Source organism: Microcaecilia unicolor, chromosome 2, assembly GCF_901765095.1.
Source record: "Microcaecilia unicolor chromosome 2, aMicUni1.1, whole genome shotgun sequence".
In the NCBI taxonomy this organism is placed as follows: domain Eukaryota; kingdom Metazoa; phylum Chordata; class Amphibia; order Gymnophiona; family Siphonopidae; genus Microcaecilia; species Microcaecilia unicolor.
Window position 1 is genome coordinate 16,941,987 of NC_044032.1, and position 120,878 is coordinate 17,062,864.

Here is a 120,878-nt window from a genome sequence, read left to right on the forward strand (position 1 = left end):
TAACGTAATAAAAGACGGCAGATAAAGACCTGTACGGTTCATCTAGTCTGCCCAACAAAATAATGACTATCGCTCTTAATCAGCTACGCATTAGCTAGCTCCAGAAACCCGGAAACTCAGGACCGTGCCCGGACATGGCCTGGCATTGAATTTCTGGGTTTAACACCAGTGGAGGTCAGCAAAACACTGACTGAATATCAGGCCTTCTATTTTTAGAACAGTGCCTGGTGCTTAAAAATGCAACTGCCAATTACTGGAGCCAATTGCAGGGAATTGCTACTAGTCTATACTTTATATGCATAATTTCACACACCAGCTTAGCGTATAGGATTACCTTTCACATGTTCAGCCTTCTGTAAAATTCGCTGGAAGTTGTGCACATCCCGACCTGACATTCACACTCCTAATTACAGAACATATGCAGTATCAGCCTTCAGTTGCAAGAAACAAGAAGGCAATCGGTCTACAAAACCCAGAGTGACAACAGGTGAAAAACAGAATGTAGACCAGATGAATCCAAAGTAATATTTATTTATAAAACAACAGAACTTGAGGGATAAATTGATGCCTGACTCGGCCAAGTTTTGCCCAGAGATGGGCTGCTTTAAGGGGGGGGGGGGCAGTGCCGGCAAGGTTTCAAGGGAGCAGAAGCAGAAGCATGCGATGAAACTACAGTGTAGTAAATTTAAAACAAATCGGAGAAAAGTTTTCTTCACCCAACGCATAATTAAACTCTGGAATTCGTTGCCATTGAATGTGGTGAAGGCGGTCAGCTTGGCAGAGTTTAAAAAGGGGTTAGACAGTTTCCTAAAGGACAAGTCCATAAATCACTACTAAATGGACTTGGGAAAAATCCACAATTCCGGGAATAACATATATAGAATGTTTGTATGTTTGGGAAGCTTGCCAGGTGCCCTTGGCCTGGATTGTCCGCTGTCGTGGACAGGATGCTGGGCTTGATGGACCCTTGGTCTTTTCCCAGTGTGGCATTACTTATGTACTTCCTACCTGCCTGCTTCCGGGTCTGTCTCTCCTGCTCCTGTGTCCCAGGACCCGGATGATTGCATTAATGTGATAACCTGGGTCCTGGCACACAGGCGATGACAGCTGAGGTAGGAGCAGACACAGGAAGGTAAGGAGGTGGAGGGCACGGTGCGGCGGCCCAGGTGGTTGGGGGCATTCCTGCCCTGGGCCTAGCTGTGTCTCTTGGCGGTCCTGAGGCTGCCTCAAGGGATGAAAATACTATTAAAAACAAATATAAAACATAATGTATAAATAGATAAAAGCAACATTTTTAAATTATATGAATATATAATGTATAAAACCCACAATAGCAACAAACCTGTATAACCATATCAGCCGTTATGCATAACGTAAGAGCACTGCCATTAAAACTCACAGTATAATTCTAATTAGAATCATGTACTTATAATTTATAATTTAATGCCTTTGTATCGCTCCATGGTGCACCTCAAATATTGTGTTCAATTCTGGTCGCCGCATCTCAAAAAAGATATAGTGGAATTAGAAAAGGTGCAGAGAAGGGCAACGAAAATGATAAAGGGGATGGGATGACTTCCCTATGAGGAAAGGCTAAAGCAGCTAGGGCTCTTCAGCTTGGAGAAAAGACAGCTGAGGGGAGATATGATAGAGGTCTATAAAACAATGAGTGGAGTTGAATTGGTAGATGTGAAGCGTCTGTTTACGCTTTCCAGAAATACTAGGACTAGGGGGCATCCGATGAAGCTACAATGTAGTAAATTTAAAATGAATCGGAGAAAATGTTTCTTCACTCAACGTGTAATTAAACTCTGGAATTCGTTGCCAGAGAATATGGTAAAGGTGGTTAGCTTAGCGGAGTTTAAAAAAGGTTTGGACAGCTTCCTAAAGGAAAAGTCCATAGACCGTTATTAAATGGACTTGGGGAAAATCCACTATTTCTGGGATAAGCAGTATAAAATGTTTTGTACATTTTTGGGATCTTGCCGGGTATTTGTAACCTGGATTGGCCACTGTTGGAAATAGGATGCTGGGCTTGATGGACCTTTGGTCTGTCCCAGTGTGGCAATACTTATGCACTTACGTAATACTGTGAGTTTTAATGGCAGTGCTCTTACGTTATGCATAACGGCTGATATGGTTATACAGGTTTGTTGCTATTGTGGGTTTTATACATTATATATTCATATAATTTATAATGTTGCTTTTATTTATTTCATTATGTTTTTAACAGTCATAATGAATAAATAGATAAAAGCAACATTATACTATATATTTTCAGCCCTTCAGGCAGTCAATCTCTGTGCAAAACTTCGCCGAGTCAGGCGTCAATTTGTCCCTCAAGTTCTGTTGTTTTATAAGTAACCATTACTTTGGACTCATCAGGTCTACATTATGTTTTTCACCTGTTGTGCATCAGCTTTCAGGGCAGAGGCAGGGCCGCCAAGAGGGGGGGGGGGGCAGGGGGGACAATGCGTCCTGGGCCTCCAAGGGGGGACAAAGCGGCCTGGGCCTCCAAGGAGGGCCTGGCGCCAGTCCCCTCCATCCGCCCCCCTTCGTCCACCACTGTGCCGGGCCCCCCTGAATTCATAACATAGTAACATAGTAGATGACGGCAGAAAAAGACCTGCACGGTCCATCTAGTCTGCCCACGATAAACTCATATGTGTATACCTTACCTTGATTTGTACCTGTCTTTTTCAGGGCACAGACCGTATAAGTCTGTCCAGCAGTATTTCCCGCCTCCCAACCACCAGTCCCGCCTCCCATCACTGACTCCGGCACAGACCCTGTATAAGTCTGCCCTCCCCCATCGTAGTCTCTCAACCACCAACCCCTCTTCCCCCCGCCACCCAATTTCAAATCAAATTCAAATCATAGCGCCTCACCTCAACCTCGCTCCGTGTGAAAGAAGCGCAGCAGCGGCAGTCTGCAGATCGCCTGCCTTCGGGCCTTCCCTCCCTGTGTCCCGCCCTCGTCTGACATAACTTGCACGAGGGCGGGACACAGGGAGGGAAGGCCCGAAGGGAGGCGATCTGCAGACTGCCGCTGCTGCGCTTCTTTCACACGGAGCGAGGTCGAGGTGAGGCGCTATGATTTGAATTCAGGGGGGCCCAGCCCGGTGGAGGACGGAGGGGGGGTGGGGCCCCAGGCCCGGCCCAGTTTCTTGGCGGCCATGGGCAGAGGAATGAGGCAAAACTACATATGTGCATTTGAAATTAACATTGCACAGCTATAGTTTACTCTTGTGGCTTCCCCCCCCTGCCTACAGCAAACTGCCCCAAAATGCCACTTTTTAAACCAGGCTGGACTTCTTCCAGGCCACACTCCCAGCAGCACTGGATGTAAATAACAAATAAACATCACTGAGCACCCAGACACAAAAAGAGTAACTGTTCCTCTTCATCAGCACCTTCTTTATTAATATGCATAATTAATAAATAAATAAATAATAAATACACGGAGATCAAGGACAAAGAAATGTGGGAGCAAGATCCGCAATGGCAAATGTACAAGCAGGAGGTATACAGTGTAATACTAGAAAATTCCGTCTTCTGTACAGGTGCGCCTGCTGGCTGGGGTCAGGAGAGAGGGCGCAGCAAAGGGAGGCTTGTCCTTCCATGTCAACACGGAAAAAAAAAAACCCACCAAATCGAGGGCAAGTGCATGTCGGGCCACAAACTGGCAGGCACTTGGCTGGGCCGCCCAGGGGTAAGCAGAATCTACAGTTCACTGTCCACACAACAAGTGGCCTCAGATTTAGAGTTACAGGGCCTGGTTTTAGGGCAAATGACCTCCCATGATGCACTGCTATTAAGAAGCAGTTCTAGGGCAAATGACCTCCCATGATGCAGTGCTTTAAGAACTAGTTCTAGGGCAAATTACCTCCCATGATGCAGTGCTTTAAGAAGCAGTTCTAGGGCAAATTACCTCCCATGATGCACTGCTATTAAGAAGCAGTTCTAGGGCAAATGACCTCCCATGATGCAATGCTACAAAAGCTAGTGCTAGGACAAACTACCTTCCATGATGCAGTGCTACAGGAGCTAATTCTGGGGCAAATTACTCCCACGATGCAGTGCTATTAAGAACCAATTCTAGGGCAAATTACCTCCCATGATGCAATGCTTTAAGAACTAGTTCTAGGGCACATTACCTCCCATGATGCAGTGCTTTAAGAAGCAGTTCTAGGGCAAATGACCTCCCATGATGTAATGCTATAAGAACTAGAGCTAGGGCAAATGACCTCCCATGATGCAATGCTACAAAAGCTAGTGCTAGGAGAAACTACCTTCCACGATGCAGTGCTACAGCAGCTAATTCTGGGGCAAATTATTCCCATGATGCAGTGCTATTAAGAACCAGTTCTAGGGCAAATTACCTCCCATGATGCAATGCTGTTAAGAACCAGTTCTAGGGCAAATGACCTCCCATGATGCAATGCTACAAAAGCTAGTGCTAGGACAAACTACCTTCCATGATGCAGTGCTACAGGAGCTAATTCTGGGGCAAATTACTCCCACGATGCAGTGCTATTAAGAACCAATTCTAGGGCAAATTACCTCCCATGATGCAATGCTTTAAGAACTAGTTCTAGGGCAAATTACCTCCCATGATGCAGTGCTTTAAGAAGCAGTTCTAGGGCAAATGACCTCCCATGATGCAATGCTATAAGAACTAGAGCTAGGGCAAATGACCTCCCATGATGCAATGCTACAAAAGCCAGTGCTAGAGCAAACTACCCTCCATGATGCAGTGCTACAGGAGCTAATTCTGGGGCAAATTACTCCCATGATGCAGTGCTATATGAATCGCCTCCTAAGAAAATCATTCCCATGATGCAGTGCTGTACCAGTTCTTAAGAAAATTATTCATATGATGCACTTCTCAGGAAAACTGCTCTTATGATGCAGTGCCCTGTGAACCAGTTTGGGGGAAAGTGATTCTCTGACGCAACATTAAAGGAACTGGCTCCCAGTCCACTGTTACAGTGACTGGCTTGAGTGACAGTGATTAATGATAGAGTGGATTAAATTGGAGGGGGAGGGGGTTGTGCTATATGTTAAAGAGGGAATTGAGTCAAACAAAATAAACATTCTACATGAAACAGATAGCAGCATGGAATCTTTATGGATAGAAATTCCAGATGTGAAGGGAAGGAGTATACTAGTGGGGCTGTACTACCCTCTGCCTGGAAAGAACGAACAGATGAAAATATGTATACAGAAATTTGGAAAGCTGGCAAATTGGGAAACACTATAATAATGGGTGATTTCAATTATTCTAATATTGACTGGATAAATGTTACATCAGGGAGTGCTAGAGAGGTAAAATTTCTAGATGCAATAAATGACCGCTTCTCCAGGAACCAAGAGGGGGAGCTATTTTGGATCTAATCCTTAGTGGAATGCGGGGCATAGTACGAGAAGTAACAGTGTTGAGCTGATATCTTGAGTGAAGTCTCAAAGGAAATCTACTGTAGCAGCTTTTAATTTTCGAAAGGGCAACTACGACAAAATGAGGAAAATGGTTAAAAAGAAGCTGAAGGATTGGCCGCAAAGGTTAGGACTTTACATAAGTACCGCCATTCTGGGAAAAGACCAAGGGTCCATGAAGCCCAGCATCCTGCCTCCAACAGCGGCCAATCCAGGCTTCAAGAGCCCGGCAACCCCCCCCCCCCCCCCCCCCCAAAAAAAAAAGTTAATAATGTTCAATGGACTTTTCCCTCAGGAATCTATCCAAACCCCCTTTAAATTCCGTAAGGCCAGCTGCTGTCACTACATTTTCCGGCAACGAGTTCCAGAGTCTAACTACACGCTGAGTAAGGAAAAACTTTCTCCTATTTGTTTTAAATCTACCATATTCTAGCTTCATCTTGTGTCCCCTAGTTTTGTTGTTGTTTGAAAGTGTAAACAAACGCTTCACATCTGTCCGCTCTACTCCACTCATTATCAGGCGTGGACGTTGCTTATAAATACCATTGTGGAACCCAGACTAGATGTATTCCACGTATTAACAAAGGTGGAAAAAAGAGCAAATGAAAGCCAGCGTGGTTAAAAGGTGAGGTGAAAGAGGCTATTAGAACCATAAGAACATCCTTAAAAATATAGAAAAAGGATCCGAATGAAGAAAATAAGAAGCAACATAAGTACTATCAAGCTAGATGCAAAGCATTGCTAACGAAGTCTAAAAGAGAATATGAAGAAAAACTTGCCGTGGCGACAAAAACTCATAGTAAAACTTTTTTTCAGGTATATCAGAAGCAGGAAACCTGCGAGGGAATCTGTTGGACCTTTAGATCAGGAAGGAGCACTCGGGGAGGGCCATAGTAGAGAGACAGAATGAATTCTTTGCTTAGGTCTTCACAGAAGAAGACGTACAACATCTACCTGCACTGGAAATGGTTTTCAGGGGTGACGATGTGGAGGAACTGAAAGAAATCTCGGTGAATTTGGAAGATGCACTGAGCCAAATTGACAAGTTAAAGAGTGATAAATCACCTGGACTGGATGGCATACACCCCAGGTATTGAAAGAACTCAAACATGAAATTGCTGGTCTGCTGCTAGTGATCTGTAACCCGTCGTTAAAATCGTCCATAGTAACTGGAGAGTGGCCAATATGATGCCAATTTTTTTTAAAAGGGTTCCAGGGGTGATCCAGGAAATTACAGACCAGTAAGCCTGACTTCAGTGCTGGGAAAAATAATGGAAACTATTATAAAGAATAAAATTACAGAACAAGTAGACAAACATGATTTAAAGGAACAGAGTCATCATGAATTCAGCCAAGGGTTTGCTTCATTTCTTTGCAGGCATGAATAAACACGTTGATAAAGGTGAACCGGAAGATGTAGTGTACCTAGATTTTCAGAAAGCTTTTGACAAAGTACCTCATGAGATACTCCTGAGAAAATTAAGTAGTCATAGGATAGGAAGCAATGTCCTTCTGTGGATTAAGAATTGGTTATTGGGCAGAAAGCAGAGGGTAGGATTAAATGGCCATTTTTCTCAATGGAGAAGGGTGAATAGTAGAGTGGCTGAAGGGATCTGTACTGAGACTGGTGCTATTTAACATATTTATAAATGATCTGGAAATCGGAATGACGAGTGAGGTGATTAACCATGTTCACTAAGCCGCGCGCTAATGCCGACTCGCAGCAATACCGACACAGCCCATTCGAAGTTGTCAAAACGCACGAAGATTGTGAAAAATTGCAGGAAGACCTTAGGAAACTGGGCATCCAAACTGCAGATGAAATGCAATGTAGATAAATGTAAAGCGATGCACATTGGGAAGAATAATCCGAATCACAGTTATCTGATGCTAGGGTCCACCACTTTAGGCGTCAACACTCAAGAAAAAGACCTACGTGTCATTGTAGACAATACGCTGAAATCTTCTGCCCAGTGTGTGGCGGCAGAAAAAAGCGAACAGGATGCTAGGAATTATTAGGAAAGAGATGGTAAATAAGACCATGAATATTATAATGCCTCTGTATCGCTCAATGGTGCGACCTCACCTTGAGTATTGTGTTCAGTTCTGGTCGCCGTATCTCAAAACAAAATATAGCGGAATTAGAAAAAGTTCAAAGACGAGCGACCAAAATAATAGAGGGGATGAACTGCTCCCATATGAGGAAAGGCTAAAGAGGTTAGGGCTCTTCAGCTTGGAAAAGAGACAGATGAGGAGGGATATGTTTGAGGTCTACAAAATCCTGAGTGGGTGTAGAGCGGGTAGAGGTAAACTGATCTTTCACTCATTCAAAAAGTCCAAAGACCAGGGGACACTCGATGAAATTACATGGAAATGCTTTTAAAACAAATAGGAGGAAATATTTTATCACTCAAAGAATAGTTAAGCTCTGGAACTCGTTGCCGGAAGATGTGGTAACAGCGGTTAGCATATCTGGGTTTTAAAAAGGTCTGGACAAGTTCCTGGAGGACAAGTCTTGATCTACCCTTGCCTTTTTTAGGGCATAGACTATAGGAGTCTGCCCAGCACTAGCCTTGTTCTAAAATTTCTGAAGTTGTTGTCAAAGGCCCTGAAAAGCTCCAGTCTAGCCCAACCAAGTCTATTCAGCCTCGATCAGGGCACGGACCAGCACCATCTCCCCTAAGCTTCTCTTTAGCTCCATCCTTCTAAACAGGATTCCTTTGTGTTTGTCCCACGCATTTTTGAATTCCGCTACCATTTTCATCTCTACCACCTCCCGCGGGAGGAAGTTAATAGTCTGTTACTGAGATGGACATGGGGGGGAAGTCACTGCTTGAACCCGGGATTGGCAGCACGGAATGGTTGTTACTCTTTGGGATTCTGGAATGTTGCTACTATTTGGGTTTCTGCCAGGTACTTGTGACCTAGATTGGCCACTGTTGGAAACAGGATGCTGGGCTCGACGGACCTTTGGTCTTTCCCAGTATGGCAATACTTATGTAGTTATGTACTTGGGATTCTGAATGGAACGTTGCTACTCTTTGGGGTTCTACATGGAATCTTGTTACTCTTTAGGATTCCGGAATCTTGCTACTCTTTGCAGTTCTACCTAGAATCTTGCTACTCTTTGGGGTTCTACATGGAATGTTGCTACTATTTGGGGATCTTGCCAGGTACTTGTGACCTAGATTGGCCACTGTTGGAAACAGGATGCTGGGCTCGACGGACCTTTGGTCTTTCCCAGTATGGCAATACTTATGTAGTTATGTACTTGGGATTCTGAATGGAACGTTGCTACTCTTTGGGGTTCTACATGGAATCTTGTTACTCTTTAGGATTCCGGAATCTTGCTACTCTTTGCAGTTCTACCTAGAATCTTGCTACTCTTTGGGGTTCTACATGGAATGTTGCTACTATTTGGGGATCTTGCCAGGTACTTGTGACCTGGATTGGCCACTGTTGGAAACAGGATCCTGGGCTAGATGGATCGTTGATCTGATTCAGTATGGCTGTTCTTATGTTCTCATTATAGTGTATCATGGTCGAGTGTGCGCTGTGGAATGAGGCCGAAATCTCTACTGCTGCTATTCATGCTGTACGTTCTAATCTTCAGCATTTTCCACTGCATGCATTAAAAGCATCGATTTTTTTAAAACTTTTAGTTGGCACTGACGGGACATACATATGTATAAGATGTCCATTTGGTAAAGAGGAAAATGATAAACAAAAATGGTTCAACAGGAGTGAGTGATTACTTCTCTGAAAAGTTGACGGTCACTGTTCTGGCCTCACTTGCCCTTGTGGAAAACAAGAAAGCAGATCGGTGGTTGATAAACACAAGCTTTATTAGTGTTGCCCGACACAGGCCGTGTTTCGGCCAACAGGGCTGCGTCAAGGGGCTAAAAAATAAAACAATAAAAGTATTTAAACAAAAATAGTAACATCACATCAGCTGAACATAGTAAAACCATAACAAACAATATGTATGAAACATATACACATATGAAAAACATAAATAATAAATATCAAAGAACATGTAAAACTCTATTTATTAGATATAGTGGAATTAGAAAAGGTACAGAGAAGGGCGACGAAAATGATAAAGGGGATGGGACGACTTCCCTATGAGGAAAGACTAAAGCGGCTGGGGCTCTTCAGCTTGGAGAAAAGGCGGCTGAGGGGAGATATGATAGAGGTCTGTAAAGTAATGAGTGGAATGGAACGGGTTGATGTGAAGCGTCTGTTCACGCTTTCCAAAAATACTAGGACTAGGGGGCATGCGATGAAGCTACAATGTAGTAAATTTAAAACGAATCAGAGAAAATCTTTCTTAATTCAACTCTAGAATTCGTTGCCAGAGAATGTGGTAAAGGCGGTTAGCTTAGCAGAGTTTTAAAAAGGTTTGGCCGGCTTCCTAAAGGAAAAGTCCATAGACCATTATTAAATGGACTTGGGGAAAATCCACTATTTCTAGGATAAGCAGTATAGAATGTTTTGTACTTTTTTGGGATCTTGCCAGGTACTTGTGACCTGGACTGGCCACTGTTGGAAACAGGATGCTGGGCTTGATGGATCTTTGGTCTGTCCCAGTGTGGCAATACTTATGTACTTACGTATTTATTCATTTGTACTGTACATATAAGATTTCTCTTTTTGTAGTCAATTTTATTATGCTTTATGTATATATACATACATATGTTTTACAGTGGGTATGTTTCACACATATTGTTTGTTATGGTTTTACTATGTCCAGCTGATCTGATGATACCATTTTTATTTTAATTGTTTTATTATTTATTTTTTTTAGCCTCTGACGCAGCCCTGTTGGGCGAAACACGGCCTGTGTCAGGCAATACATATTATTGTGTGCAACTTTACTAATAAAGCTTGTGTTTATCAACCACCAAACTGCTTTCTTGTTTTCCACTTTGGAACTTGCGGATCATCTGCCTCGCTGTTTTTTGGGTCTCTCTTGCCCTTGGGCAGTCCTGCCATGTGACTGGTTTTCCGCTGCTGCACCTTAGGACTAGACAAGATGGCCGCCCAAGTGACTCCATCTCAGCACCAAATACTGTTTGTGCTGTATCACTAAATACTTCCTGGCATTCAGGCAGAGCATGTGAAACAGGGTACACACAGGGGTCCTGGGGTCAATTCCATCCATTATACAGTGCAAAGTACAAGAAATGTTCCCCCTTAATATGTTTCCTCCCTTATGTCAAAGACTAACAGAGCTCTGGCATTAACTGGAATTGTCTAGAAATGTTTATGTCCTCTGCACAGGGCCGGTCAAACCCGGTAAGCGGGGTAAGCACCGCAGGGGGGCGCCTGCCTTCAAGGGCGCCGCTGCGCCGCCATACCGCGCCGCCCTTTAGGGTTCAAATCTTTTATTTACCTCCGTCCCAGCGGCCGCTTCATTTCAAAGCCCTGCCCATCTCTAGCCTTCCCTTCCTTCGTGAGTTCGTTCCCTCAGAGTCCCGCCCTCGAGGAAAGAAGAAATGACGTCAGAAGGCAGGACTCTGAGGGAACGAACTCACGAAGGGAGGGAAGGCTAGAGACGGGCAGGGATTTGAAATGACGCGGCCGCTGGGACGGAGGTAAATTAAAAAAGACTTAAACCACGCAGGGTGGCAGGAAGAAAAAGGGGGATGTTGGTGGGGAGTCGGAGAAGAGGGCGGGCAGGTGGCCATAAATGGGAGGGGGATGGGGGAGAAAGGAGAATCGCACTGGGCTGAAAAAGGGGGCAGGGTGGGAGAAGAGGGAGGGAGAAGAGAGAAAGGAGATGCTAGGGAAGGGGGAGGGGGCACCAGAGACCCTAGGACCGGCCCTGCCTCTGCAAGCCTTGTATACTCTTAACATAGTTTCCACACGGGATATGTTTAGTTTAGGCCACATTTCCCTCACAACGTATATCTCCTTGACCATTTCCTCGCCCTTCAACACAAGACTAAAATACATTGTAAAGACCCCAAATACCTGTATGTGCCGAACCGAAACAGTTCAACAACTACATCATTTGGGAAACAAAGAGATTTTCCTTGCTGCTGTTTTAAAGCAGTGCACAGATGGACAGATCTACAGACTCAAGGGGAAGGGGGAAGGGAGGATCCTTGAGCAATCAGGCCTGGATTGCTGTAGTAGAACCACGGTGAGTGGAGCTCAGCTCCTCAGACCACCCTTTCATCAAAGCATAATCTCAGTCAAAGAAACACTATGTGCACTCTTATCCTAAATCCTCCTCGGCCTGACCCTGGTGCTGCGTGGAGATATTGCAGCAGCGCACGGAAACCGCAGCCTGCTGCTTTCCCAGGTCCTCTGCCAATCTGAGGCCACCCTATCCCCGACTGAGGCTGACAGTAAGGGCAGAGGCCAAGAATCAGAAAACTCGGGGGACAGAGCCTCTTTCCCACAGGATCTGTAAAGAGCATGACGGTAATGGCTGCTAATGTTCAATATGGCAAGTTATTAACCCACTACTGCAGTGAAGAAACAGGTTAGCACAGGTATAGATGTATATAAGTAGGGAAAGGGGCCATCATGTCCCCGCATCTGTATGTACAAGTCTGTTAACACGTCTGCATGAGAACGTGGAGGAGATATGCGAGAGGAAAGAAGGTCAGGTCCATGCGTGGTGACGACCCTCAGTAACGAAGTTATGCCAACGGACACAGATCACAAAATTTGGCCTCGAAGAGTGCAGTGGGCAGGAACGAAAAGCAAAATGTGACATTTCTAGACATGAAGGCCACGGGCTGTTCTCTGGGCAGGAAGGAAGGTTAGGTATATCAGCTGCGTCCAGTCCCTCCGCTGGCCCGTTCTTCCTCCCCCGCCGTCTCTGCACTGGGTCTGAGCTCCTGCTATGGGAAAGAGTACTGGTCCCCTCGCTGGACGCCAGCCCACTCTCGGACCCCAGGTCACAGGACAGCCAGTCGGCATCCACCTTGGCTGCGACCTGCTGGATGTCTCCTCTGCTGAAGCCAAGCTGTCTGGACTTGGTGGCAATGTGATGACAAAGCTCTTTCACCTCACTGCTGGAGAAAGAGAAACCGGGTGTGAGGTTATACTGCAAAGCTGAGAGGTGGTTTCTTATCCCTAAGTTCTCAGAAAAGGGCGGAGGGAAACATGCAGAGGTTAAAAGAAGGTGTCAGAAACAATCACTGTCCAGGCAAAGTTCTTGAAACAAGATTCTCGCATTTTAAAAGGACAATAGCTGAGATTGGCTGCCATAAGATTTGGTTGCATCTCCTCTTTCCATAGAGCATGGTCGCTGCTAGACAACTATCCTGTGACTTGTGAAGGGAATTAGCTCTCTAAAGTATGTTATGCATACTGTCCTGTTTTATTTTTATCAGCTCACTGACCTGTATGTTTTTTTTTCTTCTTCATTGTTCCATATTATATGCTGTTATATGTTTCTATAAATATTATGTTGCTTTCAAATCAATAAATAAAGTTAAAAAAAAAAAAAAAGGACAAGACCTCAGTCGTCCTTAGTTGGCTAAACAAATGCCACTAATTTGACTTTAAAATTTTTCTTTTGCGTGTAGTGTATATAAAATACTCAATGAAAGAAAGGAATATGAGTTTTAATTTAGTACGGCTCCTGATAAAGCCGGAGGGTGAAACAGTGGCCTGTTGATTCAAGCACTTTTGCCTGGACATTGTTTTTAACACATATTTTTGCAAAAGGTTACTCTCGTTGCGTGTTTGAATGGCATTTCCAAGAGGCAATGATACTGCTTCTTCCTGAAACCAAATCACTTAAATTGGACAGATATATCACGGTCCAGCTGTTCAGTCAATCACATGGCTGGATTAACTGATGCCCTTCATTTCCTGCATTCGGACAGGGAACGGTATGGGAAGTCAGAGGGGCTGGGAGGGACAGCACAGCTCATTCACCATCAGGTATATCCAGCATGGGCTACTATCTCACAGCAGTGGCATAGCCACAGGTGGGCCTGGGTGGGCCGGGGCCCACCCAACAGCAGCACACATTTAGTGGTAGCTGGTGGGGATCCCAAGCTCCGCCAGCTGAAGACCCTCCTCCTGATGGTGCTGAAAACATTGCTCTCCGCTTCAGAAGTCTGAGCTTCCTAAGCTCAGTTTTCAGCGCATGCCTGCTGCAGGCTGCCAAGGTAGAGAGCAGTGTTTTCCTACCAGTTGGTGGGGGAGGGGGGGGGGGAGAACACTTATGCCCACCCACTTCTTGTCTAGGCCCACCCAAAATCTGCTGTCTGGCTACGCCCCTGTCTCACAGTCTGCTTCTCCAGGGCAGGGAGGCATCAGTCATTGCAAAAGAAAGACCACAATTCCCTACTCAGGCCTGGTAGCCATTTTGAAGCGGCACTGACCCTTACAGATGTCCAGTCAGAACTGACTGTCCAGCTGACCCGGATTTAGGCTCTGGTAAATGACTCCAGCTGCCGGAGCCTTCCCCGCTGCTGCTATACCTCAATTTAGCCTGTGGACATAGCACTCCATCTCCCACACGGCAGAAGTAACAATTCCTAGACCTGAATTTAGTGCATGGCCTCTGCAAGCCCTCCTGTGCTGACAGGGCCCTGCAGCACTCTGACTGTAGTACCAGGAAACCCATATGAGTGAAGGGGAAAGAGCATCGCAGGTTCCTGTCAGTGCAGGAGTGCATGCCGGCCCTACGCTGATTTCTGGTTTAAGGCGTCACTGCTTCTGCTCTGGACCAACCACCACTGTATGCACAAAAGTAAGGATTATATCTAGATGGAGCGACCGTGGAGGGAGAGGAGAGGACGCCCCTCCTACATCCTTGCCTATAAGCACCTCCGCTTAAAATCCAGCTCTAGCATCCAGTGTTAATTTACTAATGAGCCGATGATCAGAAGCCCCACGCTGTTCCAAACAGCGCTCTAAAAATAGCGGCGGAACAGCGAAAGGCTATAAAACGCCCCTATGATCAAAGCTAATAGCGAACAAATTTTTGTACGCTATTAGCTCTGATTATAGGAGTACTTCTCTGACCATAGGGGTACTTCTGCGGGAGGATTATACCTGGGCATGCGGACAAAGCACAATCCTGCAGAAGTTGTTTGACAGGTCCGGGCTGTCAAAAGTTCGGATCTGTCAAACAGCAGAAGAGGTTTGACAGGTCCGTCAAACCTAAGCCCGCCCACCTCCCAAACAAAAAATCTGGAGGTCCAGTGGACCTCCAGGTCCCCCACCCCCACAGCACAAAAACCCTGGTGGTCCAGTGGGTCCGCTATCTTCCCCCCTCCCCCCACATCAAACAAAAATGCGCTGGTGGTCCAGTGGGACCGCTATCTGCCCCCTCCCCCCAGCAGCCTACTCTCCGTAGTCGTAGTAGTGGGAGGAGGAAGGGACTAGCACTCCCTCCCTCCTCCAGGCACCTTCCCAAAATGGTGGCATCCCGTCCTGCCCGGTGCATCTTGGGATGCACTGGGTGGGACTTAAGTTACGGGTTAAGCCCCATCTGGCATATCCCGGGATGCACCGGGCAGAGTGGGAAGGTGCCTGAAGAGGAGGGAGGGAGTGCTAGTCCCTTCCTCCTCCCACTACTACGACTACGGAGAGTAGGCTGCTGGGGGGAGGGGGCAGATAGCGGTCCCACTGGACTACCAGCGCATTTTTGTTTGATGTGGGGAGGGGACGCTAACCGTCCCACTGGACCACCAGGGTTTTTGTGCTTTAGGGGTGGGGGGCCTGGAGGTCCACTAGACCTCCAGATCTTGTGTTTTTGACAGATCGGACTTTTGTGAAACCTCTTCAGTGGGTCTCCCTCATTAGCAAACCTTAATGCCAGCTAGCTGGCATAAGGTTTGCAGTGGTAGCAGCGCCCTTGTTTGGCAAGCTGCGCGCTGATCATGAGGGATGAATGCGGGAGACCCTTGCTTGCATGGCAAGTGCGTTATTACACGTGCTCACCAGCTGTGATCATCTGGCAGGAGCAAACACAGGCGCTATTATGGCGTTATTGGCCTCTAGCGCCCGTGTTTGCGTCTGATCATCGGCCCATCAGGAAAGGTGATTCAAGGCTTCAGGTGAACCTCATACTGGTGAAAACGGAGGAGCACACACCTCTGTGGGAAGGCTGGGCTGCTTACTGAGGAGCACCTTGACACCGTACAGCTTCTGGGAGTTCCTTCTCAGCGGCAGCTTCCCGCCAAATCCCTCCACTCACTGTCTGTGCCATCAGCTGTAGGACAGAAGTGTCCAGGCTCAACCAGTTGGATGGTAACCTAGAGAAGAAGAAACAGAAGTCAGTTTTCTGTCTAGGGATGGACACAAATGAGTTTCTTCCTTCTTCTCAGGCTCCACACAGACAGACATCAGGGGGGTCCCTCCCTCAGATCTGAAACAGATACAGGAGTCAACCCTCAGGCCCCTGACAGACATAGGCATCAGCAGCTTTCTCTCAGATCACAGGCAGGCACAGGTGTCAGGCCTCCCCTCCGGCTCCACATACTTATTGGAGTCAGCGACCAACCTCAGCTCCCCCCCCCCCCCCCACTCATACATATACAGACATCATCTCTCTCTCTCTCTCTCTCTCAGATCACAAGCAGGCATGGGTATCAGGCCTTCCCTCTGGCTCCATACACAAACAGAAGTCAGCACACCTACTTCAGGCCTGGGCGTATCTGCATGGGGCCACAGGGGCCTGGGCCCCCGCAGATTTTGGCCTGGACCCCCCTACCGACGACCCTCTCCATCCCCCTCCCGCCGCCAACCCGTCGCCGATCTTTGCTGGCGGGGGGCCCCAACCCCGCCAGCCGAGGTCATCTCTTCCGTTGCAAGCTGCAAAGCTTCCTGTTCTTCTGAGTCTGACGTCCCAGACTCAGAATTTGAAACTGAGTCTGACGTCCTGCGCGTTGTACGTGCAGGACGTCAGACTCAGAAGAACAGGAAGCTTTGCAGCCTGCAACGCAAGAGATGACCTCGGCTGGCGGGGGTTGGGGTCCCCTGCCAGCAAAGGTAAGCGACGGCAGCGGGGGAGGGTTGGCGGCGGGAGAGGGGGGTGGAGAGAGTCGTTGGTGGCGGGGGGGGGGTCTGGCAATGGCGGGGGTAATTGGTGGCGGCGGGGGGGCTAAAATGTGCCCCCTCTCTCTGGCTCTGGCCCCCCCTACCGCCCGAGTCCAGATACGCCTCTGCTCCATACACAGAGGCATCAACCTTCTCACCTTTCCCTCATCCCACCTCACTATCCCTAGGGATTTACCCCCTCACTCTATAGATTTGGCAACTAAAAATTCTAAGAATACTAAATTTTCTTTGCGAGTGAAATTGGCAAGCAACTCCACACAGACGTTTAACTCAATGGATGACATAGTGGAAGGTGTTCGGATGTTTGCTGTGTTTCTGCGCAAGGCGTGTCTGATTGCCAAAATACATATTGTACTACAGTCGATACAAACGGATCCACCCACATTGAGTCAATGGTGTAATCACATGGATGAGTTATTACGAATGGAGCACCTATCAGTAACATAACATAACATAGTAGATGACGGCAGAAAAAGACCTGCACGGTCCATCCAGTCTGCCCAAGAAGATAAATTCATATGTGCTACTTTTTTATTTGTACTGTCCTCTTCAGGGCACAGACCGTATAAGTCTGGCCAGCCCTATCCCCGCCTCCCAACCACCAGCCCTGCCTCCCACCACCAGCTCTGGCACAGATCATATAAGTCTGCCCAGCACTATCCTCACCTCCCAAGTACCAGTCCCGCCTCCCACCACCAGCTCTGGCACAGACCCTATAAGTCTGCCCAGCACTAGTCCCGCCTCCTAACCACCAGCCCCAGCACAGACCGTATAAGTCTGCCCAGCACTATCCCCGCCTCCCAACCCCACCTCCCATCACTAGCTCTGGCACAGACTGTATAAGTCTGCCCAGCACTAGTCCCGCCTCCCAACCACCAGCCCCAGCACAGACTGTATAAGTCTGCCCAGCACTAGTCCCGCCTCCCAACCACCAGTCCTGGCACAGACCGTATAAGTCTGCCCAGCACTATCCTCACCTCCCAAGTACCAGTCCCGCCTCCCACCACCAGCTCTGGCACAGACCGTATAAGTCTGCCCAGCACTATCCTCACCTCCCAAGTACCAGTCCCGCCTCCCACCACCAGCCCCAGCACAGACCGTATAAGTCTGCCCAGCACTATCCCCGCCTCCCAACCCCGCCTCCCACCACTAGCTCTGGCACAGACTGTATAAGTCTGCCCAGCACTAGTCCCGCCTCCCAACCACCAGCCCCGGCACAGACCGTATAAGTAGACACAGAGGGGCATAATTGAACGAAAACGCCTATCTCCATGGGCGTTTATCTCCGAGAACGGGTCAGTGAAGGGGCGGACCGAACCGTATTTTCGAAAAAAATAGACGCCCATGTTTTATTCAACAATGTGTGAGCTGGGCGTTTTTGTTTTTCAGCGATAATAGAAAATGAAAGCGCCCAGCTCAAAAACGAATAAAGCCAAGGCATTTGTTCGTGGGAGGGGCCAGGAGTCGTAGTGCACTGGTCCCCCTAACATGCCAGGACACCAACCAGGCACCCTAGGGGGCACTTTTACAAAAACAAAACAAAAGGTAAAAGAGCTCCCAGGTGCATAGCACCCTTCCCTTGTGTGTAGAGCCCCCCAAATCCCCCTCAAAACCCACTGCCCACAAGTCTACACCATTACTATAGCCCTAAGGGGTGAAGGGGGGCACCTACATGTGGGTACAGTGGGTTTGGGGGGGTTGGACGACTAATAAGCATTAAGCAGCACAATTGTAACAGGTAGGGGGGGATGGGCCTGGGTCCACCTGCCTGAAGTCCACTGCACCCCCTAACAACTCCTCCAGTGACCTGCATACTGCTGCCAGGGAGCTGGGTATGACATTTGAGGGTGAAAATAAAAATGTGTGAAACATCATTTTTTTGTGGTGGGAGGGGGTTAGGTACCACTGGGGGAGTCAGGGGAGGTCATCCCCGATTCCCTCCAGTGGTCATCTGGTCATTTAGGGCACTTTTGGGGGCCTTATTCGTGAAAAAACAAGGTCCAGGAAAAGTGTCCTAAATTCTAGCTAAAAACGCATACTTTCTTCCCATTATCGCTGAAATGCGCCCATCTTTGTTCGGCAGATAACCACGCCCCAGTTCCGCCTTCGCCACACCTCTGACACGCCCCCATAAACTTTGTCCGCATCCGCGACGGAGTGCAGTTGAAAACCCCCAAAAATCGGCTTTCGATTATACCGCTTTATTCGTTTTTGTGAGATAAACGTCCATCTCCTGATTTAGGTCGGAACTTGGGCGTTTTTCTCGTTCGATTATAAGCTGGACAGTAGGCTAGAAATCCGAGAAACGTTTTGAAAAATTGGGACACATTCTTGACCACATTGGCAGCGAGAGTTCGATCTGCTATGCTGAATGACTTAAGAGGTTTAACTTTCCTCTTTTGGTTCGATAGAGCAAAAGGACAAATGAGACCACCACAGTGACAGTTTGATCCAAGTGATCCAATTTGATAGTTAAATCAACTGAAAATTGTTTGATCAGACTGTATCATTTCTGGTCATACCTAGAGAACTTTTTTTGATACAGCACTTGGCTGACTCACTGGGACTTATATATTTAGGTACATAGGAGGATGGGGCAATACATGGAAAAACAAAAGACTATATTGTAACGATGGGCTGCATCTCACTGTGGCAGGAAAAAAAAATCCTTGGGGAGAAATTCAGACAATATATGTCTAGGCATTTAAAGAGAGAATAGTCAGGGGAGGGAAATACCAAATTCATTCACTACTGAATACCAATTACTACTACTACTATTTAGCACTTCTATAGCGCTACAAGGCGTACGCAGCGCTGCACAAACATAGAAGAAAGACAGTCCCTGCTCAAAGAGCTATGTAATAAAAGTGAGCCAAGTATAGGACAATCAAGCCATTGTGACATCACTGATGAGGTTGGCTCTTATTGGTGGCCTGAGGCATTATGACATCACAATATCACCTCTGATTACAAGAGACTACTACTACTACTATTTAGCATTTCTATAGCGCTACAAGGCATACGCAGCGCTGCACAAACATAGAAGAAAGACAGTCCCTGCTCAAAGAGCTACAGTGGTGGAAATAAGTATTTGATCCCTTGCTGATTTTGTAAGTGTGCCCACTGACAAAGACATGAGCAGCCCATAATTGAAGGGTAGGTTATTGGTAACAGTGAGAGATAGCACATCACAAATTAAATCCGGAAAATCACATTGTGGAAAGTATATGAATTTATTTGCATTCTGCAGAGGGAAATAAGTATTTAATCCCTCTGGCAAACAAGACCTAATACTTGGTGGCAAAACCCTTGTTGGCAAGCACAGCGGTCAGACGTCTTCTGTAGTTGATGATGAGGTTTGCACACATGTCAGGAGGAATTTTGGTCCACTCCTCTTTGCAGATCATCTCTAAATCATTAAGAGTTCTGGGCTGTCGCTTGGCAACTCGCAGCTTCAGCTCCCTCCATAAGTTTTCAATGGGATTAAGGTCTGGTGACTGGCTAGGCCACTCCATGACCCTAATGTGCTTCTTCCTGAGCCACTCCTTTGTTGCCTTGGTTGTATGTTTTGGGTCATTGTCGTGCTGGAAGACCCAGCCACGACCCATTTTTAAGGCCCTGGCGGAGGGAAGGAGGTTGTCACTCAGAATTGTACGGTACATGGCCCCATCCATTCTCCCATTGATGCGGTGAAGTAGTCCTGTGCCCTTAGCAGAGAAACACCCCCAAAACATAACATTTCCACCTCCATGCTTGACAGTGGGGACGGTGTTCTTTGGGTCATAGGCAGCATTTCTCTTCCTCCAAACACGGCGAGTTGAGTTCATGCCAAAGAGCTCAATTTTTGTCTCATCTGACCACAGCACCTTCTCCCAATCACTCTCGGCATCATCCAGGTGTTCACTGGCAAACTTCAGACGGGCCGTCACATGTGCCTTCCGGAGCAGGGGGACCTTGCGGGCACTGCAGGATTGCAATCCGTTATGTCGTAATGTGTTACCAATGGTTTTCGTGGTGACAGTGGTCCCAGCTGCCTTGAGATCATTGACAAGTTCCCCCCTTGTAGTTGTAGGCTGATTTCTAACCTTCCTCATGATCAAGGATACCCCACGAGGTGAGATTTTGCGTGGAGCCCCAGATCTTTGTCGATTGACAGTCATTTTGTACTTCTTCCATTTTCTTACTATGGGGCACCAACAGTTGTCTCCTTCTCGCCCAGCGTCTTACTGATGGTTTTGTAGCCCATTCCAGCCTTGTGCAGGTGTATGATCTTGTCCCTGACATCCTTAGACAGCTCCTTGCTCTTGGCCATTTTGTAGAGGTTAGAGTCTGACTGATTCACTGAGTCTGTGGACAGGTGTCTTTCATACAGGTGACCATTGCCGACAGCTGTCTGTCATGCAGGTAACGAGTTGATTTGGAGCATCTACCTGGTCTGTAGGGGCCAGATCTCTTACTGGTTGGTGGGGGATCAAATACTTATTTCCCTCTGCAGAATGCAAATAAATTCATATACTTTCCACAATGTGATTTTCCGGATTTAATTTGTGATGTGCTATCTCTCACTGTTACCAATAACCTACCCTTCAATTATGGGCTGCTCATGTCTTTGTCAGTGGGCAAACTTACAAAATCAGCAAGGGATCAAATACTTATTTCCACCACTGTATGTAATAAAAGTGAGCCAAGTATAGGACAATCAAGCCATTGTGACATCACTGATGAGGTTGGCTCTTATTGGTGGCCTGAGGCATTATGACATCACAATATCACCTCTGATTACAAGAGACTACTACTACTACTATTTAGCATTTCTATAGCGCTACAAGGCGTACGCAGCGCTGCACAAACATAGAAGAAAGACAGTCCCTGCTCAAAGAGCTTACAATCTAATAGACAAAAAATAAAGTAATCAAATCAGTTAATGTGTACAGGAAGGAGGAGAGGAGGGTAGGTGGAGGCTCAGTCCACCAATAAGAGCCAACCTCATCAGTGATGTCACAATGGCTTGATTGCCCGATACTTGGTTCACTTCTGAAATTGTGATGTCATAAGGGAAAGGGAAATGGGACTTGATATACTGCCTTTCTGAGGTTTTTGCAACTACATTCAAAGCGGTTTACATATATTCAGGTACTTATTTTGTACCAGGGGCAATAGAGGGTTTAGTGACTTACCCAGAGTCACAAGGAGCTGCACTGCACTAACCAATAGGCTACTCCTCTACTACTACTATTACTATTTAGCATTTCTATAGCGCTACATGGCGTACGCAGCGCTGCACAAACATAGAAGAAAGACAGTCCCTGCTCAAAAAGCTATGTAATAAAAGTGAGCCAAGTATAGGACAATCAAGCCATTGTGACATCACTGATGAGGTTGGCTCTTATTGGTGGCCTGAGGCATTATGACATCACAATATCACCTCTGATTACAAGAGACTACTACTACTACTATTTAGCATTTCTATAGCGCTACAAAGCATACGCAGCGCTGCACAAACATAGAAGAAAGACAGTCCCTGCTCAAAAAGCTATGTAATAAAAGTGAGCCAAGTATAGGACAATCAAGCCATTGTGACATCACTGATGAGGTTGGCTCTTATTGGTGGCCTGAGGCATTATGACATCACAATATCACCTCTGATTACAAGAGACTACTACTACTACTATTTAGCATTTCTATAGCGCTACAAAGCATACGCAGCGCTGCACAAACATAGAAGAAAGACAGTCCCTGCTCAAAAAGCTATGTAATAAAAGTGAGCCAAGTATAGGACAATCAAGCCATTGTGACATCACTGATGAGGTTGGCTCTTATTGGTGGCCTGAGGCATTATGACATCACAATATCACCTCTGATTACAAGAGACTACTACTACTACTATTTAGCATTTCTATAGCGCTACAAAGCATACGCAGCGCTGCACAAACATAGAAGAAAGACAGTCCCTGCTCAAAGAGCTTACAATCTAATAGACAATCCAAGCAATAGGGCCGAAATTATGGAACACTTTGCCTTTAGAGCTGGGAACATTAAGAGAACTTGATCTAGTTAAAAAGGGTTTGAAAACATATTTGTTTGAACAAAGTTATGCCGTTGGCTAAATAAAACTGCAAAAGATTGGAAAACATCATGATGAGGAGTTTTCGCCTGTTCAGCTGAAATAAAATGGGAGAGGTTTTTTTTTTTTTCCTCTTTTTGGTTGTTGGTATTGACCTGGTTGTTTTTAATTGTTTATGTTTTAATTGTGATCCACCTAGAACATTTGGATTATGTGGAATATAACTACTGTAAATCAGTAAATAAATAAGTCAGTCCCTTGGGGGGTGGGTCAGCCACAGGAAGGGAGACTTAGAAGGGGTCAGAGACCGGGGAGATAAGCTGGTGATCCTGAGATAAGAAGGAACTCCCTGAGCTGGAAGTAAGGACCAGAGAAAGTGGTGGGTGGGTGGACAGGTATAAAATGTTCTCTCTGCCCCTCCCCATCCCCCCAGCACCCCCCAACTCAAAATACTACTACTACTACTACTATTAAACATTTCTATAGCGCTACTAGACTTACGCAGCGCTGTACAAATTAACATGAAAAGACAGTCCCTGCTCAACAGAGCTTACAATCTAAATTGGACAGACGAACAGACAATATAAATGCCTTAGCTGATGGGGATCCCTAAGAGCCCCGCCAACTGAAGACCGCCTGCTCCGGTGGTCAGAACGCCTACCAAGCTCATCTCTTGGTGGTGTTTACCTTACCCACCGCTGACCTCCCCCCCCCCCCCACATGCTCAGTTTTCATGCATGAACAGGGCCGCCGAGAGGGGGGGCAAAATTCCCCGGGCCACCAAGGACGGCCAGGCGCCGGAGTCTCTCGCCCTCTCCTGCTCCCAGGCCGCTGGTGCCGCAGTCCCGTCGCCAGCTGCCTACCCTCAGCTCCCTTCTGTCTGTCATCCGACCCCCTGCATTAAAAAAAAATCTCTAAAGCAGCAGCGTAGCACCTTCTCTGCGAAAGCGGCAGATCGCCTCGGGCGGGCCTTCCCTCACTGTGTCCCGCCCTCCTCTGACGTAACTTCCTATTTCCGCGAGGGCTGGACACAGTGAGGGAAGGCCCGCCCGAGGCGATCTGCCGCTTTCGCAGAGAAGGTGCTACACTGCTGCTTTAGAGATTTTTTTTTAATGCAGGGGGTCGGACGACAGACAGAAGGGAGCTGAGGGTAGGTAGGTGGAGACTGGGAACTGTGGCACCGGCTGCCTGGGAGCAGGAGAGGGAGGCGACAGCAGTAGCGATTGAGGGGTGGAGGGGGGGGGGTGCGATCCTTGGGGGGCTGGGCGAGGCGATCCTGGAGGGGGGCGCGGCCTTGCCCCGGCTCAGTATCTCGGCGGCCCTGTGCATGGGCTTTGCCACCAAATGCTGAGCTTAGAAGGAGTTCTGACTGCTGGAAGACAAAGTCTTCAGTTGGTGGGGCTGAGGTTCTTCACCAGCCACAGTAAAGCTGCTGGGTGGGCCCCTGCCTACCTGGACTACCCATGGCTATGCCACTGATCCATAGAGAGTTTCGAAGGAGCCTGCAGACAAGCAGGCTCAGCGTGGAGAAGGCTGACTCCCACATGCTGTCGGGAGAATGGAGTCATGTACGCAGGAATTCCTGTTTGAGGAAGGAGCAGGGGTGGATTTAATACTTTGGCAGCCACAGGCAGGGCCAAAGAGTGAGAGCACCCGGGAACCTGGAGGGGGGCCAAATACCCCTTTGATGTGGCCCTAAGACAAGAAGGGACAGACGCCTCTGGAATGGTTGTACCAAGAAGAAAATTTGATAAAGGTCCGCACATCAGTAAAACAGCAGCTAAGGTTGGAGAAAGAATCCAAGGTTTGGGCAGAATGACATCTGGGTGAGCAGCTGGAGAACCCAGAGCGCTGTAGCAGTACTGTTTCTGCAGGGAAAGAGGTTGGGAGCGTGTCCCTGAACTTATTTTGCATGCTGGCAATCTGATGCCCCCTGCAGATGAGGGCGGGAGTAGCCTAATAGAGCGCTGGGCTGAGAATCAGGAGCCCAGTTCAAATCCTGCTCCCTGTGATCCTGGATAAGTCACTTAACCCCTCCGTTGCTTCAGCTACAAACTTATGCCCAGACGATCAAAAGCCCCATGCTGTTGCGAACAGCGCTCTAAAAATAGCGCTTGAAGAACGCGGGGCTTTACCACCCCTATGATCAGAGATAATAGCATGCAAACTTATGCACGCTATTATCTCCGATCATAGGGTAAAGTGCGGGAGGATTGTCATCCCACACTTGTTTGACAGGTCAAGCACATCCCAGGATGCACTGGGCAGGGCCGGGCACCGCCATTTTCCAGGTGGCGCTGGAAGAGGAGGGAGTGTACTATTCCCTCCTCCAACAAAGGTATGGAGGAGGGCTGCGAAGGGTGCTAGACCACCAGGTTGGGGGGGGGGGCTTGGTTTGTGGCCTACTGGGCCACCAGGGCTTTTTGGGGGGGATGCGAGGGGAGATAGGGGGGCTGGAGATCCGGTGGATCTCCAGCATCCCTATGAACTTGTGTCGGGGAGGGGGTCGGGAGGACTGGAGGTCTGCTGGACCACCAGCCCCCATGTTGCTGGCTTGGGGTGGGGGAGTCGGTTCCTGCTCCTGCGGGGGGGTTCTATTGGGGGGAGTGGGGGCCTGCTAGTACGCAAATGCATGCTGGACAGGACTCAGCATTCCTCCTCAATGGTCTGCAAACCCTAATGCCAGCTCTGAACTGGCACAGGGTTTGCCGCGGCCAGCGGGCCAATGTTTGGTGCGCTGCCTGCTGATCATTGGGGAAGAATATACTTAGCATGCATTTGCCTGCTACATGCGGTAAGAGCCCTGTTTAGCATGCATTTGGCTTGCTAGTTGCGGTCAGAGCCCGCAAGCGCGCTAATTCACGCGCTCAGGGGCTCTGGTCATAGGGCAGTAGCAAACACAGGTGCTAATATGGCCCTAACAGCCTCTAGCGCCCACATTTGCTTCTGATCATCGGCCCATTAGATTGTGAGCCCTCCAGGGACAGGGAAATACCTACTGAACCTGAATGTAATTCGCCTTTACTGCTGAAAAAGGTGTGATCTAAGTCTGAATTATTAATAACTAGTAAAAAAGGCCCGTTTCTGACAGAAATGAAACGGGCGCTAGCAAGGCTTTCCTCGGAGTGCGTATGTTTGAGAGAGAGTGTGTGTGTCACAGAGAGAATGAGAGAGAGACAGAGACAACGTGTGTGTGTGTTTGTGTGAGAGAGAGTGTGTGAGACAGAGTGTCTATGTGTGAGACTGTGTGTGTGTGTGACAGAGAGACAGAGTGTGATAGACAGGGAGTGTGTCAGAGAGAGTGTATGTGAGAGACAGTGAGTGAGTGAATGTGAACCCCCACCCCCCCTCTCGAAGCCCCCCTCCCAACCTCCACCTCTCTGGTCTCAGGACCCCCTCCCCACCTCCCTCTCCCCTGCCCCGCCTCCAGCCATCCATGTCCAGCGAGCCTCCCCTCCCCCGGCGCATCAAATCCCCGTCGCCACCCGCACCTGCCAGTGGTAACGCTGTCCGGCCGCTGCTGCTTCTCCTGTTGAGCAGCAGCGGCCGCTACAAAAAGAAAAGAAGCGATAAATGTCTTTAAACCCAGCCCAAATCATTCGCAAATGCCCGAGTCTTACAACGCAGTCTCTGCAGCCGCTCCTCCTCTCGCCTCCACGTCACTGCCCCTGGAGTAAGACCCCAGAGGAGCGCAGTGACGTGACAGGCGAGAGGAGGAGCGGCTGCAGAGACTGCGTTGTAAGACTTGGGCATTTGCGAATGATTTAAGCTGGGTTTTAAAACATTTATTGCTTCTTTTCTTTTTGTAGCGCCCGCTGCTGCTCAACAGGAGAAGCAGCAGCAGCCGGACAGCGTTACTACTGGCTTCTGCGGGTGGCGATTGGGTTTGATGCGCCTGGGGGGGGGAGGGGGTGTTGATGAGCTTCGGGTGGGGGGAGGGGGTGTGTTGATATGCCGGGGGGGGATTGGGTGATGCGCCGTGGGGGGGTTCTGTGGTGCCGCGCTTGTAGTTTTTTGATGCGCCGCTCCCTGCCACTTGCTCCGAAGTGGCAGGGAGTGGCGCACTGACAGCTGATTCCCAGGCAGGGGGAGGAGTAGGGAAACACACGTGTTTCCCTACTCCTCCCCCTGCCTGGGAATCAGCTGTTAGTGACGTCATCCTGGCTACGGAACCTAGCTCAGCAACTCCAGGAGCCATGGACACAGGCAGTCCCACCTTAGAACGTTGGTGGTGAGAATTATTATATAGGATAATAAAAATAATAATCCTCCATTGCCTCCGTATGCAGTTAGACTGTAAGGCCTTTGTGGACAGAGGGATACCTACTGTAAGTGAGTGTACCTTGCCCTGAGCTGCAACTGAAAAGGGCACAAGCTAAATCCCAAATCTTATCTGAAGAATGAGCAAAGTCACTGTTTTCCATCCCACTTAATGAATTTGATCAATGAATCGGCCGACCAGTTTCTAACCCGGTCTATTGTTTTAGGACCCACCCTTAGGCTGCTCAGCTTGTTAACGAGCCCCCTTCTTGAGGCACTGAAATCTGGCCTCTCCCATAATCTCAATCCTTAGCTGTCCAACCAGATTTGTTGGATACCTCGGCTGAATCCAAGCTCTTACCCATCCTGTGGAACTTAGAGAGACAAAATGTGAGAAAAAAAAAGGAGGTAAAAACCTCACGATACCGTGAGATGCGAAACAAAAAAAAGTGAGGAGAAATCTAGGAGGTTGCCAAAAAACTTTTATTGAGTTTCTAAAAACGACCCGACACGGCCGTGTTTCGGCCCTAAGGCCTGCCTCAGGGGTCTTGTACAATCTATATGAAAAACATAGTGAAAACAACTAAGAAATAATACATAGTAAATGAATGTATAAATTAAATTTAAATAGATGTTTTGTTTGAGGTTTTACATTCCATTTACATCTAATAATTTGCAATGTGATTTTATTTAAATTTAATTTAAACATTCATTTACTATGTATTATTTTTTAGTTGTTTTCACTATGTTTTTCATATAGATTGTACAAGACCCCTGAGGCAGGCCTTAGGGATGAAACACGGCCGTGTCGGGTCGTTTTTAGAAACTCAATAAAAGTTTTTTGGCAACCTCCTAGAATTCTTCTCACTTTTTTGTTTCACAGAACTTAGAGAGACAGACAGCGAAAGGAAACTTGTGCGAGTTTATCTCTGTCCTTCAGCCCCCTACCTGTTCGTCTGTCGAGCTTCGCTCTGCAGTTTTCTGGAACCAAACAGACGCCCCCACTTCAAGGCCTGGCCATTCTCGGAAGGCGCCGCCTCCGCCTTCTTGTCTTTGTGAGGCTCTGCCTGTTGCTCTTTGCTCTGCTTCAGTTCGCTTAGTACCGAGTCAGGTGGGCTCCCCATCCACGAGGGACGGCTGATCTCCTTTGGCTCCTTCTTTCCCTCCTTATTTGCGCTCAGCGCTGGCTCCCCTTCCCCTGTTGGCACTTCGGCGACGGGGCACGCCTCAGCCCCCTCCACGACTCCCTCTCTGGGGAGAGGCGCTTTCCTGCCTTCTGTAGGTCGGGCTGCAGCTGCCCCTCCTTGCTTCTTCTTCTTCTCATGGCGGACAAACATTGGCCCCTCGGCCGACCCTTCAATGTACACCTGAGAGCTCTGCATGAGCTGATACCACCAGCCAGCCTGCTTGTCTCTCTTCGCTTCCCCTACCTTCTTCGCCTCTTCTTTTTCACTCTCGCCAGCCGCCGCTCCCACTCTTTTGGCCCGTTCCTCCGCCGCCTTCTCCACGCCCGGGCTCTGAGATACCCTCTCTGTGGGGCTCCAGCCCCCGCTGTCCTCGCTGCCAGCCCGCGTCCTCATCAACTGCAGGGTGGAGTGTACGGAGAGCTGCAGGCCTTGCTTCACCCGCAGCTGCTCCTTCTTCTGTTGCTGCTCTCGGCCCATCTGCAGCAGGTGGTGCTCGAACAGGAGGTCCAGGTCAAAGGGCAGGAGCGAGAGGGGCTGCAGCAACAGGAGCAGCTCCTCAAAGAGGGCCTGGCAGACACTGTGGGAGAGGGACAGGAAGCCGACCGGCTGGTAATGCGTCCAGATAATATCTGCAGGGAGAAAAGAGAGACAGATAGGGGGAATCAGTGCAGACAGCTCTTCTGTAAATGCTCCTAACCTACTATCATGGACGTATTGCCCCCCCTGATATTCAAGAACCACATGGTAGCTGACCATGGAAAAAATACAACACACCAAAAGGCGGGAAGACGGCTCAACAAACGATGGGACTTGATACTGCCTTTCTGTGGTTATAGTCAAAGTGGTTTACATGGTATATACAGGTACTTATTTGTACCCAGGGCAATGGAGGGTTAGGTGACTTGCCCAGAGTCACAAGGAGCTGCAGTGGGAATTGAACCCAGTTCCCCAGAATCACAGTCTGATGCGCTAACCACTAGGCTACTCCTCCGTTCCTTACTCTTTCGGATTCTGGAATCTTGCTATTCTTTGGGGTTCTACATGGAATGCTGCTACTCTTTGAGATTGTGGAATCTTGTTAATGGGACTTGATATACAATCTTTCTCTGGTTTTTGCAACTACATTCAAAGCAGTTTAATTAGTATATATAGGTACTTATTTGTAACTGGCCAATGGAGGGTTAAGTGACTTGCTCAGAGTCTGGGAATTGAGCCCAGTTCCCCAGGACCAAAGTCCACTGCACTAACCACTAGGCTACTCCTCCACCCCTTGGGATTCTGGAATCTTGCTATTCTTTGGGGTTCTACATGGAATCTTGTCACTCTTTAGGATTCTGGAATCTTGTTAATGGGACTTGATATACCGCCTTTCTGTGGGTTTTGCAACTACATTCAAGGTGGTTTACATGGTATATACAGGCACTTATTTGTACCCGGGGCAATGGAGGGTTAGGTGACTTGCCCAGAGTCACAAAGAGATACAGTGATACCTTGGTCTTCGTCGATAATCCGTCCGAAAACAATCGGCGAAATCCAAAACCGACGAAAACCGAGGTAATTATTTGCATATGAATCACTGAGCAGGAGAATGCGTGGGTCGCCCTTTGTTTTTGCAAAATTAGCAGCGAGGTCACGTGAGCACGCCGACAAAATCTGAGGCAACCGACGAAATCCGAGACAAATTTTTTTCAGAAAAAAAATCGATGAAAACCGAAACCGATGATAACTGAAGTCAACGAAAACTGAGGTATTACTGTACAGTGGGAATCAAACCCAGGTCACCAGGATCAAAGTGTGCTGTGCTAACCACTAGGCTACTCCTCCATTCCTTACTCTTTGGGATTCTGGAATCTTGTTAATGGGACTTGATATACTGCCTTTCTGTGGGTTTTGCAACTACATTCAAGGTGGTTTACATGGTATATACAGGCACTTATTTGTACCTGTGGAAATGGAGGGTTAAGTGACTTACCAAGAGTCTCAAGGTGTCGCAGTACAAATTAAACCCAGTTCCCTGGAATCAAAGTCTATTGCATTAACCACTAGCCTGGGATTCCGGAATCTTGCTATACTTTGGGGTTCTACATGGAATGTTGCTACTCTTTGAGATTGTGGAATCTTGTTAATGGGACTTGATTTACTGCCATTCTGTGGTTTTTGCAACTACATTCAAAGCAGTTTACATAGTATAAAAAGGAATTTATTTGTACCTGGGGCAATGGAGGTTAAGTGACTTCCTTTTTTTCATGTAGTATATAAAAGTTGCATATAAAAAAACTCTTTTGTTGTATGTTACATAAAGGACTGGACTTTTTATACATCCTTTAATTCAATAGACTATCAGGCATCATTCACTGTAGCTGTTCAGTTCCAGTTGCCGGACAAACCGCTGCAAGGTCAGTGCCCCTTTTTCTACTTCTACAAGTACATTAACCGTTCCGTTGTCTTATATATACATGAACTTTTCTGTTTATTCACAACCATTTTACATTCATAGTATGTTTACATTCTACTTTTTATACTTTGTATTTTGTATTACTGGTCATTCCCACTGCAGCTCCTTGTGACTCTGGGCAAGTCACTTAACCCTTCATTGCCCCTGGTACAAAATAAGTACCTCAATATATGAAAACTGCTTTGAATGTAGTTGCAAAAACCTCAGAAAGGCGGTATGTCAAGTCCAAGTTCCCTTTCTCTTATGACATCACAATATCTGAGCCAAGTATCGGGCAGTCAAGCCATTGTGACATCACTGATGAGGTTGGCTCTTATTGGTGGAATGAGTGGAGGAGTAGCCTAGTGGTTAGTGCAGTGGACTTTGATCCTGGGGAACCGAGTTCAATTCCCACTGCAGCTCCTTGTGACTCTGGCCAAGTCACTTAACCCTCCATTGCCCTTGGTACAAAATAAGTACCTGAATATATGTAAACCGCTTTGAATGTAGTTGCAAAATCCTCAGAAAGGCGGCATATCAAGCCCCATTTCCCTTTCCCCCTTTCCCTTATGACATCACAATATCAGAAGTGAGCCAAGTATCAGGCAATCAAGCCATTGTGACATCACTGATGAGGTTGGCTCTTATTGGTGGAATGAGTGGAGGAGTAGCCTAGTGGTTAGTGCAGTGGATTTGATCCTGGGGAACTGTATCGGGCAATCAAGCCATTGTGACATCACTGATGAGGTTGGCTCTTATTGGTGGAATGAGTGGAGGAGTAGCCTAGTGCTTAGTGCAGTGGACTTTGATCCTGGGGGATGGAGTTCTGTCTTGTCTGTCTGCTTTACTTAGATTGTAAGCTCTTTGAGCAGGGACTGTCTCTCTATGTCAAGTGTTCAGCGCTGCGTGTGGCTGGTAGCGCTATATAAATGTTAGTAGTAGTAGTAGTAGTAGTAGTTCGATTCCCACTGCAGCTCCTTGTGACTCTGGGCAAGTCACTTAACCCTCCATTGCCCCTGGTACAAATAAGTACCTGAATATATGAGAACTGCTTTGAATGTAGTTGCAGTATATCAAGTCCCATTTCCCTTTCCCCCTTTCCCTTATGACATCACAATATCAGAAGTGAGCCAAGTATCGGGCAATCAAGCCATTGTGACATCACTGATGAGGTTGGCTCTTATTGGTGGAATGAGTGGAGGAGAAGCCTAGTGGTTAGTGCAGCGGACTCTGATTCTGGGGAACTGAGTTTGATTCCCACTGCAGCTCCTTGTGACTCTGGGCAAGTCACTTAACCCTCCATTGCCCCTGGTACAAAATAAGTACCTGAATATATGTAAACCACTTTGAATGTAGTTGCAAAAACCTCAGAAAGGCGGTATATCAAGTCCCCTTTCCCTTATGACATCACAATATCAGAAGTGAGCCAAGCCATTGTGACATCACTGATGAGGTTGGCTCTTATTGGTGGAATGAGTGGAGGAGTAGCCTAGTGGTTAGCATGGTGGACATTGATCCTGGGGAATTGAGTTTGATTCCCACTGCAGCTCATTATGACTCTGGGTAAGTCACTTAACCCTCCATTGCCCCTGGTACAAAATAAGTACCTGAATATATGTAAACCGCTTCGAATGTAGTTGCAAAAACCTCAGAAAGGCAGTATATCAAGTCCCATTTCTATTCCCTGTACTTAAAATATAGAACACTCTACCTATTCCCATCAGAATAGAAAACAGCTACCTCAAAGAGGCTAAAAGCCTTTCTGTTCTCAAAGACTGCTTCATAATAATCCATCATGACTTCTACTTCCTAGTATCATCCATTATCCTTTCCTTTAATGCTTTTAGTCTCATGCATTACACCAATGGTCTTTAATGTTTCTCATCCTTCACACTATCTGCTTTTGTCTCACCTAGAATGTAAACCGCACTGAACCCTGGAAAGAGGATATTAGCGGTATACAAGAATTGATTTGAATTGAATTGATTATAACTCGTTTTACCATTTCTATTTATGTGTTATTTTGCATTTATGGTTTGACTTTTTATATTAATTGAAATCCATTTTGGGTTTGCTTTTCTTTGCAGACTCCTGAGGTAGGGTGTGACGGTGCCGAAACACAGTGCCATGTCGAGTCTTTTGTGGATCAGCAACAAAAGAAGAGGGTCATGGGATAGGAGGAAATGTCCTATTGTGGATTAAAAACTGGTTGAAGGATAGGAAACAGAGAGTGGGGTTAAATGGGCAGTATTCACAATGGAGAAGGGTAGTTAGTGGGGTTCCTCAGGGGTCCGTGCTAGGACCGCTGCTTTTTAACATATTTATAAATGATTTATAGATGGGAGTAACTAGCGAGGTAATTAAATTTGCTGATGACACAAAGTTATTCAAAGTCGTTGAATCGCGACAGGATTGTGAAAAATTACAAGAGGACCTTACGAGACTGGGAGACTGGGCGGCTAAATGGCAGATGATGTTTAATGTGAGCAAGTGCAAGGTGATGCATGTGGGAAAAAAGAACCCGAATTATAGCTACGTCATGCAAGGTTCCACGTTAGGAGTTACGGACCAAGAAAGGGATCTGGGTGTCGCCGTCGATAACACACTGAAACCTTCTGCTCAGTGTGCTGCTGCGGCTAAGAAAGCGAATAGAATGTTGGGTATTATCAGGAAAGGTATGGAAAACAGGTGTGAGGATGTTATAATGCCATTGTATCGCTCCATGGTGCGACCGCACCTTGAGTATTGTGTTCAATTCTGGTCTCCGCATCTCAAGAAAGATATAGTAGAATTGGAAAAGGTGCAGCGAAGGGCAACTAAAATGATAGCGGGGATGGGACGACTTCCCTATGAAGAAAGACTAAGGAGGCTAGGGCTATACAGCTTGGAGAAGAGACGGCTGAGGGGAGACATGATAGAGGTATATAAAATAATGAGTGGAGTGGAACAGGTGGATGTGAAGCGTCTGTTCACGCTTTCCAAAAATACTAGGACTAGGGGGCATGCGATGAAACTACAGTGTAGTAAATTTAAACCAAATCGGAGAAAGTTTTTCTTCACCCAACGTGTAATTAAACTCTGGAATTCGTTGCCGGAGAAAGTGGTGAAGGCGGTTAGCTTAGCAGAATTTAAAAAGGGGTTGGACGGTTTCCTAAAGGACAAGTCCATAAACCGCTACTAAACGGACTTGGAAAACTCCAAAATTCCAGGAATAACATGTATAGAATGTTTGTACGTTTGGGAAGCTTGCCAGGTGCCCTTGGCCTGGATTGGCCGCTGTCGTGGACAGGATGCTGGGCTCGATGGACCCTTGGTCTTTTCCCAGTGTGGCATTACTTATGTACTTATTTCTATGCAATTTTTATATACTACATGAATAAAAGCATTATTTTCTTTTGACGTCTCATTGTTCACTGAGCCTTCTTCCGCTTCCTGCTTTTTGCTGCCCTAATATGCAAAACTCTTTGACCAGCCATGAATGGCACCTGGCCCATTAAATGGCACTTAATCGGCTGTCCGGCGATATGTAGCGCAACGCCGGCTAAGTGTGGCAGCCAAATCGAGCTGTACAGATGCCAGGAATATCTTTGGCCTGTTCAGACTTAATCGGCTATCGCTGAATATCGACTTGGCCAGTTAAGTTTAAGGTGGCCAAAAAAAGAACCGGGTATTCAATGCCGGTCATTGACTATCCGGGCTGAGCGCAGGCTCCCTCCCACGGTCTGAATATCAGGTCCTGGAAGGGTAATTTTATAACTGTCTCTGCATCAAGAGGGTGAGAAATTGCGTATTTGTAGTCTATTTTATAAAGACACATAGCGGGTCGATATTCAGCGCAGTTTAAGTGGCTGGACAGGCTTCTACCTCTTGAAACCATGCCGCTACTCAGTGGCACTTAACCGGGCAGCTCTGCCTAATATCGGCTCTAACCACCCAAGTGGAAACTGGGCAATACTGGGCAGGGGCCATATTCAGTGGCAAGACAAAACCACTCAAAAACAAGTTCTAACTCTGACCACTTTGCACTGTGGGTAATGTAGTTCATAGGCAGTACAACCACACTCGCTTGGCTGTGTAAGAACTGTTACCGCTGGTTGTGAGGCTGCCCAGACATCCCTTCTCTCTCTGCCAATCTTGGCTCTCTTGTCTTCCTATCACTCCATGTTCAGTCGTACTATCTCTCTTCTGAGAGGTCAGCCAGGTATGACCTTTCCCTCCTATCTCTAGGACCACCCCTTGATACCCGATGGCAGGCTCCATTCCCATTGGACTCTATCTGCTCCTCCCTGAGCCTGTGCAACCCCCCAACACCTCTTTGTCCTTTCAGCCACGAGGCTTTCGAATACCATCTAGCCAGAGACTTGGAACATGCATCATCTTATGCCAGACAGCTCTGTCCTGCTGAAACTCCCTGTAACGAACCTGGATTTTTACCCTGAAGATATCTCCTCCCAAATGAGATATTGCACATTCCATTCACCTAGCTTTGGACTATTTCTACCTGTTCAACCACCTTTCTCCCCCCCTGCAACACAACTACCTCCCCTCAGATCTCCACCTCCCACAGCCTCCAGATTAAGAAGTCTCTGTATCCTGAACATCTATCTGTGAGTAAATTATCTGTGATTTATTCAATAAAAGAGACTTCATAAAATAATAGAGACTTCAGGTGATTGCTGTGCCAGGGTTATACTCCATGATATTGGGGCTTCTAATTACCAAGCTCCAAGAGTCATGACAGGTATCCCTGGGACTTACTCAGAGTTTTATTTATCTATTTTATTTGTTACATTTGTACCCCACATTTTCCCACCTATTTGCAGGCTCAATGTGACTTACATAGTACCGGAGAGGGTGTTTGCAGACTCTGGTGTGAACAAATACAAGGTGATGTTGTGGTAAGATCAAGTTCATGTGGCACAGCCACATTAGGGCATCGGAGAACGGAAGAGTTGTGTTATGTCCATTACATACTTTAGTTTTGTTGTGTTGCAGAGATCAGGCATTTATGTTGGATCGGCAGGGTATGCCTTTTTAAACAGGTTCGTTTTTAATGTTTTCCGGAAGTTTAGGTGATCGTACGTAGTTTTCAAGGCTTTTGGTAATGCGAAAGTGATATGCAAAACCATTTAACCGGCCACGAACGGCACCTGGCCACTTAACCAGCTATCTGGTGATATTCAGCGCATTGACGGCTAAGTATGGCAGCCAAATCGAGCCGCATAGATACCAGGAATATCTTTACACTGGTCTGCTATGGACATGAAGGAATGGAGGGTTAAGTGATTTGCCCAGAGTCACAATGAGCTCAAACCCGGCTTCCCTTGCTCTCAGGCCACTGCACACCATTAGGGCCTAGTAGCGCTATAGAAATGCTAAGTAGTAGTAGTAGTAGGGTACTCCTCCACCCCAAAGAGAAGTTAAACTCTTGCTGTGATCTTGGCAGCTGCTCACTGTGAGTTCCATAGAGGGGCATAATCGAACGAAAACGTCTATCTCCATGGGCGTTTATCTCCGAGAACAGGTCCGTGAAGGGGCGGACCGAACCGTATTTTCGAAAATAGACGTCCATGTTTTATTTGACAATTTGTGAGCTGGGCATTTTTGTTTTTCAGCGATAATGGAAAATGAAAGCGCCCAGCTCAAAAACGAATAAATCCAAGGCATTTGTTCGTGGGAGGGGCCAGGATTCGTAGTGCACTGGTCCCCCTCACATGCCAGGACACCAACCGGGCACCCTAGGGGGCACTTTTACAAAAACAAAAAAAAAGGTAAAAGAGCTTCCAGGTGCATAGCACCCTTCCCTTGTGTGTTGAGCCCCCCCAAATCCCCCTCAAAACCCACTGCCCACAAGTCTACACCATTACTATAGCCCTAAGGGGTGAAGGGGGGCACCTACATGTGGGTACAGTGGGTTTGGGGGGGTTGGATGACTAAGCATTAAGCAGCACAATTGTAACAGGTAGGGGGGGATGGGCCTGGGTCCACCTGCCTGAAGTCCACTGCACCCCCTAACAACTGCTCCAGGGACCTGCATACTGCTGCCAGGGAGGTGAGTATGACATTTGAGGGTGAAAATAAAAAGTTGTGAAACATAATTTTTTGTGGTGGGAGGGGGTTAGTGACCACTGGGAGAGTCAGGGGAGGTCATCCCCGATTCCCTCTGGGGGTAATCTGGTCATTTAGGGCACTTTTTGGGGCCTTATTCGTGAAAAAACAGGGTCCAGGAAAAGTGCCCTAAATTCTAGCTACAAACAATACTTTTTTTCCATTTTATCGGTGAAAGGCGCCCATCTCTGTTCGGGTAATAACCATGCCCCAGTCCCGCCTTCACCACGCCTCCGACACGCCCCCGTCAACTTTGTACGCTTCCGCGATGGAGTGCAGTTGAAAACGTCCAAGTTCAGCTTTCGATTATACCGTGTTATTCGTTTTTGTGAGATAAACGTCCATCTCCCGATTTAGGTCGGAACTTGGGCGTTTTTCTCGTTCGATTATAAGCAGGATAGTGATTTTGAGATACAGCATTTTGTGACAGGTCCCTTGCAGAATGGCAGGGGGTAGGGGAGTGACCAGTGGCACATTTAGAGACAGAATGTGAATGTCTCTTACAAAATACAAGATTATTAGCTTCCCTACTGCAGACCACACCATCTACTGATATATAGCAAAACCCGATTCGAAAGTGCCAAACCCCTCCGAGAAAAGCTGCATTGCCTCCCAATCAAAGAAAGGATCATCTTCAAAATCTACACTTCGGTCCGCAAAATTATATATGGCGTATTCCCAGGATACATGATAGACCTTATAGACCTACCATTAAGAAACAGTATTGGATCATCACAATCCTACCTAAACCTACATTACCCAAACTGCAAAGGACTTAAATACACAACAACTTACGCTTCCGGCTTCTCCTACATAAGCGCAAAACTGGAATGGACTCCCTAAAGCTGTGAAAACAATCCATGACCACCTGAACTTCAGGAAATCACTAAAAACCACCCTCTTCAAAAAGGCCCACCCCAATGATCCAACGTAAGCCCTTCACCCAACAACACAGTATGACCAATGATCGTACCGGACAATATACAATCTCCATTACCTTCGACCCTCTATAATTACCTCATTCAAGCACTATGTATCCATGTATTTGTTATCAGGCGATTGTCTTGATGGTACTATGTAAGCCACATTGAGCCTGCAAATAGGTGGGAAAATGTGGGGTACAAATGTAACAAATAATAATAACACCCTATCTCATGCAGGGTCTGGGGCAGGAGGACACAGATCTCTTACCTTCATGGTTATACAGGTGATTGAACCAAAACTCCAAGGACCGGATACTGCAAGGCAAGACAACAAGAGAGGGAATTATATCTGGAAATTCAGGGTCCCAATATCTTGACATCACTCGGAGGTAGGGCCCTAGGGACCCATGACATTTATCTCCTATGACCTCAGCAGGTGTGCGTTGGAACGCCAATGACTGTCACCCAGTGAGGCCCCATAACCAGGCATTAGAGACCCTAAAGAGGTCTTCACTCAATTTAAAACACACCACAGTCATAATCAGAAGCCATCTGAACACTGTCTAGTACCGGAACAAACAGCCATCCCATAATAGGCAGTAAACAGCGCCATCCCCATAAGAACACAGCAAGATAGATTTTTTTTAACTGGGTAGATCCCCCCCATCCCACCCTCCCACAGCACTTACTTCAAAAGGCCAAAGATGAAGGCATTGAACCTCATGTTGTGATTGGTCAGCTCAGGACACTGACTTATCTTATTATATAGGTTGTGCAGCACTTTGGTGGACGGACCTAACACAAAGAAAAAGATTAGTTAAACTTAGAACCAAAATCCCAGGCCTGAGAGAAGAGGAGAACAAAGAAGAAACATGAATATCAGCACGGGAATCCTGTGGGGATAGAAGTTGCTGTGGGATTCCCGTGGGAGTACGGTTAAAATCTCTGGCAAATGCCAGAATGAGGCTTGGAAAGCAATGAGAGGCAACTCGAGCACCAAAGTGAGGCTTGGAATTTTTCAAATTCTTAATGGCCTCACCTCTGAATTGTTGATCAATGCTATATCTGTTTCTTTGTTTAGCATTTCATCTCGGTTGTGGAATCAATTAATATTACGTTCTCCTTCTTTGGAAAAGTTTGTTTTTGAAAGCGGCTGCTCTGTCTTCTCAGTTATGGGGGTGTCCCTATCAGGGGCGTAGCCAGACATTGGTGGGAGGGGAGTCCAGGTTAGCCCCCCCCAGCGCCGCCGACCCCCCCGCAATTGCTGACCCCCCCCCCCCCCCGCCGCCACCAACACCAACTTTGACCCCCCCCGACGACCCTCTCGACCTCCCCTCCCGCGCCAACCCTCCCCCACCGCCACCGTCGCCTACCTTTGCTGGCGGGGGACCCCAACCCCCGCCAGCCAAGGTCCTCTTCTTCTGGCACAAATCTGACTCAGAAACAGAACGAAGCCTTGCGCTGGAAGAAGAGGACCTCGGCTGGCGGGGGTTGGACTCCCCTGCCAGCAAAGGTAGCCCACGGTGACGGCAGTGGCGGGGGAGGGTTGGCGGCGGGAGGGGGGTCGAGAGGGTCATCGGCAGGGGGGATCCAGGGCCAAATTTACGGGGGCACAGGCCCCCGTGGCCGCACGTAGCTGCGCCACTGGTCCCTATGGAAACCTCTTTCCTCTCTGATCAGAACTGAGCAAAACTACTTAACATTTCGAAGAAAGATAAAAGCTTTCTTGTTAATGCCATTGAGTATCTCCTCTGCTCACCTCAGCAGGACAGTCTGTGAGCGGAGCCAGAGGGTATTCAGTTACCAGTGATATTCAGACCTCTGGCTGACCTAATTTTATCCAGTTTATTGGTCTAAATATCTCACCCAGGGGTTCTCGAGACATAACCAGCCACTCAGGTTTTCAGGATATCCACAGTGAATATGTTTGAGATTAATTTGCATGCGCTACCTTCACTGTATGCAAATCCATCTCATGCATATTTATTGTTAATATTCTGAAAACTTGACTGGTTAGGTCAGGACTGGGTTGAGACCATCTAATCCATCCGGATAGCAGAACCAGTCAACACTGACTGTGAATATTCATTGGCAGCCACTATCCAGATTCTGCCACTGAATAACTACTCTTCTTTTTTTACTCGCAGTGGCTGACATTTAAAAATCCACTGACCGCTGTGGGGGGAGGATAACTATGAAGTGGGGTCACTGAAAGCGAAGGAAAACAGCCCCTGCTGGTGCAGCTCTCTGATCAGCCACTAGATGTCCCTGTAAGAGCAATGCTGGGATTAGCTCTGCACAATGACATCCTGTGCCCAGAACGGGCTTCTTTGAGCGTTTCTCAGTGGTATAGCTATGGGGGGGCCATGGGGGCCTGGCTCCTCCCTCCCAAATTGACTCTGTATCCCTGGTTTGGCTGGCGGGGGTCCTCAACCCCTGCCAACTAAAGCATTTGTCCAGCGGTGCCGGAGACCAGCACTGGACAAATGCTTCAGTTGGTGGAGGTTGGGGACCACCGCCAGCCAAGGTATGTGCAGCGGCGGCGGTGGGTGGGGAGCAGCAGAAAGGCGGTGAGGGGGGCAGCGGTGAGGCGGACCAAATTGTGCCCCCCCCCCCCCCCCACTTTGGACTCTGGCTCCCTCTCACCTCGAGGTCTGGCTACGCCCCTGGCATTTCTACACTGAATAACCCGAATCCCAGGCTTGCGATCAGACAGGAAATCCCAAACCTGCAAACTTAGAACACAAAACGTATTTCCCCAGGAGAACAGGATTTGCAGCCAGGAAACATGAGTAAAGATATGGAGGAGCCATACCGAGCTGGGTGGAGGCCTCCGCTACGCTCCAGGGCAGGTTCCTTCTCTGGCCGATGATCATGTCCAGCACGTAAGCCTTCAGTCCATCGCTCAAGATAGCCCTGATGGCAGGGCACAAGTATTTTAGGATCAGGTGCCCCACATTGGGACTCACCGAGCTGTTCCCCAGTTTAGCCTGCCAGAAAACCAGAAAATGTTACTCTTTCACAGAAAGACCTATCACAGGAGTAAAATCTGGACCAGCTCAACCTGTTTCTTTGGCCTTGTTAAAATATTCAATCATTCTGACTTCAAAGGACAGAAAGGACTTAACAAGGATCTGGGGTTCCTAGCCCATTATAAACCATAAAGCTGTATGTCTCTGTTGATCACCCTCCCCTCACCTATCCACACCCATCCTGTTAGAATATCAATGATATGCTTTGATGTCCCCATGCATACCTCCGACCCACCCCCATTCTCTCACCCTGTCAGACTGTCATAGTAATGCTTGAATGTTTTCACTTATATACACTGTCAGCTAGCACATTTGCTTATTTCCGATCTGACGAAGAAGGGCAACCTTCGAAAGCTAATCAAGAAATGTATTAAGTTATGTCCAATAAAAAAGGTATCATCTTATTTTCTTTTCCATATTTTATTTTGTTTGATTTCTATTGATAACCTTAAGAGTGGACTAACATGGCTACCACACTACTCATCTCTTTTCTGAATCATCTGAAGAACTGCCCTTCGGGGTCCCCAAAACGCATGCACAACGCTCTATGTTATTAATTGCACATTGTGCATTTATAGCTAGGTGTGCTCTTTCCTTTGGCCCTTTCGGTGTTTATTGATTGTCATGTTGAACTAATAAAAGTGTGTCAGCCTGCCACGACTCTAGTTACTATGAGAAGCTGCCACTCCAAGCCATGACTGAAACTAAACATTGAAAAAAATTATGGGGATGAAGGCTTTCATCCTCCCCATCTCATCTGCCCGCAACCTCGGAGTCATCTTCGACTCTTCCCTCTCCTTCTCTGCGCATATCCAGCAGATAGCCAAGACCTGTCGCTTCTTCCTCTATAACATTAGCAAAATTCGCCCTTTCCTCTCTGAGCACACCACCCGAACTCTCGTCCACGCTCTCATTACCTCTCGCCTTGACTACTGCAACCTACTCCTCACTGGCCTCCCACTTAACCATCTATCCCCCCTTCAGTCCATTCAGAACTCTGCTGCACGTCTTATCTTCCGCCTGGACCGATGTACTCATATCACCCCTCTCCTCAATTCACTTCACTGGCTTCCGATCAGATACCGAATACAGTTCAAGCTTCTCCTTTTAACCTACAAATGCACTCGATCTGCAGCCCCTCCTTACCTCTCTACCCTCATCTCCCCTTACGTCCCTACCCGTAACCTCCGCTCAGAGGACAAATCCCTCCTCTCAGTACCCTTATCCACCACCGCCAACTCCAGGCTCCGCCCTTTCTGCCTCGCCTCACCCTATGCTTGGAATAAACTCTCTGAGCCCATACACCAAGCCCCCTCCCTGCCCATCTTCAAATCCTTACTCAAAGCCCACCTCTTCAATGTCGCCTTCGGCACCTAACCATTATACCCCCATTCAGGAAATCTAGACTGCCCCAACTTGACATTTCGTCCTTTAGATTGTAAACTCCTTTGGGCAGGGACTGTCCTTCTTTGTTAAATTGTACAGCGCTGCGTAACCCTAGTAGCGCTTTAGAAATGTTAAGTAGTAGTAGTAGTAGTAGAAGCCCCAGACTCGCTAATCCATTAGTAGTATGTGTCCCAGATATAACCCATAAGGACAGTTAGAAAGAGATGCACCCCACAATAGCAGGAAAAACAGTGTGTGTGTGTGTCCCTTTGTCTGTGTGTTTGTCTAAGTGTCTGTGTACCCCCCTCTTGTTTTATGACTGTGTATCCTGTGTTTTGGGGTCTCTGTGTCTGAGTGTCTGTGTACCCCTGTGTTTGTGTGTGTGGGGGGAGAGTATGTATGTGTGTGTGTCTGAGTGTCTGTGTACCCCGTGCTTTGAAGTCTCTGTCTGTGTACCACTGTGTGTGTGTATGTTTCTCTTAAGTGTCTGCGTACCCCCATGTTTTCAGATCTCTTTCTCAAGTGTCTGTGTGTCTCTGAGTTTGTTTGTGTGTATGTGTGTGTCAGTTGAGTGTCTGTGTACCCCTAGGTTTTGGGGTCTCTGACTTTGAATGTCTGTGTGTCCCTCTGTGTCTCTGAGTGTCTGTGCACCCCCGTGTTTTGGGGTCTCTGCCTCTGAATGTCACTGTGTTTGTTTGTCTCTGTCTCTGAGTGTCTGTGTGTCCCTCTGTGTCTCTGAGTGTCTGTGTACCCCCGAGTTTTGAAGTATGTCTCTCAGTGTCTGTGCACCCCCGTGTTTTGGGGTCTCTGCCTCTGAATGTCACTGTGTTTGTTTGTCTCTGTCTCTGAGTGTCTGTGTGTCCCTCTGTGTCTCTGAGTGTCTGTGTACCCCCGAGTTTTGAGGTATGTCTCTCAGTGTCTGTGCACCCCCGTGTTTTGGGGTCTCTGCCTCTGAATGTCACTGTGTTTGTTTGTCTCTGTCTCTGCGTGTCTGTGTGTCCCTCTGTGTCTCTGAGTGTCTGTGTACCCCCGAGTTTTGAGGTATGTCTCTCAGTGTCTGTGCACCCCCGTGTTTTGGGGTCTCTGCCTCTGAATGTCACTGTGTTTGTTTGTCTCTGTCTCTGAGTGTCTGTGTGTCCCTCTGTGTCTCTGAGTGTCTGTGTACCCCCGAGTTTTGAGGTATGTCTCTCAGTGTCTGTGCACCCCCGTGTTTTGGGGTCTCTGCCTCTGAATGTCACTGTGTTTGTTTGTCTCTGTCTCTGAGTGTCTGTGTGTCCCTCTGTGTCTCTGAGTGTCTGTGTACCCCCGAGTTTTGAGGTATGTCTCTCAGTGTCTGTGCACCCCCGTGTTTTAGGGTCTCTGCCTCTGAATGTCACTGTGTTTGTTTGTCTCTGTCTCTGAGTGTCTGTGTGTCCCTCTGTGTCTCTGAGTGTCTGTGTACCCCCGAGTTTTGAGGTATGTCTCTCAGTGTCTGTGCACCCCCGTGTTTTGGGGTCTCTGCCTCTGAATGTCACTGTGTTTGTTTGTCTCTGTCTCTGAGTGTCTGTGTGTCCCTCTGTGTCTCTGAGTGTCTGTGTACCCCCGAGTTTTGAGGTATGTCTCTCAGTGTCTGTGCACCCCCGTGTTTTGGGGTCTCTGCCTCTGAATGTCACTGTGTTTGTTTGTCTCTGTCTCTGAGTGTCTGTGTGTCCCTCTGTGTCTCTGAGTGTCTGTGTACCCCCGAGTTTTGAGGTATGTCTCTCAGTGTCTGTGCACCCCCGTGTTTTGGGGTCTCTGCCTCTGAATGTCACTGTGTTTGTTTGTCTCTGTCTCTGAGTGTCTGTGTGTCCCTCTGTGTCTCTGAGTGTCTGTGTACCCCCGAGTTTTGAGGTATGTCTCTCAGTGTCTGTGCACCCCCGTGTTTTGGGGTCTCTGCCTCTGAATGTCACTGTGTTTGTTTGTCTCTGTCTCTGAGTGTCTGTGTGTCCCTCTGTGTCTCTAAGTGTCTGTGTACCCCCGAGTTTTGAGGTATGTCTCTCAGTGTCTGTGCACCCCCGTGTTTTGGGGTCTCTGCCTCTGAATGTCACTGTGTTTGTTTGTCTCTGTCTCTGAGTGTCTGTGTGTCCATCTGTGTCTCTGAGTGTCTGTGTACCCCCGAGTTTTGAGGTATGTCTCTCAGTGTCTGTGCACCCCCGTGTTTTGGGGTCTCTGCCTCTGAATGTCACTGTGTTTGTTTGTCTCTGTCTCTGAGTGTCTGTGTGTCCCTCTGTGTCTCTGAGTGTCTGTGTACCCCCGAGTTTTGAGGTATGTCTCTCAGTGTCTGTGCACCCCCGTGTTTTGGGGTCTCTGCCTCTGAATGTCACTGTGTTTGTTTGTCTCTGTCTCTGAGTGTCTGTGTGTCCCTCTGTGTCTCTGAGTGTCTGTGTACCCCCGAGTTTTGAGGTATGTCTCTCAGTGTCTGTGCACCCCCGTGTTTTGGGGTCTCTGCCTCTGAATGTCACTGTGTTTGTTTGTCTCTGTCTCTGAGTGTCTGTGTGTCCCTCTGTGTCTCTGAGTGTCTGTGTACCCCCGAGTTTTGAGGTATGTCTCTCAGTGTCTGTGCACCCCCGTGTTTTGGGGTCTCTGCCTCTGAATGTCACTGTGTTTGTTTGTCTCTGTCTCTGAGTGTCTGTGTGTCCCTCTGTGTCTCTGAGTGTCTGTGTACCCCCGAGTTTTGAGGTATGTCTCTCAGTGTCTGTGCACCCCCGTGTTTTGGGGTCTCTGCCTCTGAATGTCACTGTGTTTGTCTCTGTCTCTGAGTGTCTGTGTGTCCCTCTGTGTCTCTGAGTGTCTGTGTACCCCCGAGTTTTGAGGTATGTCTCTCAGTGTCTGTGCACCCCCGTGTTTTGGGGTCTCTGCCTCTGAATGTCACTGTGTTTGTTTGTCTCTGTCTCTGAGTGTCTGTGTGTCCCTCTGTGTCTCTGAGTGTCTGTGTACCCCCGAGTTTTGAGGTATGTCTCTCAGTGTCTGTGCACCCCCGTGTTTTGGGGTCTCTGCCTCTGAATGTCACTGTGTTTGTTTGTCTCTGTCTCTGAGTGTCTGTGTGTCCCTCTGTGTCTCTAAGTGTCTGTGTACCCCCGAGTTTTGAGGTATGTCTCTCAGTGTCTGTGCACCCCCGTGTTTTGGGGTCTCTGCCTCTGAATGTCAGTGTATTTGTTTGTCTCTGTCTCTGAATGTCACTGTGTTTGTCTCTGTCTCTGAGTGTCTGTGTGTCCCTCTGTGTCTCTAAGTGTCTGTGTACCCCCGAGTTTTCAGATCTCTTTCTCAAGTGTCTGTGTGTCTCTGAGTTTGTTTGTGTGTATGTGTGTGTCAGTTGAGTGTCTGTGTACCCCTAGGTTTTGGGGTCTCTGACTTTGAATGTCTGTGTGTCCCTCTGTGTCTCTGAGTGTCTGTGCACCCCCGTGTTTTGGGGTCTCTGTCTCTGAATGTCACTGTGTTTGTTTGTCTCTGTCTCTGAGTGTCCCTCTGTGTCTCTGAGTGTCTGTGTACCCCCGAGTTTTGAGGTATGTCTCTCAGTGTCTGTGCACCCCTGTGTTTTGGGGTCTCTGCCTCTGAATGTCACTGTGTTTGTTTGTCTCTGTCTTTGCGTGTCTGTGTGTCCCTCTGTGTCTCTAAGTGTCTGTGCACCCCCGTGTTTTGGGGTCTCTGCCTCTGAATGTCACTGTGTTTGTTTGTCTCTGTCTCTGCGTGTCTGTGTGTCCCTCTGTGTCTCTAAGTGTCTGTGCACCCCCGTGTTTTGGGGTCTCTGCCTCTGAATGTCACTGTGTTTGTTTGTCTCTGTCTCTGAGTGTCTGTGTGTCCCTCTGTGTCTCTGAGTGTCTGTGTACCCCCGAGTTTTGAGGTATGTCTCTCAGTGTCTGTGCACCCCCGTGTTTTGGGGTCTCTGCCTCTGAATGTCACTGTGTTTGTTTGTCTCTGTCTCTGCGTGTCTGTGTGTCCCTCTGTGTCTCTAAGTGTCTGTGCACCCCCGTGTTTTGGGGTCTCTGTCTCTGAATGTCACTGTGTTTGTTTGTCTCTGTCTCTGAGTGTCTGTGTGTCCCTCTGTGTCTCTGAGTGTCTGTGTACCCCCGAGTTTTGAGGTATGTCTCTCAGTGTCTGTGCACCCCCGTGTTTTGGGGTCTCTGCCTCTGAATGTCACTGTGTTTGTTTGTCTCTGTCTCTGCGTGTCTGTGTGTCCCTCTGTGTCTCTAAGTGTCTGTGCACCGCCGTGTTTTGGGGTCTGCCTCTGAATGTCACTGTGTTTGTTTGTCTCTGTCTCTGCGTGTCTGTGTGTCCCTCTGTGTCTCTAAGTGTCTGTGCACCCCCGTGTTTTGGGGTCTCTGTCTCTGAATGTCACTGTGTTTGTTTGTCTCTGTCTCTGAGTGTCTGTGTGTCCCTCTGTGTCTCTGAGTGTCTGTGTACCCTCGAGTTTTGAGGTATGTCTCTCAGTGTCTGTGCACCCCCGTGTTTTGGGGTCTCTGCCTCTGAATGTCACTGTGTTTGTTTGTCTCTGTCTCTGCGTGTCTGTGTGTCCCTCTGTGTCTCTAAGTGTCTGTGCACCCCCGTGTTTTGGGGTCTCTGCCTCTGAATGTCACTGTGTTTGTTTGTCTCTGTCTCTGCGTGTCTGTGTGTCCCTCTGTGTCTCTAAGTGTCTGTGCACCCCCGTGTTTTGGGGTCTCTGTCTCTGAATGTCACTGTGTTTGTTTGTCTCTGAGTGTCTGTGTGTCCCTCTGTGTCTCTGAGTGTCTGTGTACCCTCGAGTTTTGAGGTATGTCTCTCAGTGTCTGTGCACCCCCGTGTTTTGGGGTCTCTGCCTCTGAATGTCACTGTGTTTGTTTGTCTCTGTCTCTGCGTGTCTGTGTGTCCCTCTGTGTCTCTAACTGTCTGTGCACCCCTGTGTTTTGGGGTCTCTGCCTCTGAATGTCACTTTGTTTGTTTGTCTCTGTCTCTGCGTGTCTGTGTGTCCCTCTGTGTCTCTAAGTGTCTGTGCACCCCTGTGTTTTGGGGTCTCTGCCTCTGAATGTCACTGTGTTTGTTTGTCTCTGTCTCTGCGTGTCTGTGTGTCCCTCTGTGTCTCTAAGTGTCTGTGCACCCCCGTGTTTTGGGGTCTCTGTCTCTGAATGTCACTGTGTTTGTTTGTCTCTGTCTCTGAGTGTCTGTGTGTCCCTCTCTGTCTCTGAGTGTCTGTGTACCCCCGAGTTTTGAGGTATGTCTTTCAGTGTCTGTGCACCCCCGTGTTTTGGGGTCTCTGCCTCTGAATATCACTGTGTTTGTTTGTCTCTGTCTCTGAGTGTCTGTGTGTCCCTCTGTGTCTCCGAGTGTCTGTGTACCCCCGAGTTTTGAGGTATGTCTCTCAGTGTCTGTGCACCCCCGTGTTTTGGGGTCTCTGCCTCTGAATGTCACTGTGTTTGTTTGTCTCTGTCTCTGCGTGTCTGTGTGTCCCTCTGTGTCTCTAAGTGTCTGTGCACCCCCGTGTTTTGGGGTCTCTGTCTCTGAATGTCACTGTGTTTGTTTGTCTCTGTCTCTGAGTGTCTGTGTGTCCCTCTGTGTCTCTGAGTGTCTGTGTACCCTCGAGTTTTGAGGTATGTCTCTCAGTGTCTGTGCACCCCCGTGTTTTGGGGTCTCTGCCTCTGAATGTCACTGTGTTTGTTTGTCTCTGTCTCTGAGTGTCTGTGTGTCCCTCTGTGTCTCTGAGTGTCTGTGTACCCTCGAGTTTTGAGGTATGTCTCTCAGTGTCTGTGCACCCCCGTGTTTTGGGGTCTCTGCCTCTGAATGTCACTGTGTTTGTTTGTCTCTGTCTCTGAGTGTCTGTGTGTCCCTCTGTGTCTCTAAGTGTCTGTGTACCCCCGAGTTTTGAGGTATGTCTCTCAGTGTCTGTGCACCCCCGTGTTTTGGGGTCTCTGCCTCTGAATGTCAGTGTATTTGTTTGTCTCTGTCTCTGAGTGTCTGTGTGTCCCTCTGTGTCTCTGAGTGTCTGTGTACCCCCGAGTTTTGAGGTATGTCTCTCAGTGTCTGTGCACCCCCGTGTTTTGGGGTCTCTGCCTCTGAATGTCACTGTGTTTGTTTGTCTCTGTCTCTGAGTGTCTGTGTGTCCCTCTGTGTCTCTGAGTGTCTGTGTACCCCCGAGTTTTGAGGTATGTCTCTCAGTGTCTGTGCACCCCCGTGTTTTGGGGTCTCTGCCTCTGAATGTCACTGTGTTTGTTTGTCTCTGTCTCTGAGTGTCTGTGTGTCCCTCTGTGTCTCTGAGTGTCTGTGTACCCCCGAGTTTTGAGGTATGTCTCTCAGTGTCTGTGCACCCCCGTGTTTTGGGGTCTCTGCCTCTGAATGTCACTGTGTTTGTTTGTCTCTGTCTCTGAGTGTCTGTGTGTCCCTCTGTGTCTCTGAGTGTCTGTGTACCCCCGAGTTTTGAGGTATGTCTCTCAGTGTCTGTGCACCCCCGTGTTTTGGGGTCTCTGCCTCTGAATGTCACTGTGTTTGTTTGTCTCTGTCTCTGAGTGTCTGTGTGTCCCTCTGTGTCTCTGAGTGTCTGTGTACCCCCGAGTTTTGAGGTATGTCTCTCAGTGTCTGTGCACCCCCGTGTTTTGGGGTCTCTGCCTCTGAATGTCACTGTGTTTGTTTGTCTCTGTCTCTGCGTGTCTTTGTGCCCCTTTATTTGTGAAACACAGAAACATAAAGCCTATATGCTGTGTTTGGTCTGCCAATCCATAGCAACTAGTAACCTCTGCTATTCCTTCCTCTCCCTTAGACAGCCTTTTTGTCTCACGCTTTCCTGGAGACAAGAACCATATCACCCTCACTGGGAGGCTGTTGCCCACGTCCACCACCCTTTCCAGAAAGAAGCATTTCCTTACGTTACTCCTGAATCTGTCCCTTTTCACCTTCATCCTATGCCTCCTCTTTCCAGCGCTTCCTTTCAATTAAAAGAGACTCTCATCCTTTGCATTTAAACTTCTCTGTTATATCTCCCCTCTCCTGCCTTTCTTCCGGAGTATACGTATGGCGATCTTTAAGTCTGTCCCCGTAATCTTTATGACGAAGACCACTGGCCATTTTAATAGCCGCCCTCTGGACCGACTCTGTATCTTTTTGATGGTAGGGGTCTCCAGAACTGTACACAACATCCTAAATGACGTCTTAGGCGGTAACTGAACACAAAATCCCACAGAGAATCCAACAACCAGGCAATAAATGGGAAAAGAGGGAGGGCTGGACAAACCAGTGGTTCAACAAGTGAGATTTATTCCATAAACAGAAATATTGAGACTCAACAGGGCACCGTGTTTCGGCATACGAGATGCCTGCCTCAGGAGTCTCATTATGAGGAAGTGGAATTAGAGAAGGTGCAGAGAAGGGCGACGAAAATGATAAAGGGGATGGGACGACTTCCCTATGAGGAAAGGCTAAAGCGGCTGGGGCTCTTCAGCTTGGAGAAAAGGCGGCTGAGGGGAGATATGATAGAGGTCTATAAAGTAATGAGTGGAGCAGAAGAGGTAAACGTGAAGTGTTCTTTTACGGTTTCCAAAAATACTAGGACTAGGGGGCATGCGATGAAGCTACAATGTAGTAAATTTAAAACGAATTGGAGAAAGGTTTTCTTCACTCAATGTGTAATTAAACTTTGGAATTCGTTGCCAGAGAATGTGGTAAAGGTGGTTAGCTTAGCGGAGTTTAAAAAAGCTTTGGACGGCTTCCTAAAGAAAAAGTCCATAGACTGTTATTAAATGGACTGGGGAAAATCCACTATTTCTGGGATAAGCAGTATAAAATGTTTTGTACATTTTTGGGATCTTGCCGGGTATTTGTGACCTGGATTGGCCACTGTTGGAAACAGGATGCTGGGCTTGATGGACCTTTGATCTTTCCCAGTACGGCAATACTTATGTACTTATGATGGTGCTAAACCACCTGGAAATAATGGGTTAGTCTTTAAAAAGACCCTGCACCTATGAACAATGCACTATCAAAAAAGTTGGCCAGTCCGTACTTAGTACTTCAGTAGTATGGAAGGTCCATTCCTCTCTGTATGTACGCAAGGTATCAGGCGAGTTCCCACCCAGAAAATTCCCACTTAAGGGGATGATTCCCACCAAGGACTCCCCCCCCCCCCCCACCTCATCCGGACATATCCCACCCTCCCTGGCTTGTAGCTTCTTTCTTGTATCGGGTCCCATAAGTCCTGGTGGAGAGTTTTTTTCTTTACGGTGTCTGAAACAATGAACCCCACTCATTCCTGCCCTGCGGTAGAGGAGTGGCCTAGTAGTTAGGGTGGGGGACTTTGGTCCTGGGGAACTGAGGAACTGAGTTCGATGATTCCCACTTCAGGCACAGGCAGCTCCTTGTGACTCTGGGCAAGTCACTTAACCCTCCATTGCCCCATGTAAGCCGCATTGAGCCTGCCATGAGTGGGAAAGCGCAGGGTACAAATGTAACAAAAATTAAATAGATACTATTGGAGATTCTACATGGAATGTTGCTAGTGGAATAGCAACATTCCATGTAGAATCTCAAATAGTAGCAACAGTGGAGGAGTGGCCTAGTGGTTAGGGTGTTGGACTTTGGAACTGGGGAACTGAGTTTGATTCCCATTGCAGCTCCTTGTGACTCTGGGCAAGTCACTTAACGCTCCCATTGCCCCAGGTACAAATAAGTACCTGTATATAATATGTAAGTAAGCTGCATTGAGCCTGCCATGAGTGGGAAAGCGCGGGGTACAAATGTAACAAAAATAAAATAAAAAATAAAAATAATCCATTTGCAACGGCTGCCGAGACTGCTGCAGGAGGTCCTGTCACCGGTTTTAGGACTGAGTCTCCTGCCTGTTCTGGTTCCAATCGCATAATGGCTGCCAGGAAGGCCCACAGCAGTCTCGCAAGGCTGCTGTAGAAATTCTCGGCAGCCATTGCAAATGGAGCAGCAGCATGGGGCAGGAATGATTGGGGTTCGTTCCTGCCCCTCCAAAGGCTCCACTACACTACCAGGCCTTACCAATGTAGGCCCAGGGAAGACCTATGGGTGGGATTGGGGGAGGAGTGAGTTTTGGGTTTCAGCCGAAAATGCACAGGCATTTTCAGCCGAAACCCGAACCTAAATTTCGGTCTGGTTTCGTTACTGAATCTGAAACCGAAATTCCTTCAGCCTCTACTTTATATGTCTGCCTGTCTGTCTCCCTCCAAGTGTCTATGTGCCTCATGTCTGTTTGTTTCTCTGTCTGACTGCTTGTGTGTTCCTGTGTCTTTGAGTCTCTCTCTCTCTGTCCCTGTGGTTTCTGTGCCTCTTTCTCCGAGTGTCTGTGTTGTCTGTGTGCCCCTGTATTTTCATGTCTGTGTCTTTGAGTGTCTATGTGTCCCTGTATCTCTACTGCCTGCAGATTCTGCATCTCACCTTCACGCCTGGGTCCCTGCTGGTGCCAAAGTGTGCCACGATCAGATCCACTGCAGTGTTCACTGCCTTCACCAAACCTACGGGAGAGAAAGAGGGACATCTTACCTCAGCCACTGTACATCAGACCAGATACCCCAATAATATTAATACCAATACCAACGTAGTTCTTATAAATCGCTAATTTGCGGTGCACAATAATGCAGATCATCTATCGATATATAACAAAAAATAAAAACAGAAGAAATAACTCACTTAATCGGTGTATAACTCAAGATTATATCTTATATATACTCAAGCAAAAAGGTTTTAACCTTTTTCTGAAACACTAAAAAGCTAAATTCAGTCCTAACATATAAAGGAAAAGAGTTCCAAACAGAAACTCCCATAACTGAAAAAGCTGAATTAACCACTCTAAGGCAGTGGAGTAGCTAGGTGGGGCCACGGGGGCCTGGGCTCCCCCTCAGTTTGCTCTGGGCCCCTGGTTGGCTGGCAGGGGTCCCCAACTCCCGCAAGCTGAAGACTTCATGCAGCAGTGCCGCGCCCTGCTCTCTTTTCCCCTCACGTTGGGCACACTCCTTTGAAATTGAGCATGCTCAGTTTCACTAAAAGGAGCATGCTGGATGTGAGGGGAAGAGAGAAAAGGTCAGGCAATGTGGTGGCGCTGGAGATCAGTGCTGGATGATGTCTTCAGCTGGTGGGGGTTGGGGACCCCCCCCAGCCAAGGTGTACAGCGGCGGCAGAGGGGGCAGTGAGGCAGCAGGGGGGTGGTGGCAGGATGGCAAACAAAATGTGCCCCCCCCCACCTTGGGCTCTGGCCCCCTCCCACCTCGAGCTCTAGCTATGCCCCTGCTCTAAGGAAGCACATGTTGCAAAAGGAAGGAGGACAGAGTACTATTTGATTACTTAATCGACAAGACAATCTTGGTAAAGAAATAGAAACTATATTTATCAGTAATTCTGAAGTACTACCGTGCAAAAGTTGAAAAAAACAAACAAGCTGTTTTAAACAAAATACGTTGATAGATCAGAAGCCAATGGAGTGTGGCAGTATTCATTGTGGATATCCTGAAAACATGACTGGCTGGGGTGCCTCCAGGATCAGGTTTGGCAACCACTGGTCTGGGTGAAGCCTATTTCAGTGGTTTTGTTTGGGTGCTCACTGAGCGCTCAGCAGGGCTCATTCCGCTGCTCGTGGGAATGGAACTTGTTGCTGGCAAAATGACAGGACTAGGGTTACCATATTTGTTCCCCCCAAAAAGAGGACACATGCCCCACTCCTGGCACACCCCTGCCCCACCCCATCACACCCCCACACTGCCCCCTGTCACATACTGCCCCACTCCTTTAATACCCCACCCTGCCCCTGTCACACCCCCTAAGGGTGTCCTATCCTCCCCTCCCCTTACTATACTGCCCTAGTGGTCTAGTGACCTCTTCGGGGCAAGAAAGAGCCCCCTCTTTCCTGCCCGGAACAGTTGCAGACTGTTTTGTACATAAGTACATAAGCACTGCCACGCTGGGAAAAGACCAAAGGTCCATCAAGCCCAGCACTCTGTCTCCGACAGCGGCCAATCCAGGCCCCGAGAACGATCAATGGACTTTTCCTTCAGGAATCTGTCCAGACCCCCTTTAAACTCAGCAAGGCCAGCTTCCGTCACTACCTCCTCCCTGTCATATCGGTGCCGATTCAAAACGGGCGCTGAGAGTGACCTTGCACGACCTGCAGAAGTCTCGCAAGGCCGCCGCTTCAACTCTCATCGGCCATTATGAATCGGTGCCGGGACTGGAGGCAGCAAGAGACAGTCTGCAGCCGCTCCAGGAAGGAAAGAGGGGGCTTTTTCCTGCCCTAAAGAGGTCACTAGACCACCAGGGCAGTACAGTAAGGGGAGGGGAGGATAGGATACCACTAGGCCCGCCCGCCTGCCCGTTTGTCCAGAAATCCGGAGAAACGGGCAGGCTGGCAAAACCCGCCCAGCCGTGTCCTCAAAAAGAGGACATGTCCGAGCAAAACCGGACATATGGTAACCCTAGCCAGGACGAGGCCAGCAGCCTTCTTACCTTTCTTCTGCACTAAATCGACAGAGACGGATTCTGAGGTACCATCTGGAGACAGGCAGAACTCAGCTGGGGGTTTCTCCGCCAATGAGAAGAAGTCAGGGAAGAAGTCGCTGTGATTAATGTGAAGATGCTTCACCAAAGGACCTGCGGAAAGCCAACATAGGATTGGGAGTCATTACACATGAGATCAAAGGGAGGAGGGGAGTCATTATACAGGAAGATACTAGATTCCGCAAAATCCTCAAATCGGTCCTATTCAAACAAACCCTCACAAAGGACAACCATAACTCAAACAATTAATTATTACCTGAATTGGTTATTACTCTTTTACCATTAACTTTCTCTTTGCTTCATGTACAATTTCTCATTCATAATAGATTTTCTAAATGTTAATATCCATCGTTATCCCAGTATGTTAATGATTCTTGCCTTTTGATGTTTAATTGTTATTATATGTCTTATTCTCAATTTGTATAATTGTTCTTCTGGTACTGTAGGTTGCACTACAGACTTTGTAAGCCACTTTGAGCCTGCGATCAGTGGGGAAATGTGGGATATAAATGTAATAATAAAATAAATAAATATTGTATTGTAAAATTGGATTCTTACAACAAATTACTTTCTTACGCATTATTCTTTGTTATGTATCCTATACTGTTTCTTGTAAGCCACCTTGAACTCAAACTTGTTTGGGATAATGTAGGATATAAATGTCACAAATAAATAAATTATACACAGGATCACAAAGAAGACAGAGTTATTACACACAAGGAGTGGCCTAGTGGCTAGAGCACCAGTTTTGCAATCGAGAGGTGGCCAGTTCAAATCCCACTGCTGCTCCTTGTGATCTTGGGCAAGTCACTTAACCCTCCATTGCCTCAGGTACAAACTTAGATTGTCAGCCCTCCTGGGACAGAGAAATATCCAGAGTACCTGAATGTAACTCACCTTGAGCTACTACTGAAAAAGGTCTGAGCAAAATCCAAATAAATTATTTGAAATTCTGTTGCTACTATTTGAGATTCAATATGGAATGTTGACATTATCTGAGATTCTACATGGAATGTTGGTCTACAGGGAATGTTGCTACTATTTGAGATTCTACATGGAATGTTGCTAGTGGAGGAGTGGCCTAGTGGTTAGAGCACCGCTCTTGCAATCCAGAGGTGGCTGCTTCAATCCCACTGCTGCTCCTTGTGATCTTGGGTAAGTCACTTAACCCTCCATTGCCTCAGGTACAAACTTAGATTGTGAGCCCTCCTGGGACAGAGAAGTATTCAGTGTACCTGAATGTAACTCACCTTGAGCTACTACTGAAAAGGGTGTGAGCAAAATCCCAATAAAGAAATAAAGATTCTAGAATTCTAAAGAATAAGATTCCATGAAAGTGTAGCAACGTAGAACCCCAAAGAGTAAGAAGGTTCTTTGGGGTGGAGGAGTGGCCTAGTGGTTACAGCACCAGTCTTGAAATCCTGAGGTGGCTGGTTCAAATCCCACTGCTGCTCCTTGTGATCTTGGGCAAGTCACTTAACCCTCCATTGCCTCAGGTACAAACTTAGATTGTGAGCCCTCCTGGGACAGAGAAATATCCAGAGTACCTGAATGTAACTCACCTTGAGCTACTGAAAAAGGTGTGAGCAAAATCTAAATAAATATATGGAATGTTGCTACTATTGAAGATTCTACATGGAATGTTGTTACTATTTGAGATTCTAGATGGAATGTTGCTAGTGGAGGAGTGGCCTTGTGGTTAGAGCACCAGTCTTGCAATCCAGAGGTGGCCAGTTCAAATCCCACTACTGCTCCTTGTGATCTTGGGCAAGTCACTTAACCCTCCATTGTCTCAGGTACAAACTTAGATCGTGAGCCCTCCTTGGACAGAGAAATAGCCAGTGTACCTGAATGTAACTCACCTTGAGCTACTACTGAAAAAGGTGTGAGCAAAATCTAAATAAATAAATATATGGAATGTTGCTATTATTGAAGATTCTACATGGAATGTTGCCACTTTTTGAGATTCTGGAATGTTGCTACTATTTGAGATTCTAGATGGAATGTTGCTAGTGGAGGAGTGGCCTAGTGTTTGGAGCACCAGACTTGCAATCCAGAGGTGGCCAGTTCAAATCCCACCACTGCTCCTTGTGATCTTGGGCAAGTCACTTAACCCTCCATTGCCTCAGGTACAAACTTAGATTGTCAGCCCTCCTGGGACAGAGAAATATCCAGAGTACCTGAATGTAACTCACCTTGGAGCTACTACTGAAAAAGGTGTGAGCAAAATCTAAAGAAATAAATAAAAAGATCAGAGGGGGGAGCAAGATCTGTAATCAGAGGCGTAGCCAGACTTGGTATTTTTGATAGGCCCTTCCACGCACACGTGCCCCCTCCTCCAACCACACCACAAACCACAAATATCTTCCCGGAGATATTATTTAAGAGCATGAGGGTTTTTTTTCCCCACCTACCCCACATCTTCTCCCTTTCCTCTGCGGTGTCCCGGCATTTGCGCTCCTGTCTCTGAACTCCATCCCTCCCCAATGTTGGTACAGGCGTCCTCGGCGCATGCAGCGATTCATTCTCTCTGCTTGCGCCAGCCTCGCAGGCTTCCATCTGCCATGTCCCGCCCTCGCTGACATCATTGCCTGTTTCCTGTCTGGTGGAACGTGGCAGATGGAAGCCTGTGGGACCGGGCGCAAGCAGGGAGAATGAATCGCTGCATGTGCCGAGGACACCTGTACCGACACTGGGGAGGGAAGGGGTTTAGAGACCAGAGTGCAGATGCCGGGATGCCACAGAAGAGACAGGGGAAGAGAGCAGTGTGGCTCTGCAGCTAGGGGGGGCCTGTGCCCACCCGGGACCGCCTGTAGCTACGCCACTGGTTGTAATACACAAGAACAGAGAGAAAATCAAGAGATATTACAAAAGATATAGTGGAATTAGAAAAGATACAGAGAAGGGCGATGAAAATGATAAAGGGGTTGGGACGACTTCCCTATGAGGAAAGGCTAAAATGGCTAGGAGTCTTCAGCTTGGAGAAAAAACGTCTGAGGGGAGATATGATAGAGGTCTATAAAATAATGAGTGGAGTGGAACGGGTAGACGTGAATCATTTGTTTACTCTTCCCAAAAGTACTACGACTAGGGGGCAAGCAATGAAGCTACAAAGTAGTAAATCGATCCCCAGAAGCTTAGCCGGTGGTGGGAGGCAGGGATAGTGCTGGGCAGACTTTTACGGTCTGTGCCAGAGCCGGTGGTGGGAGGCGGGGCTGGTGGTTGGGAGGCGGGGATAGTGCTGGGCAGACTTTTACGGTCTGTGCCAGAGCCGGTGGTGGGAGGCGGGGCTGGTGGTTGGGAGGCGGGGATAGTGCTGGGCAGACTTATACGGTCTGTGCCAGAGCCGGTGGTTGGGAGGAGGGGCTGGTGGTTGGGAGGCGGGGATAGTGCTGGGCAGACTTTTACGGTCTGTGCCAGCGCCGGTGGTGGGAGGCAGGGCTGGTGGTTGGGAGGCGGGGATAGTGCTGGGCAGACTTTTACGGTCTGTGCCAGAGCCGGTGGTGGGAGGCGGGGCTGGTGGTTGGAGGGCGGGGATAGTGCTGAGCAGACTTATACAGTCTGTGCCCTGAAGAGCACAGGTACAAATCAAGGTAAGGTATACACAAAAAGTAGCACATATGAGTTTATCTTGTAGGGCAGACTGGATGGACCATGCAGGTCTTTTTCTGCCGTCATCTACTATGTTACTATGTTACTATGATTAGACAAAGAAGTGGGAGTCATTACACACAGGATCACAGGGAGGAGTGGGAATCATTATACATGTAACGCCCCCGGGCCCGACTTGGCAGGACTCCTGGGCCATCTCTTATAATTTATGGCTTTGGTGCCTCCACCTAAGGTAAAAGGGTTTTAACGGGTAACATTTCTCTCCCTTTTCCCCAGAAAAACTCCAACAAACACTTCTATGAAATGTAACTCTCTTAAGAATTTTTCTGCTCTCTGTGACCTGCACTCCTGAGGGGCTTCACAGAACTCTCCCCCTGAGCAGAGAAATCATTCTGAATATACTCTCCTCAGGAAAAAGCTCCTCTCGAGCACAGGTTGCTATGGAGAAGAGAGAAAAATGCATTTCACTGACACAGATGTGTCTCATCAAAACCGATAGAGAAATCTCACAAATCAAAATGCCAACCTGTTTAACACACAAACCATGTCCTACTGAAAATCTCTTTATAGAAGGGTTTCACGCACAGGATCAGAGGGAGGAGTGGGAGTCATTACAGACAGAGCCAGCAGGAGAAGCAGCAGCAGCTCCTACTCAGAGAACCGGAAGGAGGAACAGCAGGTCTCATCCTTGCCAAGATGTTGCTCCTGAGTCTGCCTCCTTGGAACTTCATGCCATCACTTGTGGTTCTAGAACTTTCTTTCCTCTGGACAGGGCTTTCTCTCCTTGTGCATTCCTGCACTATGCGTTGCTGCTGTGTCGTGGGTGAGTTTCCCCCTACCCTAGACATCAGAGGTGTAGCAAGGACTGAATGGCCCTGGGCAGAAAAATTAAGATGCCCTCCCCCTATAACGCCATCTCTCCTAAGGTAGTGTGGACTGCCGGTGCTGGAGGAAGAAAAGCCCCTTCAAAGCTGCAGTAAACAGTGACTTTGTTTTTCTATCCATATTGGTCCCAGTCTCTGATTCTGCTGCTCTCTATCTGTTCTCTTAACTTCGTTTCCAGGGCTTCCATTCCATTTATTTCTTTACTTTCCTCCTTTCTTCTTCATTTCTTGCCCTGCATCCATAAGTAAAAGCTGGGTCCTCCTCCGTGGAATTGACTGGAGGAGGTGTAACGTGGATCCAGCTTTTGCCTATTTTCTCCATCCATGTGAAGTTTTTCTCCTCTTCCCTTTCCCTCATCTCCATCCATGTGAATCTTCTTCTTTTTTCTTTCCTCCCCTCCATCCATGTCCAGAATTTCTCCTCTCTCTTCCCTCTCCTGTATCCATATAAAGCAATAATTCTCTCTCCCCTCTCCTCCACCCAAGTCCAGCATTTCTCCTCTCTCTCCGCCTTCTCCTCTATCCCCTGCTCGCCTCTCCATCCATTTCCATCATTTCTCCTCTCTCTCCCCTGCTCTCCCCTCCATGTGCATCTCCTTCCTGTCTTCCCTCCCCTCCATCCATGTCCAGCAGTTCTCCTCTCTTCTCCCCTCCATCCATGTCCAGCATGTCTCCTCTCTCCCCTGCCCTCCCATGTCCAGCGATTCTCCTCTATCCCCTGTCCTCCCCTGTCATCCATGTCCAGCACCCTCCTCTCCCCCTGCCCTCCCCTCCCCTCCATCCACCCATGTCCAACGACTCTCTTCTCTCCCCTGCCCCCCTCCAACCACCCATGTCCAACGACTCTCCTCTCTCCCCAGCCTGGGTGTGGTCCTGCAAAACCTGTGCCAGCATTGAAAGGGAAAACCTACGAGGACCTGGACAAAAGCAAAAGAATTCAGAATGAATTAAGAGCTAAAGAAGTAGAGTCTATAGAGTACTGACTGGATACCGAGAAACCTGGGTAGTGTGAGGGCGACATGAGAATAAGCTCTGCAGAAAAATTACAAAAGGCTTTTCTGCTCCATTCGTGACTACAAGGATAACAACCCGCCTCAGATCTGATAGATTTTGAACCGCTAATACTGCCTTAGGAGATGTCTTGCACGTTTTTGACAGGCTTAAAACCCCCATATCTTAGTGCCCACCGCTCGACCTTGAATCAGAGAGCCTGAGGAAGGGAAGGCTGCGTTTTCCATCTATTGCCCGTGAAAACATAGCGAGGGTAGAAGCGGCAGTATTCAGGTGGCTCAGTAGGGAAAGCGTCTAGCAAACGCACAGAACACGGACATTTTCCGAGAGACTGCTCTGCGCATGATGCTAGCTGCTTTCCCTACCGAGCCGCTTGCAAAATTTACACGCGATTCCCTTTGAGCGTCGGTCGCTGTTTGAAAATGGTAAGTTCAACCACGGCTGCCATATTTGTGCATCAGGGCCTCAGCAGTTCTCCGTCTCCTCATCGGCTGGTAGGAGGCCATATACCTACAAGTCGGGAATGGAACTAACTTTGCTGAAACACTCCAGCCGCTATTCACAGTGATTTAAGTGGGAAGCAGCCTCTCTTACCCGCTTACATCATTTACTACTACTACTACTACTTATCATTTCTATAGCGCTACAAGCATACACTGCGCTGTTTACCACCACCTACCCCCGAAATTCAGTTGCAATAAAGCAAGCACTGCTGCTGAATATCGCCTCTGAACGGCCACAGAAAAAGTGGACAGGTCAGTGGTGGCATTGGCGGTGGCGTTAGGGAGGAGCCAGAAGTTCTGTGGGTGCTGGCAATAAATAGTGGCATTGACCCGCATAACTATGTTTTACGGCTCCCTGGGCCTACCCAATGTCCCTGGTGGTTTGTGCAGGTGTTGGGGGCAGGAGTGAAGTCCCCTTGTGGATGGCCTTTGCAAATGCCTGCAGTGACCTCTTGTGGCAGCAAGAGGTCGCAGCAGGCCATTTTTTTATGGGAAGCCGAAAGGGGCATGAGCGAGCGGCCTTCACTCCTGCCCCCAACAACCCCCATGGACCTTAATAATGGCTTATAGACTTTTAGGAAGCTATCCAACCTTTTTTAAACCCTGCTAAGCGAACTGCTTTTACCACATTCTCTGCAAACAAATTCCAGAGTTTAATTACTTGTTGAGTGAAGAAATATTGTCTCCGATTCATTTTAAATGTACTACTTAGTAGCTTCTTTGTGTGCCCCACAGTCCTAGTATTTTTAGAAAGAGTAAACAAGCGATTCACATCTACCTGTTCCAATCCACTCAGTATTTTATAAACCTCAATCATATCTCCCCTCAGCTGCCTCTTCTCCAAGCGGAAGAGCCCTAACCTTTTTAGCCTTTCCTCGTAGGGAAGTTGTCTCATTCCCTTTATCATTTGCTGCCCTTCTCTGTACATTTTCTAATTCAGCTATATGTTTTTGGAAACGTAGTGACCAAAATTACACACAATATTTAAGGTGCAGCCCCTTATACAGCCAAAACCTGTCGCTTCTTTCTCTATAACATCAGCAAAATTCGCCCTTTCCTCTCTCAGCACACCACCCGAACTCTTGTCCACTCTCTTATTACCTCTCACCTTGACTATTGCAACCAACTCCTCACTGGCCTCCCACTTAACCATCTATCCCCCCTTCAATCCGTTCAGAACTCTGCTGCGCATCTTATCTTCCGCCTAGACCGATATGCTCATATCACCCCTCTCCTCAAGTCACTTCACTGGCTTCCGATCAGGTACCGCATACAGTTCAAGCTTCTCCTACTTACCTACAAATGCACTCAATCTGCAGCCCCTCATTACCTCTCTACCCTCATTTCCCCTTACGTTCCTACCCGTAACCTCCGCTCACAGGACAAATCCCTCCTCTCAGTACCCTTCTCCACCACCACCAACTCCAGACTCCGCTCTTTCTGCCTCACCTCACCCTATGCTTGGAATAAACTCCCTGAGCCCATATGCCAGGCCCCCTCCCTGCCCATCTTCAAATCCTTGCTCAAAGCCCAGCTCTTCAATGTCGCTTTCGGCACCTAACCATTATACCTCTATCCAGGAAATCTAGATTGCCCCCAATTTGATTGACTGCACTTTTTTGTCCTTTAGATTGTAAGCTCCTTTGAGCAGGGACTGTCCCTTTGTTAAATTGTACAGCGCTGTGTAACCCTTGCAGCGCTTTAGAAATGTTAAATAGTGGAGCGCATGATCTGGTGAGGGACTTTATGGTACTGGGGCCGCTTGATAACAGTGACCATAATATGATCAGTTTTGATATCGACCTTGAAGTAACTGTACACAGAAAGTCAAATACGTTAGCGTTTAACTTTAAAAAAGGAGACTATGATAAAATGAGAAGAACGGTTAAAAAAAAAAACTTAGGGGGGCAACTGAGAGAGTAAAAACTGTACAACAGGCGTGGACGCTGTTCAAAAATACCATCCTGGAGGCCCAGGCCATACATATTCCGCGAATTAGAAAAGAAAGACGGAACTACAAAAGACAGCCGGCCTGGTTGAAAAGTGAGGTGAAGTAATTAAACTCTGGAATTCATTGCCGGAAAATGTGGTGAAGGTGGTTAGCTTAGCAGAGTTTAAAAAGGGGTTGGACGGTTTCCTAAAGGACAAGTCCATAAACTGCTACTAAACGGACTTTGGAAAAATCCAAAATCCCAGGAATAACATGTATAGAATGTTTGTACGTTTGGGAAGCTTGCCAGGTGCCCTTGGCCTGGATTGGCCGCTGTCGTGGACAGGATGCTGGGCTCGATGGACCCTTGGTCTTTTCCCAGTATGGCATTACTTATGTACTTAAGTACTTATACTCAGCTACTTCTCTGTGTGCGGCAGCAGCCAAAAAAGCAAACAGAATGCTAGGAATTATTAGGAAAGGGATAGAAAATAAGACAAAGAATATTATAATTGCCTCTGTATCGCTCCATGGTGCAACCTCCCTATTATATTATTACATTACATTTGGACTTATATTTCGCTTATGTCCTTTTCAGTTCCAAGTGGTTTACAAACATCCAGAGAGAAAACAAGAGTCAGAATAGTCCTCCGAGAATTGCAGTGATTACTTTGGAAACAGCAAAATCTAATCATAGCACATATTTCTCAAATAGGAAAGTTTGTATCTTCTTTCGAAACAAAAGATACGATTGTGAAAGGGAAAACATTCTGGCAATATGTTTCCAGAGTCTGGCTGCTTGAACGGCAAGGATTTCGTCAAAAAAGCATGTCTCCTCTTACCCTTGGAAGAGGGCAAAGTAAAAAAAATGAGCAGCTTCATGTCTCCTAGTCCTGACAGAGGTTATGAAGCAAAAATAAACGAACAAATATAACTAGGGATCAGTCCCTGTTGTGTTTTAAAAAGAAAGAACGCCAATTTAAACAAAAACACCCAAAACTCTACTCAATGGGCAGCCAATTGAGTTTAATATAAAAAAGGAGAAACTGTCGAATTTTGATAACCCCAAAATTAATCTAATTGCTGCATTCTGTATTTTTTTTTATTTTTTGTTACATTTGTATCCTGCACTTTCCCACTCATGGCAGGCTCAATGCGGCTTACATGGGGCAATGGAGGGTTAAGTGACTTGCCCAGAGTCACAAGGAGCTGCCTGTGCTTGAAGTGGGAATTGAACTCAGTTCCTCAGCACCAAAGTCCACCACTTTAACTACTAGACCACTCAATGTGGCCGCGCAGGCTTCTGTTTATGTGAGTCTGATGTCCTGCACGTGCAGGACATCAGACTCACAGAAACAGAAGCGTGCGCAGCCTTCTACATGGAATGTTGCTAGTGGAATAGCAACATTCCATGTAGAATCTCCAATAGTATCTATTTTATTTTTGTTACATTTGTACCCTGCGCTTTCCCACTCATGGCAGGCTCAATGCGGCTTACATGGGGCAATGGAGGGTTAAGTGACTTGCCCAGAGTCACAAGGAGCTGCCTGTGCCGGGAATCGAACTCAGTTCCCCAGGACCAAAGTCCACCACCCTAACCACTAGGCCACTCCTCCACTGTTGCTACTATTTGAGATTCTACATGGAATGTTGCTATTCCACTAGCAACATTCCATGTAGAAGTCGGCCCCTGCAGATCACCAATGTGGCCGCGCAGGCTTCTGCTTCTGTGAGTCTGACGTCCTGCAGGACGTCAGACTCACAGAAACAGAAGCCTGCGCAGCCTTCTACATGGAATGTTGCTAGTGGAATAGCAACATTCCATGTAGAATCTCCAATAGTAGCAACATTCCATGTAGAATATCCAATAGTATCTATTTTATTTTTGTTACATTTGTACCCTGCGCTTTCCCACTCATGGCAGGCTCAATGCGGCTTACATGGGGTAATGGAGGGTTAAGTGACTTGCCCAGAGTCACAAGGAGCTGCCTGTGCCTGAAGTGGGAATTGAACTCAGTTGCTCAGTTCCACAGGACCAAAGTCCACCACCCTAACCACTAGGCCACTTCCATTTGAAGCCTTAAGTATTGTGTGCAATTCTGGTCACCGTATCTGAAAAAAAAATGCGAAAAGATTCACAGAAGGGCAACCAAAATGTTTAAGGGGCTGGAAACTCCTCTCATATGAGGAAAGGCTTATGAGGTTAGGACTCTTCAGCTTGGAAAACATAAGGACATGAGAGTAGCCATACTGGATCAGGCCAGTGGGTCCATGTAGCCCAGTAAGTGGCCAAGCCTAGGGTTACCATATGGCTCCAGAAAAAGGAGGACCGAATGAGCCAGTCTGGGTTTTACTTCCATTGCTTTCAATGGAAGAAAAACCCGGACCGAATCAATGTGTCCTCCTTTTCTGGAGCCAACCAGGTCACAAGTATCTGGCAGAAACCCAAATCGTGGCAACATTCCATTCAGAAACTCAAATAGTAGCGCCATTCCGTGCTACCATGGCGGTTGAGGGGGAATATGATAGAGATCTACAAAATCCTGAATGGCACAGAATGGGTAAACATGAATCAATTGTTTATTCTTCCAAAAGTTCAAAGACTAGGGGACAATCCATGAAGTTGCATAGTAATACTTTTAAAATGAAGAAAAGGAAACATTTTTTTTTCACTCAATGAATAGTTAAACTCTGGAACTTGCTGTGGGAGGATGTGGTAACAGCAGTTAATGTAGCTGGGATTAAAAAGTACATAAGTAATGCCACACTGGGAAAAGACCAAGGGTCCATCGAGCCCAGCATCCTGTCCACGACAGCAGCCAATCCAGGCCAAGGGCACCTGGCAAGCTTCCCAAACGTACAAACATTCTATACATGTTATTCCTGGGATTTTGGATTTTTCCAAGTCCGTTTAGTAGCGGTTTATGGACTTGTCCTTTAGGAAACCGTCTAACCCCTTTTTAAACTCCGCCTTCACCACTTTCTCCGGCAACGAAGTCCATGTTTGGACAAGTTCCTGGAGGAAAAGTCCATAGTCTGCTATTGAGAGAGAAATGGGGAAAGAAAACTGCTGTCCCCGAGATCAGTAGCATGGAAGTTTGCTACTTTTTGGGTATCTGCCAGGCAGTGGTGTAGCCACGGGTGGATTTGGGCCCCCCCAAGGTCTGCTGGTTTGGCTGCTGGGGGTCCCCAAGCCCTGCCAGCAAAAGCTTTCCTCCAGCGCTGTTCACCACTGTGCCGTCTGGAGGATTTGCACATGCTCAACTTCATGAAAACCAAACATGTGCGGGCATGGCAGCGAACAGCGCAGGAGGAAGGCTTCTGCTCTCGGGGCATGGGGACCCCCGCCAGCCCAGAGAGGTGGGGCAAAATATGGCCTTCCACTTTGGGCTTGGGTTCCCCCCCCCCCCCCAAAAAAAAAAAAATTGAAGGGCTCTTTTACTAAGCCGTGTAAGTTCTACGCGCATCCAACGCGCGGCAAAATGGAGTTAGCACCCGGCTAACATATGGCTGTTGCGGTAATTTCATTTTTGGCGCACGTCCGATATGTGCATCTGAAAAATAATTTTTATTTTCGGACACGCGCCAAATGGCATTTGACATGAGTCTTTACCGCTAGGTCAATGGCTGGCAGTAAGGTCTCAGACCCAAAATGGGCACATGCCAATTTTCATTAGTTTTCACCACACCTTAGTAAAAGGTCTGGCTATGCGCCTGCTGCCAGGTACTTGTGAACTGGATTGGCCACTGTTGGAAGCAGGATACTGCTTATAAAGGCGGTTAGCTTAGCGGAGTTTAAAAAAGGTTTGGACGGCTTCCTAAAGGAAAAGTCTATAGACCATTATTAAATGGACTTGGGAAAAATACACTATTTCTGGGATAAGCAGTATAAAATGTTTTGTACTTTTTTGGGATTTTGCCAGGTATTTGTGACCTGGATTGGCCACTACTGGAAACAGGATGCTGGGCTTGATGGACCTTTGGTCTTTCCCAGTATGGCAATACTTATGTATCGGTCTGACCAACTATGGCTACTCTTATGTTGTTATGGAAAGGAAAGAGCTAATTCCAAATACATAAATAACCAAACTAACGGAAGGGATGGTGACCAAACAACTCACAAACCACTTAAACAATTTCTCAATACTACACGACTCCCAGTCAGGATTTCGATCTAACCACAGTACTGAAACAGTACTAGTTACTCTCATGAATAAGTTCAAACAAATGATTGCAACTGGCAAGAACATACTACTTCTACAATTTGACATGTCTAGCGCCTTTGACATGGTTGATCATGGAATACTACTACATATCCTCGAGTACTTCGGAATTGGAGGCAACGTTCTCAATTGGTTCAAGGGGTTCCTAACCACACGATCATACCAAGTGACATCTAATTCGACTACATCAGCCACATGGATACCTGAATGCGGAGTTCCACAGGGATCCCCCCTCTCACCGACCTTATTCAACTTAATGATGATACCCTTGGCCAAACTACTATCAAATCAAAACCTCAACCCATATATTTACGCAGACGACGTAACGATCTACATCCCATTTAAACAAGATTTAAAGGAAATTTCCAATGACATCAACCAAAGCCTACATATCAAGCACTCGTGGGCCGATGCATTTCAGCTGAAACTCAATGCAGAAAAAAACCTAATGCCTAATACTCACCTCCCAACATAACACGAACAAATTCACCACCATTAACACACCAACTCTGAGTCTTCCAATCTCGGATACCCTAAAAATTCTTGGAGTTACCATTGACCGACACCTAACACTTGAGAGTCATGCGAAAAACACAACCAAGAAAATGTTCCACTCAATGTGGAAATTAAAAAGAGTAAGACCTTTCTTCCCAGGGACAGTCTTACGCAACCTGGTACAATCAATGGTACTCAGTCATTTAGACTACTGCAACACACTCTACGCTGGTTGCAAAGAGCAAATAATCAAGAAACTTCAGACAGCTCAGAACACTGCAGCTAGACTCATATTTGGTAAAACAACATATGAAAGTGCTAAACCCCTACGAGAAAAGCTACACTGGCTCCCACTTAAAGAACGCATCACGTTCAAAATATGTACCCTAGTTCACAAAATCATTCACGGAGATGCCCCAGCCTACATGTCAGACCTGACAGACTTACCACCCAGTAATGCTAAAAAATCATCCCGCACATTCCTTAATCTTCACTTCCCCAACCGTACCCTAGTTCACAAAATCATTCACGGAGATGCCCCAGCCTACATGTCAGACCTGACAGACTTACCACCCAGTAATGCTAAAAAATCATCCCGCACATTCCTTAATCTTCACTTCCGTCAACCTTTTCCTACCTGAGCACACAATTCTGGAATGCGCTGCCGCGCAACTTAAAAACGATCTATGAACTTCTGCAAACTACTGAAGACCCATCTCTTTAACAAGGCATACCACAAAGATCAACAAATGTAAACTCCACACAGATAACTAGAATTGTCTTATAACATTTGCTTGTTACACTATTATCATGTTTTATCATTATCATGTTACCCAAGATCCTTATGTAATACTAAATGTCTATTTTCTCATATATGTCCACCATTCATGATGAATTGTAAGCCACATTGAGCCTGCAAAGAGGTGGGAAAATGTGGGATACAAATGCAATAAATAAATAAAATACTCTCTGCCTCTGAGGGTGTCGTGCTTCTTGGTTCTCTCCCTCTGCAAATGAGTGTGTGAGGCTCCTCTTATAATGGTAAGAGTAGTTGTCCTGGAGCCTTGGACCTATCATCAGAACAACTGGTGGATGTAAAGGGAGGAGAGGCCTGTCTGCTCACCGTTCAGCCGGGACTGGATGTGGCTGCCGTGGAGGCTGCTGGGGAAGTCGAAAAACCTTCTAGTCATCCTGGGCTCTTGCAGCTGTTTCCGGTCCAAGCTGCTCGCCAGCCCAGCCAGACCCGAGACACCTTCCAGGCCCAGAGGGTTTTTCCGCCTGTACTCCCGCCACTTCAGGGCCTGCGGAGAGAGGTGATTGGCTGGAAGATACAGAGACAGACAGCAAGTTAGATCCTACAATGAGGCACCATCAGAGACCTTGACTTATGTTCAAGGGCACAACCAGCTGCTCAGTGTGACTGTTCATGGCAGGGGAAGCAGACAGTTTCTCTGTTATTATTTATTTTAATTATCATCTAACCAGTAGGTTTGAAGTGTTGTATAGAATCGGCTTCCTACCTTTCTACACCCCGTCCCCAGGCCCACCTAGAATCAGACTGGTTAAATTGAGTTACTTAGCGGAATTTAGAATGGTTAATTTAGATGTTTCGCTCAGTCAATTTTCAACAGTTATCAGCTAGCACAAGTTACGTCAGACGAAGGCAGGACACAGGGAGGGAAGGCCCGAAGGGAGGCGATCTGCAAACTGCCTCTGCTGCGCTTCTTTCACATGGAGAGAGGTCGAGGTGAGGTGCTATGATTTGAATTCAGGGGGGGCCCGGCCCGGTGGTGGATGGAGGGGACTGCGGTGCCGGGCCCCCCTTGGAGGCCCAGGCCCAGGGAATTTTGTCCCCCCTGCCCCCCCCCCCCCCCCGGCGGCCCTGTCTGGTGGTGAATCGCTTTGGCTGGCAGAGCTTGTGCTTCCCCACCAGGCCACACATTTGGTGCCACAATTTTGGAGAGGGCTTGTGCCCAAGTGGGGGGAGGCACAGGCCCCCCCCCCCCGGCATGGCTACACCACTGTTTATAACCAGAACACTAACCTGATCAGTTAACCCTGCAGCAGGTTTACAAGATTCTGCATCAAGAGTTTGCAAATTCTGCGGCAGTTATGTGACACATTTTCATATTAAATTATGGGCGTTTTTAAATGTTACTTTATTTACAAAGTCATTTTCTGGCATTTGTGAGTTCATAATATAATTTTATGTAGATTTATGTGGAATTATGCGTTCAAATGTGAACACAGAAAATGCCACGATTAACTTATCCCTGGATATTTTAGACTGGAATATGTATGCTACACAAATTGTGGTTAACTTTCACTATGCCCCGTGTAACTTCTGGCACCTCTCCAGCCTTCACCTCTTTGAATAAATAAATTATCCGTTCTCTGGAGCATGACAGTTTTTGGAAAAAGCACATTGTTTTGTTTTGTTTTTTTGTACACTCAGAGCCTCAAATGAACTGGGAAATAAACAGCTACATTTACAATTTATACATAACTATGAATGGAAGCCCTACACATATCAGTCCAGCATGGAGACCTACAGAACGGACCTGGGCAAGAGACTCTGGAAACAGGGGACATGAGTATAATAAACGCAATGCTCACGTCGTTGGCTCTCCAGTGACAAAGATTTCACCATCTCCCTGGGTGCATCTGAAACGGTACCTGGTCAAAAAAGCCCCGACATAAAATAGCCAGGGTTGCCAGCTGGGAAAAATTTTCCCAGGCCAAAACCAGCTGTAAACCCGCCCAAAAACCACCCGCAGCCAACCCCCGCCCCCTGCGTCACCGAACCCCGCCTCCCGAGTCACTAGCCCCGCCCCCGACGTCACCCCTGACGTCACCCCCGCCCCTGAAAGGCTTCTATTAGACCAATAGAAGCCCCGGAAAAGCTTCTATTGGACCAAATTGGACCAATAGAAGCCCCGGCAGCAGGAAAACCGGCCAATCGGCGGCCGCAAAAACCCACCCAATCCCGCACCGCGGCCGCTCGAAAACCTGCCCAAATCCCCGCAATCCACGCGATTCGAAAATTCCCCGCAGCCGTTCCCGAAAAGCCGCCCAATTCTGCGGCTTAACCGCAACCCTGCCGACAGTGAAAATAGCCCCCCTCCAAATAACAGACAAAAAAAGCCCCCGACAAATCAGCCCCTGACAAAATGCTCTGCTCCAATTTCAATAGGTGGGAAAATGTGGGATACAAATGCAATAAATAAAATAAAATAAATAAATAAATAGGGCCTGCCCCCGCGTATTTTACCTGCTCCTGCAACTGTCTGTCTTTCGGAGTCTCGCTGCTGCTTTGAGCCTAGGTATGTCTCCCCTTTGCTATCCCAGTTTCAGTGCTCACTGTCCAGAATGTCTCCATCTTCCTTCTGCCTGTCCTGCGTGGTCCGCTATCTCTCTCACCCTTCCCCTGGCTCCCCCCCCCCCTCCCCGGCGATCCTCCAACGTTCCTGTGGGCCGCCAGCACCATCAACAAGGAAAGGAAGCTGATTCGGTCGGTCCCGGAAGTGTTCCCCCTGTTGTGTTCCGCCTTATTTGATGCCTATGTCCACGCAGGCAAGACACAACAAGGACAATGCTTCCGTGGTCAGCCGCAGCAGCTTGTTGATTCTGTCGGTGGACCACAGGAACGTTGGAGGATTGCTGGGGGGGAAGGGCAGGAGAGATGCGAGGGAGACATGTTGGACTATGTTGGGAAGTGGGGACAGAGAGTAAGAGATGCTGGACCCTCAGAGGGAGGGAGGCAGAGTTTTTACTATACTTCTTATTTTTGGGAAGGGCTATTTTGTCCAGGCTGTTATGTCGGGGTGCCATCTGATACACCTCCACAGCACAGTGGTTGTGTTAATCAAAGGGCAGTATTGAACCTGAAGTTGAGGGAGCACCAGATTACTGGAATCCGCATTTTGAATTTGTAAGCTCAGCTCATACCATTGAGGGGTCTTGAAAGTACACTGTTCCCCGGCCCCGCTTTGGGGTTCTCGTTGATACTTCTGGGCGTCTCAGCTTGGCTGACTGGTCTGCTGGTGCCAAGTTCTAGTGGAGGCAAGGGAGGGAGGGAAGTGGGCTGTAGGCTGAGCCTCGACGGATGGTTCTTCCATTCCATGGTTACATCCTTCTTGGGCACGAGCTTTGGGCTGTTGCTTTCCTGGGGGGCTTCAGAGGGTCTCTGCCGGGAAAATTGCACAGCACCTGGTTGGGTGACACCTCTGGCTGGGGAAGGCCTGGTGGAAAGGAGATTGGCAGACAAAGGGCAGGATCTGCTCCGGGGAGGGTGAGACTCATTTGGTCTCTCTGGAGTTGGCGAGCCAGAGGAGGTATCCATTGCTTTGAACGGTGTTCCATTGTTTTTCACGGGGGAGTAACTTCCCAGAGGGGACAGCCGGGTAGTCTCTGGCGTGGGCTTCTTATTAGCGCCATCGGCCCCATCAGCAGATCGTTTAGCCAGCGTGCGTTGTGCTTGTATCTGCTCCATGCACAGTCCGGTAGACGTGGCCGAGGCTGATGACTGGGAGTCATCGGAGTTCTGCTGACTGGGGGCTCGGCTAGCTGAGAGGCCATAGAGCTGGGAGAGGCTGGACGTGAAGTGGTTGTGGAGTGGGCGAGGCTTAGCCGTCTTGCTGAAGTGATGCTGGAACACGAATGGCTGGATGGGCAGGGTAGTCGGGCGCTGGTCCCTGGAGTAACGGACAACTTGCTTCCCATCAGCGCCTACGCCTGGAACAGGGGAAGAAAATAAACAGGCCAAAATGCGGTTGGTACAACAAAGTATCGCCTATTATTAAGATCTAGTAAGGCTTCTCAGTTAGCTCAAACTCTTTATGTTTAAATGGTTTTTATTAGTTTTGTACTTAACACATACAATACAAGTTATCCAAGTAATATCAAATATACAATCACACCTGTATTATCAACTTAATGTATCGCATATAACTTTAAAACCTCCTAACTCCCTCCCCCCCCTAGAGGTAGTTCAAGATATCATCACCCAGTACCATTTCCTTTTCCATCTTTTCACATCCTATATAATAAAACTCACCCTCAACGTTCTGAAGACACTGACGTCAGTGAAGCCAAGCCACTGACGTCACTTCCTTCAAGATGGGTTCGAAGGGTTCGTGGTGGTGAAGACACCAAAATCGCCAAGTCTCCGGGCCCCGCCCTCGCGTCAAACGTGATGACGTCGAGGGCGGAGCAATGGCATCACACACCGAGGGCGGACCAATGGCGTACGCGGAGCAATGGCGTCAGAACGACGAAGGGGTCGGTAGGTAGGGAGGGAGGGAGAAGGGGGGGGGGGGTGTTGGGGAGGAAAACCTTGCTAGCGCCCGTTTCATTTGCTCCAGAAACGGGCCTCTTTTACAAGTATTTAATAAATGTCCTTGGGCTGCGGGGGTCAACGTTTCCCAAAATGGGCCCCACCTGCGCTGAAATCGAAGGTCTCTGGCGCGGGGGGGGGGGGGGGGTTCTGGTTAGTTTCCAGTCTTTCAAATCTCATGAGCTGTAGCATCTCCCCCCTCCAACACTGGTCCGAGGGAGGCTCCGGGGACAACCAAGCAGTTAGTATGGCTTTGCTCAAACTCTTTATGATTTCCAAGTTGTTGGGTGGGGGGGGGGGGGGGTAAGTTAAAAAATATTTAGGCTCTTCTTTTAAATATCTAGCCGTCAAGTTTTGGAATGGGCTGCCGAATTACATAAGATTGACTCTCTTTTTTTTTTTTTTTTTTACTTTGAATTTGTATTGAAATAACATCTCAAATATAACAACGAGCCATTGGCTCCAGCATATGACATTGCAACAAATGAATTTTTATTTTAACATTATGCTTATAACCCTTTATCCCCCCTATTCCCCCCCCCTTCCTCACCCCCCCCCCCTCACAAGATTGACTCTCTCTTATCTTTTATTTTGGAAACGTACGAAAGCTCACATTTTTTCTGATATAGGTACAGATCAATTTAGGTTTGGCTTCTTTTCTGTTGTCCTTCATGGTTCTTATGATACACTATGCAATTCCACCTGACTGAGGAGTCATCTTGTTTTGGGGATCTGCGATGAATCTAACTGAATATATGCTATGAGTGACATTATATTCCGTAATAACATAGCAATAGGAAGGAATGAGAAGGAGAAATGCATAGAAGAAAGACCAATCACAGGCTGTCTAAATCTATGATCAGGGACGTCATTCCTCGGTTCCGGCAATCAGAACTGCTGAACCAGGAAGGAACGGACAGCTCTACACCTGTTCTGTATCTTCCACATGTCCTCCTGGCTCCCAAGACTGGATGTTGGGAAGGAAGGACTCTGAAAGAATGGGCCAACACAACATTCAGAAGCATAGGCGCCCCGTATAAGAGGCTTGAGGAGGCTAAGCCTCCCCAGCCCAATCGTGGACTTCCGTTTTTTGTGACCCCCCCCCGCCCACCCTCCCACCCTCCGCGCGCGTTTTATCTTTTTTACTTCCGTGGCAGCGACGTGACGTAGCTTCCATGGAGAGTACGGAGGTAAGCTCCGCCCGTGGCAGCAACGTGACGTCGCTTCCACGGAGACGGAGGTAAGCTCCGCCCCCTTTAGCCTCCCCAAAACAATTGGCTACCGACCGTCTATGTTCAGAAGGATTTTTAACAGTTTCGCAGCCACTGTTAAATATATAACCCTCCTCAGGGCCGCCAAGTGTAGGGGGGGGGGGCAAGATTCCCCAGGGCCTGGCCTCCAAAGGGGGCCCACTTGGCTGATTGGTCTCCTGTTCCTGTGTGCCACAGTGCCGGGTTGTCACGTTATCACGTCAACTCTACACTGGCACAGAGCCACACATCCTTTTTCCTGCCCCGTCTCCTGTGTGAAGCACTTCCTGTTTCCACAAACAGAGGAGGGGACGTGACAGGAAGAAGGACCTGTGTGGCCGAGTCAATGCGGTCCCGGCCCGGCAGGAGACAAGGTAGAGGGCCCATGCGAGGTAGGGAGCCCGTGCAAGGTGGAGGAACACACATGGGGGGCGGGGGGGGGGGGGGGGGGGGGAGGGAGTCCAGGCCCGGCTTTGTCTCTTGGCAGCCCTGACCCTCCTATCATAAATACAATGGCAGTTCTAGAACCAGGCATCCATGAATATGCCACTCAAGCTCAAATCTTAATTGAAAATCACAACACAACCTCACAGCGGCTGTGTAAAAAACTGGTGGGACACACCTACCTACTACGTACAACGTACTCAATCTTACTCGATGGAGAAAAAAAGCTTCAGTTTCACCACCCAGCCAGCCCAACACAGCGGGCTATAAGGCGTGGGCTCGGCGTGCCATCATATAGCTTAAAAAAAAACTCCATCAGATCCTGTTAACTATTTCCACTTCCACAGCATGTGGAAGAAGCCAAGTGATTTTTGAGCGGTGTCTCCCGCTTTATCTCACAGAACAAACTCTTTGGACAATTGTCTTAGGAATTTATAAGTAACTGATTTATATCAGGAGTGCATAAGATTCCGATTTATATAAGTGTTGGGACATATATACTAGCTAGATAACTGGAATAATTGAAATAAATCTTCCAAGTGGAAATAGTTAACAGGATCTGCGTTGGGCTGGCTGGGTGGCGAAACTGAAGCTTTTTTTTTCTCCATCGAGTAAGATTGAGTACATGGTACGTAGGTAGGTTTATCCATAATTATGCGCCACTTATGCACACAGCGCACAGGGCTCCCCGCCTCCAGAGTCAATACACAGCGCACAGGGCTCCCTGCCTTCAGAACCAACACAGAGTGCACAGGGCTCCCTGCCTCCAGAACCAACACAGAGCGCACAGGGCTCCCTGCCTCCAGAACCAACACAGAGCGCACAGGGCTCCCTGCCTCCAGACCCAACACAGAGGGCACCCGCCTCCAGAGCCTGCAGACAGGACTATCCTCATCAGACCACCACAGAGAGCATAGGGCTACCCTTCTCTAGAGCCAACACAGAGCACACAGGGCTCCCCACCTCCAGAGCCAACACACAGCGCACAGGGCTCCCCACCTCCAGAGCCAACACAGAGCGCACAGGGCTCCCCGCCTCCAGAGCCAACACTGAGAGCATGGGGCTCCCCGCCTCCAGAGCCAACATACAGTGCACAGGGATCCCCACCTCCAGAGCTAACACAGAGCACACAGGGCTCCCCACCTCCAGAGCCAACACAGAGAGCACAGGACTCCCCACCTCCACACAGCACACAGGGCTCCCCGCCTCCAGATTCAACACATAGCACACAGGGCTCCCTGCCTCCAGAGCCAACAGAGAGCACCAAGGAATACCCCAAGTACCATTCAAATGACATTAAAATGAGGTCATTTCCTAACCACCCCTTCACCCCATGCTCAGATAACAGAGCAGTAAACTAGGGCGTCTTTACCACGAGAAACCCTACACCATCTCGGAGCTAGCTTTAGGGTTTCTGAAGAAGCAGGGAAGCCTGGTGTTGAGCCTCAGAATGGAGGACTGTGCCCCAGTAGAGCCGGTGGCATTTAGGTTTCATTCTGGAGTTCTGAGCATAGCCGGAGAAAACCAGCACCACCAGCACAACCATCACCAAATCTACCCCACCGCCACTAATCTACCCCACACCTCAGTCTGGAAAGGGGCTGAGAATCAATCCCAAGCTTTCTTGCTGCAGTTCAATCGGGCACTTCTTCCCCCCCCCCCCCCCCTGGCATTCTGGGCATGCACTTAAGGGCTGTGCTTAACACACAGTTCTTGAGCGCATATGCCAGACCCCATCCTCCCACCGGACTCTTTAATGCTCAACACTATGAGCACGCCTAAATTTGCATCTCATTAGCGTTGAGAATTCGGGAGGTCCTTCACTGTGCTGATCCGGCGGTATTTTTCTGGTGCTGTTGAGCATCCAGACCTAAGAATGTACAGATACCAGAATTGCCAAGCACTGTCCTATCTTCCTCCCACTCCCATTTCATGCATCCTACTGCACTGACAGACGTGCTCAGATTGATCAGATCATTCCTCAGTCTCAATGGTAGTGACTGAGCCAGGAACTAGACCATGGGCCGGGCCGCCAACAGACACAGCTGGGCACAGGGCAAAACTGGACCGCCGGGAGACACAGCCGGGCCCAGGGCAAGACTGGACCGCCACACCCCTGTGTCTCTACCACCGTGGTGCAGCACTGCCCCCCTACAACAGTCGGGCTGCCGCCCCCCCCCGCACCTTTCTGTCTGCTCCCTTGCTCTGTCCTCTCCTGCGCTGCTCCTGTCCGTGCCGAGAGTCGAGACCCAGATGACTGCGTTAATGCAATATTGCGTTAATGCAATCATCCGGGTCCTGGGCAGCTCATAGGAGCAGGAGAGGACAGACCCGGAAGCAGGAAGGAAGAAGCTTGCCTGTGCTGAGGTCGGGCCCGGGGAAGTTCCCCCCCCCCCCCCTCAGTGCCCCTGACCATGGGAAGTATACACAGAAAACGGCCCACAAAAACATCATTAACCAGAGTTTTGCTGTCAGTGGAACCACTGAAGGATACAATGGTAGGTCCTTTTACAGCCTTTGGACTGAGACTGAAAACCTACATAACATGGGCGGAGGAGGTTAATACCCTGCAACCCAACCCATTTAGGAATTTGGTGATGTAATGGCCATTGCCAAACAGGATTAAAAACTCCTTCTAAATAAAAAGCTGGGATTAAGTGGCTACTGTACAGGGCTAGATCCAGATCTGGCAGTTTGGTAGTAACAGGGTTTCCAGGCCTGCGACCCTGACCCAATACTAGGGGTCTCCCAGGACGGGTAGTCAGGGCAGTCTCCATGACAGAGATCAGCTGAGCTGCCACACACTGCGAGACTCAGACCTTGCAGGCTTCCTTTTTCCTCTCGTACCCAGCGGCAGAGATTAATGTTAGTCACTAGCACCGAAAGACATATGCTCACAGAAAGTAAAAATAGCAAGGGGCTCTGGCCAGGCTGTTCTTGAAAATGAGCCACTAATTCAGTTTTATGCAACCCTGCTTTTGTGTATGTGTCCCAGGCCGCAAGCCTTGGAAACAGTCTCCACAAACCTGCCTTGGAAACAGTCTCCATGGGATCTGAAGACAGCTGGGATTAGCACAAAGGATCCTTGGCTGTGAGAAAGCAAAAATGGGAATCAAACAGAATCCGTGGTTTTGTGTCAAAGGAAGCAAGAGATTTGGAAATGTATTTATTTATTAGGATTTATTTACCGTCTTTTTGAAGGAATTCACTCAAGGCGGTGTACAGTAAGAATAGATCAAACATGAGCAGGAGGCAATTAGAGCAGTAAAAATATTCGAACAACAATACAAAGTATGGCACGGTATACTGCTTGCAATGACAACACAATATTTTATTTTTATTTATTTGTTACATTTGTATCCCACATTTTCCCACCTATTTGTAGGCTCAATGTGGCTTACATAGTACCGTAACGGCGTTTGCCAAGTCCGGTTGAGAAACAAATACAAGGTTGTGTTGTGGTTGAATGAGGAGGGAGGAAGTGAAGATTGTATATTGTCCAGTACGATCATTGGTATTGTTTTGTTGCCTGGTGTGGGGGTTTACGTTGGATCGGTGGGGTAAGCCTTTTTGAAGAGGTTGGTTTTTACGTTCCAAGACGTATGAGGAGAGACTTGCTGACCTGAACATGTACACCCTGGAGGAAAGGAGGAACAGGGGTGATATGATACAGATGTTCAAATATTTGAAAGGTATTAATCCGCAAACGAATCTTTCCGGAGATGGGAAGGCGGTAGAACGAGAGGACATGAAATGAGATTGAAGGGGGGCAGACTCAGGAAAGATGTCAGGAAGTATTTTTTCACGGAGAGGGTGGTGGATGCTTGGAATGCCCTCCCGCGGGAGGTGGTGGAGATGAAAACGGTAACGGAATTCAAACATGCGTGGGATATGCATAAAGGAATCCTGTGCAGAAGGAATGGATTCTCAGAAGCTTAGCTGAAATTGGGTGGCGGAGCAGGTGGGGGGAAGAGGGGGTGGTGGTTGGGAGGCGAGGATAGGGGAGGGCAGACTTATACGGTCTGTACCAGAGCCGGTGATGGGAGGCGGGACTGGTGGTTGGGAGGCGGGAAATACTGCTGGGCAGACTTATAGGGTCTGTGCCCTGAAAAAGACAGGTACAAATCAAGGTAAGGTATACACATATGAGTTTGTCTTGGGCAGACTGGATGGACCATGCAGGTCTTTTTCTGCCGTCATCTACTATGTTACTATGTTAGTGATTTCCTGAAGTTTAGGTGGTCATGGGTTGTTTTCATAGTTTTTGGGAGTGTGTTCCATAGTTGTGCACTTATGTAGGAGAAGTTAGATGCATAAGTTGTTTTGCATTTGAGTCCTTTGGTTGGTAGGTCTATAAGGTCTGTCATGTATCCTGGGACTACGCCGTAGATAATTTTGTGGATCAGGGTGTAGACTTTGAAGACGATCCGTTCTTTGATTGGGAGCCAATGCAGCTTTTCTTGGAGGGGTTTAGCACTTTCGAATCGTGTTTTGCCGAATATCAGCCTGTATTAGAACATGGTAATTGGTAGTGAAGGGTAAGGCAAAGGGTAGGAAGAATTAGAAAATAAGGTGACTAATTTAAAGAAAGTAGCACGTGAGGTCAGAGCGATGGTTAAATATTATCTCAGCTAGGGTAGGAGTGGATAAACATGTCCTGCTGCAGTATGTGCAGCCTGAGTCACTCCTTGTGTGTGTAAGTGAGACTATCACGTTAGTTACTTCTTCCATTAAAGGCTTGGTTGAAGAGCCAAGCTTTCACCTGCTTCCTGAAGTAGAGATAGTCTTGTGTTAAGCGGAGCCTTTCAGGCAATGCATTCCAGAGTGTGGGGGCTACTCCGGAGAAGGCTTGCTTGTGGGTATCACATCGTGTAATGTCTTTTGGAGAGGGTGTGGTTAGTGAAAGTCCTTGGGAGGACCTTAGTGTCCTTGGCGGTGTGTGGAGGTTCAGCCTATTCTTCAGATACTCTGGGCCAATTACTTTCAGGGCCTTGAAGATCAGACATAGAGTTTTAAATTTAGCCCTGTATTGTACTGGTAGCCAATGAAGTTTTTGCAAAAATGGTGTGATGTGGTCACGTCGCTTGCAACCTTCTATGAGTCTTGCTGCTGCATGCTGAAACTGGAGCTGGTGCAGGCCCTTTGAAGTCAGACCGTTGTATAGTGCATTGCAGCAATCCAGTCTTGATGTTACCATGGTATTACAACTGGGATAAGATTTACCTTCTCGATGTAAGGAGAGAGGCAGCGTAGCTGTCGCAAATAGTGGGTTCCTGACTTGTGATTTGAGGGGGAGGTCATACTTTCCAAAAGGGATTTTGATGTCAGCTATGTATCCACTTGTGTTAGGGACCCAGAGGAGCTCGGTTTTACTTGGGTTCAGGCAAAGTTGGTTGTGTTTAGCCCATTCTTGAATTGATGTTAGACAAGTGATCAGTTTATTCAAGGCTGTAGGTAAGTCAGGTTCAATGGGTATGAGTAGCTGCACATCATCTGTATAGATGTAGAACTGAGTGTCCATTGACCGAATCAGCTCAGCTAGTGGTTTGAGGTAGATATTGAACAGAACAGGTGACAGTATCGATCCTTGTGGTACCCCGCAGGTCAGTGTCCATGGTGGTGATGAGTTGCTGCCAAACATTATGGATTGTTACCTGTCTAATAGGTAGGATCTGAACCAGGCAAGTAGTGTTCCATTGATACCTGTTTCTGTCAGTCGTGCTAGCATGATATCATGATCCACAGAGTCAAAAGCTACAGAGAAATCAAGCATTACTAACCGAGGTGAATCCCTTGTCTCAGTTTCTGTGAAGATCATCTAGCAGGGATACGGGGACTATTTCTGTTCCATAACAGGGTCTGAATCCAGATTGACATGGATCTAGCCAGTTACTCTTTTCTAGCCATTCATTAAGTTGAACACAGACTGTTTGTTCTATGAGTTTCCCTAGAAACGGGATGTTGGATACTGGCCTGTAACTTTCAAGTTTGTCCTGGTCAAGGTTGTTTTTCTTCAGCAGAGGGCGAACCACTGTCCTTTTTAATGCTGTTGGTAGTTGCCCATTAGAAAGAAAGGTGTTCACAATTTTTGTGGTGCCTTCTAAAAGGCCCATACTTGCCTCCTGCACTATCTTTGATGGGCAGGGATCGAGGGAGCAGGTAGTTGGTCGAAGGTCTCTTAGGATTTTGTCAAGGTTCTCCTCTGTCATTAGGTTAAAAGTGTTCCATCTGTCTCTGTTAGGAGAGGGCGAGTTTGTGCACCCCTGGTTGACTGGTTGGGCACTGGGTGGGATTGCCTGTAAATCCTGGTGGAGACTTTTAATTTTGTTGGGAAAGTATGCAGCAAAACCACTGCAGTTCAGTTTAGACTGGGCAGGCTGGTTCTGTTGTGGGGGTTGCAGTAGGCTGTTTACTATACTGAACAGCTGCTTGGTTGAATTGGCAGCCTGTGCAATGCATTGAGAGAAATACTGTTTTTTGGTTGCTGTTAAGGCTTGGCGGTACTTTGCCATGTGCTTCCTGCAGTTTAGTCTGTCTTCATCCAGACGAGATTTGCGCCATCTCCTTTCCAGTTTTCATCCTTCGCGTTTAAGGATCCGAAGTTCTGGAGAAAACCAAGGTGAGCGTTTGTGAGTGGGGCATAAGACCATTATTAGTGGTGCTGTTTTCTCTAAGGTCTTGGCTAGGTGTGTATTCCAGATGTCAACTTGTTCTGACACTGCTGTCTTTTCATCCACATGTGGATAGTCCAAGGCCTCTAGGAAATTCTCAGTGGTCAGCTTTTTTTTTTTTTTTATCTCTGATCTCCTTCTAAACTCTGGGAGGTGCTATTTGTTTCAGGTGGTCACTTAGGGAGAATTTAATTAGAAAATGGTCAGGCCATGATAGGGGTGTTATTTCAATACTGTTATCCCAGAATTCTGGGATATCCAACCCTTTGTAGAATACCAGGTCTAGTATGTGACCCTTTTCGTGGGTTGGAGAATTGATCACATGTGTAAATCCTAGAGCGGTCATCGTGTCCAGAAAGGCAGCTGTGGTGGTATCTGGGGTTTTGATGTGTGGATTGAAGTCTCCCATGATCACCAGCCTAGGGTAATTCAGGATCACTTGAGTAATCAGGTCTAGGAGTTCTTGCACAGATAACATGTTGGTCTTCAAGCGAGCTGTCATGTCCCCTACCTCAACGCAAGCGGTGTCCTCGGGCTGCGTGGGGTCCCGACGACACGCACACTTGACTGGCACTGCCTGAGCCATGTGTGTGTAGTCCTTCTCTGGGTTTGCAGGCTTCTTAATTGCTTTGCTTCCATGCACCTGTTTCTGCTCTCTCTCTCTTCCTGGCTTCCAGGCTCCTTGATTGCTTTGCTTCCACCCACCTGGGTCTGCTCTTCTTCTGCCTGGCTTCCCTTGCTTCTCTCCTATTGGTCTTCCGGTTCCTACTTCCCCTGCTCTTGTCCTATGGCTGTGCTCCTTCTCCCTGCTGATGTCAGAGGCCAGCACTTTATCAGCTGAGCTCTCCCTGGACTCCATGCTTCGGCTTCTACTTTGGTAGGTGTTTCTAACTCTGTAGTCTGCTTCTTATCTACTGGTCCCTTGTTGCTGACTTTGCCTGTACTTGGATTACCCTTCTGCCTGCCACCTGCCTACTGACTTTTGCCTGCATCTGGATTACTCTCTTGCCTGCCTGCCTACTGACTTGCCTGTACCTGGATTACTCTCTTGACCTGCTGCCTGCCTGGCTGACACATTCATCACCCTGCTTCCAGCTCCGTCCCGTAAGTCCTGCAGGCCGCCCGCACCTAGGGGCTCAACCTCTGGGGAACGGTGGTCACTGCAGGTGAAACCCGGGGTTGTCCAGTCGCCAAGCAGAACCTGGTCCGAGTACCGGGCTCAGCAGCGCTCTACTTGGTACAAGAACTGACAAGTCTGACACGAGCATTGCTAACTGGACAGTATTTGTCCAGCATCATTGGTTTTCTTTAAGAGATACCAGCAGGACCAAAAACACAGCCAACGTAATCGCCGGTTTTCTGACGATCACCACCATCTTGATCCCAGACCAACGAAGAAAGGGTTGGTCTAAGACAGAGGACTTCATTTCCAGTCCTCGAGGTCCACAATCCAGCCTGGTTTCCAGGATTTCCAGAATGACTATGTATGAGATCTATTTGCCAGCAATGGAAGCTGTGAATGCAAATGTACATATTCATTGTGAAAATCCTGAAAACCAGGCTGGGTTGTGAACCTCGAACACTGGATTTGAAGACTCCTGGTCTAAGGCAAGGGCGAGTAACCTTTATACAGAGAGGGCCACATGAATGTCAATACTTCTGCTAGCAGGCTACACACAGAAAATTAACAAATGCACCGTATAATTCACTGCCGACAGAACTCAGTGTGAAGGCTGAATGAACATAAATTGTCTGTTACCCTATACTTCTGCCCTGTGCGTATTTTTCTAGCGAAAAAGGTGCCAGTACTCAAATTCCAGGCCACCCTTCTGGGGTGGGGTGATCACTGAGGGGACCCACCCCACAATAGCCAGGCCCCCTGCAACCAGCCACAGAATCTATGACAAGGCAGAATTGGTGTGGAGAGCCTGAGATCTTTCATTAAAACTTGGGGTCCATGGGTCAGTTTTAGCAGACAATGGAAAAGGTGCCAGTACTCAGAACCCCCAAAGTACCCCCTCAAAAAAAGCCCTGCTTCTGCCTTTCCAAACAGTTGCTATCACTGTCAAAGAAGCCTTGTCCCATTGTTGTACCTTCAATGGTTCCACTGACAACAAAACTCTGGTTAATGATGTTTTTGTGGTCCGTTTTCTGTGTATACTTCCCATGGTCAAGCAGGCCGTGTAAACTTCAGTGGCAGGTCGAAGCTTGCCCACTGCTGGTCATAAGTACATAAGTATTGCCATACTGGGAAAGACCAAAGGTCCATCAAGCCCAGCATCCTGTTTCCAGGTCACAAATACCTGGCAAGATCCCCAAAAAGTACAAAACATTTTATACTGCTTATCCCAGAAATAGTGGATTTTCCCCAAGTCCAATTTAATAATGGTCTATGGACTTTTCCTTTAGGAAGCCGTCCAAACCTTTTTAAAACTCCGCTAAGCTAACCTCCTTTATCACATTCTCCGTCAACGAATTCCAGAGTTTATATAAGTACGTAAGTACATATGTACATAAGTATTGCCATACTGGGAGAGACCAAAGGTCCATCAAGCTCAGCATCCTGTTTCCAACAGTGACCAATCCAGGTCACAGATACCTGGCAAGATCCCAAAAAAGTTCAATACATTTTATACTGCTTATCCCAGAAATAGTGGATGTTCCCCATTTTAATAATGGTCTATGGACTTTTCCTTTAGGAAGCCGTCCAAATCTTTTTTATACTCCGCTAAGCTAATCGCCTTTACCACATTCTCTGTCAACGAATTCCAGAGTTTAATTACATGTTGAGTGAAGAAAAACTTTCTGCGATTCATTTTAAATTTACTACATTGTAGCTTCATCGCATGCCTCCTAGTCCTAGTATTTTTGGAAAGTGTAAACAGACGCTTCACATACTGTTCTAATACTGTCTAAAAAGGATTTCAAGTTCGGCTTCCTCAGACAGAAGCACTTATGCTGGTAAGAATGGCCTTGTTGATCTGGATGAGATAGCTGAACATAGTTTAGTCAAGGAATGTGTAAAGCCAAACCGAGTGGAGGAGTGGCCTAGTGGTTAGTGTGGTGGACTTTGGTCCTGAGGAACTGAGTTTGATTCCCACTTCAGGCACAGGCAGCTCCTTGTGACTCTGGGCAAGTCACTTAACCCTCCATTGCCCCATGTAAGCCGCATTGAGCCTGCCATGAGTGGGAAAGCGCGGGGTACAAATGTAACAAAAATAGATACTATTGGAGATTCTACATGGAATGTTGCTACTATTGGAGATTCTACATGGAATGTTGCTACTATTCCACTAGCAACATTCCATGTAGAAGGCTGCGCAGGCTTCTGTTTCTGTGAGTCTGACGTCCTTCACGTCCGTGCAGGACGTCAGACTCACAGAAGCAGAAGCCTGCGCGGCCACATTGGTGATCGGCAAGGGCCGACTTCTACTACATGGAATGTTGCTAGTGGAATAGCAACATTCCATGTAGAATCTCAAATAGTAGCAACAGTGGAGGAGTGGCCTAGTGGTTAGGGTGGTGGACTTTGGTCCTGAGGAACCGAGTTCAATTCCCACTTCAGGCACAGGCAGCTCCTTGTGACTCTGGGCAAGTCACTTAACCCTCCATTGCCCCATGTAAGCCGCATTGAGCCTGCCATGAGTGGGAAAGCACGGGGGTACAAATATAAATAAAATTGTGCTATGTAACTCCAGGGCCTTCGAGAGACTGACCAGTCCGCCGTTGCTGCCACCCCTCCCCCCCCCCTGGCCACAACTCCAAATACCTTGGCTGGCCGGGATCCCGAAGCCCCACCAGCAGAAGAAGTCTTCCTCCAGCTTGCTCTTCGCTGCAGTTGCCTGCCCTGCGGCTGCTTTTTCTCTCACGTCGCGCGTGCTCGGTTTCAAAACTGAGCATGCCTGGCTTGAGGGGAAAAGCAGCCGCTTGGCAGGCAGTGCGGCAGAGTGAAGAGCAGCGCTGGAGGATGACTTCTTCTGCTGGCAGGGCCCTAGCCCGAAGCCCTGCTGTGTCCGCTCCTCCCCAGCCTCAAAGGGGGGGAGGGTCCGGCGCCAAAGTTTTCTTCAGGAGCAGGAGAGAGACAGAGAGGCGCCGGTGCTGGGCCCCCCTCGGAGGCCGGGTAAGGGGAATTTTGCCCCCTCCTCTCGGTGGGCCCTGTGAAACTCTGCAGAAGATACTCCCTCCATAAGAGCAGACAGTGACCGCTAGTGAAGACAGGGCAACCTGAGTGTCAGCAGTATTGAATTTCTGAGCAGTTTTTACTTCTGACTGACTCATGAAAAATACATATTGTATGATGACTGCTTGTGCAGTGCTTGTGACCTCCAACTAAGATCATCATAATCTGGTAAAAATGGCAGCTCAGCAGTCCTAAAAATGCCGAGCTGTCTGACCTGTATTAACGCATAGGTTAGTATCAGTTAACATTAGGAAGCTCGATGCCCTTCAGTAAAACATTGCCTCCTTACCATCTGCCTTGGCTCTGGGATCCCGTTGCATATTCCCATCACTTGAGCTTCCCGAATCCTTCACTTGAGAAACAAAACCCTGTGTAGCTCCTTGTGCAGATGCTTTGCTGGAGCAGACCTCTTGGCATTCCCTAAAGTCAGGACTCCTGCTAGATCCCTCACTGCTCCGGTTCAGGCACGGGACAACAGGCATGAATGGAAGGCTTTGGCTGCGGTACTCTCCATCCCTGGAAAACAAACCCTTCTGAAACTCTGGGATGGGAGAGAACTCTAGAGAAGAATCTCCACTTGCTCGAAGAGGAGGGCTGAAGCCATTCTTTTTCCGGCTTTTGGCCAGCTCGGCAAAGGAAGTCACCCGTTTGGGTACAGAATCCTGGGTGGCTGTGGTATGGCTGTCACTCAACTTGACGGGGCAGCTCATCATGCGTTCTAGTGAGCCCAGTCTAGCAGAAGGACTCCTGTCCAAGTGGCGGTCATAGCTCCTGGAACGCTGCCTCCCAGTGTTCAGGTTAGGAGGAGACACATTCACATAGACTTGTCCCTCAATTCTATGTTCCAGATCTTCTCCTTGTGACATCTCTCTGAAGCATTCTGCATCATCTTCTCCCTCTTTTGCATCAGGCCTTTGAAATAAGTAATACTCAGTAGGCTGGACAGGACTTGTCTTGGTGTGGTCCTCAGAGCAACTTGTTATAGAAGAACCTTCGGGGCTAGGAGATGACTGGGAAGACAAGTCGCAAGTTACTAATTTATAGTAGTTCTGGGTGGCCACAACTAGCCTTGCTTGGCTTTGGAAACAGGCTGTGAGGTCAGAGCTATCAGAAGGACAAGGCATAGACTCGCAATGGAGGTGATAAGAATTGCAATTGGCATCTAAAACTGGTGAAGAGGGATGATGACACTCACAAGTCTTCCCTGAATTTTCTGGGTGATGTGATTCACAGGACATCTTTGATTCGGTGGGTGATGAATGCAAATCAAGGTAAAAAGCTCCAGTGTCCGAATGGCTACAGAAAGATGAATCACAGGACAAATTGGCAGAATTCAGGTTGGACCTTGAGTGCTCATTCATTTTGTTGTAGAGAGTGCTGAAGTTGACCAGAACCCCATCAGAACTGTTGCAGGAAGAGTCACTGATGTAGCCCATTTGGTGATCCAACGTCTCAGACTGACTGGAGACACTGTAGCATCGGCAGGGCTGGACCTCTGAGCTGGAGCAGCTGCATGTCCTGCTGCGAAGGATTTCCTGGTTCCTCAAGGACTCGTCTGAGCTATTGTTCCATTCTGGGTCTCCACAATCCATGGGGAAATTGGAGCTGCCATCAAGGTGGAAGCTACAGTCATCCAGCTCCATGTGCTCAGAAACTAGATGACCTCGATTAGCATTCCTCTTCTGGATGTCATTGGTGGGGCTCCTAGCTTCTTGGCCTTCCACAATACCTGGCCTATTGGCCATGCTCCACGGCTTGACTATGTTGTTTGTATCATGCAAATGGAAGGGGGGCAAGCCAACCTCATGCAGATGAAAAGCAGATTTGCCCACTGTCATGGCATTGTGGAGATGAAAGGACATTTGACTTTCACCATAAATGTCGTTCTCCTCTCTTTCATTCAGAAGAAAAGGGTTATGCCGCTTATTGGCAACATGACCTTGGAAGATTCCCACCTTGACGTCTGCATCATCTGACGCCTCTGCAGGTAAAGTGGAGGGCTGGATTAAGCTGCTATATACTAGGGAGTCGGTCTGAGAAAGGTCCCTCTCTGGTAAAGATGTGGTCCTGGTAATGCTCAGGTCGGACTGGCAAAAGGGGTTGCCTCTCTTGCTTGGACCACAGCACTGCCTCTCCGCGACCTGGCAATGCACCAAAGGGATATGGTGCACAATCAGCGTCTCTCCCGTGAGCTTTGGTGGGCTGTCCATAACCGACATCTTCTTTCAGGACATCAGCCCAGCTGGACACTGCTTGAGGGACACTCCAAAGCCAAGCAAAAAGCTCCCAGAAGACAGTTCATCTAATAAAAAAAAATACAAAAGAAAACAGAAAAAATAATTAGTCTTGGTAGAATACCTCTGAAGGATGGAAGTTATTCAATACAATCTTTCTTGTTTTATTACTATTGTTATTGTTTTTCTCATTGATTATACATACATAATGTCAAGGAAAATATAAGAAACAATGCAAACAAAAAAAAAAACCCTTAAAAATAAAACATAAAAATCCACATCATGGGACATATCATCATTATTACATCTGAGGAAAAAAAACCCAGGAAATATTCAATACAATCTTTTCCGCCTTAATCGAAGGCCTCCTTTGCCCGGCTCATCTGTGTCTTATCAGGAAGTATTTTCTGCTGCTCAAATCTAAAGACTAACAGCTGGTGCATAGCTGTAGGCATGCCAAGGATGTCTAAATAGATTGACCACCCAGGAACGCTAAAAAATCATCCCGCACATTCCTCAGCCTTCACTTCCCTAATTGTAAAGGTCTAAAATACAAACTAACGCATGCATCAACCTTTTCCTACTTGAGCACACAATTCTGGAACGCGCTACCGCGCAACTTAAAAATGACATATGAACTAATTAACTTCCGCAAACTACTGAAGACCCACCTGTATAACAAGGCATACCACAAAGATCAACAAATGTGAACTCCTCCGCATATATCCAGTTTTAGATTGTAAGCTCGTTGAGCAGGGACTGTCCTTCTATGTTAAATTGTACAGCGCTGCGTAACCCTAGTAGCGCTTTAGAAATGTTAAGTAGTAGTAGTAGTATTACATATAGCAGTGATTTAACCAGAGCTGAGATTGTGATGTCATAATGCCTCATTCCACCAATGCCTAAGAGCCAACCTCATCAGTGATGTCACAATGGCTTGATTGTCCTATATTTGTCTCACTCTTGTCTATTAGATTGTAAGCTCTTTGAGCAGGGACTGTCTCTCTTTGTTAGATTGTACAGCGCTGCGTAACCATAGTAGCGCTCTAGAAATGTTAAGTAGTAGTAGTAGTATTACATATAGCAGTGATTTAACCAGAGCTGAGATTGTGATGTCATAATGCCTCATTCCACCAATGCCTAAGAGCCAACCTCATCAGTGATGTCACAATGGCTTGATTGTCCTATATTTGTCTCACTCTTATCTATTAGATTGTAAGCTCTTTGAGCAGGGACTGTCCTTCTATGTTAAATTGTACAGCGCTGCGGAACCCTAGTAGCGCTTTAGAAATGTTAAGTAGTAGTAGTAAGTAGTATTGTCTTATAATATTAGCTTGTGATACTAACCTCATGCTTTCTAATATCATGTTTACCAAAGATCCTTCCATAATATTAAATGCAGGGCCGGTCTTAGCAAGTGTGGGGCCCTGTGCAGACCAATTTGGTGGGGCCCCATCCTAGCCCCGCCCCCACCCTAGCTCCACCCCATTGATAAGATTATTCCATTTTTAGAAAATTTTTCATTTATGCAATTTCAAATAAAGGCAAATGAAGCTAAACTTGTACAAAAAAACTGATTGAAATAATAAGCCCAATGCTATCATGAACCCCCCCCCCCCCCCAGAAATTCAGTTCAAGTCCACTACAATTAGTAGTTCCAATTCTCATAACAAAGGAGAATAAAGGAAAAATACTAAGAAAAGATCCAGTACTTTCAAGGTTCCTTGGAAATGGATTTTATATGTGCTCTTTTCCTCTCCTAAGCTGAACATGCATAGAGAAATGCCCCTCTTTCTTGAGGCTACAATGCTATTTGCTTTGGAAACTCAAATTCTCCTAAATACACATGATCTGGCCAGCTTAGCAAGATAAGTACCTTTAGATGGACAATTCTTAGTCTGCCCACTTGGGATTCTTTAGGTTTTCAATAACGTTGGGCAAATTAACAGTAAAGTCTGACACTGCTAGCTCTCTCCACTTGCCCCCGTCCCCATCCCTCACATACACGCATCACTTTAGCAAACCTCTTGATCTTTTCCTGTCACTGCCCTTCATAAAACACTGAATTTTGACTTAATCACTGATGGGAGAATAATAGACGACTGCAATAATATTTACCTTTAAAATGGCGCAAAAGGGGTTTGAAACTTCCTTCTTCCTTATAAGAAAAGCTATCACCATACCTGGCTTGCCTTTGAATGGCTGTGGCACAAACCTGCTCCAGCTCGAGCTACACTTGACTGTCTTTATTTATTTTTAAGTCGCACTCACTCGCACACCAGCTCACCTCCGACCAGGCTCCAGACAGCTTTCCTGCTCAGTGACTCCCGCCCGCCAAACGGGAAATACCTCATCAGAAGGCGGGACATTGAGTGGGAAGTGAAACGCTGGGGTGAGCCGTCGCTGCAACCCTCTGTCGGGAGCTGGGGCCGTCGCGCTGGTGCTGCAACTGTCTGTCGGGGCCGTCGGTGCAACCGTCGGGGTCCAGGGAGGTGGGAGGCAGCTGACGGCGGGCTCAGCGGGGGGTGGGCACCGTGCCGCAACGTGGCGGGAGTGGAGTGGCGGCGGCTGAGCGGGATCATGATGCGGTCGTCCGAGCGGGGGTCGGTCGGAGTGAGGCAGAGTTGAGGCATGCAGCGCGGGGCCCTAGGCGGCCGCATTGGTCGCCTCTGGCTAAGACCGGCCCTGACTAAATGTCTATTTTCTTATATATTTCCACTATTCATGATGTACTGTAAGCCACAGTGAGCCTGCAAAGAGGTGAGAAAATGTGGGATACAAATGCAATAAATAAATAAATAAATAAAATATCCAGATGTGCCCTTCAGTCAGAATTGACTCCTGGTGGCTACGGAGCGGGGACAGGGACAGAACCCGTGGGAACGGGGTGGGAACAGAGACAGGGCCTGCGGAGACGGGACAGCAACAGAGACAGAATCTGCGGGGATGGGGTGGGGATGGAGACAGGACCCACAGGGACGGGGCAGGATGGGGCGGGGACGGTGACAAACTTTGTCCCCGTGCCATTCTCTAGTAGTAAGCCCTGGTGTTGGAGACATAAGTACATAAGTAATGCCACACTGGGAAAAGACCAAGGGTCCATCGAGCCCAGCATCCTGTCCACGACAGCGGCCAATCCAGGCCAAGGGCACCTGGCAAGCTTCCCAAACGTACAAACATTCTATACAATCAAGCCATTGTGACATCACTAATGAGGTTGGCTCTTATTGGTGGAATGAGCCACTATGACATCACAATAGGTTAAATCACTGCTCTATGTAATAAAAGTGAGCCAAGTAGAGGACATAAGTACATAAGTAATGCCACACTGGGAAAAGACCAAGGGTCCATCGAGCCCAGCATCCTGTCCACGACAGCGGCCAATCCAGGCCAAGGGCACCTGGCGAGTTTCCCAAACGTACAAACATTCCACACGTTATTCCTGGAATCTTGGATCTTTCCAAGTCCGTTTAGTAGCGGTTTATGGACTTGGATTTTGTTGCTATCACAGAGACATGAATGGGACACAACCATACCGGGCTAGAATCTCTTTAGGAAAGATAGAGATGGCCAAGGAAGTGGAGGAGTGACACTATATGTGAAAAATGAAATAAAAGCAGCTGAAATTCAGGGCAACTAAGGAAAGGAGGAAGCGATATGGAATTGTAAAAAAAATGTTTTGCTAACATAGGGTTAATCATTCTCACTATTTCTAAATTAAATGTAGATTCTTAGGCCTCTCTGAATTGTAGATTCTGTGACCTTGTGTACATGAGTTGTAGAATGGGATGCGCCTAGATAACTTGCCTGAGAACCAGACAAGTTGACTCCCAATAGTCTAGAAATGTAACATGCTAGAAAATATGAACGTGTTGACAGACACACAGGCAACAAGCTTTCGTTGTATTCCTGCACATAGAAAATGTATAAGAGACACAGGGAGGATTTTTAGAATCAGACAACCTTCTGACTGCAGTTGGATCTGTCTCCTTGCAAGTAAATAAAGCCTGACTTGGTTTAATGATTTTCGCGAGTATGTTAATTAAGATTCTTTTAACAGGAATGTCTTAAGAGAGAGAAGACGGAACTTCTGTTCACACAGGTGTAGTTTACCGATCCCCCAACACAAATGGAAAATCTGAACAAAGATCTAGTTATAGATATTCAAATGCTGGGAATAAAAATTGGGGGGTGGGGGGGCACTGTTGCTGGGAGATTTCAACCTGCCAGATGTGGACTGGAATGACCCATCAGCTGAATCAGAAGGAAGTAGAGAGAGATCACGGAGGCCTTTCAAAGTGCTCCGCTCAGACAAATTTCTTTATTCATTCATTCTTTTATCTCAGAATTATCCAAAAACAAGTTTTGGTTCAACGTGGCTTACATTCAGTTGTCGGTTGGGTTACATTTCAAACGTGCGTGGGATAAACACAAAGGAATCCTGTTTAGACGGAATGGATACATGGAATCTTAGTGGAGATTGGATGGCGGCGCCGGTAATTGGAAACGAAACCGGTGCTGGGCAGACTTCTACGGTCTACGCCCTGATCGTGACTGAATAGATAGGGATGGGCTGGAGTGTAAATTCTAAGGGGCTTCAATGTTAGTTTCAGAACTTAGTACAAGAACAGTGCTGGGCAGACTTCTACGGTCTGTGCCCTGAGAATGGCAAAGACAAATCAAACTCAGGTATACATAGAAAGTATCCCATACCATATAAAATGAGTTTATCTTGTTGCATAGACTAGATGGACCAAACAGGTCTTTATCTGCCGCCATTTACTATGTTACCATGTTACTCTTTGGGATTCTACATAGAATGTTGCTACTAATTGGGATTCCGGAATCTTGTAACTCTTTATGATTCCAGAATCTTCAGAACTTTTAATAAAAGAACAGTTCTGGGCAGACTTCTACGGTCTATGCCCTGATCGTGACTGAACAGATAGGGATGGGCTGGCGTGTAAATTTTAAGGGGCTTCGACGTTAGCTTCAGAACTTAGTACAAGAACAGTGCTGGGCAGACTTCTACGGTCTGTGCCCTGAGAATGGCAAAGACAAATCAAACTCAGGTATACATAGAAAGTATCCCATACCATATAAAATGAGTTTATCTTGTTGCATAGACTAGATGGACCAAACAGGTCTTTATCTGCCGCCATTTACTATGTTACCATGTTACTCTTTGGGATTCTACATAGAATGTTGCTACTAATTGGGATTCCGGAATCTTGTAACTCTTTATGATTCCAGAATCTTCAGAACTTTTAATAAAAGAACAGTTCTGGGCAGACTTCTACGGTCTATGCCCTGATCGTGACTGAATAGATAGGGATGGGCTGGCGTGTAAATTTTAAGGGGCTTCGACGTTAGCTTCAGAACTTAGTACAAGAACAGTGCTGGGCAGACTTCTACGGTCTGTGCCCTGAGAATGGCAAAGACAAATCAAACTCAGGTATACATAGAAAGTATCCCATACCATATAAAATGAGTTTATCTTGTTGGGCAGACTGGATGGACCGTACAGGTCTTTATCTGCAGTCATTTACTATGTTACTCTTTGGGGTTCTACATGGAATGTTGCTACTAACTGGGATTCCGGAATCTTGTAACTCTTTAGGATTCCAGAATCTTCAGAACTTTTAATACAAGAACAGTTCTGGACAGACTTCTACGGTCTATGCCCTGATCGTGACTGAATAGATAGGGATGGGCTGGAGTGTAAATTTTAAGAGGCTTCGACATTAGCTCCAGAACTTAGTACAAGAACAGTACTGGGCAGACTTCTATGGTCTGTGCCCTGAGAAAGGCCAGGACAAATCAAACTCAGGTTTGAGTTTATCTTGTTGGGCAGACTGGATGGACCGTACAGGTCTCTCTTCACGATACCGGCACCTGCACATGCTCAGTTTACGATGCCAGTGTGTAACCATGAAGAAGTGGAACCTTGCACAGACTGCCAGATGCAACTCTGGCCACCTTGTTGGGCTGACTGGATGGACTTGCCAACATTTTCTGTGTTAAGGTAATTCAACGGCTGGTGTAAGCTGGTGTGCCCAGGTTCGCCATGCAACGCATGCAACTGATAGCACATTGTGTACATCGCTTGGTAACATGCCCGTTGCCCAACCATGCTCCATAACAGGGAAAGACTGACCCATTGGGCAACCGGGCAGGATTCCTTTATGTTTATCCTGTTCAGAAGAAATGGATCCTCAGGAGCTTAGCCAAGATTGGGTGGCAGGGCTGGTGGTGGGAGGCAGGGATAGTGCTGGGCAGACTTATACGGTCTGTGCCAGAGCCGGTGGTTGGGAGGCGGGGCTGGTGGTTGGGAGGCGGGGATAGTGCTGGGCAGACTTATACGGTCTGTGCCAGAGCCGGTGGTTGGGAGGCGGGGCTGGTGGTTGGGAGGCGGGGATAGTGCTGGGCAGACTTATACGGTCTGTGCCAGAGCCGGTGGTTGGGAGGCGGGGCTGGTGGTGGGAGGCGGGGCTGGTGGTTGGGAGGCAGGGATAGTGCTGGGCAGACTTATACGGTCTGTGCCAGAGCCGGTGGTGGGAGGCGGGACTGGTGGTTGGGAGGCAGGGATAGTGCTGGGCAGACTTATACGGTCTGTGCCAGAGCCGGTGGTTGGGAGGCGGGGCTGGTGGTGGGAGGCGGGGCTGGTGGTTGGGAGGCAGGGATAGTGCTGGGCAGACTTATATGGTCTGTGCCAGAGCCGGTGGTGGGAGGCGGGACTGGTGGTTGGGAGGCGGGGATAGTGCTGGGCAGACTTGTACGGTCTGTGCCCTGAAAATGACAGTTACAAATCAAGGTAAGATATACACAAAAACTAGTACATATGAGTTTGTATTTTTTGGAAAGAGTAAACAAACGATCACGTCTACCCGTTCCACTCCACTCATTATTTTATAGACCTCTATCATATCTTCCCTCAGCCGTCTTTTCTCCAAGCTGTAGAGCCCTAGCCACTTTAGCCTTTCCTCATAGGGAAGTCGTCCCATCCCCTTTATCATTTTCATCACCCTTTTCTGTACCTTTTCTAATTCTGCTATATCTTCTTTTGAGATTACACAATATTCAACCATGGAGCAATGCAAAGGCATTATAACTCCTATCATTCTATTTGCTTTCTTAAGTGCTCCTATGCTCCTACCCAGATACGTCTTGTTCATCGGGGCCATTCCCAAATTTTCAGTGGCATTATCCAGATAGTGCAGCTGAAAATCTTTTCTATCCACCCTGGCACTATTTGGGTACTGCCGGGGTGGTCTGGGGACAGAGCCTGGACAGAGTACCTAGTTAGCATCAATATTCAGTCTGCTAATCAGGAGTAGAGGAGTGGCCTAGTGGCTAGAGCACCAGTCTTGCAATCCAGAGGTGGCCGGTTCAAATCCCACTGCTGCTCCTTGTGATCTTGGCCAAGTCACTTAACCCTCCATTGCCTCAGGTACAAACTTAGATTGTGAGCCCTCCTGGGACAGAGAAATAACCAGAGTACCTGAATGTAACTCACCTTGAGCTACTACTGAAAAAGGTGTGAGCAAAATCCAAATAAATGAATATATGGAATGTTGCTACTATTTGAGATTCTAGATCAAATGTTGCTAGTGGAGGAGTGGCCTAGTGACTAGAGCAACGGTCTTGCAATCCAGAGGTGGCTGGTTCAAATCCCACTGCTATTCCTTGTGATCTTGGGCGAGTCACTTAACCCTCCATTGCCTCAGGTACAAACTTAGATTGTGAGCCCTCCTGGGACAGAGAAATATCCAGAGTACCTGAATGTAACTCACCTTGAGCTACTACTGAAAAAGGTGTGAGCAAAATCCAAATAAATATATGGAATATTGCTACTATTGAAGATTCCACATGGAATGTTGCCACTTTTTGAGATTCTGGAATGTTGTTACTATTTGAGATTCCACATGGAATGTTGCTGAGTGGAGGAGTGGCCTAGTGGTTAGAGCACAAGTCTTGCAATCGAGAGGTGGCCAGTTCAAATCTTGCTCCTGCTCCTTGTGATCTTGGGCAAGTCACTTACCCCTCCATTGCCTCAGGTAGAAACTTAGATTGTGAGCCCTCCTGGGACAGAGAAATATCCAGAGTACCTGAATATAACTCACCTTGAGCTACTATTGAAAAGGGTGTGAGAAATAAATAAATAAGTACTCGGATAAAGTTGGGGCAGCAAAAAGGCTGTCCAGACCTTATCTGGTTAGTTATCCAGACACCACTTGGGAATCTATAGGACGTTACAGAACCGCTTTAAACCTCTCACAGTCCCGCTCAGGAAGGAGCTGATTCAGGAGAGGCGGAGCTGGAAGGGTGGGTGTGGCCTAGGAAATATAAAAGCTCTAGAGACAGTCAGGAGGCCCAGAGGGAAGAATCTTCTACTGCTTAGGTGCTAAATACGCACATACATGTGACTTGCAGATGCTCACACAGTCAGGTAGGCCAAGTTTATCTTGGAACCCTGGCCTGAAGCTCAGCTGATGAATGTTATCTTACAAGAGACAGAACTTTATCTCTGGAGACCCAATCCAGAGTCAGCTGAGTGTGCCTGCCTTTTCAAGAGACAGTAGCGCATGCCGTCATCCTGCAGGGCCAGGCCACAGGAGGAAAACTAAGCATAAGAACTGGGATCTTGTGTTTATTTTTCTCACACTCTGTGAAATGAACAGGATACCCCTACCTGAAATATTCACCTTTAACCCTACGCATGTCAAGGATCCAGGCCCCGCCCTTATTCATGTCACCACATACCAAAACTTGTATTTACACCCAGCTGTTTGGTGTCAGTCCAAATATCCAGGTATAAAAAAAAGCCTCCGGCAACCGACATGGAGTGGAGGAGTGGCCTAGTGGTTAGGGTGGTGGAGGAGTGGCCTAGTGGTTAGGGGTGGTGGACTCTGGTCCTGGGGAACTGAGGAACTGAGTTCGATGATTCCCACTTCAGGCACAGGCAGCTCCTTGTGACTCTGGGCAAGTCACTTAACCCTCCATTGCCCCATGTAAGCCGCATTGAGCCTGCCATGAGTAGGAAAGTGCAGGGTACAAATGTAACAAAAATAAAATAGATACTATTAGAGATTCTACATGGAATGTTGCTACTATTGGAGATTCTACACGGAATGTTGCTATTCCACTAGCAACATTCCATGTAGAAGGCTGTGCAGGCTTCTGTTTCTGTGAGTCTGACGTCCTGCGTGGCCTAGTGGTTAGGGTGGTGGACTTTGGTCCTGGGGAACTGAGTTTGATTCCCACTTCAGGCACAGGCAGCTCCTTGTGACTCTGGGCAAGTCACTTAACCCTCCATTGCCCCATGTAAGCCGCATTGAGCCTGCCATGAGTGGGAATAAAATAGATACTATTGGAGATTCTACATGGAATGTTGCTACTATTGGAGATTCTACATGGAATGTTGCTATTCCACTAGCAACATTCCATGTAGAAGGCTGCGCAGGCTTCTGTTTCTGTGAGTCTGACGTCCTGCACGTACGTGCAGGATGTCAGACTCACAGAAGCAGAAGCCTGCGCGGCCACATTGGTGATCTGCAAGAGCTGACTTCTACATGGAATGTTGCTAGTGGAATAGCAACATTCCATGTAGAATCTCAAATAGTTGCAACAGTGGAGGAGTGGCCTAGTGGTTAGGGTGGTGGACTTTGGTCCTGGGGAACTGAGTTCAATTCCCGGCACAGGCAGCTCCTTGTGACTCTGGGCAAGTCACTTAACTCTCCATTGCCTGCCGCATTGAGCCTGCCATGAGTGGGAAAAAAGTGTGGGGTACAAATGTAAAAAAAAATAAAAATAAATGTGGACCGCTGTGCTTGTAGCTTTGTAAGCCACAGTAACCACAATTCTGAGATATATATTTTTCTTGTGCCCAACTATAAATTACTTAAATTAGTAAGAATGAAGCAGACTGAAAAGCATTTGTTGTGGACGGTGATTTCTGTAACACCAAGAAGTGGATAACAATGAAAGCCCAGGGCCAATCCCAGCAGCACCAACCCATCTGAGGTGCTCTGTCACAGCCGCCCCCCCCCCCTCCCTCCACACATCCCAGGGGTACCAGGCTGATGCACAGAAGAGGGCTTTGGATGATTACAGAGGTAAGTACTTGTGCATGGTCCTGCCAAGCTTTTTCAGGAGTAGCGGGATGGGCTTTATAAACTAACAGGAACAGGAAAACTCAGACACTTAACAGAAATCCATGGGGGGGGGGGGGGGGGGGGGGGGGGGGGGGGGGGGGGGAAACCTTGCACTTCACAAATTAAAGGCAACTATCCCAGTATTTTCTCTGCCATTATGCATAAAAAAAGGCTGGCTCCTGTTTCTTATTTCCATGGAATATTGAGGATGGGGGAGGGGGATGGATGTAACATAGTAACATAGTAGATGACGGCAGAAAAAGACCTGCACGGTCCATCCAGTCTGCCCAACAAGATAAACTCATATGTGCTACTTTTTGTGTATACCTTACCTTGATTTGTACCTGTCCTTTTCAGGGTACAGACTGTGTAAGTCTGCCCAGCACCAGTGGCGTTCCTAGGGGGGGGGATGGTGGGTGCAGTCTGCTCCGGGTGCATGCCGCTGGGGGGGGGGGGGGTGCCGTGCGCGCCTGTCCTCCGTTCGTTCCACGCTTCTTCTCTGCCCCGGAACAGGTTACTTCCTGTTCCGGGGCAGAGAAGAAGCATGGAACGAACGGAGGACAGGCGAGCGTGGCACCCACCCCAACGGCGTGCACCTGGGGGGGGGGGGGTTCCTTCGCGGGGGTGTCCTTTCGCCAGGGGGGGTCGCGTTGCACCCGGAGGGCAGGGCGCATTGGCGATCCGCTTCGGGTGTCAGCCCCCCTAGAAACGCCACTGCCCAGCACTCTCCCCGCCTCCCAACCACCAGCCCCGCTTCCCACCACCGGTTCTGGCACAGACCGTATAAGTCTGCCCAGCACTATCCCTGCCTCCCAACCACCAGCCCCTCCTCCCAACCACCGGCTCTGGCACAGACCGTATAAGTCTGCCCAGCACTATCCCCGCCTCCCAACCACCAGTCCTGCCTCCCACCACCAGCTCTGGCACAGACCGTATAAGTCTGCCCAGCACTATCCCCGCCTCCCAACCACCAGCCCCGCCTCCCACCACCGGCTCTGGCACAGACCGTATAAGTCTGCCCAGCACTAACCCCGCCTCCCACCACCGGCTCTGCCACCCAATCTCGGCTAAGCTCCTTAGGATCCATTCCTTCTGAACCTTTGCTTTGGTTTATCCTCCTCTCCCCCCCTCCCCCTATTCACACTTCTGCTCCATACAGGGCATGTTTAGGCTTTTCCCACTACGAATACCGGAGGTCACAAGGGTCAGGCTCCACTTGGATGCATCCAAGCCCTGCAAACCTATGCTGATCTCACAGTTATTTTAAGGCTGATGCATCACTTGTGTTATTATGAAATACAAAAATCGCATGTCACACAGAAAGCAGACAGAATTCACAGGATTGAAATCAGTGAGCCTTTTGCCACCTGCCTGAAAAGCAAATCCATTAGGAATATTTAACAAGCATCACTGTTCTCAGATAGCTACTGTCTCTTCTCCCCCCCCCCCCCCCAAACCTTAATTTTCTGTCTCTTGCAACGTATCGTGCAAAAAGTCTTTTCACAGCAAATCCCATCGCAGGGGCATCCTTTCATTTCGTTTAGATTCTGTGAACGCCGACCTCAGCAGAACACGTAACGAGAAAAATCATTTAAAAACAACAGTTGCCTCAAAAATAACAGGGCAGCCAATCCTGAATCAGCAGATATTTACAGAACGCCTTCCTACGAAGCAAAGCCTCCCGAGGCTGCCTGCCAAGAAATCCGAGTACGTTTACCTCGAGTCATAATTCTGCAGACAAAGGATTCTACAAGATGGATTTGAGAGTGAAATGGAGGCAGGTCTGATTGAAAACCAACCTCACAAGTCTTTACAGATGGAATCGCAAAACAAGGTTTGTATCGTAAGATTGCAAATCACATATATGTGCCCTCCATACCAACAGATTTTTAAGAAAGGAAGAGGCAAGATCATGCCAAACCTTAAAAAGCAACAACGCAGTCTTAAAACAAGGACGAAAAGGATCAGGCAACGGCTAACACGGGGTGATATGGCCAGACGCAAAACTGGCTGCACAGTTGTTCAACATCATCTGACATGAAAAGCTATGATATATCGCGTTGCCATAGCAAAGGACACAGATACCGTAGCATTTAAGCGCTTAAACTGCGGATATTCAGAGGGAGACAACCGGTTATATCGCACTGAATATCCTGGTCAGCGGCTAGCCGCTAACCGGCTACACTGCGCAATGTAGAGGGGCATTTTTTTGGTACGATGTCTAAATCCAACTTTGGATGTTTAGCTAAAAATGTCTAAAATTCAAGTGGGGGATATTGCCATTTTCAAAACAGAAAAACACCTTTTTTTTTTTTTTGAAAATGGCTATTTGCTAGATGTTTTTGTGCTCTGTGAATTTGTCGTTTTGGTCCATTTTCGGGGAAAAAAAAAACGGTCCAAGTGAAAAATGCACAAAATCAAGCCATTGGGATGTAAGACGAGCCAGCATTCTTAGTAGACTAGTCACATGGGCATCCAGAAGAGCAATGCGGCACCCTAGGGGGTTACCGCAGAGGACGTCAAATAAATGCTCCCAAATACACAATCTCACTGTTGCTCCCCTTATCTTACTTCTACTATAAATCACTTTTATAGCGCTACCAGTCGTACGAAGCGCTTTACAATTGAACATGAAGAAAAGACAGTCCCTGCTCAAAAGAGCTTACAATCTAAATCAGGACAAACAGACAGGACCAAAAAGGATAAGGGAAGGACAGACAGAAGGACACATAAGGATAAGATAAAAGTTACAAGTCAGGAGTCGAAAGCAGCATCAAACAGGTAGGCCTTTAGCCCGGATTTGAAGGCAGCCAGGGATGGAGCTAGACGTAACGGCTCAGGAAGCCTATTCCAGGCATAAGGTGCGGCGAGATAGAAGGAGCGGAGTCTGGAGTTAGCGATGGAGGAGAAGGGTGCAATTATCTTGTCTGCTAACGCCTCAAAACCCACTATCCCGAACTGTACACCATTGTACCATTACTTACATATGGGTGGCCCTTATGGGTGAAGGGGGCACCCATATGTAAGGTTTGGAGGCCTCACAGTTTCCACTAAAAGTATGGACCTGGGTCCACCTGTCTGCAGTGCACTGCACCCACCACTACACTACCCCAGGGACCTGAGTATAACATCTGAGGCTGGCAAGTAATGTTTTGAATCACATTTTGGGGGGTGGGGGTGGGTGGGAGGGGGTCAGTGACTACTGGGGGAGTAAGGGAAAGTCATCTCTGATTCCCTCCAGTGGTCATCTGGTCATTTAAGGCTTATCAATATATATAAAAGGCGAGTGTCGTACTCACTCGCAAATGCGCAGTAGAGACCTTCTGTGCCCCGTCCCCGCGTCAATACGTGATGACGGGGGGCGGAACACAGAGGGTCTGTACTGCGCACTTCTGAGAGAGGGACACCGCCGTCTAACGCTCCCCCAACCCGAGTCGCCGCCGCCACCCACCTTCTACCAGGTCGGGCCCTCGCTCCACTATTAAAACAGCGAGGGTCCGGGAACGCAGCACTGAGCTCTGCTGAGCTGCCGACATCGCCCTTCCTTCTTCTCTGCCTCTGTCCCACCTTCGACGACGTTACGTCACACGAGGGCGGGACAGGCAGAGAAGAAGAACGAAGGCCGACGTCGGCAGCTCAGCAGAGCTCAGTGCTGCGTTCCCGGACCCTCGCTGTTTCAATAGCGGAGCGAGGGCCCGGCCGGGTGGAAGGTGGGTGGTGATGGCTCGGGGAGGGGGGGGCGCGAATTCAGAGGAGGAGGGGCAGCGGCGAACTCGGCGGCGGGCCTTTCAACCCCCCCTTCCTATAATAGCCCGTTTTTACGGGCTCAAAGGCTAGTTTGTTAATAAAACAGGTCTAGACCCAAACTTATAGCCCTGAATGTTTTCGTTTTGTTCCATTATGGCAGAAAAACGTCCAAGTGTTAGGAACGCCCAGATCCCACCCTTAATACACCACTGACACGCCCCCCTTGTGATCTGAATGCACTTCTGACGAACTTCATAAAAAAATCGTCTAAAAATTGGTTTTGAAAATACTAATTTGGACGTTTTTGTGAGAAAAGCGTGCAAATGCAGATTTACACCAGTTTTTGGACATTTTTCTCTTTTGAAAATGAGCCCCACGGATAATCAGCACCAAACCCCTAAGTTGAGTGGTCAAAATGGACCACTTCAATAGCAGGCCTATCTTAGATCGCTATTGTCTGCAATATACTCTTTTCAATGTTCAGCCCATACATTTCTTTAAGAAGGAGGTTGATCAGATACTGTCGTGGACATTGGGTGGCAAGAAACGATTAAAATGTGCCCCCCTCCCCCTCGAGGAAGAAGAGGTACTATATAAAACGAGATTCATTCACATCAATTGTCCAAATTTCTTCCTCAGAGAAGCAGGCTTAACTGTATTTTGTTATTCACAAGGAAAAATCCTTCTCCAATAGTGACAGAACAACCTAACTTTCCACTGTCCAGTGGGGGATTCTGGGATAATGTGGTGACAAACATTTTAAAAAGGTAGTTATGTTAGTCGGCTGTGGCGAACATGACAGAGGCAAGTGGCACCTTCTAGATTAACCAAGCTATTGAGGCATGAGCTTTCAAGGACCAGAGTCTACTTCAAATCACCAGAAGTAAAGGCTGACCAATGGACAGACCAACTCGGGAGATGACGTTGAAAACGTTTAATTAAACAACTTCCACAAAGGACCCGACACAGTCCGTGTTTCGGCACAAAAAGTGCCTGCCTCAGGGGTCACAGATAAAATTCAAACCATTGGTTAGCTGGGAAAAATCCCTCTGAACATATGCGTCGGAAGATAAAGAGCAAACAAACTTTCCCTCCCTGACCTCTGAATGTGGTCTCAGAGGAGAATACAAGCAAAGCGTTCCGTTGAAAACACAACGTCAACTCGCGACAGAAAAAAGTTTGTTTGCTCTTTATCTTCCGACGCATATGTTCAGAGGGATTTTTCCCAGCTAACCAATGGTTTGAATTTTATCTGTGACCCCTGAGGCAGACACTTTTGGCGCCGAAACTCGGACCGTTGTTGGTCTGTCCATTATTCAGCCTCTACTTCTGGTGATTTGCTTTATTTCCCGTGGAGGCCTCTCCTGTTCCTTTGGTTCTGCCAGAGTCTACTTCACCAGGTCTGATAAAGCTCAAAACTCATGCCTCAATAGATTGGTTAGTCTACAAGGTGGTACCTGCCTGCGTCGTTTAGGATACTGTGGTCTCTTGTGTAGATGCTCAAGGGTTGGTTGACTGCTTGCCTATCCTACGAATGTCGAGGTTCTTGATTCCCTCCCTGACCATTATAAGGTCTGGGCTACCCTCTGCCTTTCCAAGGCTCCTGAGGACCTCTGCATATGTGGACACATAGACATGTGTGCTATAGACATGTGAGAAGCTTTCCAAGGCACAAAATCTGCCTGGAAAACAGCAGAGCGAGGGGAGCTATGTGGTGAGACTCCACTATGTGGAAGTCACAGCAGCCCCTTCGGGGAAAGTTTCATTAAAAAGCTCAAAGGTCTCCCCTGCATGTGAGGGCTTTAAATCACAGCAAGAAATTACTTTTGGAGTTGAGAATCACTTAATGGCCTTTTGGAACCGATATAAAAAGGTGAAGGACTTTACTATTGGCTATCCTTTCCCTGGACACTGTGAGAACAGTAAATGTGCAGTTTAAAATACAGGCTATCAAGGCCTGTGAGGCGAGAGTAACCTGGACTGGACGTAGGAGGGTTTGGACAGGGAGCCGGAAAGCAGTGGTGAATCTCACACTGACAGACGACTGAGTCCAGCACCTAAAGTCGACGCTCTAGCCTCAGTGGAGCAGGCCCTTAGCTTATAGGGCAGTCCCACAAGTGCAAGGGCATCTGTAGTGAGTCTCTTCCAATGCAGACAGTCCTCAACAGCTGCAATAAAATCATCCATTCAGAGGTGGAGTCATCTTGCTTCAACCTCAACCTGCCTATTCTGGATCTTCATTAGAATACTTCTACAACCTTCCAACCAGATGGTCTACACCTGATAGTCATGATGCCTCCATTCTGCAGACACGGACAGACTAGTAGAGGCGTGATTGTCTTTTCTTTCACCAGGGGCGCTGAGGGAGGGGGCAAGAATCCCTGGGCCTGGCCTCCAAGGAGGGCCCAGCGCTGGTGATCAAAAGAGACTGTTCTGCTGGCCACAGGACCTTTTTCCTGCCGCATTTTGCTTTGTGGAAACAGGAAGTTACTTCACAGGAGGCGGGATATGGCAGGAAGAAGTATCTATAGCTGGCAGAGCACTCTCTCTCGTTCGCTGCTGCAGGAGGGGGCGGCGGGGCCCTGAAGATTGTTTGCCCCGGGCCCAGTTTTGTCTGTCGGTGACCCTGTCTTCCCCTATAAGCTGTTGCATATTTCTTTAATGGTTTCATTGTACCAGTGGTTGAGTAGAAAGATGCCAAGAATTATGCACAAACATTTCATCAGGGACACTTCCAACCTGAAGAAGTCCTCAGCTAGCAATGTCCGTGTTACTGATGCACAGAGAAGGATTGACATGACTGCGGCAGACTGCGTAATACCACCATTTTAGACTAGTTAAGGCTGCTTGGGTGCTACCAATTTTGGCTACAGTATCAGCAGTTGCAGCAGCTTTCACTGCTGAGATCACTCCTAGATATTTAAAATTCCTTCACCTAGTCTGTTGGCTTGCCACAGAGTAGCAGGCCCACTTTCGAATTGTCTGATGCCATGCACTTGGGTTTTCTTTGCATTGATTCATAACTCCAGTTTTCCTGCTCTTTCTATGACTATATATAGCAACTCTTGGGTCTTGGGTATTGATTCTTCCGTGAAAACATTATCATCTCAATATCCTGCATTGGTTAGGCCACCTACACCACATTTCACACCCACATCCCCAGCCAAGCTTTGTTTCATGACTCAATCGATGATTGAGTAGAATAGCAATGGCGATAAGACAACACACATCCTTGTCTTATACCCATTTGGGCAATGAAGCTGTTTGGATTTTCCAGCAACTACTTAAGAGCTCCATTCAGTGGCATAGCTATGGGGGCCTTGGATCTGGGGCACCTGGTTTGGTGGTCCCCAACCCCCACCAGCTGAAGCCTTTTTCCAGCTCTGTTCTCTGCGCATTGCCTGCCCTACTTCCTCTCACGTCGTGTGCATGCTTGGTTTTAGTGTCCTGAAAGCCTGACTGTCTGGGTGTGTCCCGAGGACTGGTTGAGAACCCCTTGTCCAGCAGATGTATACCAACAACATTTTCCTAGACATCCGAGATACACATTCGCCAGTGATACACAGAAAAGCTGAGTCTACCACCTGTACACAGGAACATCACTCCGAACAACTCAAGGACGTATTGAACCATCAGCTTCTTCTGACCTCTGTAAAGTAACATGTCTACTGAACACTTCTGAGACCACCTGGTTTATAAGGGAGTCTAGAAATTAGGGGCCCTTTTACTAAGAATGCCCAACGCACGCCAATTCAGTTACTGCCCAGCTACAGCTTGGCACGTGCGGTAACTGAATTTTTTACGTGCGTCCGCTACACGTGCCAGAAAATATATTTTATTTTCTGGTGTGCGGTGAGAATTGGGCAGTAATTCCGACTTTACGCATGTAGGCGATTACCGTGGGTTATCACAAGAGACCTTACCGCTAAGTCAATAGTTGGCAGTAAGGTGTCAGTCACAAAATGGACGCTCGCCAATTTTTATTTTGCCACACGTCCATTTTCGGCAAAAATTTAAAACAGGCATTTTTTGCAGGCACGCTGAAAAATGGAGTTGCGTGCGCCCAAAACCTGCGCCTACACTACCGCAGGCCATTTTTCAGCACACTTTAATAAAAGGACCCACTAAATAACAAGTCCTTGAAAACCCCTGAAACTATTGAATTGTGGGAAAGCTTTATGAAAACAAGAAATCTCAAAATTCCTTCAATAATTTGGTGCATGAGTGGTAGGAAGATACTAAGATCTACCTTCAATCCCTCTTCAAAAAAGAAGCCGCAATGAGACCGAGGAAGTAGAGGAGATACTCCTAGTCATGGATATGACTCAACCAGATGTACTCGGACACAAGCAGCATGAAGAATGCAAATATGTTCAGATATAACCATATCAAGGCAGAAATGAAAAGACTGCACACACCTACAGAAAGAGAATTTACTGACATGGACAAGAATGAAAACAAGACTCTTGGATCTTCTCCCTAACTGTACAAGTCCTTTATGGAAAAAGTGAAAAGGAAACCTGTTACCCACTTACAAGACTCGAAGGGCAACTTCCAGAACTCTCCAGAAGGCACGTCAACCAAGAAAATCCAATCATTCCCGAGGAAAATTCCCATACCCAGACTATCAACTCTAGAGCTCCAGCCTCTTACGGCCCCGATCACAAAGCAAGAAGTCACTGATGCCATCTCTTGCATGAATTTTAAGAATCCGCCAAGGAGCAATGGTTTAACAGAACTGTTCAAGACCTTCAATAGCATGTTGGCCAAACCTTTGGCTAAATCTACAACACCGTTTTGACAGACTCCCTTGAGAAATTGCTATCGATATCGTTATACAAGAAATAAACTAGAGAACACTTGACAAACTGCAGATCTATATCCACTTCTGACCATTGACTACAAAGCATGGCCAAGGCCCCAATGAATTATCTATCTACAGTGGCTCCATTCCACATTTCTCCAGAACGCACCTGTGCTATTGAAGGCCGGCAGACTGTCAACAATCAGGCCTGTGTCCAGGAACCACTGGTTCTAGGGGAGAGAATAGACCTTCATTTCTATCTACGGAGCCTGAGCCAAGAAAAAGCCCTTGACTGAGAGTTCGAGACCCAATGGAAGAGCTATTTGCGTTCAGTCTTCAAAGGCTGTAAATGAGTTGCTACTCCTAATTGCAGAAAAATCCAACAAATCCACAATGCCAGGGATAATGTATCGAAATACAAAGTCCCACATTTTTCAAATTAATATAACACCATATACAGTGGGGGAAATAAGTATTTGATCCCTTGCTGATTTTGTAAGTTTGCCCACTGACAAAGACATGAGCAGCCCATAATTGAAGGGTAGGTTATTGGTAACAGTGAGAGATAGCACATCACAAATTAAATCCGGAAAATCACATTGTGGAAAGTATATGAATTTATTTGCATTCTGCAGAGGGAAATAAGTATTTAATCCCTCTGGCAAACAAGACCTAATACTTGGTGGCAAAACCCTTGTTGGCAAGCACAGCGGTCAGACGTCTTCTGTAGTTGATGATGAGGTTTGCACACATGTCAGGAGGAATTTTGGTCCACTCCTCTTTGCAGATCATCTCTAAATCATTAAGAGTTCTGGGCTGTCGCTTGGCAACTCGCAGCTTCAGCTCCCTCCATAAGTTTTCAATGGGATTAAGGTCTGGTGACTGGCTAGGCCACTCCATGACCCTAATGTGCTTCTTCCTGAGCCACTCCTTTGTTGCCTTGGCTGTATGTTTTGGGTCATTGTCGTGCTGGAAGACCCAGCCATGACCCATTTTTAAGGCCCTGGCGGAGGGAAGGAGGTTGTCACTCAGAATTGTACGGTACATGGCCCCATCCATTCTCCCATTGATGCGGTGAAGTAGTCCTGTGCCCTTAGCAGAGAAACACCCCCAAAACATAACATTTCCACCTCCATGCTTGACAGTGGGGACGGTGTTCTTTGGGTCATAGGCAGCATTTCTCTTCCTCCAAACACGGCGAGTTGAGTTCATGCCAAAGAGCTCAATTTTTGTCTCATCTGACCACAGCACCTTCTCCCAATCACTCTCGGCATCATCCAGGTGTTCACTGGCAAACTTCAGACGGGCCGTCACATGTGCCTTCCGGAGCAGGGGGACCTTGCGGGCACTGCAGGATTGCAATCCGTTATGTCGTAATGTGTTACCAATGGTTTTCGTGGTGACAGTGGTCCCAGCTGCCTTGAGATCATTGACAAGTTCCCCCCTTGTAGTTGTAGGCTGATTTCTAACCTTCCTCATGATCAAGGATACCCCACGAGGTGAGATTTTGCGTGGAGCCCCAGATCTTTGTCGATTGACAGTCATTTTGTACTTCTTCCATTTTCTTACTATGGCACCAACAGTTGTCTCCTTCTCGCCCAGCGTCTTACTGATGGTTTTGTAGCCCATTCCAGCCTTGTGCAGGTGTATGATCTTGTCCCTGACATCCTTAGACAGCTCCTTGCTCTTGGCCATTTTGTAGAGGTTAGAGTCTGACTGATTCACTGAGTCTGTGGACAGGTGTCTTTCATACAGGTGACCATTGCCGACAGCTGTCTGTCATGCAGGTAACGAGTTGATTTGGAGCATCTACCTGGTCTGTAGGGGCCAGATCTCTTACTGGTTGGTGGGGGATCAAATACTTATTTCCCTCTGCAGAATGCAAATAAATTCATATACTTTCCACAATGTGATTTTCCGGATTTAATTTGTGATGTGCTATCTCTCACTGTTACCAATAACCTACCCTTCAATTATGGGCTGCTCATGTCTTTGTCAGTGGGCAAACTTACAAAATCAGCAAGGGATCAAATACTTATTTCCCCCACTGTAATTACTTAATCAATCAAATTTTATAAGGACCTTCATATTTTGCATAATCTAGTTGGTCGATATTCAAAACAATTTAACTGGCCAGAAATGGCTGCTGATTGGTTAAATCACTTATTTGGGGCTATGAAGCTACTTTTCACTACTACTACGTAACATTTCTAAAGCGCTACTAGGGTTACGCAGCGCTTAGCGGTACAACTGGTTATCGCTGCTGAAAATTAGCAGTTAGCGCTTAAGTGAAAACCAGCTATTTTGGGAGCGTAACGGGGGTGGAGTCAGCGCTCAACTGGCCAGATTAACCACATAAATAGGAGAATCACAAAAAAACACAGTCGTATCTTTGTGTGTCAACCCATAGCTCAGAAGTTCCCAAACGTTTCTGGTATGCGGCACCACATGGGTCTCCGCAGAACACCCCCCTCCCCGACTACATGAGTCTCTGTACCCCCCCCCCCCCCGGCCACATAGGTCTCCACACCCCCCCCTCGCCACATAGGCCTCCCTTTCCCTGCAGCCCCCTCCTCTCACACCAGCATATCTTACCCAAATCCAGCATCGCTCCTACCTTCCTTCCTGCGGGTCCAGGATCACTGCCGCTTCCTTCTCCTTCCCCCGCCACCGCTGCACTGCTTGCAGCTTTATGTTTTCGGGCCGTCCGTGATTCACACAGGCACTCCAGGGCCTTCCCAGTCTGACGCGTCAGGCTCTCTCTGATGCATCTTCCTGTTGCGAGGGCCGGACGCGCCAGAAGGAAGTCCCCACAGGGACTGTGTGAATTGCAGACAGCCCAAAAATGTAAGCTGGAAGCACTGCAGCGGTGGTGGAGGAAGAAGCGACAGATGCCAGACCTGCAGGAGGGGGAAGTAGGGAGCGATGCACCGCGGCACCCCTGAGAGTACACCAGGGTGCCACGGTGTACAGTCTGGGAACTGCTGCCGTAGCCAGTTCAGTTCTGAATATCAACCCAACCTCCGCAAAAAAAACCAAATATTCACCATCAAAGCCTGGACATGGCTCAGCATTGAGTATCTGGGAATAACGCTGGCAGGCGGTCAGCAAAACGCTCACCACCACCGGATGAATATTTCCCCCTAGACTGCCACATTTATGCGCCCCCTGTACACGTAAATATCTAGAATACTAGCACTTATGTGTATAACAGTGGCGTAGTCAGACTTCGGCGGGAGGGGGGGGGTCCAGAGCCCAGGGGAGGGGGCACATTTTAGCCCCCCCCCCGGCGCCGCCGACCCCCCCGCCACTGCCGACTCCCCCCCCCCACCGCCACCAACTGCCCCCCCTGCTGACGACCCTCTCGCCCCCCCCTCCCGCCGCCAACCCTCCCCGCCACTGCCGCCTACCTTTGCTAGCGAGGAACCCTAATCCCCACCAGCCGAGGTCCTCTTCCTTCCCGCGCAAGGCTTCGTTCTGTTTCAGTGAGTCTGACATCCGTCATCAGAAACAGAACGAAGCCTTCTGCGGGAAGCAAGAGAACCTCGGCTGGCGGGGGTTGGGGTCCCCCGCCAGCAAAGGTAGCCCACGGCGACAGCGGGGGAGGGTTGACGGCGGGGGGGGGGGGGTCGAGAGGGTCGTCGGCAGGGGGGGGGTCTAGGATCAAATCTACTGGGGCCCAGGCCCCCATGGCCCCACGTAGCTACGCCCCTGGTGTATAAGTGCACATTTACTCGTGAAAGTGCCAGCAGAGTGCTTCAGTGCTATTCTACAAATACCCGCGTAACTTACAGATTGCATATTTGCAAAGGGGGATGTATATATGGGCGGTGCATGGCTGGGACATAGGCAGGAATTTTTTTTTACAGGGGGTGCATCTGCCCTGTGCCCCTCCAGTCTCCCCCACACCGCCCCGGTACCTTGAAATCATCTCTACTGCAGTCTTCAGAATCTCAAAGAGTAACAAAATTCCATTCAGAATCTCAAATAGTAGCAACATTCCATGCTACCAAGCCCAGGCCAGCAGCTGCTTCCCATGTCTGCCTCAATAGCAGACTATGGACTTTTCCTCCAGGAATTTGTCCAAACCTTTTTTTAAACCCAGATACACTAACCGCTGTTACCACATACTCACGGCAAAGAGTTCCACAGCACAAGAAGAAAGTTGGGAAAGGGGAGATACGATACATTTAAATGCTTACACAGCAAAAATGCACAGGAGGCGAGTCTCTTCCGATTGAAAGGAAGTTCTGGAATGAAGAGACATTGGATGAAGGTGAAAGGGGACAGACTTGGGAGTAACCTGTGGAAACGCTTCTTCACAGAAAGGGAGGTAGATGTGTAGAACAGCCTCCCACAGGAGGTGGTGGAGACAGACTATATAGAAATTCAAGAAAGCTTGGGACAAGTACATAGGATCTGTAAGGGAGAGGAAGGGATAGTAGATAGAGTGGATGGGCAGACTGGATAGGCCACATGGGGTCCTTTTAACTAAGGTGTACTGAAAAATGGCTTGCGGTAGCCAGTGCATTTTTTCTAGCAAAAAAAGGTACCGGTACTCAAATTCTAGATCACTCTTCAGGGCTGGGGTGATCACTGAGGGACCCACCCCACAATAGCCAGGCCTCCTGCAACCAGTCACAAAATCTATGACAAGGTAGAATTGGTGTGGAGAGCCTCAGCTCTTTCATTAAAACTTGGGGACCATGGGTCAATTTTAGTGGACAACGGAAAAGGTGCCGGTACTCAGTACCCCCAAGTACCCCCTCAAAAAAAGCCCTGGTGGTAGTGTAGGCACGGGTTTTGGGCATGCGCCGATCCATTTTTCAGCGCGTCTGTAAAAAAAGGCCTTTTCAAAATTTTCGCCGAAAATGGATGTGCGGCAAAATCCAAAACCGCCATGAGTCCATTTTGGGTCTGTGACCTTACCGCCAGCCACTGACCTAGTGGTAAAGACTCACACGGTAACTGGGCGGTAATGACCTACACGCGTCAAATAACTACTTGGATTGCATCCGATATGACTGTCCAAAAATAAAAAAATAGTTTTTGGACGCGTGTATCAGATGCGCGCCAAAAATGAAATTACCGCAAGAGCCATGCGGTAGCCAGGCGCTAACTCCAATTTGGCGCACATTGAGCGTGCGTACATGCTTACGCGGCTTTGTAAAAGGGCCCCTCGGTCTTTATCTGCCGTCATTTCTATGTTTTTTTAACAACAGAGCAGGAATAGACATGGTCAGAAGTCTCATTCTTACGTGGGGACTTTTCTCACTGGAGGATCTATTCCCTTACCCTTAATTGTTCTGTCTGTGTACTGTCTTATCTAGATTGTAAGCTCTTTGAGCAGGGACTGTCTTTGTGTATGGTGTACAGCGCTGCGTATGCCTTGTAGCGCTATATAAATGATAAGTAGTACTAGTAATGTAGAAGCCTGCCCTTGCAGATCAGCAACGCGGCCGCGCAGACTTCTGTTTCTGTGAGTCTGACGTCCTGCACGTACGTCAGACTCACAGAAACAGAAGCCTGCGCGGCTGCATTGCTGATCGGCAAGGGCAGGCTTCTAGATGGAATGTTGCTAGTGGAGGAGTAGCCTAGTGGTTAGTGCAGTGGAACATGGGATGTTGTTACTATTTGAGATTCTGGAATGTTGCTATTACTTGAGATTCTACATGGAATGTTGCTACTATTTGAGATTCTACATGGAATGTTGCTACTATTTGAGATTCTACATGGAATGTTGCTATTCCACTAGCAACATTCCATTTTTAGATTGTGAGCTCTTTGAGCAGGGACTGTCTTTTCATGTATGGTGTACAGCGCTGTGCATGCCTTGTAGCGCTATATAAATGAGAAGTAGTAGTAGTAGGATCAAAGGCTTTTATGATATTGCTGAAACGATGTGGGCTTCAGTGTGTTCTCACATACGTTCCTCAGGGATTGAGACCTGCAAGCTTTGAGTGCTTTACCCAGCCAGCTGCTGCCGTCAGGGGAGTTTTCCACATGCTTTTACGGAAGCCTCAACGAGTCCTAAAATTAGGACTTGGCCTTCTCAAATAATCTGAGAGCTGCTCTTTGGCGAGACAAAAAAAAAAACACAAAACAAAAACACAACCTTAAAATGTCCAAAACAGTGTAACTAAAACAGCTGCCAAGAGGACAGACAGTAAATGAGCCAGCAGCAGTCTCTGCTGAGAGACTGCTGTTATAGTGGGTGTCAGATCTCCTCATACAGTGCTGCTCAGGGGAAGCAAAGAGGACCTCACTAGGTTCAACCAGCCACTACACAAACATCCCAATTAGCATCTGGGAAAGGCACAAAACTGACAGGACAGGGCAGGAGTGAGGAGGGCCATGAATTCCTCTCCAGTTTATTGCAGGGGATAACTTTAGCTCCTGGTATATCTGGTGACAAGAGGAGGTGGTGTTATTTTGGCTAAGAACAGACACAAACAACAGAGCTGTGGGAATGGCATTTTTTTCCCCCTGGCTGCTCACATAGCTAGAATTACAAACATCAGAAGAGCAGCAGCACATCACAGAAGCCTGGTCTCACAGCCTCAGCTGGGCGGCCATCTTGTGAATGGCACAAAGCACCAATTTTCCACAGACTACTACAAGGAATAATGATGGCACCAGAGATTTAATAAGAGGTCATGATAGGACTGCCATAAGATAGGCACGAGGAATTATAAGAGCGGAAAGCAATGTGGGATAAACATAAAGGAATCCTGGTCAGAAGGAATGGATCCTCAGAAGCTTAGCGGAGATTGGCTGGCAGAGCCGGTGGGGGGGGGGGGGGGGGGGGGGGGCGGACTTCTAGGGTCTGTGCCGTGAAAACGGCAGATACAAATCAAGGTCAGGTATACACAAAAAGTAGCACATATGAGTTTATCTTGTTGGGCAGACTGGATGGACCGTGCAGGTCTTTCTCTGCCGTCATTTACTATCTTACTATGTAAGAGGATATATGTACAGCATGTTCTCTATCTGGAATATGAGGGGGGGGGGGGGAGAGATATAAGAAATGCCCCCACAACAAATCTAGATAAAACCCCCTTCTGGGTGGATTTTTGTCTTGTTTGTTGCTCTAACAGGACCCAGTTCTCAGGTGTCGAGATATTTCCCTCGAGCACTTAATACTCCAAGTACCAAACTGGTAATGGGTAAGTTTAACGGAGATTTGTCCCTTTTCCCCTTTCCATGCGAACTTGGGCTCTTCAGCTTGGAGAAAAGACAGCTGAGGGGAGATATGATAGAGGTATATAAAATACTGAATGGAGTGGAATGTTTACTATGTTACTATGTTAGGCCAGACAAACAGGACAAATAATAAGGGAATTACTAAGGTGGGAATGATAAAATATGGGTACTGAACAAGTGAGTAAGGGTTAGGAGTTAAAAGCAGCATCAAAAAGGTGGGCTTGTAGCCTAGGGATTGAACAGGGATTGTGAAATATTTTGGGGTGCATGTGATATGAGGAGGCAGGATTTTCTTCACACATGGGGAGACTATCTGTTTTGGGAGGTCTGTCCACAAACCTTCCCTAGTGGTTCCATGAGGTGTAATAAATGTATCTATGGAGAGGTTGGAGAGTATATATTGTGAAGAAGCTGTTATCAAGCCTGCTCAAAAAGTGGCAAGAGGGTCCCTGAAGGTTCTGAAGAGAGACGGCAAAGAAGTGATGGAGACTGCTATAGCTAGAAGATTCCCTAAGTGATGAATATCAGCTTGATATTCACAGTGAGTTATGTGTTTGCTAGTGGGTTGCAAATGTATAACTCAGATATTCATGTATTGCTTTGCAAATTATACAGGTAATATCGGGCCATTTAACTTGCTACCTTGTTGTACACCACCTTCAATGTATCTCTTCAAAAGGCAGCTACAGTAATAAATTAGAATACATATATGTATAAATAAACAGCCAAATATTATCTCTCTATATAAAACACACCTCCAACGTTCTATGAGGCCAAGTTTCCCCAGCATTCCAAGCAGTTGGTCATGGCGTAGATCAGTTTTCCACCATGAGTGCCTGCCCCGCCCTCGCGTCACAGCGTGATGACGTAGAGGGCGGAGCACATACACTCAGAGAAACAAAAAGCACACCCGCTCCCATACCACACACGAAATGCAAACAACAACCGAGCCAGCCACACTGACCGTCACAGGAAGGGAGAGACACAACCAAAACTTAAGAGGGACGGAGGGAGGCAGGCAGGCAGGCACGCAAGGAGGCAGGCAGCCTGAACGTCGGAGGGAGGGAGGGAGCGAACGGACGAATGAACCAGCCAGCCAGCCAGCCAGCCACAACGTGGTGGGAGACAAGGAGCCAGCCAGCCACCCTGCTTCATCATGGCAGTGGGAGGGATGCAGCCAGCTACAACAACACAGTGGGAGGGAGGGGGACTCCCCTAAAAGTCGGAGGGAGGGGACTCAGGACCCTGAAGCAGGGAAGGGGAGGGAGAGAAAAGAAAAAAAGAACAGGGGAAAGGACAGGGGAAGGAATACAGGGGGGAGAAGAGAGGTGTTAGTCCACTTAAAGGTTATCAATAGAAATCAAACAAAATAAAACATGGAAAAGAAAATAAGATGATACCTTTTTTATTGGACATAACTTAATACATTTCTTGATTAGCTTTCGAAGGTTGTCCTTCTTCCTCAGATCGGAAATAAGCAAATGTGGTAGCAGGTAGGGGGGAGAAGGAAAGTGGGCGGGAGACGGAGGGGGGGCACCTGCCACACACACTCCGTCTAACACACACACAAACACTCTCATTCTCACACACACAGCCTCACTCTATGGCAAACAAACACACACAATCGCACATTCACTCTGTCTCTCTCTCTCACACACACACGAAGAAAACCTTGCTAGCGCCCATTTCATTGGTCTCAGAAACGGGCCATTTTTACTAGTCTATATAACAAAGAGCTAAGTTAGGAGAGGGGTAGAGGTGGCACTCAAAACTAGACATTTAGTAGCAATATTCAGCCACTAAATTAATACATTTGCTTAATTTAGGCCTGAACAGCAGGCTCAAATCTAAGTTACTGTTTACATATACCAGAGGCACCAATTAAACGGATGGAGCTGCTGAATATACAAGTTAAATGCCAGGACTGGCAATTAACTTTAACCAGTGGCCACCCCATTATAGGATTTGTTCCAGTTTGTGCCTTTCCAGCTTATCTACCTCATAGGAACATCTAGTCCAGTATCCTGCTTCCAACAGTGGCCAATCCAGGTCACAAGTACCTTACAGAAACCTAAATGTAGAAACATTTCAGAAACCCAAAGAGTAACAAGATTCCGGAATCCCAAACAATAACAAGGTTCTGGAACCCCAAAGAGTAGCAACATTCCAGAAACCCAAACAACAAGATTCCAGAACTCCAAAGAGTAGCAACATTCCAGAAACATTCCAGAAACCCAAACAATAACAAGATTCCAGAACCAAAAAGAGTAGCAACAATCCATGCTACCAAGGACAAGCAGTGGCTTCCCCCATGTCCATCTCAATAACAGACTATGCACTTTTCCTCCAGGAATTTGTCCAAACCTTTTTTAAACCCAGATATGCCAACCGCCGTTACCACATCCTCTGGCAGCGAGTTCAAAAGCTTAACTATTCTTTGAGTGATAAAATATTTCCCTCTATTTGTTTTACAAGTATTTCCTTGCAATTTCATTGAGTGTTTCCTGGTCTTTGTACTTTTTTTGAATGAGTGAAAATCAATTCACCCTCACATCACTCAGGATTCTGCAGACCTCAATCATATCCCCCCTCAGCCGTCTCTTTTCCAAGCAGAAGAGCCCTAACCTCAGAGATCCATCTTTGTGACATTTTTTTTAACGTTCACATTTCAGTCTGCAAAAAATGTCTACTTTTGTTCAGCAAAGCAGTCCCTGCACTCATGGGCGTAGTTTGGGGGGGCAAGGGGACAGTGCCCCCCCAAACGAGCTGCTACCCCATCCTCCAATCCCCGAGCCGCCGGCAGCCTCTGCGAGAATGCAGCACGCACGCTGCTTTAGACCTGCCCCCGGAAGCCTTTCATTCTCCTTCAACTTCCTGTTCAGGCTGGAAGCTGTAGGAGAGTGAAGGGCCTCCGGGGCAGGTCTAAAGCAGCGTGCGTGTTTCTTTCGCTGAGCTTGCCGGCAGCTCGGGAGATTGGAAGACCGGGGAGGGTGACACCAGGCGCCACTGGAAGAATCCAGAGCTGTGGTGGCAGCAGCGGAGGACTAGAAAGAGATTGAGAGAGATATGCCTCCCTTTGCCCCCCCAAATTGAAACTGTCAAACTACACCCATGCCTGCACTTCTCTGAAGAGAGAGTTCAGGCCCGTGGGTCCTGGAAGTGATGCTTCCCACCCCCACCCTCAGATCCCATGTGGAAGTGAGTGGAGACTCTTCACCCACATCATGTCCTGAGCCTTGCGGACATTAAATGATGGGACATAGAGAATACTAGTGGGGCGGCAGGACGGGGTTGTATGCAGAAATCCTGAGGGAAGCAAGGAGGGTCAGCAGGATGACAAAAGCACAAATGGAGATTAAAAACAGCTAAGGCAGGGCTTCTCAATCCAGGCCTCAGGACACACCTAGCCAGTCAGGTTTACAGGATACCCATAATGAATATGCATGAGACATTTGTATACGCCACCTCCACTGTATGGAAATTTATCTCAGGCATGTTCATTGCAGGTATCCTGACTGCTAGGTGTGGCAGGAGGCCTGGGTTTAGAACCCTTGAGCTAAGGTGATAAAGCAAAGCCATGAGACTATTTTTCAGGTACCTCAGCAAAAGGGAGAACTGCAGAGGAAGGGTTACAAGACCAACAGGAGAGGAAAGTGAGAAGGGGGCAAGGAAAAGGCATAACAGGAAACGGAGAAGCCAGCAGGGCCACATACAGTCTTTTGGTTGGCACCATATTTAAGGAAGAAAGAGTTACCATAAAGCTAACAGATCTGGGACAGACCAAAGGTCCGTCAAGCCCAACATCCTGTTTCCAACAGTGGCCAATACAGGTCACAAATACCTGGCAAGATCCCCAAAAAGTACAATGCATTTTATGCTGCTTATCCCTGAAATAAGCAGTGGATTTTCCCCAAGTCAATTTAATAATGGTCTATGGACTTTTCCTTTAGGAAGCCGTCCAAACCTTTTTCAAGCCCCGCTAAGCCAACCGCCTTTAGCACATCCTCTGGCAACGAATTCCAAAGATTAATTACACGTTGAGTGAAGAAATATTTTCTCGGATTCGTTTTAGTTTACTTCTTTGTAGCTGCATTTCGTGCCCCCTAGTCCTAGTATTTTTGGAAAGAGTAAACAGACGCTTCACGTCTACCCTTTCCACTCCACTCATTATTTTATAGACCTCCATCAAATCTCCCATCAACCATCTCCTCTCCAAGCTGAAGAGCCCCAGCCTTTGCTCATAGGGAAGTCGTCCCATCCCCTTTATCATTTTTGTTGCCCCTCTCTACACCCCTTCCAATTCCACTACATCCCCTTTGAGGCAAACAGTGATATTAGCATGATGCCCCCCCCCCAGGATATTTAGGGAGCTCCGAGAGGTTCTGGCAGCTCCACTCACAACCTGTGGAGACAGAACCGGTTTCAGAAGACCGGCAAAGGGCACATGCTGTCCTGCTCCACAAACGTGGCAATAAAGAGAGGAGGGTATAGCAGCGTCAGACCAGCCTCAACGATGGGCAAATGAATGGACTCACTACCGAAGAAAAGGACGCTGGAGTACGTAGAATCCCTGGGGCACAGGATCCAAGACAACAGTGATATTAGCATGATGCCCCCCCCCCAGGATATTTAGGGAGCTCCGAGAGGTTCTGGCAGCTCCACTCACAACCTGTGGAGACAGAACCGGTTTCAGAAGACCGGCAAAGGGCACATGCTGTCCTGCTCCACAAACGTGGCAATAAAGAGAGGAGGGTATAGCAGCGTCAGACCAGCCTCAACGATGGGCAAATGAATGGACTCACTACCAAAGAAAAGGACGCTGGAGTACGTAGAATCCCTGGGGCACAGGATCCAAGACAACAGTGATTTATTAACCAATTTCTTCTACCGGGTCACCAGGGAATGACATCAGAGAACGTGTGGGGTGGGGTGTACCTGGATTTCAGCAAATGACTGTGCCACTATCCCATATAAGAGGCTCATTAATAATCTGAGCAGCTGGGGGTGGCTCCCCAGTTGACGGAGTGAATTAGAAACTGGCCGAGTGACAGACAACAGAGGAGAGCAGCAAATGGGTGAGGAGGGATGACAGGAGAGCCAAGGCCTGTTCCGTTCAATATTTCTACATGTGATATTGCAAAGGGGGTGGCTGGAAGGGATGGGCTTCTTTTTGCCAGATATGCAATACAGTGGACACGGACGACAGAATAAGACGTGATTTAGGAAAATCTGAGCAGCGTTCAAGTGTTCGGCAGCTGATATGCAATGCAAAAAAAAAAAACCAAAACAAAACAAAGCCTTGTGTCATGGATCTGGGGGAGGGGAGGATGAGGTACTGATGTGTATCAATCAAGCCCAGTCTGGTAAGTTCCCTGTACAAATGACAGATGGAAACTGCCTCTGGAACGATGCATATATTAAAGTGAGCGTTAGCTGTAAATCTGACTGAGATCATACCCCATACATACCCCGGCTTAAGACTGCGGTTCATTACTGTCATAGGGTGCACAAAATTAAACATTTGGAGACAAAACCCAGAAAGAGTCCTCAGGAGGGCTATGAAGATCTGAAGACAACGTACTATGGCAGTGACCAGGGATGCAGGAGAGCGAAAGAGGGCAATGATCCTTCTCTACAGGACTCTGGCAAACATCTCACCTACCCATACTGCGTCCATATATCGCCCAGTCCTGCAGAATCAGCTGCCCCCCCCCCATATAGAAACAATATAGCCAGAGATGGTCCAGAGAACATGCAGAGTCTGCATCAAAAGCCAAGAACGAAATCTTGCATGACTGAGAGCAGAGGGAAAGGGGGGGCACTTGCAACAAAGATGTCCAAAATATCTCATTAAGAAGCAAGCATTTTGCAGTGCAAAGAATACTCTGGAACAAGAGGTATATTCGGGGCTAAAGAACTGGTGGTGGATGCGTGGAATTCCCCCCCCCTCCCCCCCCAGGGAAAAACAACAGAAGAATTCAAGAAAGCCTGTGACGGAGGGGGGGGGGGGGGAAGAGATGCTGAGCCTGGAAGGAAACGAAAGCCAGCCAGCCTCAGGATGCCTATGGGGGGGGGGGGGGCGGTATTTACATGGTGGGATACATGTATGTGCTGACACTGTAAAATGCCTGGCACTAGGGATCTGGTATCCATTTCTTCTTGGCCAGCCGCATTCCTCTCCGATCCTGTTAAGCAATCCACCCCCCCCTGCCCGGACTCCAAGGGCTGGGCACACGGACAACTCCCGTCCCTGGACCCTGCCTGTCATGGCAGACACAATGGAGGATGCTGTTGTGCTTTGCCAGCAGCTCCCTGGACCAGCAGGGTGGCAGCAGATCGGGGGCAACGACCAGAGCCGGGTCTGGGAGGGGGGGAATCAGACGGATGAAGGGATGAGCGCATAGGGGGCCCGGCTGCTAAACGTCTTCTGGTGTCTTATCAGCCCCCTTAAAGCATCGCCCCCTCCCCACCTCCCCTCCACCCACCCTGCGCTTACCTCTGCCAGGAGCGGGGTTGCTGCTGCACTGTGCCCGGGTCGTTCTCGGTAGAGCGTCTGCTCTGCGCATTCGTCGCTGCCGGGGGGGCGGGGCGGAGGGCGCAGTCCCGGGGTGGGGGAGGGGCGGAGAGCGGCTACACCTGCCCGGGGAGATCGAAAGGGAGGAGCGAACGGAGAGAGAGAGAGAGCAGCAGCCCCGGCTGTTCCGGTCATTTCACCCCCGTGTTATACACGAGAACTGAATGAATCCCCTGCTGCTATAAGACATTAACTCATCCTCTCCCCCCCCCCCCCCCCCACACTATAGGGATTAAACCCCTGCTGTGGGTGATGAAACTCCCTGCCAAAAAGGCAATTGTAATCCTCTGCTATAGAGGAGGGAACACCCTGCTATAAGGCATGAAGTGGCCCACTGTCGCATCCTTGGTCCTGGATTTTCAGGATTTCCCCAATGAGTATGCATGAGATCTATTTGCCTGCACGTGCCTTGAGGAAAATCCTGAAAAGCCGACTGGGTTGCGGTCCTTCAGATGAACTCAATTCTACAGGGCACACAGTCTCCGGCTATAGTGAATGAGCTCCTAACAGAAAATTAACAGAGATGAAATCCCCTGTTATAGGACAAGAACTTCGCCCCCTGTTACAGGGCTGCTATAGGGAACGAACGCACTGCTGTCCCATTTGACCAAAATGTTTTTGATCTCATTCAATTCACTCCACTCATATGAGCATCTCCCCTCTCTATTTCTTTTGTTCTTGCCTTGTCCAGCAGCACCCCTCTGTCACTCTATCCTCCCTTCCCATGTCCAGCACTTTATCCCGCTATTCTCCCCTTATTCCTCCTTCCCTCCTCTCCCCCTCCCCTCTTGTCCTTCCTCCCCCAGGACCAGCATCTCTCTTGTCTTCCTCTCCCCCTTCCATCCAGTGTCTCCTCGTTTCTCCCCTTATTCCTCCTTTCCTCCTCTCCCCCTCCCCTCTTGTCCTTCCTCCCCCAGGACCAGCATCTCTCTTCCTTCTCTCTTGTCCTCCCCTCCTCCTCCTTCCATCCAGTGTCTCCTCACTTTTCCCCTTATTCCTTCCCTTCTCTCCCCCTCCCCTCTTGTCCTTCCTCCCCCAGGACCAGCATCTCTCTTGTCCTCCCCTCCCCCTTCCATCCAGTGGCTCCTCGCTTCTCCCCGTATTCCTCCTTCCCTCCTCTCCCCCTCCCCTCTTGTCCTTCCTCCCCCAGGACCAGCATCTCTCTTGTCCTCCCCTCCCCCTTCCATCCAGTGTCTCCTCGTTTCTCCCTTATGCCTCCTTTCCTCCTCTCCCCCTCCCCTCTTGTCCTTCCTCCCCCAGGACCAGCATCTCTCTTGTCTTCCTCTCCCCCTTCCATCCAGTGTCTCCTCGTTTCTCCCCTTATTCCTCCTTTCCTCCTCTCCCCCTCCCCTCTTGTCCTTCCTCCCCCAGGACCAGCATCTCTCTTCCTTCTCTCTTGTCCTCCCCTCCTCCTCCTTCCATCCAGTGTCTCCTCACTTTTCCCCTTATTCCTTCCCTTCTCTCCCCCTCCCCTCTTGTCCTTCCTCCCCCAGGACCAGCATCTCTCTTGTCTTCCTCTCCCCCTTCCATCCAGTGGCTCCTCGCTTCTCCCCTTATTCCTCATTCCCTCCTCTTCCCCTCCCCTCTTGTCCTTCCTCCCCCAGGACCAGCATCTCTCTTGTCCTCCCCTCCCCCTTCCATCCAGTGGCTCCTCGCTTCTCCCCGTATTCCTCCTTCCCTCCTCTCCCCCTCCCCTCTTGTCCTTCCTCCCCCAGGACCAGCATCTCTCTTGTCCTCCCCTCCCCCTTCCATCCAGTGGCTCCTCGCTTCTCCCCTTATTCCTCCTTCCCTCCTCTTCCCCTCCCCTCTTGTCCTTCCTCCCCCAGGACCAGCATCTCTCTTGTCCTCCTCTCCCCCTTCCATCCAGTGTCTCCTCGTTTCTCCCCTTATTCCTCCTTTCCTCCTCTCCCCCTCCCCTCTTGTCCTTCCTCCCCCAGGACCAGCATCTCTCTTCCTTCTCTCTTGTCCTCCCCTCCTCCTCCTTCCATCCAGTGTCTCCTCACTTTTCCCCTTATTCCTTCCCTCCTCTCCCCCTCCCCTCTTGTCCTTCCTCCCCCAGGACCAGCATCTCTGTTGTCCTCCCCTCCCCCTTCCATCCAGTGTCTCCTCATTTCTCCCCATATTCCTCCTTCCCTCCTCTCCCCCTCCCCTCTTGTCCTTCCTCCCCCAGGACCAGCATCTCTCTTCTTTCTCTCTTGTCCTCCCCCCCTTCCATCCAGCATCTGCCCTCTTTCTCTCCCCCTTCCATCCAACATCTGCTCTCCTTCT

At 47.9% G+C, this 120,878-nt stretch overlaps 1 protein-coding gene across 2 annotated transcripts; it reads right to left on the reverse strand.

Annotated features, from left to right (window-relative positions):
* Nucleotides 1–12,380: 12,380 nt before the first annotated feature.
* On the reverse strand, nucleotides 12,381–86,175 carry RUSC2 (RUN and SH3 domain containing 2). 2 transcript variants are annotated; one of them, XM_030192814.1, is made up of 11 exons: nucleotides 84,184–86,175; nucleotides 69,963–70,748; nucleotides 67,138–67,335; nucleotides 53,306–53,449; nucleotides 51,248–51,324; nucleotides 40,267–40,441; nucleotides 38,141–38,246; nucleotides 37,720–37,766; nucleotides 27,748–28,615; nucleotides 15,510–15,670; nucleotides 12,381–12,466 (listed from the first exon to the last, which is right to left on the reverse strand). In XM_030192814.1, the coding sequence occupies exons 1-10, from the start codon at nucleotides 86,111–86,113 to the stop codon at nucleotides 15,532–15,534; spliced, it is 4,470 nt and encodes a 1,489-aa protein (XP_030048674.1). In that variant the 5' UTR covers nucleotides 86,114–86,175; the 3' UTR covers nucleotides 12,381–12,466; nucleotides 15,510–15,531. The 2 variants fall into 2 exon arrangements, with proteins under 2 accessions (XP_030048674.1, XP_030048673.1); XM_030192813.1 differs by having other exon boundaries at nucleotides 12,400–12,463.
* Nucleotides 86,176–120,878: the final 34,703 nt, after the last annotated feature.

Bases quoted from the DNA above. Each gene is read 5' to 3' on its own strand.
- RUSC2 (XM_030192814.1), bottom strand. From the start codon at position 86,113: ATGTCGGTTATGGACAGCCCACCAAAGCTCACGGGAGAGACGCTGATT. The intron at 67,336-69,962 runs GTATGAGCTGAG...TGTATCTTCCAG, and splicing joins ACTTTCAAGACCCCTCAATG to CCAATCACCTCTCTCCGCAG. The intron at 53,450-67,137 runs GTGAGCAGACAG...GGCTTTCCGCAG, and splicing joins CATCCAGTCCCGGCTGAACG to GTCCTTTGGTGAAGCATCTT.